At 45.1% G+C, this 143,349-nt stretch overlaps 1 protein-coding gene and 1 long non-coding RNA gene across 5 annotated transcripts; one reads left to right on the top strand and one right to left on the bottom strand.

Annotated features, from left to right (window-relative positions):
* Positions 1 to 22,054: 22,054 nt before the first annotated feature.
* Positions 22,055 to 70,537, bottom strand: LOC107965716. Its single transcript, XR_001706027.2, has 2 exons — positions 70,076 to 70,537; positions 22,055 to 22,681 (listed from the first exon to the last, which is right to left on the bottom strand). It is a non-coding gene; the product is annotated as an uncharacterized LOC107965716 (long non-coding RNA).
* Positions 56,624 to 109,096, top strand: LOC100577692 (transcription factor btd). 4 transcript variants are annotated; one of them, XM_026441502.1, is made up of 2 exons: positions 56,624 to 57,228; positions 101,904 to 109,096. In XM_026441502.1, exons 1-2 carry the CDS (start codon positions 57,175 to 57,177, stop codon positions 103,770 to 103,772), a joined length of 1,923 nt encoding a protein of 640 aa, XP_026297287.1. In that variant the 5' UTR covers positions 56,624 to 57,174; the 3' UTR covers positions 103,773 to 109,096. The 4 variants fall into 4 exon arrangements, 1 of the variants encoding a protein (XP_026297287.1); XR_001706008.2 differs by lacking the exon at positions 56,624 to 57,228 and adding an exon at positions 57,815 to 59,218 and having other exon boundaries at positions 101,904 to 102,006; XR_001706010.2 differs by lacking the exon at positions 56,624 to 57,228 and adding an exon at positions 70,955 to 72,087 and having other exon boundaries at positions 101,904 to 102,033.
* The last annotated feature ends 34,253 nt before the right edge of the window (positions 109,097 to 143,349 follow it).

The raw sequence follows: 143,349 nt of genomic DNA, 5'->3' as shown, positions 1-143,349 counted from the left end.
GTTAAATCTGATTTTTTAAATTAAGATCTCGATCTAATACGATCTAATAAGTAACGCTAGATAAACTGGCCTTTTATACACGTTTCTCCCTCCTAAGTTTAATTTAATTAATAATAATAACAATAGGAAGAATAAAAGGGAATCGTTTCTTCGACGGATCGGTTAAATCTGATTTTTTAAATTAAGATCTCGATCTAATACGATCTAATAAGTAACGCTAGATAAACTGGCCTTTTATACACGTTTCTCCCTCCTAAGTTTAATTTAATTAATAATAATAACAATAGGAAGAATAAAAGGGAATCGTTCACTCGACGGATCGGTTAAATCTGATTTCTAGGTTAAATTAAGATCGGTTTCGAAAGGGGAAGAAACTCGATCGAGTTTCGATCCCACGGAGCTATGGATATAGGAATAGTCGGAGGAGGGAAGACAGTGAGGGGACAACAGGTCGGCAATTTGCGAGACACGCATTCCTAGAAGCGGAATGACCGGTCACAACAATGTCCGCCAATTTTTCTAATGCGATGCTTAACGGGCATTGGCTACCTTCCGGGAAGTGGCGGCATTGTGTCGCGGCATTTTTCCACCGCCGGCCGCCGCTCGGCCGGTCGGCCGGCGAGCGACGCAGCTGGTTGAAAGCGAGGGAGAGAAGAGCGTTTCCTTCGAGGAATCGGGCATGCGCCACCGCTATATAGGAATCGATCGTACGATACTGTTCTCCCATTTGTAGATACCGTGGCATGCACGACAGAGAGAAGGGGAATCCCTCGAGGGGAGATTGAAACGCGACACGCCGGTGTAACGCCTTTTCGGGACAGGAATCGGCCGATCGTTTTGATCCGACGATCCTTTCGATAACATTTCCGCGTTTGGTTTGATAAGCTTTATTTCAAAGCTATTTTTCCCAAGGATCTCCGTTTGGAAAGATATTCATACAAGATGTAATGAAAGTATTGAGTTGGTTTATGAAGGAGGAACGTAATAATATAAATTAGAATTCTTATTTAATGGTTTATGCATTATATATTGTGTTTAGTCTTTAAAAAGATTAACACTCTAAAGTTGGTCTGCCAAGACTCCATTCCATTTTTCTTTTCGATCGAATAGAAATTTTAACAATTATATCACTCGATGACAGGTTCGAATTGTTGATGCGATAAATGAAAGATTATTCTTGCGATGGCGTTATTGAAATATCGATGGCAGTAGTGACATAGAAGAAAATTTCGTTGGAAACACACACGGCATAATCCATCACTATAATTCGAATATTGAGTTGGTTTATAAAGGAGGAACGTAATAATATAAATTAGAATTCCTATTTAATGGTTTATGCATTATATATTACGTTTATTCTTTAAAAAGATTAACACTAAAGTTGGTCTGCTAAGCCTCTTCCATTTTTCTTTTCGATCGAATTAGGGCAGAGATTTTAACAATTATATCACTCGACGACACGTTTGAACTGTTGATAAACAAAAGATTATTGTTGCAATGTTATTGAAATATGGATGGGAGTAGAGAGTAGCATAGAAGAAGATTGTTGGAAACACGCGTGACATAATCCGTCACCATAATTCGAAAATCCGATCGAATCCTTCTTCTCCTCAACGTTCGTCCGCTCTTTCCTCTTATGCGTTATTTCCAGCTTCTACAAATTGCTTGAATATCGACGTGCAAGCTATATAACCACTCGCGTTAAACGGTACTTCTGTTTTATGGCTAAGAAGAGAAAGAGAGAGAGAGAGAGAGAGAGAGAGACTTCGAGTCGAGGAGCAAGTTGGAATACCTCAGAAAAGTCGAACTTTGTGGAAACAAATTTTAGGATCATCGAATCAATAAGAAAAATTTGGTTGGTCGAAAGAGTTGGATCGATGAGGAAAATAATTGGAGAACGAGTCACGATGTAAAATTCATTTCGAAGTATAGATGTTTACTCGTCCCGAGACGGTATTATCCGCTATTTACCAAGCGCGGGAATCGAAAGCTTGTTTCTTTATTTCCGCGACCCCTCCTCTCATTCCCCCGTTCCCTTTAATCGAAAGAAACCGGCACGCGAAAGCTCGATAATTATCCCCGGAACAAATTACCGCGCTATAAATAACACGGAGGAGGCAGCTTACGCAATTTCGTTCAATTAATATTCGGATGGGCGAATGGTTAATTCGCCGATCCGGGGCCAACTCCTTTATATTTGCTTTATTTCGAAACCGATCACGTTCCTTGATAATGGAGCGAAATTGTGCGCCCGCGTTGATAAATTTCCGATTATAAATATTTTTGCCGGGGCCCGGAAGCGGTCGATAAATTTCTGCTTCCGCTCTCTTAACACGGTTAACATAATCGACACGCGAGATATTTCGATCGAAACAACGGGCTACGCCTTAAATTAAATTTTCTTTATCCTCGAACATCGAAATTTCTTGTTCCCTCGATAATTCCACTTTTCGATCGAACAAGATCAAAAGGTATTTATATATAACGGGTGCATATCTCGAGAGATCATTACGCTGTGATCGAACGTTAGCGGCACGCGAGGCCACTTCCGTTCCTTTCGAGATTTATAAGCGTGGATCGAGCCACGATCAGTCTTTTCTTAGTTTATGGTTCACTATCTTTGACGGATGGCAGGAAGAAAAAGAACGTCGGAGGACGTGATCCGATTTCGAGGCGAGCCGGTTGTGGAACCGGAAGTGGATGGACGGTTGCCCAATTACTCGAGAGAGGTCGAGCCGCCGCGCGGTACCGTTACGAGACGCGCGTACGCCGCCACGAAAGAGGCAGGCCCACCCCGAATCAAATTGCGCAGTTTCGCGAGTTCCGGAAGGTGGTCCCGCGCATCCACGCGCCCGATCTTCGACAGAGACCCGGGGATGTATCTCTCCTGCCACCTCTTACATTTCTCCTTTCCCTTCTCTACTACTCTCCGAATTTTCATCGAAAGAATTTTACGATATCTAATTTTAAATTTCTTTTTTTTTTTCAAGTCGATCGAATTGAAAACGATCGAAGCAATAGGAAAAGGCGAGAAGAAATTGCCAAGGCACTGTCCACCTCTATTGTAGTATCTATATACTATTCTCCTTCTCTCTGTCGAGTTTCCATCGAAAGAATTTTATGATACCGAATTTTGAATTTGTTTTTTCTTTTCGATTCGAGCGAGTTTCCATCGAAAGAATTTTGTGATATCGAGTTTTGAATTTCTTTTTTTCTTTCGACTCGATCGAGGAATTGAAAATACTGGAAACAATAGTAGAAAAAGGCGAGAAGAAATTGCCAAGGTTTGAGGTTGCCCACTGTACTATTCTACTATTCTTCATCGAGTTTCCATCGAAAGAATTTTATGATACCGAATTTTGAATTTGTTTTTTTTTTTCGATTCGAGTGAATTTCCATCGAAAGAATTTTGTGATACCGAGTTTTGAATTTCTTTTTTTTTTTTTTGATTCGATCGAATTGAAAACACTGAAGCAATAGGAAAAGGCGAGAAGAAATTATCGAGACTGCTATACTACTCTCTTTTTCTCCATCGAGTTTTCATCGAAAGAATTTTATGATACCAATTCGATCGAAAAATTGAAAATACTGGAAGTAATAGTAGGAAAAGGCGAGAAGAAATTGCTAAGACGTGAGGCTGTCCATTTCTACTGTACTACTCTCCTTCTCTCCATCGAGTTTCCATCGAAAGAATTTTGTGATACCGAGTTTTGAATTTTTTTTTTCTTTTTCGACTCAATCGAGGAATTGTAGCAATAGAAAAAGGCGAGAAGAAATTGTCAGAAAGAATTGTCAGAAAGAAGGAAATATAAAAGTCTGTTCGTAGGTCGAATAGAGAAAGGAGGGGAATCAGATAATTTCAAATTGTGAAAACCATCGCACAAAGGAGAATTCACCAAATATTCGTACTCTGAACTTGTGTTATTTACAAGTTTGTAAAATGAATAGTAATTAATCGATTTGATTTTATTTATACAGTAAACATAATATTTAAGAATACTTTATAAATATAAGTATCGTTGGGATTAATTTTATTTTTTGAGAAGAAATCAATTATTTTCGGTTCCATTTCCATCATCGAGACGAAGTGTAGAAGTTGAAGAACGAGGGTAGATCACCTTCGCGAAATAATAATAATAACAACAAGAAAAGAGAAAAAGTTTTCGATCAATCGAAGTGTTTATCCTTGGAAAGGGTATACACTTATATCGTAGGAGGAATAAATACGATCGGACGGGAGGGGAGAAGAGTGCGTGGAACGGCGCGGTAAGGGAATAAATAATCGACAGGAGCGAGGAGGTTGGTTGAAATAAATTTCGCGGTTATATATATATATATATATGTATCCCGCGGCAAGGTCCCGCGGCGTGGACGTGGCTACGCCTCGACCCTCGACCCCGGCCAAATTATCGCCCCTATAAAAATCACGCTACCCGCCATTAGCATTCGATGGTGGCTGTTTTACGACACGCGCGTTCAAGGGCCACGCTCCCCGCCGATAGATCTCCCCTTCCCCGTAGATGAATAAGCCTGACATCGGGCTTACCAATTCGTTACACTCGAGAAACGCGTAGGAGACGACGCTCCTTCTTTCCCTTCAATTCTAACATTCCCTTTCATTCTTTCCGGCCCACGAAACCTGGCATAATCGAATTGGCAAGCAGGGTACGCGTCTTCTTTACGATCGATCGATCGTCGACGAAGCGTCAACAACTAGCGACCAGGATCCAGCGAGCCTTAACCGCGAGGAGAAGGAGGGGAACGCTTTTTACGATGATGGATCGCCGGTCGAAGCGTCGTGTTCCCTGCACGCGCATATAAATTCGTTTAATTCCTCGTAAATCCTGGCAGAGCGGAGGAGGAAACAGTTTGCTACGAAATCCGATGTCGAGGACCCCATTGGGGGTGGGAAGCAATTACGGAAACGAGGATGGAAGGGATGGAAGGTCTAGGCGGGAGCAGGTGTGTTCTCGAATCGGCGGCCGGCCGATGAAAGAGGAAACGGCGAGGAGCGGATTCCTGGAGCGGGGGGGCCAGGGGAGGAGATGGAACGGCGCGGCGGACAGAGGGAGGCTGGAGGAAGGTGGAGTAACCGTAGGAGGAGATTGCCGGCCGACGGAACCACTATTCCAACGAGCGAGGCGGCCGGCAAAAAAGTTAATGAAATAATATCAATGCGGAACGCGTATCGCGGGGGTACAAGTAGTGGGCCAACGAGTATGTGATCTCCCCGCTCCATCCTCCGCGCCGATGGCCTCCCCTTCTTTTCCACAGACAGAGAGAGAGAGAGATCCCTCTCTCGGGATCCGGAATACGGGATACAGAAACAGGCAGGACGATGCGTCCACGCTACTTTGTACCACCGTCAATTCCTTTCCTTTCCTTTCCTTTCCTTTCCTTTCCTTTCCTTTCCTTTCCTTTTCTTTCCTTTCCTTTCCTTTCCTTTCCTTTCCTTTCCTTTCCTTTCCTTTCCTTTCCTTTCCTTTCCTTTCCTTTCCTTTCCTTTCCTTTCCTTTCCTTTCCTTTCCTTTCCTTTCCTTTTCCTTTCCTTTCCTTTCCTTTCCTTTCCTTTCCTTTCCTTTCCTTTCCTTTCCTTTCCTTTCCTTTCCTTTCCTTTCCTTTCCTTTCCTTTCCTTTCCTTTCCTTTCCTTTCCTTTCCTTTCCTTTCCTTTCCTTTCCTTTCCTTTCCTTTCCTTTTCCTTTCCTTTCCTTTCCTTTTCCTTTCCTTTCCTTTCCTTTCCTTTCCTTTCCTTTCCTTTCCTTTCCTTTCCTTTCCTTTCCTTTCCTTTCCTTTCCTTTCCTTTCCTTTCGCTTCGTTTAGAATTGGAAAAGTCGAAGGATTAACCTTTCATCTTTCATCTCCTTTGCGATCTCCGTTCTCGAAAAATCGATCGATTCCATTCTTAGGGGAAAAGGAAATGATCGAGGTCGCCGTTATAAATTCGCGGGAAGGGATTATCTTAATTTCAACATCTCGCCTCGTTACTCATCCACGGTAAAAACCGTTTTCTCTCGATCGTTCGGGGAAAGAGGGAAAAATATTATCTCGACGGATAAAAGATGGAGAGGAGATACGCCGAGGAGATCTTGTTATAAGCGAGATTCTTTTCTTTTTTTTTTCTTTACGATCGGTGCGCGTTCAACGAAATCGGAAGAAAACGGAGAGAAAAAGAGAGAGAGAGAGAGAGGAGAAAGGAGCGACAAAGGAGCGTTATTATCGATGCGGCAATCCCCGGGATCGTTGTTCCCCGCAGATTAATAATCCGCAATACGATCGATATCTCGGCTCGATTCTCCGAGCTCGGATTCGGTGATCCCGTTCGCTCGCGAGCCGCGGGAGAAAAAGATCTGCCGCTTTTATTAACGAGGCGTCCCGCGATAAACCGGGACACTACCCCCTCCCCTCCTCCGCTCCGAGCAATCGGACGGGGGCTGCCTGCCACTCTTATCGCCCGATCTTCCCAACGGTTCTGCGCGAGAGTTGCTGCGAGGAGGAAGAGGAGGAGAAGGGTGGCAATATTCTCCTTTCGCGCCGCGCCCTCCACATTTCCTCCGAAATTCGAGATTTTTCGAAATCACTTTTTTAGACTTTTCCAGTGAAACGATTAATTCCTCGAGCGATATAATAAGATGAATCGTTTCGTCGTTGAAATTATTATCCACGATCGACTGTTACGTTTACTGTTGAAAATAATATTCTTCTTCTGCCACGAATCGTCAATCGAATCATAATCTAATTTGAGATAAGAAGAATCTAATTGCTGAATATATTCATTCGTATTATTAGCCTAAGAATTAAATATCGAAGCGTATATTTAAAAAAAGGAGGGAGAGGGATCCTTATCCGAAATTTTATCCTATCAATGAATATCGGGGAGGCTAGAGATTGTAAAAGTACTCGGAACTCGAAGAGAGAGAGAGAGAGAGTCGGCGGTGTTTCAGCTATGCCTGGCTCGCGGACGTGGACGGGCGAGAGGACGTGGATCGGCGAGCCGGGTTTCGTGTACAAGGTACACGAGCAATTCCAATAGGGGCCTGCATTAAACATTAAGGCATACCTCCCGCAGGAGGTGCACCAGGCGATCCCGATAAAAACCAGTCCCATTTTCCACGCGTACAACCGATCTGACGCCCGACTATGGCATCGAACGATCGCGATTCTCCCCTTCCAGCTGGCGTATCGCCAGTTTCTTTCCTTTCGACTCCCGCTCCCGCCTCTGTGTGTATACCTTTTCCCTCGTGTCTCTCCAAACCCACCACGGAGAGAGCCACGAGAGTAGTAAATCGTGGCCTTCTTCTTTCTTTCTTTCTTTCTTTTCTTCCTCCTTTCATCGCGGGTCGAATCTCGAAAGATAGAGCAGCCACCACTTCCGAAGCTACCTCAATAATTTTCCTATACGCTTCTCATTCTTCGAGAAAGAAGAGAATTCGTTTGCTCGATCGAGGAGGATGATGCGCACGTTTCAGAAATTCGTCCAGTTTATTCATCGTTAAAGAACTGGAAGTCGGAAGTCGAAACTCGTTGACCGTGGCTCATATTGACTCGAATAATAAAGTGCGATTAGTAGTGTAATATTTGGGAATATCGATCGATTTAGTCGCACGATGTATTCTTATGTCGAGTCGACTCTCAGCCACCAAACGATACTTATTTTATCCCTTTTTTAAATATACGCTTCGATATTTAATTCTTAGCCTCTTTGCGCAATAATTCAAAGCATAGAATGAATATATTCAGCTAGATTTTTCTTATCTCAAATTAGATTATGATCGTGGCAGAAGAAGAATATTATTTTCAAATGCGTTTGTAAATGCAGAGAACGTGGTAATGATCGGTTCGAGCGAGGATGAGTTTGATTTTACTTGTGAGGGATGAAGAAAACAGAGACGAAACATTGGACGAGTTCAAAAGTTTTATTTAATTCGATTGGAAATGGAAAATACGATTCCATTATCGTCTCGATGATAAAATAAAGTGCACGGGTGGTCGAGCGGTTTACTTACGGTAATTTCGAGTTGACAAAACGTCGATGCCCGACGAGACGACATAGTCGGGCCGGTGTAAAAAAGGAAATCCCTCGTATCTTTATTCCACGTCGGCTATACCCCTTCCTCCCCTCCTTCCTGTTTTCTGCGGCCAGAATTCCAGCGAGGCGGACGCGTCTATCCATCCGAGCCATCCGAGAAATCGCTCTACCCAGAACGGGGAGAATCGAACCACGCTCGACGCGGGATAAGGTATCTCGTATCGAAACGTATCCGATGGGGAGGGGAGGGAGCGTGGCCTTTTACGCGTTAAACGTCCATTCCGAAGTCGGTCGGCGGTGGAAGCGCGACAAAGCGGCCGTTTTCCGCCTGTTCTTGCGGGCGAAGGGGCGGTTTTGCCGCGAGATCGTTCGTCTTCCGACAGGGAACGGAGCGGGAGGATGCTCCTTTCGCTCCTCTCGTCCCGCGAGGGACGAGAGTGGCGTCGAGAAGACCGTGGCAGCGAGACAAAAATCTTGGTCGATATATTTCTGCCGGATGCGCAGCGTCGACGCTGACCGCGAACGTGAGAATCCCTTATCTGCAGAGGGCACGACCCGGGGCCCGCCCTGGTTTCGTCGCGTTACGTCGCCATTTCGGTATTTATATTTGTTGCGAAACTTTTTCGCCCGCGAAGGCGCCCCATGATCCCATTTGTTGCCCTCGATTTTGGACAAAAAGCGTAATCTTTCTAATTTTGGAATAAAGGGAAAGTAATAATCTTTCTAAGATTATTCTTCTAAGAAAAAGATGGTGCTTCGATATTTTTCTTAATTTTATTCGATTTTGGACAGAAAGTGTAATTTTTCTGCGAACGATGTAATTATAGTAATGTAATAGTATAGTAATGTAAATTTGAGTCGAACTCTCTTAATTTTATTCCTTCGATTTTGGAAAAAAGGGAAAGTAATAATCTTTCTAAGGGAAAAGATGGTGCTTCGATATTTCTGTTAATTTTATTCGATTTTGGACAAAAAATGCAATCTTTCTAATAGGAATGATATAATTATAGTAATGTAACATAAATTTGAATCGAGCTCTCTTAAATTTATTCATTCGATTTTGGAATAAAGGGAAAGTAATAATTTTTCTAAGGAAAAAGATGATGTTTCGATATTTATTGTAATTTGAGTCGAGCTCTCTTAATTTTACTCCCTCGTTGATTTTGGAAAGCAGTAGGTTTTTCTAAGACAAATGATGATGCTTCGATATTTATAGCAATGTAAATTTGAGTCGAGCTCTCTTAATTTTATTCCTTCGTCGATTTTGGAAAAAAGGGAAAGTAGTAGGTTTTCTAAGACAAATGATTGTTTCGTGTTTCATAATGTAAAGTTGAGTTTATTTTTTAATTTTATTCCCTCGATTTTGAGAAAAAAGGAAACGATGATTCTGCGATATTTATAATAATGTAAATTTGAGTCGAGCTCTGTTAATTTTATTCGATTTTGGACAAAAAGCGTAATCTTTCTAATGCAAACGATAATTATAATAATGTAATGTAAATTTGACTCGAACTCTCTTAATTTTATCCTTTCAAAAAAAAGGAAAAAGAGTAGTAGGTCTTTCTAAGGCAAAAAGACGATGGCTCGATATTTACAATAATTTAAACTCGAGCGGAGCTATTACAGTTTCTTCCACGTGCCGTTGAATCCTGTTTCTCGAAGGGGGCAGGAAGTTCGAGGAAGTTTGTCTCTCCTCGAAGAGGAGGAGGTCTCTCGCGGGTTTAATTGCGGCTGGAACGTCGACGAAGCGCATGCGAAACATTTATCACGATTCGCAGAGGCAAGAATTAATAAGCGATATCGTTAGGGATTACAGAGTGGAGAGAGTGTGCAATTATCGGGCATAAAGTAGGATTTTTGCGGAACGAGCGGGCGCGAAATATCAACGCGGTGGGAACGCGTTTCGCCGATAACTCGCCGCCCAACCGGCCGACATCGGCTACCGTATAATAATACGCGATTAATTATCCCGCCCGTGAACGAGGCGTGCACGCATGCGCGAGGGAACGCGAGTTGAAAATTAATGAAACACGCGTAGGCGTGCGGTGGTAAAGAATATGCGGCAAGAATCGATCGATTAATATAAAACCTTGCCAAAGATCTGATTCGATTAAAAGAACTTCTCCTTGCTTCCAGATCGTTCCAGTTTTACCGAGCATCCAATAATGGACGAAAAAAATTTAATAGTTGATGTTACGAATAAAGTTACTTCGATAATTTATTGCTCAAAATATAATAGCAAAAGATTGTCTAATATTGCTCAAAGGTTCGATTCAATTAGAAACTCGAAAGTAATTGCATTCGAGATTTATCGAACACTTCTAATCCAGAGGAAAATTTGAAATTACGAATAAAGTTATTATGATATTTTTTGCTCACAATTTATTGCTCAAAATATAATAATAAAACCTTGCCTAAGATTGCTCAAAGATTTATTGGAAATTCGAAAATTATATTCGAGATTTATCAAGCACTTGTAATCCAAAGGAAAATTTGAAGTTACGAATAAAGTTATTTTGATAATTTATTGCTCAAAATGTAATAATAAAACTTTGTTTAAGATTGCTCAAAGATTTATTAGAAATTCGAAAATTATTATATTCGAGATTTATCGAGCACTTTTATTCAGTGATGAGAAAAATTTGAAGTTAAATAAAGTTACTACGATAATTTATTGCTCAAAATATAATAATAAAATTTTGCTTAAGATTGCTCAAAAATTTATTGGAAATTCAAAAATTATTATATTCAAGATTTATCAAGCACTTATAATCCAAAGGAAAATTTGAAGTTACGAATAAAGTTACTTTGATAATTTATTGCTCAAAATGTAATAATAAAACTTTGCTTAAGATTGCTCAAAGATTTATTAGAAATTTGGAATTTTGAAATTTGGAAAATTTGAAATTACGAATAAAGTTACTTTGATAATTTATTGCTCAAAATATAATAATAAAACTTTGCTCAAAGATTTATTGGAAATTCGAAAATTATTATATTCGAGATTTATCAAGCACTTGTAATCCAAAGGAAAATTTGAAGTTACGAATAAAGTTACTTTGATAATTTATTGCTCAAAATGTAATAATAAAACTTTGCTTTAAAATTATTATATTCGAGATTTATCGAGCACTTCTATTCAGTGATGAGAAAAATTTAAAGTTACGAATAAAGTTACTACGATAATTTATTGCTCAAAATATAATAGCAAAATCTTGCCTAAGATTGCTCAAAGGTTCGATTCAATTAGAAACTCGAAAGTAATTGCATTCGAGATTTATCGAGTATTTCTCATCCAGAGAAAAATTTGAAATTACGAATGAAGTCACTATGATAATTTATTGCTCAAAATATAATAATAAAACCTTGCCTAGAATTGCTCAAAGGTTCGATTAGAATTGGAAACTCAATTAGAAACTTGAAAGTCATTGCATTCGAGATTTATCGAGCACTTGTGTGTCCAGTGAATCGAGAAAAATTTAATAATTGACGTTACGAATAAATTTACTTTGATAATTTATTACTCAAAATATAATAATAAAGCCTAAGATTGCTCAAAGGTTCTTCTCGTTTCGATCATTCGAGAGTAAAATTTAATATTGGAAGTATAACAACAATCGAATAACTTTGTCGAGATTATACGAAAAACATATAGAAATAAACGTTATTCGAGCATTTAAATAATTTAAATTACTTAAAAGTAACTTTTCCAACAGGATTAATCCCCATCCCTTGGAAGCATGGAAAGATCTCTGGAAGAATGAAAGAGATTCCTGTTACAAATAATATCGGATATCAACGATGATTTTCAACGTTTCTTCCGATGCTTCGATCGGATTCCACGAATTTCTTTCTTTAATCGGACAGATCGATTCTTTGTATGTCGATACGTGTATTTGGAATGAACGGCGGAAAAGCGGGGACGCGGTTGAAATCGATGCAGACCGTTCACTGTGCTCAAAGGCGTTACGGGGCGACGCGAGAGATTTATTGAGCCAGATAAAGGGAGAATTTTAAGTGAAATATGTCCCGTTGTAAATTCGCCTATCGAAATGTCGTGGTATAACGAGTCGGCCTGCTCGTGTATCGAGCATAAACTATCGATTTTTCGTATAGGCGAAAAATGGTTCGATAAACCATACCCTACTATTTTCGCTTACGAAAGGCGTCGAAGGAATTTCTTGACTGTCAGACTCCTTTTGTCTGACTCAAGTACGTATATCTTTCCCAAGAAAAATTAACTGGCTCAAAGACGATCTCAATTTTCTTTTTCTTCTTTCTTTTCCTTTTAGAAAATTTTCTTTTTACAAATTCGCACGAAAACGATACATCGTTACATATACATAAACATATATGCGAGAAGGAATTGAGGAACAAAGTCGTCAGGGCTTGCAGAAAGAAAAAAGCAGGCGAAGCAAACGAAGGGAGAAGGAAAGAAAATGGGGAGAAGATTGAAGAGGCGACTCTCTCGACGGAGATTCAACACTGGTTATTGTCATTTCGCGTTGCATAATAATACCGGGGCTTTGATTAATTAACAGTTTGATAGATTGCCTCGAAGTCGCGCCAAGTATGCAAAATAATGGATCCGGTATACTAACTAGGAAGATGAAGATGAATTATTATAACTAGAAGAAGAAGAAGAAGAGGAGGAAGAGAAGGAGGAGGAGGAGAATGGAAGGAAGGGAGAGGATAATAATAATGATGATGATGACCATGTGAATGGAAGAATAGCTTCTCCAGGCCGGTAGCTGGAACTCTCGAAAACGCATCGTGTCGTTCGTGTTGATTCTCTTTTCAATATCGGTGTATCAATTTTACTCGCGTCTTTTTCCCGCGCCGCGAAAAACGACTCGTTAATCTCGCGTATACGGAATACTTGCCTCGCGCAATATTATCTACGATTCGAGTAATAATAATACCTGTCCGTCTCCCAGTTCCATTTCCTCCTTACGTATCAATCGAAAACTCTTACTTAATTCCCCTGCGAAGGAGCGAATGCATTAAATTATGCGCGCTACCCCTCAAGTCGCTGCTGCTCGGTTGTTGATACACAATGATCGTGGCGAGAGGAGCGCGCGATCAACACCATCGATCATAGAGGTGTTAACGCGAGCGTCGTAACACGATAATTAACATAAAGAACAATGGAATTAACTCGTTTTACACGACGATCATCGTAAATTACATCGTGCCACTTTTCCGCTCGAATTGTCTCTCTCTCTCTCTTTTTCTCTCGTTCGTACCATGTTAAGTTAAACACGGTAATTTATGATGTTCACCGATTGCGCGAGATAATTATGCGAGATCCGACAAATAAAGAAGGGGAGAGGAGTGGAAAGAAGGAGTCAGCTGGAAAGAAAGAGGAGGAAGAATCTCTCCCCTCGAATTCCAGAGAAATTAATTCGTATATATATATATATGTACGTTCTTCTTTAACTATCTACATTATTGGCCATAAAATAATCAAAGTATTTTGCTTAATCTCTGGTTATTATAGCATAAGTGTGTATAATAAAATAGGTGCAGGATAATTATTGGAAGCGACAAGTGATCATCGATCGAGAATTATTAGCCACTAACTGATTGTACCGATACGATACCAATACACGAGACGTTATTTATATTAGAAAATCCAGAATTACCGAAGAAAGAAAGAAAGAAAGAAAAATCTATCTATCTATCTTCATCTCGTCAATTACCAACCGATATTCCTAACGATCAACATGTAACAATCCATATTTACACGGAACGGTTGGGGAGAGAAATGGATTCAACCTGTTTTCAACCGCGATTCCAAGTCGAATCGAACGATCTCGAGTGGGGAGGGCCCCCCCCCTCATTCGTTCGATAAAAGCGGAGAAATCGGCGGCGGTGAAGGAAACGCACGCACGCACGTACGCACGCACGTACGAGGGACCACCTCCCTTCCCCACATTGTCCCATGTAATTAGGTAGGCCGTTCGATGGAAGGCGTAGAAACGCGGGTGCTCGACCGTTAATGGAAGCCATCCTGGCCTATCATTACGCGTAATACGGACGTGTAATATACAGGCTTGCGCACGCATATACCGCAAAACTCTGACCGCCGTACGCGCGTATATAAAAATAAAGGGAGCGTAAAATTCTAAGCTTCCACTCCCCTTTCTCTCTCTCTCTTTCCAAAACTTGAGATTTCCCCCTCAAATTTTCCTTTTTTATCATCGTCGATCGAAGAAGAATTTTGAAATTTTTCATTCCCAAAAATATTTCTTACTTTTCTTTTCGTAAATGTTCCCAGCGGAGAGAGAAATGGCGCAATAGCGGAAGAATCGTGATCGCGGCAGTTCCGCGAAACGGCTTTCGTATTGTTACCATTATCATTAGCATCGAAACGACTTGGAAGGAACGCGTTGACGGGCGCGAGGGTAGTTGACGCGGAAGCGGCCGGCCAAGGACCATCCATTAGAAACCATTAGGGCAAGTTAGAGGCGATGCGCGTTCCGCGTCGCGGCCCGTGTTTCGTTAAGAAGCGGAATTATCGCCGGCAATTTAAAGTAGGTGCAACAACCTTTCCTTTTCGTTAAGCGCGCCGAGATTTCCCACTAAAGCTCGGCCACGCCTCGGCCAACCGCGAGACATCGCGCGCAATCTCTTCCCGGTACCGTTAGAGACGTCGTAAATTAATTATCCCCCTCGAGCCCCGGCCAATCTGGATACAACGCGGATAGAAACGGACGGACAGAGGTTCAATCCTCTTATCGGTAATAAGCGAACAACTCGTGCGAAATTATAACGTGCGCGTGATAATTTATCGAAGATTTTACTCGAGTCGCGAGACTTTGTAACCACTTTTAATCCAGACTTAATTTCTTCTCGCCCAAAGATTTTTATCGCCACGCGACGAGCCATCTCAATAAATAGATATCTCTCGTTTCGAACGATGATTGGGAACTCAACTTCTCACAGGTTTTGAAAAAGAATCCGTCGCATAAATTGATTTCTTTTCGAATTTATATATCATATAAATATAATTATATCCGTTTCGAAGAATTTTGATAAGGCGCAAGTTAAAGTTTCTTTTATCGAGAATATGTAAATACAGAATTTTATATTCCAAGAATCTTCTCCACTCTTTCATTTCTTTTAAATAATATCTCCCTATTTTATTGTTAACGAACTCGTGATTTTACGTATACGTGTAATTTATCTCTCTTTTCCAAAAATTACATTATACAGAAGAGGAAGAAGATACGTTGGGAGTATATAAGAAATTGGATCGTAAGAGTGCGTGTAGCAACCGTGTATAGAAACGTATTCCACCGATTCCTGTGGCAACGCCATTACCAGCGACCGGATATCAGCCTGGTATCGCATTATCGCGCTCGATATCGCTCGGGCCAATGGAGACATTCCTATTAACTCCTTTCTGTAGGTGGAATCGGGTCTCTTCGGGCTTGGTTGGCGAGAAGGAAACTTGTATCGCTGCGACGCCCAAGGCGGATTCGCGTTATCCAGGAGCAACGCTGCCCCGTATTTCACGCACGTGCACGAAACAGATATCGAAATTTATGACAGCAAACACGGAGGAGGAGAGGCATAGGAGTCTTGCCCTCCATTCGGCGCCTACGATTTCACGCTCCCTACGATTTCAATCAAGTAACGACGACAATGCAACACGGATTTTTTGGTATTTTAATAAAAAAATATTCGATTCTTATTCTTGTCGATTTTCGTTAAAATTTTACAAACTTTGCAAATTTTATATATGTGTATGTGTGTGTGTAAGAGAAAAATTGTATAAAATACGCACGTTTCAGGCAGCTATTTACAAGTTTCCAAGAAACTTGGTTGAATAAGTTTTGTTTCGTTCCGTTGATTCTCCCTTGCAATTCATGGCTATTAGTTCATATTTAATCCGCGGTAATTTTTGTCCGATCACGTTTTTCTTCTACTTCCTTCACCGTTTCTTCGCTGCTTTCACCAACCTCTCTATTAAATTTCCATTTTTTTTTTTTTTTTTTTCCTTCTTGCTTCCGTTTTCTTGCACAATTTTAAATCATTTATCTTCTGCGCTCTGCCTGTCGCGTTTATCCTTTATTTACTTTTACAAATTAATCTAGAAACCAAACTCGAACCGAGTTTTTCCGTGATGCGTTAATGGGTTGCAGATAGACGCCTGTAACAATAACAGAAAATTTTCAATTGCTTTCTCATCATCGTTCAGAGCGTGTTTACAATCAATTCAACGAAATTAATTGCCCTTCTTCGAGGTCGAAAAAAATTTGTGGAAACTTTATCGAATAATTGTTGCGTATATTAATTGGAGAAAATTCATTTTCAAATTTAATATAACATTTACGTAGTTAAACGTTTATAGATTAAATAAAATAAGCAGATAGGCAGACAATTGATCATATTTCAATAGTTTTTTATTTTTTCTTTTGTGAACTAAACTTAAACTTGAATAATTACTTCGTATTATTTAGAAATTCGCACGATATAATGATTTGTCGATGATTTTTTTATACGATATTTGATTCCCTAAAATTTTGCAAAATTATATTAAAATTAATTTCTAGCGGATTCTTTAATCCACTCATTTATGGATTAATTTTAAGCTATCTTATATGTATTTCTATCATTGTTCATTTATTACATTTGAAAGAAATTTGAAGCAATAATAATATTCTTAATTTTAATTGGCAATACTGCTCTTTTCATTTTATAATTTTTAATTTGCCCAAGGAAATTTTTATCTGACCCGCATCTGTCGGATAATTTATACGATGGAATTGTCGAGGACAATCTTAGCAATAACTTCTTTTTTTAATATATACTTTTTCCTCAACATTTCTTTCTCATAATTTTGTTAGCTTCTATTATCCGAACCACTGTGCAACGTCGTGATCTCTCTTTTAAAACCTTTGCATTTAAAATCCTGTTTACGACGACGCGATATTTTGTTGCGAAGCACGAGTAAAATGAGCAAGAATTGTGCAAGAAATCGTGCAAAGTATCCTGAAGTTAGATAAATGAATCTGAAAAAATTCGATTATATTCTAAAAATATTTTTAGGCGGATAAGAATGCGTAGAGATTTTGTTAACGCCATAGCTCATCTCATGAATACATTAATTAATGTATTAACATCGAATGTTAATATTTAATTTTTACACCAAGATATTATAAAACGTCACGAAACGAGAATTTAAGGAAATTTTTGAAAGTAGACGAAAAAATGGAACACATTTTATTTTTCTATAAAAATTTATATTTTAATTAATAAAATATAGAAATAATGATTAGATTAGTAATAAAATTTTATTTTTGAGTATAGTGTTATAAATTTATATAATTTAAAGGAACTCGGCAAATGTATTATTCATCTGTTTATCAAAAACATGTCCTGTTGATTTTCTGCTCAATGAATTAGTTTAAATAGCTGCAGTATGTTGCTACAAAGGTGGCATAATAAATTGTCTTTTAATTGAAGAATTGCATGAATGAATTAACGAAATAATAACTGTCTCTAAATTATTAAATGAATTTAAATTTTTTAAAATTCGAAAATTAATTACGCGAACGAAGCCGAAACGAGGGGCCGATGCTTCCTCGATAAATGTAACCAACCTGCGTAACCAACGAACGCATTAGGCAATTAGGAGGGGGGGAAACAAGCCCCCTTTATCCAGCGTTAAGTACCTTTTTCTTTCTCTGCTTGGTATGCCGGTAAATCGCCTCCTCTCCTCCACGTTTCATCAAGCGTAGGTTTTTCTCCTCTCCTTCGATATCGCCCCATCTAATAATTATCTTCACTGTCCGACAAGCAACAAACCCTCTTCCATCCGTGCGTTATTTATTTTACTTGTGAAAGAAACTTAAGGAAGGGAAGGGAAAAAGATCTTGGAATTATGGTTATGGATAAAACTTGGCGCCTCTCCAGAGAAAATTGAAAAGCGTGCAATCTTGCGCATTTTTAAACGATTAAACGATACATATATATATGTTTGAGGAATTCGTGAGTTATTCGCGAGTTTCTTCTTCACCTCTTCGTGGATATAACACAATCCTCGCAATCTTTTTATCAGGATTAAATTAGGATAATTTAGTTGTAACCAGCATATCAAGAATTTTATTAATTATTACGAATTTAGATAAATTAATAAATCGTACATTTTGATCGCGTTGTTTCCATATTAATTACGATAATTATTAGACATTGTACGAAGGAAGATTATTTTAATTTTGTACGTTGGATATTGAATAATAAATATTCTTATTGTTAAGAAGAATTTCATCTTTTTCGTCAATGATTCGTTTTGAAAAATATTCCAATTCTCCATTTCCATGGCCAACTTACTCTTCCCTAAATTTGAATTCGAAGAAAACGATTGCTAAAATTTCCAATAATAAATATAATAAATTATAAAATATTAATAATAATAAATATTCTTATTGTTCAGAAGAATTTCATTTTTTTCGTCGTTACTTCGATATTTTTTGTAAAATCGATAATAAATATAATAAATTATAAAATATTAATAACAATAAATATTCTTATCGTTCAGAAGAATTTCATCTTCTTCATCTAACGATTCGTTTTGAAAAATATTCCAATATTCTCCATTTCCAATTTACTCTTCCCTGAATCTGAAGAAAATGACTTGTAAAATCGCCAATAATAAATATAATAAATTATAAAATATTAATAACAATAAATATTTTTATTGTTTAGAAGAATTTCATCTTCTTCATCGAACGATTCGTTTTGAAAAATATTCCAATATTCTCCATTTCCAATTTACTCTTCCTTGAATCTGAATTCGAAGAAAACGATCGCTAAAATCGCCGATAATAAATTATAAAATATTAATAACAATAAATATTCTTATCGTTCAGAAGAATTTCATCTTTTTCGTCATTACTTCGATATTTCTCGAAAATTCTCCATTTCCATAACTCTTCTTTTTCTACTGAATCTGAATCCTGAAGAGAACGAGCAGTGACCGGAAAATCGGCGAAGAACAATCTCGAAGCGACGCTTCCACGAAATCCGCTTCCACTTCGAGCTTCCTTTTTCCACCTCGGCCGCTTTTACGAGCAAGAAGGAGGGAACGGCCGATCGCGTGTGCGCCGACGAAAAAGGTGGAAACGTGGCGGTGGTAGCGGGTGATACCACCCATTTCCGGCGGCCCTCAGGCCATCCATCAGCTACGCGCTGCGTGCCACCGTTCAAACCCCCTTCCTCCTCCCTTCCACCGCCGCGTGAAAAACCACTTTTTCCACCAGCAGGCGTTCGCAAGCGGGTTACGAGCGGCACGGGGAAAATTTAATGGTCCAAGTCACGAATAAAGTTACCTGGAAATCAGTTGCTTCGATAATTTATTTTTTTTTCTTTCTGTTCGAAAATGTAACAATAATAATAATAATCGATTACGATCGTAATTAAGAATAAATGTTTTCAACAAGTGATTAATTAAAGTATATAGAAGAAGATCTTAATTTAATTCGCTCTTTCGACTCGAGCCCTGGTCAAAAAATTGAGGAAAGTAAATTCAAGTTTCTCAAGGGTTTGGTAAGATTTTCTTTCTCGAGATTGGTGAAACGATAGAGATAGCAGGGAAGAATGAAAAACGTCTAACCGGTTCGACTTTTCCTCGCAGTGGATCGTTGCAGTGATATAAAATTAACGAAATTATAGGTTCGAGGTTGAAGAAACAAGGAAAAAAAGGTGATATTTTTACCCTTTGTGAGATCGTTATTAGAAATGATTAAACGATACAGAGGATGTACTGCTGCCTCTCTTTCGTGTATTATTTATAAACGTGTCAAATTAATATCTACGCGTGAGGCGGATGAGGCTTGAGTAAAGATAATTCTATCGAACAAGAACTCGTAGTTTCTGGATCGAAGCGAATCAACGTCGTGTCTTCCCGTTGTTTTTAAATCAAATTCATGTTTACCTATCGTCACGTAAATCCAATGCTCTCTGAAAAGAAAAGAACAATCTTAAACTTCGAACAAATAAAAAAATTCTGCAAAATTACGCTCGTAAGAGACGGGCAGATTATAATCTCGAGAGATGACGAGCAGATAGAAACATCTGGTTGCTGGATCAGGTTGTTGTAGGTTTTACCACAAGCCAACTGACCCGGAACACCGCGTTTAGTGGCTCGTTACTTTTCCCCTGTTCCTTCGCGTGCGAATACGCGATGTTCCAGCAGGAAATCCAACAGCGTTGATCCGCTTCGGTGGACGCGCGCGCGCGCCACTATCCACATCTAATAAACTATCGTTAATACGCCCGCCAATCGAACGCATATCGCGTGTACACAACGATTCCACCAAGTTTCTTATTGCCGCTGTGTTCGATGAATTTTCTTCTTTTTTCCCTTCTCGAAAATCCTTCACGAAAATATTTTCCATCCGTTTTTTCGAATTTTATAGAAAGGAGAATCTTATCTTCGCTTGGATAATTATTATTATGATTATTATGATTATTATTATTATTATACAGGTGTAAAATGGAAGAGAACCTTGCGAGGCTGGATCTTATCTTCAACGAGAATATATTTTATCGATAATGTGACGGGCACGCTTTCTAAATTTATTAGATTCTCAATTTAAACAGAGATATTTAAACGATTAGCGGCAATGGCCGCCTCGCAAGCCACAAATCGTCCTCGAATCGGTCTTCTAGATCAATTAGAAATAAAATGGAACACAGCGATTCGTTCGCAAACGAACGATCCTGCGTTCAATTTAGACTTTAAGAACGGGTTTTTCAGACAAACGATCGTTTCCTCGTATTTTTCTATATATAAGACGGAACGGTTACAATATAATAATTAAGAAATGATTGGCGACATCACGATCGAGGGAGCGAATATTTATCAGCAACGTTTATCGTCTCGAGTTACGCAAGGATGATAATTATAGCTGGAGAATCGTGGACGAGAAAAAGGAAGTACAATTCCCAAAATTCCAAATGAATCTAAATACTCGTTTTAATGAAAGTTTTTCAAATATATCGAATTATTACCATTTATCAAGTAAATATTCTCGAAACTATTATTTAGATGCCACACGAAATTTGTAAATTAAATCTTAATTGATGAGAAACAAGAAAATTTTTACAACACTTTGAATTCTATATCTACGTCAATTTATTATCGTTTTGGATAAATATTTTTCTCCCTGAAACAATCAGACCGCTTCGTCCGATATTTCAGTTCCATCGATCCACGTTGAAAAGAATTAGCGGAGAAACGCGTGAGACGTGATCCCGTCCGATTTCGACTCGACCACGTTTCTCATAAACCAGACCACACGGTTGGGCCACGGTTAATTGCCACGGCTGACAACGAGGCAAGACGTTTCTAATCGCGCGTCCATCTCGAGGCACAGTGGCATCGAACTCGCGAGAGCTGCCGGCTGATAAGCGCTCTCTTCCGACTTGCACAAGCCTCCTTGGAGACGCGTTCCCACGTGAACCGCGCTCATTTATCACCAATTATCTGCACAAGTGATTTCGGCAGCATTGTCCGTGCAAACATCTTCTCGATCGCTTCGAATCGTATTTCTCCTCGAGTTGGAAAACTTATCTCGAACAAAGTTTATCGAAATAAATATTTACTTTACGTAGCTGTTGATAACCTTTCGCCGCTACGATTATTGTCATTGTTTCGAGCGATAAATTATTCCCAATCCATCGAAAGATAAACTTTGATTCTCAATTTAAGAACGAAAGAAAATAAATGCTTCTGAAGCTTTCGAAGCTTCGAAGAATGGTAATCGAAGCATTGTATTGTATTAATAATTAAGACGCCGAGTTATTAATATGAGACGCTGGAATGACGTAAAAAATCGAAGGGCGTTAAATTATTCATCGAGAAACAGCTGTATTCTGTTTTTAGATTATAAGTTGTGACATCGTTTAGCTTTTAATTAGTATCGACGAGATATCACGCGAATCCAAGAATAAAATTATCGAAATCCAACCGAAGGAAAATGGATTAAAGAGAGATGCTTTGAGATAAAAATCTCTAATCTGTGAAAAAATTTACTCTTTCGAAAAAGTGAAATCTTTTACATAACCTTCTTAACGACCTGTTAAGAAATCTCAATTATCATAATTTATCCACAATTTTACCGAACCAAAATAATTTTATGTTATTCCAATCGTGATACACGCTTTATTTCTTCTTTTTTTCTTCCAAATTATTCCATTAGAAATTCAAACGAATAATCGTCCAAACGATTAAAATACACATTTTCCTAATATCCATCACCATATCTTTTCCTTTCCCCTTCTCTTTTCAAAATATTCACTAGCTCCGTGTCCGAATACTTGCTGTAGGTATTTGCCTTTTACGATTACCGGTGTTGCTAGGTGTTAACGAGCGAATAAATACAAAGTTGCCCCGCAACCTTGCTGGAAACCGAACGATGGAAAGTCTGGCCAGATATCAATTCGTTGGAACGAGTGCTCGGAAGCGGCGCGCACAACTAGGAAGCAAGCTGAAGGAAGGGGACAAGTTGCGCCGCCGCCATTCGGACTCGAGAAACGGTATCCGCGCTCCTTTTCTTCCTCTTCTTCCCTTTTTTTTTATCAACTTTCCACCGCTCGATCGATCATCCTTCTCCACGATAACTGAACAACAACCAGGATTCCTGCAACAACAATAACAAGATAATGCAATAATATAATACAATCTTTCGAGTCGAAAGAGCAGGTGGACAACGAGTCGTCCGTGGAACATCCAGGCGAAGCTCTAGCAATATTTCTAAATCGCGACGTATAGGGTGTCCCAAAATTAACGTAAGATTTGCCGCCATTTTTGCATCAAGTTGTTGGCAATCCTGAGAAAAGAACAATTTGACAGTTTGAGAGTTTAGGGTTGGTAAAAATGGAACGTTATACGATACAACAATGTCTTCATTATTGAACGATATTTTAAAAATAATGAAAGCGACGAAGCACATCACCTCGATGGCTTTAATCGCCAAAATTGTTTGGGGTTCGGAAAAGCTACGTGTGATTAGCGAAAAACAAATGCACCTACAACGTGTCATTGTTTGATACGGATTTTGGGCAGGTATTATTGGACTATACTTTTTTGAGAACGAGGCTAGTCAAGCAGCAACTGTTAATGGTGTTCGATATCGCGACACGATAACACAGTTCTTCCCGCCGAAATTGGATGATATCAATGTGGCCGATACGTGGTTTTAACGTTTTTAAGACGATGTCACGTGCCATACAGCCAATGAAATGATTCAATTACCGCACGAGACATTTCCTGTACTCTCTCGTTTCGATGATCAGAATTGGCCCCCTAGATCGTGTGATTTAACGCCATTAGATTTCTTCTTATGGAGTTATTCGAAGTGAAAGGTCTATGTCGACAATCCTACAACCACACGTGTATTACAAGAGGAAATTAAATGCATCGATGAAATTCAGCCATCATGCAGAAAGATGATGATGCATATGTGCCAGCAAATAACCCTATCCTACGTACTTTAATTTTTCACTTAAAAAATAAATATCTGAAAATTTTCTTTTATATTTAATTCAAATCTCGCGTTAATTTTGAGACACTCTTTGTATGTATATACATATAAGTACTTGCATTACAAAAGGAAATTAAACGCTATATCGACGAAATTATCCACGATTATGCAGAAAGGTGATGAAAAATTTGGACGAAAGAGTGCCATAAATAACTCTATCCTACGTACTTTAATTATTCACTTAAAAAGTAAATATCTAAAAACTTTCTTTTATATTTAATTCAAATCTCGCGTTAATTTTGAGACACCCTTTACATTTCAATCGTTACACACGCGTTAACCGCATGCTTCGACCGCGTTCGAGCATCGTCCAATCGGTTTGCTCGCTTCGTTCTTCTTCTCGATGATTTCACACACCTTTCTCGCGACGAAAAAGGGACCAAGTTACTCTCTCTCGTGAGTGAAATTCGCAAGAGGAGGTGCCACGTAGGTGGGCGCGTAGGAGCTATCCGTCTCTGCTTCTCCCGATCGATTAGGAATATAGGAATCGCGGTGTGGACAGAGAGGGACAGATCCGCGGGGTTCTATAACGAGGGGACGTGTAACGCCCACGCGATCGCTCTGGTATCCGCACTTCTACCTCCCTTCCCTTCCCTCCCCTCGTCGAGAGGGAAACGCGATGACGGGGAAGAAAAGAAAGAGAGAGAAAGAGAGGAAGGGACGCGTTTCTAACGAACGCTGCCCGCTGGATTTATGTCGCCGTTTATCACGCCGCCCGATGAAAACGTAAGCCCCCGGGCAAAGGAGTTAGAGGGAGTAGCCACGCTGATACCCTCCGCCCCCTTCCCCCTTATATTGTGTTATTATTCCTGGTACACCGGGCCCCGTCGCTGGTAACTCGGTAGCCGTCTTACCGGCTTCGTTCCCCGCTGTTCGAGCTTAGAGCAACTTGTTCCTCGTTAACTCCTCTCCCTTTCCACGCGTGGATTTATATAACCATTATGTTATATATGCTCGTAGCCTCGATGGATCGGATTCGGGAAGGAAAAGCGCGTTTAATTTTCATTTACGAGTCACAGTTTTATTAGAGAGATAGAGATATGGAGGTCGTTATATCCTCCTCGGATACGTTTGAATAAGAACGAGTGACACGTTGTTGGGTGTAAAGGTGTAATGCATCTTGCCTCGATATTAGAATCTGTAAAATTGTGCAATAGGTATGTCGAGTTAGTGGAGAACAGAGATGGGGAAGGTTTAAGCCTTTGAATTTCAACAATGACTCTCGGTCACAATTTGAACAATATTTATTTACGTTTGATTTCTTTTAGAATATCGTTTTATAAATAGGTTCCTAAGCTCTTTACGTATAATCTTGAGATGTAGAATAATATATTTTTTATTATTTAGAAATGAGTCGATGAAATTGGTTCAAGTGAAGACGAGCTTGATTTATTACTTTTATTCGCAAAGAAATTAAGGATAGGGAAAGCAATGATGAGCATGGAGATGAGATAAGAGGTGTAAGAAGAATCTGCAGGACCGCGAGTATCTTCGAATATGAATGAACCATTAGATTTCTTTTAAACTATTTCTTAAACTAATTAACGAAATCATTAACGAAACAAATAATTATGCAATAAAAAAGTTAGAAGCAAAAGCACCATTGCTCTACTTGACAAATCGAGGATGCATCTTGGTAATTGCTTCATAAAATATCGCGCAAAACAGCAATATAGGACTTTAATATTCAATAATTTTTTCTTATAAGTTTTATGGGGTGTGAAAGCATAAATTCCACCGAACACGTAGGCTCGAATCGTCTGTTTCCATAACTTTAATAATTCATCGTTTAAAAATCACAGGGATAGACTACGAAGAAATGTTATCTAAGCGCTTTAATAAACCAATTACTCGAATTATTATTTCTAACAATTTTCAACTCTGGTAGAGAAGTTCTATATCGAGAACGAAAGGGAAAGGTATCTTTCGCGAGCGCGGTTGCGGTTTCCGCGCTTTTCCCCCGTTAAATGGAATAATGGGAAAAAAGTATTGGCGTAGAGGGAGTAGAGAGAAGAAGGGGGGAGGGAAGATGTTCAAGGCTAAACTTTAACGTGTAACCACGGCTACGGGTTTTAACGGCTATAGTTACGCGGCCAACCGCGAAGGGAAACCGAGAGAGCCGGGCATCATACGGGTTTGCCACGCTGTTGAATCTTCTCGAGCGATTTCGAGAAAATTCGGGAATCTTTTCCAGAGACAACTCGTTTCGTTCGCCTTTCGTTTATATTTCCCGCCTCATCAATTGCATCCCTCTCTGAAGTTATCTCGCTATTCGTAAATTTAACGAGCTCGAACAACGCGAAAAACAGGCTGTGAAGCTCGGGACGCAGCCTATAAATTGTGCCGGACGAGCGGAGCTTCGTTTGAACAACACAACGCCGCAACATTCGACAAATAAACCTCTCCATTAAAGAACCACTTAACCCCCGCTTATCTTCCATACCCTCAGCTCCTCTCTTGCAACAACGTTTACAAATCATCGACTAATTGTACGCGTTTTCCAGTAGCCGCCGATTAATACACGGCACTGTAGAGTCGAGTCTCGAGTCCTGTGACTCAAGGAGGGGGAGTTAGATTCCGACGGACGGCCTCGGCCAGTCGCCGAAGGCGCTCCGCACCACCGCCTTTCCGCCGATTTCCGCCGATTCATTCCGCGCGCACCGATCCGCGCACACTCGTGCATCATCATTACACGAACGCGGCGCGTAATTACAGCTTCCGCCGTCTAAAGCAAACTAATGACCCACCGGCAATGATATTCGATCCCCGATCCCCGGCGTCAGACGTGACGTCCATCTCTCGGACGTGTACACGGACAGCCAGAGAAATCGCTCTTTTTTCCCTCCCCCTCATCCCCTCCTCCTCCTCCTGCCCGCCTCATATTCGTCCGAGGACGAAGCGAAAAGAGTTGTTGTATTTTCTTACAAAATGTACATTCTAACGCGTGTATATACGTTGTTTAATTAAGCGAGCTTGATGAGCAGCAGTGATCCTCCTGATGTCGGAGGACGAGGCGTCGATGATCTCACGCGTGCACGTGCAGAATTTCTTTTCTTTTTTTTTTTTTTATATTATATATTCGTACGTAGAAGAATGGAAGTATTGTAAAATGTACATTCTGCGTATATATATATATATATATATTTTTTATTAGGTAAATTAATGATTCTCGGATGTTGATCTCAGAAATGTATCTTTCAATGTATATTCTTTATTAAATAAATTAATCCATCAGCAATATTGTACTCGATTTTTGACATGTCAGATTGTTGATCTTAGAAATTTATATTCCAATGTGTTCTTCATTAAACAACTAATGATTCAGTGGCAATATTGTATTCGACTTTTGACGTCAGATTGTTGATTTCAGAAATGTACTTTTCAATATATATTCTTTATTAAACAAATTAATCCATCAGCAATATTGTACTTGATCTTTGACGCCAGACATTTATCTCAGAAATGTATATTCCAATGTATATTCTATATTAAATAAATTAATGATCCTCCGGCAGTATTATATTCGATCTTTGGCACATTGATCTCAGAAATGTAGCTTTCAATATTCTTTATTAAATAAATTAATGATCCTCCGGCAATATTGTACTCGATTTTTTATTGTCAGATTGTGATCTCAAACGTGGAGAGAATCGGTGTTATATTTTGTTTAAAATATATATTTTAAAATGTACTTATTCTTTATTAAACAAACTAATAATCCACTGGCAATATTGTATTCGACCTTTGACGTCAGATTTCACAAATGTACATTTCAATGTATACGTATATTTATATTAAACACACTAATGAATTACCAGAAATATTATATTCGATTCTATGGGATCAACGTTGATGTCAGACACGAAATGTAGCAAAGAGAATGCAGATGTGTATGGAGAGAGCTCCAAGAGAACTTCTTTTTATCTTATTCATATCAGAATCATCAAAGAGACATAGTTATATATTTTATTTAAAAAATATTTTTTAACGTGTATATATTTATATTAGACAAACTGATGATCCAACAGATTAAATCTTCGATTCTATTATATATCCTTTCTCAATCTGTCGTATCATTATACACATACTCCTTTTTGGTATCCAAGAATCGAAAAGGATCTTGAACATTCAATTGCACGTGAATAAAAGAATTCTTCTTTATTCAAATTGTACATCGATAAGAAACTTCAACAAATTTTCCGCGGATACGTTCGAGAAATGGAGGGAAATTATGAAAAAGAGAAAGAGAAAGAAAAAGGAACATCTACATCTTCATCGATTAGCGATGCGACCTGTAGGAGAGCGACGTGTAGGAAGCTCGGAATCCATTGTACCAGGAATCGACGTCTCCCGACCCTTTCATCGTCCTCCTCGGCCAGCAACCAGCAACTGGAGAACGCTCCCCGGGGAAAACCGGGGACGACGCGGGGAATGCGATTTGATTCCTTTAGAATCTCGACGGGGGGACGGGGCGACTGGCGATTTCATTTCTCGAAACGGCGCGCATGACCTTCAAAGGAGAGTTCAGGATGGCCGATTCTGGAAACAGAAGGGGACGATGGGACACTTGTACCAGCTTTGTAAAAACCATTATCGCCAATTAGAACCGCGATTTGTCGATTCCGCGTCGTGTGAAAATCCCAACACGCTTCCATCCATCGCCTGGATTCCCTTTTTTTCCCTCCCCTTACGCGCTTCAAACCCTTTTAATTTCCTTCCACCCCTTCCTCCTTTACATGTAAATGTAAATTCACTTCGATGACGATTAACGCGTGCGTTTTTAAATTTTAATTCAAAGTCTATATTTTACAAATTCAGCTGAATGGAGCAATGGAATAAAGTGATCATCGGATCTTTGGTAAATCTATGTATAAATTAATTTAGACGACGATGGATGTGCGTATTTACCTTAAATTTTATCAAAGTGTTATATTTTACAAATTCAGCTGAATGGAAAAGTGGAAGAAGGCGATCTTTGGTAAATGTACGTATAAATTAATTTATATTAATTTTGCCTTAAATTTTATCAAACTTTTTTTAGAAATTCAGCGCAATGGAAGAAGACGATAATCGAATTTAATAAATGTACGTATGAATTAATTTCAACGAGGATGAACATGTGCGTCTTTGCCTTAAATTTTATCAAAGTGTTATATTTTATAAATTCAGCTGAATGGAGAAGTGGAAGAAGGCGATCTTTGATAAATGTACGTATAAATTAATTTCGACGACGATGGACGCGTGCCTTAAATTTTATCAAAGTTTTTTTATAAATTCATCGGAAGAAGACAATCATTGAATTTTTTATAAGCATCGGATCTTTGATAAATCTACGTGTAAATTCATTTCGAAGATGAATATGTACGTCTTTGCCTTAAATTCAAAGTGTTTTTTTACAAATTCAACACAATGGAGAAGTGGAAGAAGGCGATCTTAAATTTTATCAAAGTATTATATTATATACAAATTCAGCTGAATGGAGCAGTGGAAAAAGGTAATCATCGAATTATTGATAAATCTACTAATGGATGGACGCGCATCTTTACCTTAAATTTTATCAAAGTTTTTTTACAAATTCATCAGAATGCAAGAAAGTAATCATCTTTGCTAAATATACCAAAAATGTAAATCGATTTGAATGATGGGCGCGTGCGATCTTAAACTTTATCAAAACTTTATACTATTCTAGAAGTTCGGCGGAATGGAGCAGACGATAGAACTACGAGGCGATCATCGGATCTCGGAGGACGTACGAGCTAATTAATCGAATAATCGCACGTGGAATGCAAACAGCGTATAAACGCGTAGAAAAAGATGGATCGATTCGTGTTCACGATCACCTGTGAGTCCGGTGTGTGTCGCGGCGCATGTACACCTCTCCCGCGTACTTATCGATCGCGTTTAATTACAGCTTTCGATAATTGTAGTTTTTAGTCCGAGGCGCTCGCCGATGCCGGCCAACGCGTTCCTATCACGTTTGAATCCTTCTTACTTTTTACCCCAATCCCTTTTTATCCCCAGCCTCATTAGCTCTCGTTTGTCCCCCATCGGCAAAGGATTTTTCTCTCGGATCGATCCGAGGGAATACGAGTCGATTTTATACGTGCGTTTAATCAGTTCTCTCCAACGTTTAAACAGCTTTCTATCGCGCCACGAAATTATCGACGGATAATCGCGCATAAAACGTTTCATTTCTCTCTTTCGCTTGGATTTTCGATTCCTTTCGTAAAAAAAAAGATAACGCCATTCGAGCTTGTTTGCTACATACGCGATTACACTTGCCTTGGCTGTGTTTCTCCTTTCTTTTTTTCCTCTTCCCTCCTCCCCTAGTTTAACGAAGAGAAACTGCTACCGGTATGGCAATAACGCGCCATTGCAACCGCGTGCAACGATTTAATAAGATCCCCGTAACATATATATCGCGGTTCGTGTTACGCTGTAAGTAGCAATTGAGAACGTCGTATAAATCAGTTATCGCCGTGTTATTGAGTTGGCGCGGATCCGAATATGTTTGCCGCCGTTAATCTCCCCCCGTTGAGAGAAAGGGGGCTAGTTAAAAATTGGTTAATTCGAGTAAATATACTCGTTATGAACGACAATTACTCATAATCGATCCTTGATGCAAATTCAATCAGTCGATTATTTTATTCCGAGCAATTAAAATTATCGAGGTAAACAGTTTCGAGATCTCGTTTCCTTTCGAAATTCGAGGAGGAGGAGGAGGAGAATCCTCGAAAGAGGAGAAACTTCCCTTTCTCGAATCTCGGATTTCTTAAACATCGCCGTTTCTTTTTTTCTCTCTCTCTTTCTTTTTTCCACGCGTTAAAATTGCGCGCTCGTAGAGGAAGAAGAAGAAGAAGAAAAAAAGGAGGGAAACACGTTGCAGCAGGCTCCTCGTTCTAACGAATAGCGAGGCTTTTTGCCGCGGAGCGACGTGATAACGATTCGTGGGGAATGCGGAGGGAAAAATGGCGGATCCCGTGGCCATCAGCGGCCACTCCGCTCTTCCCTTTCTTTGCGGTATCGTCCACTTTACTTTCTAGCGTCCCTGATGAACCGCGCCGGTACGTGAGACTTGTTATATACCCGCCGCTCGCAACCGAGGGGACGAAGGAACAATCAAGACAGGCGGAAAAGCTCATCAACCGGGGGAGAAGAGGAAGAGATTAGGATTGAATCGGAGGCAGGCCTGTCCGGCTGGAAAAATGCCGGCTGGGTGGATGATTTATGCTCGCGACGTTCGATTAACGAGGGGAGGGGAGGGAAAAAGTTGATTCTCTCCTTTCCTTTTTTTCCTTTTCGTTAATCACGCGATAAATGTCCTCTCACTTTTGCATTATTGCCGTCCAAATGCATACATGATTATTTTAAATAGGTAAAAATAACGTAGAGTATCGAATGATTTTCTATTAGAGATTAATCAGGCGCGAAAAATGATCGAAAATCGTTGAAACATTTTTTTATCCGTGAAAAGGAACGTCATCGCGGAAGCCGGTAAAAATAAGAATAAAAAAAAAGAGGAAGAGGATGGAGAAGAAAGGAGCAAGAAGCAGAGAGATCGTATCATAATTGATCATCGACGGGATATCTATTTCGTTAGCCGACTACCGTTGAGATCGATCGGTTATCGAGAATCGATCGGGAAATCCTTGGCAGTCGTAGAAATCTTGCATCTAACCGTTCCAAGATATGACGTTGATTGCTCGTGGCGGAGGATGAACAGCGCGAGTCGATGACCTCGAGGGTGCCACGAGAGGGGAAGGGGAGAGGAGAACAGAGGAGAGGAGGACTATCGAGGAAAAGTGGATTTCCATTAGACGTCGATCCTTTGCGTGACTGATCATGTGGCACGTGTTTCCTCGTAATTTGCACGTATAAGCGAGAGAAAGAAAGAGAGAGAGAGGAAGCGAGTATTACTTTTCTTTACAACAAACGAGGAGGGATCGATGAGGAATTCGAGTTGGTTCGTTGAACTATAAAAAGCGCAATTAAGCCGGCGTGAATCACGGTGGCCGGAGTCAAAAGCCGAAATTTCGTTCGGAGGAATTTTAATTGCCCTTCAATTATCCCCGAAACTCGGCCAACGAATCTAATCCTAATCGCAGAACCGTCCTTGGACGGATTTCAATCGAAACGAATCTCTCAACGTGATCCCTCCTCTTTCCACGGGGAGGGATAGAAAGGATAGAAAAATGAGAACGTTTTCAGTGAAGAGAATTTTTCCATCAAAAATTATTATTACAGTGGTATAAAAATTCGAAAGGCTCGATTACTCGAACCAACGGGCGGATCAACTCGAGTCGACGTGTTTTAATCTTTTTTATTAATATTTACGAGCGTTGGAGAAGGTGGCGGAGAAGAACAACGTATAAAACGCGGGACGAGAGGAGTTCTCGGATGGCGGGTTGGGGAGGGGGCAGCTCCCCCCTCCCCACCCCCTGCCACAATACCTTTACTCTTCAAGGTGAATTTGTCGATAACGTCCCACGCCTACCCGTCCGAATAATTAATCACCTGTACCCGATGAACTGACGTACCGTTAGAGAGAAGCTTGCCCTCGGGCCACGTTCATCTTCTAACGGGTGGAAAACAATTTTGGGAGCGTAATGGCCGCCCAACATCAAAGAGACCAATTAGAGGCCGGAGGCTTTATGGATCGCGGATTTAATCGTGGATTATCTTCAACGACGAGTTGAAGTTGTGGTGAAGAGAGAAAAAAAAGAAGAAGAGAAAAGAAATGACCCCTTTTCACGATCTTTATGATCCAACGTTCTGATTAATTCGAAATGCGTAATTAAAAAAAAAAAAAGGAAGAAGAAATAGAAGAAGAGAAGACAAACTGATTTTTTTTTTTAAACTTGTTACATCCGGAATATCGGAGGATGTAATGCGAGGATCAAGATTGTGAAACTGGAAATTATAGAACGTAACCCGGCGAGAAGGTAACACGATATCGCCGAATTTTACAGAGAATTTTTATGCGGCCATTTAATGGCGTTTTAATCGCGCCGCCTCGCCTCGCTTGATTAAGCAGTAAATTCGCGTATTCATAAACCACCATGCTTTACGAACGTGAAATCTTCTTTCTGCGTATGCGGAGGGGAACTGTTCATGTAATTTTCATCTGCTAGCAGTCTCGAATTTCTGGCAGCATCTTCCTTCTTACAAATATTACTCGCAGCTTGGACACCAATCATGGAATCACGTCACGATTTACGGGGGCAAAGATGGATTAAAATAGATATTCCACTTCATAGAGAGAGGATAGGATCAGCCAATTCTCTCCCTTTCTCGAAAATTTCACTCCATCTTTCGAAAAAACTGAACTCGTCGAAAACAATTTTCGCGTTCCTCGCATTTGGTGTGTCTCAAAGGTTTCTCCTCCTCCTTCTCCTTTTTTTTCCGTCTACTTTTTTCATTATCCGGTACAAGAATAACAGTTACGCCTGGCACATTGTAGAGGCTTCCCTCAGAATGCCAGACTTGCTGCATGATGTTCGGAAATGAAGGAGGCGTGTGAACGAGAGAACCAGCTCCGGAGTAAAGAAGCAGGGACAAAGGAAGAAAAAGAAAGAGACGATAACGACAAAGAAGAAGAAGAAGAAGAAGAAGAAGAAGAAGAAGATGAAGAGCGGTAGTGAGGGGTCTCTGTATCAGCTACCTGCGAAACCACTCTCCAACGAGCTATATATCGCGGGTCCCTCCCCCGCGCGGTATCGCTTTAATTTTAAATTAAAATTCATGAGCGGGTTATTACCTTTTTTCCCCGGATCGAATTACACACTTTTTCGCCCCGGAACCGCGCCAATTCTGACGTGTCTACGCGTGCGTAGTATCACGAATATTCGGTTAACCTTCTCGTTAAGAAGGAATTTTTATCAGAAAACTCGAAGCCGTTTCAATATCGTAGCAAGAGTTAATCTCTTCGATCCAAGGAATTTCTCTTTCAAATTTTTTTCGATCGAAAGTGATACCGATTCAAGGTAAAACGATCGCTCTTTGCAACAGCCTCGATCAAAATTATCACTTCACGGATAATGCTACTATATTTTAAAGGATATCATACTCCAGTATATGTATTATGTAGCTTGATAACGTGAAAATCGAGGAATCGAAGTGACCGGGCGGAAATTTTCGAGAATTCTATTAAAAGAGCGCGAGGCTCTCTCGTTGCCGATGACTCGAGAAACGAGATCGTCGATTCGGTTGGGATCCCTTCGCCAGAACGAAGCGTACCGCGTCATTAATTAGTGCCGCGTCTCGAGGATTCATTTGGGCCCCGGTAATGAAACTCGGCCAACACGCAAGCAACCGAGGAACCCAACTGGACGAACGGTGCCGGTAAACGCACGATCGAGCCGTAAACACGCGCCCTTCTCGAGGAAGAAAGGATGGAGAGTGTTCACGATGCTTCTCTATTTCATCGACGCACAATAGCGGACAAAGTGGGTGCAACGGAGCCGCCTTAATTCGAGCTAAGCAGCTTTTCCAAACCTACGCGGGGATTATTCGTGGCCTACGTTTCTCCATTGTGGAGACGGGCTCCGCAAAAATTCGCCTCGATCGTTCCAGCCTCTCGTTTCTTCCTTTCCGAAGGAAAAATTCTTTAAAAAAGAAAAGAAAGAAAGAAAAGTTCAGGCTCCTTTGTTTAAGGCCAACAAATTTAGATCGAGCGTATGCTGAGATGCGAATCGTAGATAAGTTCGTTGTTTCGAAGGAATAGCGGCCGACTGGTAAAAGCCGCGATAAAAATCGTTTCTCCCATTCGCGTTATTCGCGTGCAATCCGCAACTACATGTACAGGTTTGATTAAGGGGTAATCGAAGCGAATATACGGCGTACAACGCGGATCGTGTCCGCATAATACAGATGCCAGAAAGTGAAACTACCCGGCATCGATAAAGGGAGAACGGTGTCGGAGGAAACCCGTTCCCACGTCCCGAGGCGCGCTTGTCTAGGAGCGCGTGGGCGAGCGCGTAACCGAGGGAAGCAAAAGCCGGTCGAGACCGTTTCCAGATGTAACGAGCGCGCCGCTTCTGCGCGGCGTGGGTGGCTTGGAAATGTCTGGAACAGCGGATACCTGCGTCCCGCTGGCCCGTAATTCGAGCCTTGGTCAGGTGCGCCGGCTCGATTACCTTAATTCTCGAAACTCGTTCTCATCTCGATTTACCGGTCATCCGCGACGCGTTACTCCGAAACGTTATATCCATTTCTTAAGAAGTTGCGGTGGCAGCACCACAGATTCATCCTTACGAACCGATATTCACGAACCGATATTCCGTTCCACGTTTTTTCAACACGTTGAAATTATTATACTCTGTGTCTGAAATTAGTCGAATTACTCTGCGACGAATAAATATTTCACTCGTAACGTTTTCTTCTCTTAAAGTTAAACGCTTTAAATCGTATCGCGGTATTAAAATTTAGAAAGTACACAAAGTCGACCGAGTTGATCGATTTACGCGTAAACAAACGCGTATACGGACAGTCATAGGTCGAGCGGCGCGCATGCGCACGGGATCGCCGCTGATGTATGTCACACGGTTTGTACAGTTAACCGTTCGATTCTCCTTGCTTTCTTTACGACCATTATTCTCACGACCGGAGTGTATTTCCCGAGTGAAATATCGAGCGAACCGTTTTATCCACCCTGGAAAATATTTCCACCAAGGAAAAAGGAGAACGTGAATGCGAAATATTAACGAGGGAAAAAACGAACATTTCTACGGATTCCACTCCGCTTATTCTGGAATCACGTACGAAACTTCTTCCCCTCCCCAATATTTTGATTTAGATATCCGTCCCGATCGAGCGCGCGATATTAACCGCGAATCGGCGGGTTAACGAGCGAGTAAATAGAAGAGTTTGGAGGGGGGGAAAAAAGGTGGAGAAGAAGAAGCGATCGTAACGACGACGGCGCATAAGGCACCGGTGACATTAACTGGCCGGTAGATTAACCATGGGGGAATAAGTACCCGGGGCAACGGCACTCGTCGCCCGTGGAATTAATCCGTGCGTGTAAGCATCGGCGACGGACGGGCGAAGGCTAGAGAGAGCTTGTTAAAACTTTAGTTAATCACGGGCTGGACATCGGTCACACGTTGTCGTGCTTAATTCGCGACGTGCCGTGCCGTGCCGTGCCGTGCCATGCCATGCCGTGCCGTGCGCCCCTTCCCATCTCTTCTTCCGTTTATCCATCTTCCTTCTTTATCACGCGCTCCTTCCCATCCCCGATAGATGTATCTCGGTCTTCGTATCGCGGAGCTGAAAACTCAATTACAGCTTAATGAATTGGCGCGGGACGCGAGGGAAGCGAGCGGACCCGAACCAGAAGATCCGGAGAAGGACGAAGAGGCTCGGTAACGAGGCGGACGCCGCGTTCCTCGTCGAGATACCAGATTCCAGATAGCGAGATCGAGGGAATCGATTCCCTCAGCGGCTTCGAACGAGAAATCTTTCGACGAGGGCGAATTTCATTTCCTCCCACGATCGCTTTTACTCGTTCGAGGAGAGAATAGACACGCACGTGGCGTATCCGGCGTTGAAGTTACCAGAGAGGCGTTGAAATTACCGAACGAGGCGCGTGCGCGCCACTCGTCCTCGCCCCTCCGTGTATTATTTTCCATATCGGTTAATCGAATCGATTTTTACGAAGAAGCACCGTCGAAGAGTGACGGATCTGGCGCATATTTCAAAATATTATATCCCGAATAACGATCTGAATATTTTTTTTTTACGAATATATTATCGATATTCGTTCCAGGGTGACGGCCGGCGTATAAAGTATTATAAAATACACGCGATAACGCGGTAGAACGCGTGCTGCAAGAAGGTAGAACGAAAATATTCGTTTCTACTCGAAACGAATTATTGGCATCGCTAAGTTTCATCGATAACTCCTCTCCGGTTACGACACTTGCTAATCAATCGGGCCGATAATATCACGGGGGGAAAAAATATGTTGGAGAAGATAAGGGGAATGGATTTATAGGAGCGGTGTTTTTATGGATACACGCGTTCGAAATGTCCAACCTGATCGCGGTTACCCTGCCAACGATGCATTTTAGGCGTGCGCCAGAAAACTTGTTTGCTACGCGTCGCCTATATATATATATATATATTACCAGTGTCAGTTTTATCGATTCGTTTCGACGAGCTCCATCGAGGGAAATCGTGCTACCGTTGCTACAATCGACCGTCTCCTTATCCTAAAGTTACGTCCTTCTCCTCTACATTCATAGATTATATTTTCCTCTCTCGCGTCGACAAACAACGAATCTTCCTTCTAGAACGATCTTCTTAGAATAGTTTCGTTTAAAAAGCTTTCGAAAAAAGTGTTGCCACACATCTAGAAAGCTCTCGATTCGATTTCAACCACAGGAGGGGGGAAAAAAGAGCGGAGAGAAAGAGAGTTATCCGGCGCGAAACAGTTCGATCCGGATCCCAGAGATTTCGGGGATGCGAAATTACCGCGAGGAACGATCGCGCAAAGAAAAGTTACGGCGGATAAAAAAGGGGCGCAGCTGCTTCCCTTCCCCGTACTTCCTCCTTCGCCCGCCATTTATTTCTCGGCCAAGTGAAATTAAGTTTTATATCCAGCGGCCGTAACGAGCCTCGCCGAGAAACTACCAGTGGCCAGCGATGATGACTCGCGCCGGCCCAGATTTCCTTCAGTTCCCATCGCAAAATCGAGGATTAACGAGTGCTCTCCTCTCGATCGAGGGAAGGATAAACGGCGCGTTTCGGCAACCTTTGCTCCTCGAGGTTAATTAATGAACGCGGATCCGATAAGTTTGACCGACCACCTCGATCCGGAGATTTCTTCTTCTCAACCTGCACGCTACTTGAGCCGCCGTTATCTCTCTTCCTATCGTTTCGAGATTTTTCTCCAATCGAATACGGGTCTCTGGAATAGAATTTCGGATGTTGCTACTAAAACGGAACGGCGAGTTATTTATATAATTCTTGTCGATGAGTATATCGTTACTCGAGAAGCTGCTCGTCGAGATCGTTTCAGCTCGGCTCGGATGGACGAGGGTAGAGACGACGAAAGGCTGGGACTCAAGGACGGGAGTGATTTCCAGAGAGATTATAAGAGCATGTCCGGGCAACTATAGGCATTTATTGCAAGCGCGTTAAAGGTTCGTAGCCGTCGCGTGGGCGGCCACCGATAGAGTCTACACGCTTCTCGGCATGTGCGAGTTGGTTGCTCGACTTTTTCGATTAGCCTCTTCCATACCTCTCTCTCTCTCTCTCTCTCTTTCTTTTCTTTTCCTCGCGAGGGATCGACGCGCGTGGGAGGATCGTACGAGAGGGTCCGCTCCGCAGAGCCGAATTTTAATAGCCTGCGCGCACCTTTGAGAGACGAGTCGAGGTCGATCACTTTCGCCATCATTTTCCATTTTCGCGAGGGATTAATTTTAAGAAAAATCGAGGGGAAAATAAGATAAAAAAGTAAGATGGATCAGCGTATAAGTAAGAAAGGGAGGAGATATCGGTACGGTTGTCGGTCGGTATAGTAGCGTTGGGATCGATTAACGTTCGAGTTCAAGGTACTCGAGAAATTATGCACGCCCGTCCTCCCACACGTTCGACGAATGGCCAAGTGGAGCATCGAGTTCACCTATATGAATATGCAACGCGCGTCTAGAGGTATATAAAGGCGCGGTTACACGTGTGGTCCGGTGACGAATGAGACGCGGTGTAAACCGCGCGTGTAAACCGTGCGTGCACCTCGCTCGCTCGGTGCGTGCCGAGGGTGGGGCACGTGGGTGACTTTCCGCTTCCACCCACGCGCCCGCGCGCTCTTTCCACGCTCTTTCCATTTACCACCAACGGCCGATAAATAATAATCTCGGAGAGCGTTCGCGTGGTAACGGATAATTCGGGAAGAAGCGCGGCGTGTGACAGCGGGTTCGGGAAATAAGGGGGTTTTAAAGGTTCTTAATTAACCCGCGGGGTCCCGCGTCGTCGCGCCTCGCTGGAGGACGCTGGCCGCCGTGCTCGATGAATATTAATTGTCGCCTCGTCCGGCCGACGTTATCGCTCGCCTCGCTTCCCCCTTCCGCGTGCCGTAAATAACGCGTTTGACGCGGCTTGTACCGGTAATAATTTATTCCAATTCGACCGTCCCCCGACAGAGGCGGTCACGGTCCACTTTATGCTCGTTTCATCGAGTTAGATCGTCCAACCGAAGAATAGTCGTCGTTTCTTGAGATGCCGAGATCGTTCGAAATCTCGAGTTCTCGATGAGCGAAAGGATATTCGAGTTTCTTGAGAAATTCTTATCAAATGTATACATTTGTATTAAAGGGAGAAAAAATATTCGTTTGATCGAGTTAGATCGTCCAACGAAAGAATATTCGTGTTTCTTGAGATGATTCGAAATGAGTTTGCATTTCGTTTGAGAATATACTGCGTTTCTTGAAAAATACAATATGAAATAGGTATTAAAGAAAAAGAATATTCGTGTTTCTTGAGAAATCGATGATTCGAAATGAGTTTGCATTTCGTTCGAGAATTAAATAATATTCGTGTTTCTTAAGAAATGCGGTATGAAATGTATATTAAAAAGAAGAAAAATATTCGTTTGATCGAGTTAGATCGTCCAACGAAAGAATATTCGTCGTTTCTTGAAAAGTTGATGATTCGAAATGAGTTTGCATTTCGTTTGAGAATATACTGCGTTTCTTGAAAAATACAATATGAAATAGGTATTAAAGAAAAAGAATATTCGTGTTTCTTGAGAAATCGATGATTCGAAATGAGTTTGCATTTCGTTCGAGAATTAAATAATATTCGTGTTTCTTAAGAAATGCGGTATGAAATGTATATTAAAAAGAAGGAAAATATTCGTTTGATCGAGTTAGATCGTCCAACGAAAGAATATTCGTCGTTTCTTGAAAAGTTGATGATTTGAAATGAGTTTGCGCTTCGTTCGAGAATAGAAGAATATACTGTATTTCTTGAGAAATCGATCATTCGAAATGAGTTCACATTTTATTCGAAAATGAAAGAATATTCGTGTTTCTTGAGATGATTCGGAATGAATTTGCATTTCGTTCGAGAATGAAACAATATTCGTGTTTCTTGAGAAATCGATGATTCGAAATGAGTTTGCGCTTCGTTTAAGAGCGAAAGAATATTCGTCGATTCTTGAAAAGTCGATCATTCGAAATGAGTTTACATTTTATTCGACAATGAAAGAATATTCGTGTTTCTTGAGAAATACGGTATGAAATGTATATTAAAGAAGAAAAAAATATTCGTTTGATCGAGTTAGATCGTCCAACGAAAGAATATTCGTGTTTCTTGAGATGATTCGGAATGAATTTGCATTTCGTTCGAGAATGAGATAACATTCGTGTTTCTTGAGAAATGCGGTATGAAATGTATATTAAAAAAAAGAAAAATATTTGTTTAATCGAGTTAGATCGTCCAACGAAAGAATATTCGTCGTTTCTTGAAAAGTCGATGATTCGAAATAAGTTTGCGCTTCGTTGAAGAATGAAAGAATATACTGCGTTTCTTGAAAAATACAATATGAAATAGGTATTAAAAAAAAAGAATATTCGTGTTTCTTGAGAAATCAATGATTCGAATTGAGTTTGCACTTCATTCGAGAATGAAAGAATATTCGTATTTCTAGAAAAATCGATGATTTGAAATGAGTTTGTACTTCGTTCGAGAATAAAGAATATACTACGTTTCTTAAAAAATACGATATGAAATAGGTATTAAAGAAAAACAAATTGAAAGGTATAGGTGTTAAAGAAAGAAAAAGAATATTTTTAAGAAATACAGTATAAAATATTAAATCTCGTTTCTTGAGAATTCGATGATTCAAGTTGAGTTTGCACTTCGTTCAAGAACGAAAGAATATTCGTGTTTCTTAAGAAATACGGTATGAAATAGGTTAAAGAAAAATTTATTAAAGAAAAAGAATATTCTGGAGAAATACGAGTATGAAATATCAAAGAAAAAGAATATTCTGGAGAAAATACAGTGTGAAATATCAAAGAAAAAGAATATTTGTTGAGAAGAACGGTACGCTGGGGATATCGTGCGATAGCCGTGAATAAGGGAATTTATACGGAGTTAACGCAGCGTGCGGATGATCGAAAGGTTGGTCGATCTTGGAGCTCGAGACAAGGGGGTCGAAAATTGGGAGAGAAAAGAAAGGAAAAGTTTTCGGGGTGAAAAACTGGAGGAGAGGCGAGCGCCTCTGCATCCGACAATGGGCCCGGCGGAATAAAGAGGGGGAGAGAGGGTAGGGAGGGTTATATCTGGTCGGACAACGACAATGCCCAACGCGCTCTTTTATGCGTCTTGCGTTGGCGATCGCCTCTTGTTCGCATAAACTGCGTCCAACCAGATAGGCCCCGATGGCCGAACCCCCCCGATTAAAACTATCGATCGATACCTCACACACCGTTCCCTCCCGACACTCGCATTCCCGAGCCCTGTCTTTCGCACTCTTTCGCCGCAAACAACCGATAAATATTCCAAATATCCGAGAAACGGAGTAATTTTAACGGAGAGAGAGAGAGAGAGACTACTTTCTCCGAGAGAAAAACATCAGCGATTAAGATTAATTTCGCGTGGAACGATTTCGAAATCGGGATAATTAAAAGTCGGCTCGTCGAGTATTAATCGAGTCCACGACTGGAGAAGGAGGAGGAGGGGCGGGGATACAAACGACTGCTCGGGGGGAGAGGAATCCTCGACGACACCCGCGCGTGCACGCGAGAGAAATTTCACGCCGAATTTACACGCGCGTCCCGCCTTCCACCTTTATCGCGGCGCGATTCAGGTTTTCAGGGTTGTCGAATCGGTTTCGGTTATCTAAATTGCATCGGAATCGATGTCGATGCCCACGGTTTCCGCCGCGGCGTCATAAACCAACACCTGTTGATACGGACGCGTGTCCAGGGTGGTCTCCAACCTTTTCTGTTCCCGGCCAAACTACGCCTCGACCTGCCCCCGCCCGTCCCCGTTTCAGCTGCCGAACCTGCTTTTCCCTTTTTTCTTCTCTCTCTCTCTCTCTCTTCCTGATCCAATTCTCTTCTTTTCTCGAATTTTCTATTCGAACAATATATTTCAATCGTCCTCGAACATCAGAGAAATCCTCCACACGTAGAGTATCGTGGTTCGAAGCTAAGAATTCGCTGTATCGTAAATCAAAGAAGCGAATCCTTGGAAAGATCTCTCTCTCTCTCTCCAGATGTCGGTTCTCGGCGGCGAGAGTAGTGCTTGTACTCTCCACAACTGCTTCTCGTCGAGAGGCGAGAGAGTCGCTTCGTTACCTTGGAAGGTCGCTCGATGACCTCGAGACTCTTGAAGGCTCACCCACAACCCGACGCGAGCGGTTCCGCGTCGATCCTCGGAGAGGAGAAACAGAGAGGCACGCCGGAGGCGTATCGAGCGTAGCCGCTCCTTTCACCTCGCTGCTAATTATTCGCCGTTCATTATTCAGTGTCGGATTATCGCGTCGGATCCTCGCGCGCCCCTCCCTCCCTTTCCTTCCCTCCTCCTCAACACCCCGGGCTTGTGAACTCGCCTTAACCCCTTCGCCTCGACTCGCCTTCGAGGAACGAGCGCTCGCGAGCGATTAGAGCAGGGGCGTTAATCGGACGATGAATTATTCCGCGAAAGAAGGAATAGGCTCGCCACCATTCGCTATTGGATAGCCGTTAAAAACTCGAGTAGACCGGTTTGAGAAGACGTGGACAGAGATTATCTTGGAAAGAAAGAAAGAAAGAAAGAAAGGAGAGGAAAAGATGTTCGATTCGGGGAGAAATGTTATATAATAAGAATAAAATTGACAGAGATGTAGGCGAAGTTAGTTTAATAGAGCGATAAGGGGACGACGTTGATGACTGTAATCGTTAACAACGACAATTCGCGTACGCGTTGGGGGTGCGTTTATCGGGATGAAGCTTTATTAACCGTACTCCTCTTTTTCTTCTGCGTTTTTCCCCCTGCGCGCGGATGAAGGAGATCGCGGATTGATAGTCGTGGAGAGAAATGGCTGAACGCCGTGTCCGTGGGTGTGATAAATTACGCTTCGCGCGCACCACGTTCCATTCGCACGTTGTAAAAACGTTTTATCGGCGCGTTTTAAACCTCTCACTAATCGAAAACCTGGAGATTCTTGCTCCGCGGAAAGCGATGATGGAGCGAACGTGAAGAAAACTTCCCTCTCTTCCATCTTCTACCATTATTATTATTATTATTATTACGAGGTTTCGTTAAATAACGAATATACCTCTTCCTTCCTTCAAAGATACGAAACGAAATTTTCGTGAAAGGTTCCTCTTCCTCTTTCTTTATCGAGAAAACGATGATGAAACAACGTCCTTCGACGGAAAGCGATGATGAAGCGAACGTGAAGAAAACTTCCCTCTATTCCATCTCCTTCCATTATTATTATTATTATTATTATTACAAGGTTAAATAACGAATATACCTGTTCCTTCCTTCCTTTCCTTCAAAGATACGAAACGAAATTTTCGTGAAAGCGGCTCCTCTTCCTCTTTCTTTATCGAGAAAACGATGATGGAACAACGTCCTCCGACGTGAACGTTGATTGGCAAAGGCGGATGATTTATTCGCGGCTAGAAGCGAGTCGACCGGCTCATTAATTTTCTCTATTAATGAGCGCAATCAGTAGGCGAAACGATGACCGGTTAATTCCGCTCCCGATTACGAATGAGGATCCGAGGGGATGGGGTGGACGAAAGCTGGCAAATCGTCGGACTTGATCTCTATATCAACGCGTCCTCGAATAATAATATTCGCCTTGGCTGAAGATTGATGCGGGACAATCAATTTCTTCCTCGGCTCGCGCCTCCAGAGAAAAACCAACGTTCGACGGTTGATCATGAATCTGAATCTTCGATCCGCGGGGAGGAAGAGAAATCTAAAATTTTTTTTTTTCTCCCTTCGAGCGAGTTTAAAATGGATAAGATTGGACGGGTGCATCTGCCGGGAGGGTTTTTAGTACGTAGTAGAGGAGAGTGATCCCGAGAAGGGGTGTACGAGCATTATTTTTGGGGGTTTCGTCCTTCCTCCTCCCTTTCTTTTTCTTCAGCTGTCCGACAGTTTCCCACGAAGTTCTCCCCGAAGGGGTGGCCCAATGTTTTCGAATGAAGATAAATTTCTCCTCCTCCCCGGGGCTTTCTCCCAGGGAGGAGAGAATTCATTGTCAATTTCCACGACGAGACATTTATCGGGTCGTTAAGATTTGCGTCCGGTTCTTCCTCTTCTCGTTCGTTAGACGAAACTCGCCTCGGTTCCAAGTCGATCGAGATTCGTTTATATATATTCGAGATTTATCTGTATCTTACTTAGACGAGAGGAAAAGGGAAATCAGATCTCGTCTCGCCTCTAATGGATCGTGACACGCGCGCAGTGAAATTAATTATCCCCTTTAACCTTTCGACACTCGGCTCTTCGCCAAAGTAATGACGTTTCATTTATAATATCGTATCTATCGCGAACGAGAGAAAGAATATACACCGTGGAGAGAAGAAAGATGTTGAACGCCTACGGAAGTTTAAAGATAGTACGGTACAAGATAGAGGCACGTGTAACGTGATTATCTCGGATGACTGTGGTGAATGCGATTTTGCAACGATTCGCGGATCCATTGGTTTACAACAGTTTGCTACGGTACAATCGTTCGGCCCGTCATTGTCCCGATATTCAATCCCCAACCACTCCCAAACAATCAATTAATCCCTAATTGTACAGCACTTCGCTTCAGATAGGGAAAAAAGCCAGGCGTTTTGCCAATCGTAAATTACGATTAATCCGCGACAACTAAATATACGATTACGAAATTAATCAAATTTTTCGAGGATAAATTCTAACATCTCTCTCTGTCACCGTGACGTAGCCTGGCAGTCCAATTTGCCACCTGAACGGGGTAACGGGTCCCTTTCCCGTGACGTCACGCGAAAACGGTGCATATTCCGCGAAAACGATTAGCATCGATCGAGGAGAATTTCTTGCCCTCGAAGCGGAATATTTTTGCCGGCTTTAAATCGCGCGGCCGTTTCGCGAGTAGCCGCATAGTCTCGCAAGAAAACCGCCAAGTGTTTGCACGTTCGAGCGCTCGTACGAAGCGGAATGCCGTTCGGCGATACGTCGAAGGAGAATCGTCGAGGGAGAAGAGGGTGATGGAAACGTGATCGCGCCTCCCGTAACTTATGCCTCTCGAGGAGAATCGGGGCCAGCGGGAGGAGGGGGAGGGCCAATGAGGATAACTCGAGGGGAATTCGGTTTTTCTCTCCGCTCCGCCAGGATTGAAACGCGACCCGTCGCGATTATCGCTACCTGCCGCTCGCGTGTCCAATTAAATGGTACGCGTGTTGAACGTGTACGCGATACGCGTATCGTCGTCCACGCGATATCTGTACGAAAATCCGTTCCGTTCCGTCCATCGGATCGGATCGATTAGTTTTCGCCGGCCAATTATTTCGTCACGGCGGGGAGGGGAGGGCGGCGTGAAAACGAGCTGCGTCGACCTCGGCGAAGACACTTGTCCACCTTCGAAGGTCCTTCGTGCGCCGGCCGCGCTTGAATAATGCAGCGGCCGGAAAGTGAATATTGATGGCTGCCTCTACACCGGCCGGCCAGAAAATCGATATCGATGCGCGGGGACGGCAGAACGTGTTATTATTATTATTATCGAATATTTCATCGTGTTTTTAAATCGTATCCACGAGAATTTCTCGAAACGATCTGACGAAAGAGAGAGAAAGGTTATATAGTTATTTATATTTTTCTATGATATTTGGGTAATAACGAGTGGAAGCATGATGCTCGGTCGGTAATAGCCGCTTCCGATCACAACGCGGCGAAATAGGTCCTGTTCGCCGCCGCGTGTACACGCTATTCGCTCGTGTGCGACAAAGTCTCGGCTGCCCACGCGCCGGGATGATTCACGCGACGCCTCTTCGACGAGGCGAATAGGAAAAATTCGATGTTTTCCAACCGGCTTCGTAGACAGGTATGGACGGGTAATTAGAACGTAACACGTTGAGATACGCGATATTTAATTATTCGATATATGGTTAAGATATATTTTTTCCAAATTCAAGATTTGATTTTACACGAATCAGATACAAGATTACTTTGATTATTTCGATTCTCGGATCTAAATCGGATTTTCAAAATTTCCAAATTTAAATCTTTCTTATTCATTCTGCAAAGATACAGTAGCGTGCAAATTATTTTCGACAATTTTTTGATCTCTTAATTTGGAATGCATATCGCTCGAAAATCTTAAAAATACTTTCCTAAAAACGAAAGAACTTTTTCGATGGAAAGAAAGAAACGGTAGATTCGAATTCGATCACGAGTTACAATCGTAAAAAAAAAAGAAAGAAAGAGGAATAATCCCTTCGTTCGTATCTAATCGGAAAATTTATTGGAAAATTCTCAACCTTTATTCGCTCGTTCTCGTGCGCCGACCAAATACAGCTGTTTATAGACGGATTAAATCAGATTGCGAAACAGCTCCGTTCCACGACTTCTTCCTCCGCATCCAGTACGTGTGCGCACTTATCGTGAATTATTCCCAGGCGGGGGAAGGAGCGTCTACAAATCTCAATTAACCGGACCCAATAAAATCGCGATCCGCGTTAATCACTCGGCCCTCGGTTTCGATAAGGGCCGGTTGAGAGAGGTAATAAGACGGTGCACGGCGCTAAACGATTCAACTCCCTTCCCCCCCTCCTCCTCCCGCGACGAGCGCCTTCGCCTTCCAATTAACTTATCTCCAGCGGGCGAGCATCGGCCGCCACCTCGCTTATCTTAATCCGCCCGATCGTTTCGCGCCGTTCCACGATTACCCCGATCGCGATGTTCGCGAGGACCATTTTTCGCGAGGAGGAGGCGGTGCAACGGCCTCCGATACGAGTTGTAACACGAGGGACAATAACGCGGGGAGGAACAATAGCGCGGGCGACGACGAGATACGGCGCAGCTGTACACGTCGGACACGTTTTTCGACCGAGCCGAGTGGGCAAACGCGGATTTCTTCGTGCCGCGAAAGGACACGCGTGCGTGGCAGCGCCATTGTGTCCGCGCCGCGTTGTCACCCACCCACGCGTCACGCGCGATCTTTAGAGAGAGGACGCCGCGCCGAGAGTAACGCTTCTTAATTTCCTATCTTCTAATGTTCCATCGCATTGACGGCATTCTTCTTCCTCTTTAAATCTGAAAATTGAAGTCGGTTTACGGTAATAATTTCCAAATTGTTTCGGTTAGATTCTTAAAGGGGTGTAAATTTCGAATCGTTCCTTCCTTCGGCTGGAAGAGGAATCTTTGTCGAAGGCAGGTGTTGGTTGGGAAGAGGAGGACTGATCGTTTTACAGGCGTAAAAGTAAACGATTTCCCAGCGGCGTGGCACGTTTCGCGGCGACGACTCGGGCCGGGAGGAGGGGGAGGGAGGGAAAAAGCGAGGCACGAACAGAGCCGCCGCTTTTACTCGCATTCCCACACGTGCTCGCCCCTCCACGAGGAGCGAGCGTGCTGCTTGGGGGTAGCGACATACCCCACGTGGGAGTGCGTGCCTTGAAAAATTCCTTCACAATACTCGTTCCCCCACGGACCGGATCCGAGAGAGAAATATCATTGTCCTCCCCGTAACGCGTTCAGTTATGCATTGTTTGTAAGCGAGAACCTGAATTCCCATAGGGAATCTCTACGCATTCTAGGATTCTTCCCTCCATCCGTGCCAAATCTCCGTTCCAAGCGAGGGGCACGAGGCTTTTTTTATTTCTCACAAACAATTACATACTTTCGCGCCCGATAAAATATAAATAAATTCTTCCTTCGATCGTATTCCAAATTAAAATTTCCAAACTTTAATCTTTATTTTTACCAAAGATCTCTGCAAAGATACAACTTCGACGTCCGATTTTCTAAGCCATGTTGTACTCTGCTTAAAAACGAAAGAATAAGATTCGAATCGACAGAGAAAAAGATTGCAAAACTTATTTGCTAATAGAATATGTGGAGAGAAGTTGAAAATAAAGAAGCGGAGATGGAGAGAAGGAAGGAAGGAAGGTAAAGATTTTTGGCGGGAAGGAAGAAGTGCTCGGGGTGGACGCCTGCGCAGCTTGCGCGATTCCCACACGAGGAGGCTGCCTCGAGATCCCCTTCTCGTTAATAACTCCCTCCGCGACAATGGAAGGGCCGCCGCCTCTCGTGTTCTTCTTAGCCTTAGGGTAGGGGATGGAAGGAGATTGCCACCTGGAGGCACCGTGCGCCTCAACGTGGGAGCGCCCTATGCTACACCTATGCCACCCCAAACCGAAACTCCCCTACTCGGACTTTCCTCCCTTCGGATTTCGCGTTGCAACAGGTCAGGTTGCGGCTCGTTTCTCGAACGGACGAATTTTTTCGGGAGAGGAAGGAACAAGTTTTTCAAAGAAAGTTTTTCTAATCGACTCGATTAATTGGAAGAGAGCAGTGATAAACGAACGAATATATGGTGGGAAAAACGATCGGGAGATCGGAGAACGAAATCCGTCCATTTCGTTGGGAGCGATAAATCCGAGGTCACGAGAGGTTCTGACTCATCCCGATCCTTATCGATCCTGTCCACTCTCTCGTTGCACAGGGAAAGGAATGGTATCCGAGAGACAGGTAAGCCTCGGGTGGCCGGCAGATAAGTCACTGCATGTCTAAGCGTCGGACGATTATCATCCTTGTCGATCGTGCCTGATTATCTGCAATTCAAAATGCCATGGAGACGACGACAACCGGCCGGCCCGCCAGCCCAGGCCACATCCGCCTTTATGCGGGAGTCCCGTGATGCAGCCGGTGCGCCGACTTCTCCCCGCGTCAACCCGTGTTACGAAACACCGACGAGGCCGACCTTCCAGACCACTTTCGAAGACCTCGAGTTTCCCTCAATTTCGACGATTTCTCTCCACGATTTCTCTCGATCGATCGAGGGGCGGAAAATTCGTTCCGGTTTTTCGAACGGAATTCCGTTCTTTAAATTTATATTATCCCCATACCCTCGTCGGGGATCTTTTATAAGCGCGAACAATCAGCTTGGAACGGGTTGGACACGAGTTACAATTCGCATTGTTCCCGCAGGACAACGGCGACAACGTTGAAACTTTAATTAAAAGAAGAAAAAAAAAAAATGCGCGAGGGCAGAGAGAGAGAGCGGCGTCTCGGAGGGCGGTCGTGGGAACGAAGGTTCGCACGAAGGGAGAGGGTGATTTTCGAAAAAGGATATATAAGGCCAACTTTTATTTCGTTCGGTGGTGAATGCCTCTAACCCTTTCCTCTTCTTCTCCACACTTCCCTCTCTGGACACTCCTCCTCCCCTAATTTGCATTTCTCGTCGAGTCCTCTCCTCCTCCTCCTCCTCCTCCTCCTCCACCTTCTCTGACGAGAAACGTGACGCGATGCGACGTGACGTCACACGGGTGGAAGGAACCAACCCCAAGGAACGGAACAGCTGCTCCTCGCGATTTCTCACGCGCCCAAAAGCCACCGGGAGACAATTGAACTTGATTCCGGTTCGGGGTCGGGGTGATGGCTCCTTCAAAAACGTTGAAGAAGAAGAAGGGGGAGGGGAGGGGAGGTCCACCCGTACGGGCGCAAGCCAGCCACCTTCCTTCCATCATCCCGTCCGGAACCGGTCGACCCCCTTTCCTTCCGGAAAAATCGATAGACAGGTGGAGCAGATGGAATGTCGTTCCCTCGCGGGAAACAACGCACGCTGCTGCTTCCTCTGCCACGCAACGATTCTTTCATTGTCGCGGATCTCCCCCGGCCGGTCATCTGCCGTCGCGTCTCTCCTCTTCCCTCGAAGATCCTCCTCGAAGTTGAGGAGGGGTGGGTCGAGTTTTCCCTCTCTCTGGATCTCTCTCTGGAATTCCAGACGCTCTCTTTCGAGAGAGAGATAGAGCGGATCTATTCCATAAATGTATCGGCTGCGATATTATTCGCGAGGGAAACGAGTCGCTCGAAGAAAAGTATATATTTTCGAATATTTTTGCCGCTCGTATAGAAACGGCCTCGATTCCCCCAGATACGATTGCAGGATCCGTGGATCCTGATCGGGAGGGCGGCTCGAGGTTGGTCCGCCTCGTTTATCGATACCGTACTATCTCCAGACGATTCGGCGATTCGGTCTCATATTCGGAGCAAAGATCCTTGCATCTCCCGATCCTCGCCTCGGCTAGATAGTCCTGAGGTATAATATGCATTCGCCCGGCTAACCGAATGAATTATGCAGAATCCCAGAACAGACTCCGATCCGCAGTCCTTTTTCTTTATGCATCGATCTCTCTTCCTTCCTTGTCTCGTTTCTCTCTTATCTTCCCCTCCTTTCTTTCTCTCTTTCTTTTTCTTTCCTCCCTTGTCCCTCTTTCAACTCCTGCCGAACTCCTAGAGAGACCGTCGTCCAAGAACCGATTCTAGGAAATCAGAATTTTTCGTTTACTTTTCACGTTTAGATCGACTAACGAAGAAAGAGATATTACGAGCGAGGAAAAGTTCTCGAGATCTAGTTCTAGTACGAGATCTTATTTCGAAATTTATACTCTAAGGATCTGTTATCTCTATTCCCCACGCCCGTTAATTAATTGCAAGAGTTGCCGGCTAGAATATCGGGCTAGGCAACGACTGTTCTATTCTCCATCTTTCCTCGTGCTAATTATTTCAATTATGTTTCATAAATGTCACCTCTACCTGTTTATTTAAACAGGTGCATTTTTTTTCTTTTATATAAAAGGCGATCGATTGGACGGATAAGGGAAGGGAAGAGCGATAATCGGAAAGTAAAGACGATAGGACGCATAGATTTAAAAAGGAAAGAAACTTGCAGAGATAATCGAAAGATACGGAGAGCGGTAAAATATATTGCTGGATCGATTATCGTGCGCTTAGGCTCGCGTTTCAAAAATCGGAAGGATTTGGCGGGAAATAAATATCCGTGTGCAACGTTTACCGGCGACGATTAATTTTCTTCGCGATCGGTGACAAGTTGCGATGTCCCTTTCTCTCTCTCTCTCTCTCTCTCTCTCTGTATGCGCGCGTTACCTACTTTTTTTCCGAGCGAACCTCGAGCGAGCACACGTTGCTATGCGAATCTAGGTCCCATCCAAGTAGCAGTATATAGAAACTGCACAGGCTCCTGCGTATCGAAATTCATTTATTCGGCCACGCCGATCGACGCAGCCCGATTTCCGCGAACGATGCTAATGCCGGGGCATACCAATTCGTCCGTTCGCAATTGCCTCCCACTCTCTCTCTCTCTCTCTCTCTCTCTCTCCCAACTTTCTACCTCCTAAGAGATCGCCGCTAAGGATACATCCGCTCGTGAATCATCCATTTTATTCGCCCGGTTTTCGTCCATCTCGATCACGATTGCCATTTATATACACGTGTATTTTTTTTTAATCACTTTTTTCCCACAAATGTGTTTACTTGCCCGGCGTATCACCTTGTTTTGACCGCGGTGTAAAGAACGCGATCATCAAGGAAATTGATTCGATACCGGTTGGCAACAACTTGAAAACCGAACACCGGCCGTCTTGCTCTTGTTTTAAAAACACTTTTCTCGTAGCGGGGATTTCAGCCCGTTCGTTTATACGACGCGCGGCAATATTTCGCGGTTATCGTTTTAAATAAATTAAACTCAAACGAGAGAGAGGGGGAGGAGGGGAGGGGTTATTCAACGAGTGTTGGCCTTTCTTCGCATTTATCCCTCCCCCTTCTTTCTTCTCTCCTTTTCTCTCGAACCCTTGCAACACTCGTCCCCTGTGCAACAACTACGCTGTTGAAATTTCTTCACCTAGCGAGGAGAAGGAGGAGGAGATCGGTTAACGAGCACGGTTCGGTATCGATCTCGCGCGTGTATTTTTTTGCGTAAGACGACGACGACGACGACGACGACGACGCGGCGCGAATAGAGAAGGCGCGTAAACGCAATCTATATTTATAATCCGTACAGCGGCGGATTTGCAACGCGAAAAATGGTAATTACCGGGGCAACGGTGACGCGGCAAATGTGCAATAAATACCGGTAAGTATCGGCAACGATAATTATTCTTTTTTTCTCTCTTTTCTTCTTTTTTTTAGCGAGGGAACGAACGGTCACGAGCCAAGTTTTCGCGCGTCGATAAATTCTCGATCGTCTATCGCGATATTATCGCAGCTTTTCCCTCTCTCTCCGCTCGAACAAAAATCCCCGCGTAAACAAACATTTTTAAAAACGCTACGATGAATCCGTTATTAACGACCTCGATTCCCGGATGATTTAAAACCCGTAGCGAGTTCGATGATCTGCAATTTTTCTTCTTCTTTTTTAATATTGGATATCGGAATAACGTTGTCGCAAGAAATTGCAAGAGAATCGAAAAAAAGGAGAGAGAAGCGCGCGTGGATAGCGTCGTAGGATCTTTTCGTAGCGTCTATTTGTATGCCTGTGACCCAGACGAATAATAGCGAGACGGTCAAGGACCTACTTTGACCGAAACGTCGAACCCAAACATCTATCGAATTCGGATACGCTTCGTTTCGCAGATCTGTGAAACATTTCGGCGCGCAGGATTTTAGAGATTGCTATCTCTCTCCCTTCTAGACGATCGTCGATACGTCGAACGTTCTTTTTTTTCTCTTTTCTTCTCTTTTTTTGAAAACGAAGTCAAAGTCGAATTTTCATTTCGCGTTTAGAATTTATGTAACTTCACCTTAACTCGATCCTAAATTCAGCATAATGTTTTTGGAATAATAATTTCTTAACTTTCTTTTCGAGAGAGAAAAAAAGAAAAAGATTGAAAGATCAATTTGGAGGACTCGAACGATCTGACGGAAACATCGACGGTTCGTTAATTTGCATACGTGTGAGGGAGTGATCGGTTCCAAGTCTACTTGTACGTAATGAAACGTCCGATTGTCGCGTTGCTGATTAATCGTCTACAAGACCGGCCGAGATCTCGCTTTAATTTAATTGCCATCATCGAGCGCGCTCGAGAAGGGATTGCCGTTCCTTCCTTCTCCTCGAGAGAAGAGGACCTACCTCTCCTCCCTCCCTTACTCCTCACGCACGCTGGTTTAATTAACCGAAGAACGAACGAGCAGCAACAAACTTTGTTCCCGTGTCGAAGAATCGTGATTCGCACGCACCGAAAGAATAATCTCATAACTCGAAGTGAAAAGCGCTCGAATCGACTTCTCCCCTTTTTCTTTTTTTTTTTTTTTTACACGAATCCGAACTCTCGAAAGAAAAAAAGAAAGAAAAAGAACGGAACTTGTACGCGATTTTCGAACATATCTATTCCCCTCGAGACTTTCGTCTCGAAGATAAACACGGTCGCATCCTACTTTTACAAATCGAGACCCATTCAATCCCGCTCACCCATAACAATTTATTAACCATACGTGAACGCGCAAACAGAAGGAAACAGTTGAAAAGGAAAAAAGAGACTTTTACCTCCGACGCATTCGCGGAATATGGTACACGCCGGCGCCATAGAATTAAATAGAGACGGCGTGGAAGAGAAAAGCGAAAAAGGGAAACGGTCACTCGAGGCGGACGTCGCCTCTCCTCTCTCTCTCTCTCTCTCCTCTATTCACCGCGGACGGGTGAAACGGCCGCCTCTCCCCTCTCCCTCGCCTCCTTATATACCGGACAAATTTATATTAATATTCCTCTCGCGAGGGGGACGACGATTCTATGGATTTCACGCGTGGACACCATTCGCGCACGCGTCAACCCGTCGTTCTTCTCCTTCTCCTCCTTTCTTCTTCTTCCTCTTCTTCTTCTTCTTATTCTTCTTTGCGTCGCCTCGTTGCATTTCCAACAACCGGAGGAGAAGGATTTCGCGCGGCTCGACAGCCGACGCGAGGATGAATGCTCGAACGGTTTCGCGAAAGCGCGCGCTTCTTGGGCGGAAACCGAAACGATAATTCAGTCGAGGCTACCGCTTGGCGGTGCGGACTGGCATCGCGACCACAGCCCAGTTTCGTGTTGTTGCGCCTCTGCTCTATCCGAGGATCGCAATTTATGGCCTCGCCGGGGCACGCTCGTCGACTAGTCGATGAGACGAGCCTCTCGAGATCCGTGCTGGATTTCGGATCGGTACGCGGAAATCCAACTACCGTTCGACGATTTTCCTTTGTTTCTTTGTCCCTTTGGAGGAGCGGAGCAAGACAGAAAATTGTAGCAGAGAGATGAAGGTTTGTATAATATCGACGATAATCTCAATAATTTTCTTTGGACGTCTCCTTCTTCTTAATTTCTAAGCGTTCTTTTTGATGAATACGTACCTGATTTCAATCCCGAATCCTTGTAGATTCCATGCTATTCATTCAAATTATTGATTTTCGATCAAACTCCTTTGACTTTGCATCCATTTCATTAACGACAAGCAAAAATCTCACCCCGTTGATCATTCTGAAGAAAACCGGAGGAAATTGGAAACGAGTATCTTCTTTTTTTCTCGGCGCGTATTTACGAGATTCGCGGGCCCCCGTTATCGAAGCGTTACGCCCACGCACGATAACGCGAGCGCCGAGCGTATCGCGGGGCAAAAATATTCCACTGGCCGAAAAATCGGCACTTTCGTCGTTTCCACGAGCCAGATACCGAGGCGAAGCGGGAAGAAATCGTTGGAATGGTGCGTGACGGGTCGTCCCGGGTCATCTGTTCAATGCAAAATATTTGCCCGAGCAAGCGATCAAGCCGCGCCAAGTGTCAAACGATTCCACGCTTTTTTCCTCCCCTCTCCGAGCGAATCAAATTTTTTTTAGGTAGAATCGCATCGATAAGAGCGCGCGATCGATTCAGCTCATCGATGGAAATAGAATGTTGATAGATAATTGTTATTCCCTTTCTTTTTTTTTTCTTTCGTCGCCCTCTTCCCCCCTCGAATTTATTCGAAATCGCAATTTTTCGAGAATAAACTCGAAGTGATTATTATTCGAAACCGATCGAATCGAATCGAATCGCGTCGCAGTTTATCTTGTGCTTGGATCGAAGAAAAAGAGAGAGAGAGAGAGAGAATGATACATCGTTGGATCGGGATGAGAGAAACGGCGTATCGACGCGAGCATCGCGATCTTGATCTTGCGAGAAATTTTACAGCGAAACTTTCCGCTGCCGGTGTATAAGAAGGATTGATTAGATTTCAGTCAATTACTGGTTTTTACTGTGCGCGCGGATGTTTTCGCAGTGGGTGGCTGACAGAGACAAACAAGTATCGTGACGAAATCGATGCACCGTGCTGATTCGATGATTTATCGGAAGCAAATAACAAGAATGTTTTGGATTACGAGTTGTTTATGATACATTTCACAACACTCACTTTTTTACCAAGGATTTTCTTCTTCTTTTTCTACTTCTAAAGATTCGTTTATATCGAGAGGCTTTATTTAAAACCGTCGATTAATTTTCAAAACAATTCCAATAAATTTAATTTGTTTCTCCGAGACGAACTTCTCGTTGTGGCATGGATAACGTTTGCTAAAAAAAAAAAAAAAACAATATTAACAGAGTCTATTATATACTCGGAATAGAAAGTTCATCCTATGACCGACCTACTCCAACTTCTTCGAAAAGAAGAAATAGGCAGCGGATGGAAAAAAATAAAAAATAAAAGAAAACGTTCCTTCTTCGTGTAGAAAAAAAAAAACAACAAGTTAAGTCGATGTATAATACCGACGAGGGAATAGCGCACGATCAATGGACGACGTCTGAACGACGCCCACACCGAAAGTTACGCAAACAACGATAATCCCTCCTTATCGGTGTTTATTTATAAATCGGTCGGCCGACTGGGTTAAACCTTTCCTCGGATCAACGTGCACCGGTTTTCCCCCGCGAAGAACAAAGAACGGCAGCGCCGTTGTTCGTTTACGAAATCGAGCACGCCGATTCTCCCTCAACCCGATCCGTTTATCGACACGATCGCGAATTCGAAGCGCGAACACGGGAACACGGGTTCTAAAAAATAAGCATAAACCCGCGAACCGATATCGCGAATTCTCTCACGAAACACGGACCCCTTCCCTCCCCCTTTTGCACGAAATTCGACGACTCGTCAAGCCGATCATCGCGTGCCGATCGCGTGCTTTCGTGAAACGGTCTCAATTACCACCTCCGATATACATAATATCAAACGATTAACATATTATATTTACCCCTGGTATAATTAATCGGACGAGGATGGATTGGAGGGGAGGAGGAATCGAGAGTTGGGATAAAACTCGCTCTCGAAAGAGGAAATTGGCCACCGAGATCCTAATTATTATCGAAGGGCCGTTGCGTGGGTTTTTGGAGCACACCGGGAGAAGCTCGATAAATCCGTGCTCGGCCCGCTATCGATACATTAATTAAAACATCGGCTGACACCCGTGCTCACCCCGATATAACGCTCTCTCCTTTCCATCCCCCTTCCCAATTTTTATTTGCTCCAATCTTCATTTCTCTTCCCGATGCTCTCAATCCTTCCCTTCGCTTTCGCGTACGATCGAACGCGTGCCTTCCCAATTGATCGTTTCTCAGCAGATGTACGCATCCTTTCGAATACTCGAATCGCGTTAGATCGAAGAAAAAGGGGAAAGAAATCCGTGGAATCGTAGAATTAACCCTTTAACAAAAGATAAAGTCTGGAGAGGAAGAGGTAATTAAGATATAAGACGTTGTCATAAATCCTTCGATACAGAGAACGACGTCTTCTTACGTATCCTTCCGAGGCGTACGTGATCGAAACGTGGCCAGGGAGAGATTCCACGAGATTAGCACGCTGCCGGCTATCCATCGTTAGCCTTAACGTTGCAACCAGTTGCATCCAGTCGAAGCCCCGTCGAGAAGAGATCCCTCGCGTTTCCACGAGGAGAGGACGACACGAGGAGGGTTGGTTGGTCGAGCGAACTGTTGCCGAGGGAAGAGGAGGGGAGGGATGGGAGGGGAAAGGGAAGGAAAGCAAGGGGGGTCGTGTTTGCTCTGCTCTGCTCTCCTCTCCTCTCTCGTTCGAGTTTCGAGTGGCTGCTCCAAGGGAGGAGTCCGCGTCGGCGACGTGGATCAGGAAGCGGAGGAGGAGGAGAAGAAGAAGAAGGAGGAGGAGGAGAGGAAAAAGGGGAGGAGGAGAGAGAGCTATATCGTGGCGTGGGAATCAGAAGGGAGAGACCGCCTCGGCACCCCTCTTTTTCGGGGCTCCCTTTCAGGGGGTGAGTTTCGCAACCTCGGGCACGTAGCAGTCGTGGCCGAGGACGGTGGTAATCGCCACTTTTCTTCCGTTCCGTCGTCGATCCGCTCGTCGTGGATCCCCGTGTCCGTCGTCCGACGCCTACGCGTATCTCGAACTCGTGATTCATCTTCGTTCGGGAATTTCGGTGCTCTCGATAGGAACAAGTTTGGTTGATATGAATGCTTGTCGCAAGGAAGATCACGGTGAACGGGACGATTTAACGATTTATCCTGTGTTTCAATAAAGTGTGACGATAGTTCTCTCTCCATTTCTTTATTCTCTTTTCTCTCCAAGAGATAAGAGACTGGCGGACGAGGAATTCTTGGCAAGAGGAATTCTCGCGATGATTATTAAGATAGGATGGTAGAATTGACGTATCCCGCGGTGGAAAGCGAAGAAGAAAGGGTCAAAGTGGTAAGTAAAACTCTCGTCTCCCTTCGTAACGGGATCTTTAATCCGAAAAAATTCCAATTTCCCGATTTTCCGTCGAACGACCGGGGTTCGGTCCGTTGCGAGTCTCTCTCTCTCTGTCCGTCCAGTCGCACGAGAGGTAGATGGAGCGTTACGAAAAACGTGGAGAACGGTCGAGGAAAAACGAGAACAGCGATCCGGGCGGCGGGGAAGAGGTGCACCGCGTGAACCGGCGGGAGTAGGGGAAGGAGGGGAGGTGGATCCCCTCTTTCGATGACCCTCTCTCTCTCCCCCACCACCGGCCCGTGTCGCGTGTCCTACCTCCCACTCCTCCTACCGTACACGTACCGCACACGAACGCGAATCGGCGGAACGCACACACCGAGGCGCGTTGCGAGGAGCGCGTCGAGCCTCGACGTGCATCTGCGAGCGGTTGCAGTTGGTGCGTGGTGTTGCGCGAGCAGGGAGAGGGACAAGGACGTGGCCTGAGAGAAGAGAGAAGGAAAAAAAAAGGGGAGGGTACTTGGGTAGGTGGGTTAAGGGTGGAGGAGGGGTGAAGAAGAGGAGGAGGAGGAGGTGGTGGAGGAGGAGAAAGAAGAAGAAGAAGAAGAAGAAGAAGATGGTGTGGAGAGGAGAGAGCGCGTTGGCAAAGGGTGGAGAGGGCTAAGGGGAGAGGGAAGGGAGAGAGAATAAGGAACATCGTATACGTGGCTCGAGGTGCACGCACGGATCGTCGGTGTGTTGCCGGTGCCACACACGCGTGAGGTGGAGAGAGAGAGAGAGAGAGGCACGCACACGGCAGAAGAGAGGACGAGAGAAGAGACGAAGGAGAGAGAGGTGGTGGTGACTCTCCTCGGGGCTTTAGTTGCCGACTGTCCGCTACCTAGCGCGGTGTTATGCCATCCTCATCGTGTCGCCCTTCTCCTCGCTCTGCCTCGCCCCGTCTTCCTTTTCGTCTCGTTCCTTCTCTCCCTCTCTCCCTATCCCTCCCTCCCTCCCTCTCTCTCTTTCTCTCCGCGCGTCTCTCTCACCTGTTGCGGCGCCTTTCTTTAATCCGTGATTTTCACTGTCGCCTCCACGCACCTCTCTCGCTCGCGCGCTCCTTTCCTCTTCTCGATCTTCTTTTCGGAGGATATCGGCGGGGGTTGACTTTCTCGAGGAGCCGAGTCACCTTGAATGAGCGACACCGGTGAGTGATACGGTAGTAGTCCACGGTGGTTCGAGAGGAAGAAGTTGGCTCTTCCAACCGAGGAGGAGGAGGACTGGATCCGTGAAGGAAGGAAGGAAGGAAGGAAGGAAGGAAGGAAGGATAAAGCGATGGGATATTTGTTTTGTGAGACGAAGAGACGGTGAGAGGTATGAGGAACCGATGTACGTGCGAGAGGCCGTGGAAGGTCGAGGAATATTGACAACGGTAACGGTAGAGCAAGAAGTTCGAATCGTGGATAGGATATCGGTGTGTTATGATAGTTATTGTAATCAATAGAATCCCACGAATTTCCACCGTTTCGACGCTCGTTGTAATCTCGGTGACACGGTGACCGACAATATTATGAGAACTTTATCGGGAATGACGAGGCAAAGTGTGGGAACTCGAAGTTGGTAGAAAAGTTTGCCAGTTACGAAGGTGATGTTCGATCGAGGAGGATCGTTTTCCGAAAGCAGGGAAATAAAATAATCGGGATACTTTTTCCATTCGAATATTTTCTCGTACGTATATATATATATTTAAATATTTAGATATATATATATATATATATTTGTGTGTATATAACTGTTGAAATCGAGAATCGTTGGAGAGTTTTTATATACGTCCAAGATTATCCGTAGAAAAATCATTTAAATCACGTTCGAAATAAAAAGATATGCAAACGAGTTTGATGAAACGAGTGTAGTGGAGTGATAGAAGTGACGTGTCTGGTCAAACGCGTCCCTCGTCGCCACGATTGAACGACCGTCGACCAGTAGATCCACGCTGCCGTCTGCACAAGAGGTGAGACTATTCTCTAACGTTTTGTATTCCGTTCCATCCATTTTATTTTATAACGCGTATACGAAATTTAACAATTACGACAATTCCTCGCGAAAATTATCTCTATCGTATTTACCACCAAATCGACGAAAATAAAGATCGACGGATTTTTCCGATTCGTTTCATTCAACGTTTATATATCTAACGTGTATAACTCGTCGAATTTTATAAAATTATCCTACCGTTCTTTCCGTTATATCCTCATACGTAGAAATCACGGTTTGTAACGTGTAAAATTGTAACTCGATTTAAATTTGTTTCCCTTTTTTTTTTTTTTTTTTTTCCTTTTCCTTTGATACAACCGAACTTTTATTCATTTATTTACATCTTAATTAAAAACAATACAGGCCTGTGTCAATGTTACTCACCGTTGCCAATTTTCCAACGATATACACAGCAATATTTACAATGGGATTGGTAATATCGTTAAAATCTTTACACGTATCCACGTATTCAATAGCTGTTGTACTACGTGTAACGACGGAAAAAGTTATAAGAAACCAATAATCTTTACGGAGACTACCTCCAAAGGGGGGGGGGGTATTATCCCGGGTATTAGCCATCCACCAAAAGGTTAAGCTCCCCCCCTAATCCATACCCTAATTTTAGTACTTCCTGCGCGCGCTTTCGAGTTTAACCTCTATACCATCTCGTTTACTGCCTCATTATTCCATTATAACCAACGGAATACTACTAATCCTAATTAACCCGTTACAAAGCAAGCATCATAAACACTACCCTGCCCCTCCCCTCCCTCCCGCCCTCCTCCCCGCTCCCCTCCCCGCTCCCCGCTCCCCTCCCCACCCCTTTAGAAAGTCGTCTCGCCTTTGTATAGAAATCTGCAGTTTAGAATCCGCGCGAGCGTTGTCGTTCGAACGGTGTGAACGGTGTTTTCAAATGCAATTTTTATCTTTCCGCTCGGGGCTCGGCTATCGGAAGATGGGACGTTGCTAATTGCACCGAGACCGAGGGGGTGGAAGAATGCCAGTCCATAGAGAGATGTATATATATATATATATATATATACACGCCGACGTTGTGAAGACGAACGGTTGTCTTCGCTTATCGGGGATCGCTAATTACCGCCACGGTCATCGTCGTATCTACCTCGTACGATCGTTCTTGCCTGTCTCCTTCGTTCATGCGACCTCCCTCTTTTCTTTCCGCGACGATCAAATCAATCGGATCGATCCTTCTTCTTTAATGGTACAATTTCATATTCGTATCGAATCGAGAAAGGGAAACAGAAGAAAGAGTTACGTGGCAACGTGTGTAAAACGTGAGATAAGAGGAGCCGGGTTTACGATACCTTTCCACAAAATATAATCGTTCGAGAAAGGGGGGAGAGAGAGGGGTGTAGAGAGAGAGAGAGAGAATGGGTTTCCACCGATATCACTCACCGTGCTACGTTTCACCGAGGGCATCGAGTTTAACGAGCGGCAATAAAAATATCTAATAAGCATCTGCCTCGGAATAATTAATTCTTGCTATGGCATTAATCGGTGGGCATCGGTGCACGAATTATGTTTAAGACGTTAAGAGCTTATCTACTATCTACATAGCGAACATTTGTTCTCCGCTTACTCGTGTTTTACAACGTCGAGTTTTCATGGAGAAGAAAAAGAAAGAGAGAGAGAGAGAGAGAGAAGGAGGAGGAAAGGAAACGTAACAAAACATTGGTTTGGAACAAATGGCTTGGAAACTCGTTGCTTAGAAAAATCCCAAGATACTTTATTAAGTTTCGAACACGATAAGTTCTACGATGCCGATACCCACACCGACCACTGTGTAAATCACGTGCCCCGAGTATGTGGAGTATAAAAAAAGGTAAAAGGCGAGATAGTGGCGGCACAATGCAGATATGCGTGCCACGGTAACGCATAATAACCGATACTTTCATAATTCACGTGCGCGCGCGATTCAGCCGTTACGTAACTGACGAATACGGCAAATATCCGTGAAAGATCGCAAAAGAGGCTGGTTATCTACGAGCCTCTGGTTTTCGCGTCGCTTCTCGCTTTTAAATCGAATCCAGCCCCCCAAATATTATTGAATAATTTTTCCGTTCAATTATCTCGAGATCGTATTTGCATAATCCATCATTAACAAACCCGTATCGTTAACCCGTTACTAATGAGTTCGATTAATTGGCAAGTTGGCTACACTGTAAACACGTACAGCCGCGTACCAAGTGATAGTGGTGGAAGGAAGAAGGTTTATCCCGTGCACAATGTCGTTTAATTAACTCATTTTCATGCGAAGAAGTTGTCAATACGAGCGGCACGATCTGGACGGAATACGAGCGGGCAATCGGTTTGATCCTTCGCAGCGTTGCAAGGCACGAGGAAGGCAGGGACGAGAGAGTCGGTCAGAAGTCGAGCATTAAAATAAGCGGGCGAAGGAAGGGGAGGGGGGAGCGGCGAGCGTGTCGAGTCGTCGCAAAGAAATTCCACGTCTGACATCGCTCGGTAACATTGTAGCCCCGATTGGTATTCCAGTAGCATAGCAACTAGTGACCGGCGTGCCGGAGGAGCAGCATTTATTGCGGCGTAACGCGCGCGAAGTCGTCTCGCGTGCCCCGAGTCGTTCCCTCCCGACCTGCATGCATGCTACGCGGTCGCGTCTTTGATTTTGCGCGCAACGCGGCTGAATTATGGTGGCCGCGGCGCCACCATCGCTCCGGCCGAGAAATGCAATTACTTGGGAAATTACCGCTTAAAAAGAAAGAAAGAAAGAAAGAAAGGAAAAAAATTGGTTAATAACGACCGTTCCTGCGGAACGCGGGCGAGGTTAGATACCCATCGGAGCTGTTTCCTGTTTCGTTGCGATCAAACAACGGGAGGGATCGGTGCGACGCGGAGGAAGCAAGGTTGGAAAATTTCTTGGCGCATGCAGCCGCGAACTGCTCCGCTGGAAGTAGATGCGTATCGGCCACTTCCTCGACGCATCTCTCGATCGAGCGATAATTACACGATGCGTATAAGTATCCTTTCGTGAAACGCGTTAGCTTTCAGGTGGAGACCGTTCGAAGTAAACCTTGAAACTTTAAAGAGCGAGGAAATTTCAAGAAAGGGGGAGAAATTTTCAACGCAAGTGTCCGCGTAACAACAGTCGCGATTAGTAGGTTAGGTTTTTCAGTCGATCGGTCATTGAGCATTCCTGAATTATCGACGGTGAACGCGTACAAACGAAAGAAATTGCAGCACCGACGTAACCCCAAGTTCTTCCAGCCACCGGTAGCAATCTGACTAGCGGTTGGATGCAACCGACCTTATATATATATATATCCGTCGCTATATCGCTATTCAGCTCTGTTGCGTGCACGAACTCGTTCGTCGTTGCGGCGACACGCGTGTGCGTGTCGCACCGACACGGACGCGAGCCGAGTTACGTACTCACTTACACGCGTGCTGCGTGCAAAAGAACGCGTGTGCGTGTACACGCGTACCCCTAGAGGAGACAGATGCATAGCGCGCACGCATTTACATCTCGACACGCGAGACCCCTTCGAATCTTTTCTCTCTCTATCCATTTCTTTTTCTTCTTCTCCTCGTATAGTCTTCTCTTCGTACGCGAGTACGCTTACACCGCCTTTATTCCACGATCGGTCCCTCTGCCGTTCTTCGAGGGAGGATCCAGTTTGCGCTTTGGGATCGTCGAAAGCTTTTTTTCTTCGTCCATCGAAGTCCATCGATAATCGATGAATATTATTTCGTTGATAAATTCTCTCTCTGTCTTCCTTTTTCCAGAATATACGTAGTGATAAATGAGAGGTAATAAAATCACGATTGATATTCTATCCGTGGCACGCGCGATAGAAGAAGACTTGCAAATTCGATCGTTCCAGGGGCAGCTGCAATCGCATCTGAAGAAACGATCATCCTAGATAGATTCTAGATCGTGTACAGGGGGAGGGAAGATGGGCAAGCAGACAGACAAACGGAAGGAGAGAGAGAGAGAGATTGACAGGCGGAAGGTCTTGGTTGTCGAAAAGATTACGATGCCGCGCCGGTAGCACGTGCCCCATTCAAGACACCTTGGAGGGGAGCCACCCTCGTAACTTAACCTAACCTAATCCAACCTTCTTGGCCGTGGCTATTCAGACCGTGACGAGGCAGCCTTCTTTGTGACCCAGGTTCAATCTAAAGGCCACCGATTCAAACGTCTCCCTTTCTTCTTTCCTCTTTTTTCCCTTTTCTTTTCCTTTTTCTTTCTTTCTTTCTTTTTTTTTTTTACCTTCTCCCTCGTCGGCTTTCTCACTTTTTTTCTTCTTCTTTTTTTTTTATTATCACGTCACACATCAGGAAGTTATAACGTCTGTCCTTCTGAGAGCTCTGCCTTTTGATTCTCGAATTCGGATAGCCAATTAGGATGAGGTGACGAAGAAAGGGCGAAGAAAGAAAAGAGATAAAGAAACGTTCTCGGGAAGGAAGGAATTAGAGACAATTTGTCGGCCGATTTATAAAATCTTCTCGATCGCGAATGTATCCACGTAGAAGTATCTACGTTTCTTTCCTTTTTCTCGACATCATCCTCCAATAATTGTTTTCAAAAGGTTCTTTTAACAAATGTCGAGCCGTGTGTCTATACCTCTCGAAAAGATCTGGTTACCGTGTCGGGGGCCAAACGCTAAGAGGGCAATTTGTCAGTGGCGAAACGGTTTCACGCTCCTTCGTGTACATAAATCACGGCAAGTTTCGGATAGTTAGGCCGTTTACACGCCCTTCAGAGTCCACGGGGGCCCCCCATTTACGATCATCTTGCGAGCGAGCGCGCAATTCCTTCGACTTTTCTTCGAGCGGACGCTTTGTGAGGAATGGCCCACCCGCCGCCCCTTGTTTGCCCCTATTTAACAGCGGCAACAATGCTAACACGCCTCGAGCTTGTAACGAACACCTCGATGCCATTGACCATTGGTCAACGCTTTGGAGGAAGGTTTAGAAATCGTCGGACAACGGGAAGAAGAAAACGGGATCGAAGCTTTTCCCTTCCCTCCCGTGAGAGAAGAATGGAGATTTTACGAAACCTCTTTGAAACCGAGTTCGGATCACTTTTGCGAGCCACGAATGACCGTTTAATCCGTCGTGAATCCGCGCCTTTTATCTTTCCAAACAAATATATGCGCGTCATAATTCGAAAATTATTGAACTCACATTTCTTCATCGCGAACGCGAATTCGATTCTGATCTAACCCTGGTACAATTGCGTTATATACAAAACGGACGCAGCAACAGCGTTGTGGAATCCATCGATAATAATATTTATTGGATGTTACCGGACGCGTAACGCAACGGCAGAACAATTTACGTTCCCTTTGATGTTTCGAGCCTTCCTTTCAATAGCGTCTCGAAAGGATCGCGAGACTGTTTGGGAGGAAGGGCGAGAAGCGTTTTGTGCTGCAGCAGTGGCGCTGAAAGGGAAGGCTCTCCGGTTGCGAAACCAACGAAACGATGCCGCGGGCAATCGTTAATAATAAGAGTGTATTATGAGCCGCGGAATCAAAGTGTAGCGTGCAATTACGTGTCAATTCCGTCAACGTATTTCGTCACGCTGCAGGATGCCTTCGGTGACCAAAAAGGAAACAACACCCTGCGTTCCCGTGTGTGTAAGTAAGCAAGTACGTAGGCATACCTGAGAGAGGCGTTCGTCGCGTCGTGTTTCTTCCTTTCTTTTCCCAACTTCGTTGCCTCGACGCACTTTCCTAGTCTCCGCGCATTGGCGTGGAAACCGATTTCTAATTGCTCCTTGTTCATCCAATAATTCCACGCGCCTCCTTCTTCCCTCAGTCAAATCGATACTCCTTCGTCGTATTTCATCGCAACAACTGATTCGCGATAATTGATTAAAATGCAATTTCAAAGGTGATCTATATTCAATTGTTTGACTAGAGAGAGAAGAGAACACGGTTCTCGACGGATAAAATAAAAAAAAACTCTGGTTTTCGTTTGTCGAGGGAGAAGAAACAGAGAGAGAGAGAGAGACAACGGAGGGTTACATCGCACCCCTACGGCTTTCGTTTATTCCTGCGCCATTGTTTCGCGGTAACGTGGAACGTGGACGCGAGTCTAAAAGGCACGTATAGGCACGTTACACACACGCTCGGTTTACACGGAGCGTACAAGGCAAGCTGCAACAGCGAGGCCTCGTCATAACGGTCGTCTAAGAGGTTATGGGGAACACGGGCGACAGGACAGGCAGCAGCCAGGGGCCATTATTGTGTATACGGACGACGATCTTTATGTAAGATCTTACATGGGAGACCCATGGGGTCCTGCGGCGCACGCCCATATCGTGGAGGGTGGTTGTGCGGTTTCGCTATTTTTCTCTGTCCCTCCTTCCCTCGGAGGAGCACCTCTCCAATCTCTCCTCCCTCGTAAATCTGCCTAGGTGTTGAAACCGTTCGAGGCTTCAATGTGATTCGAGGGTTGAAGGAAGAACAGATAGTTCGATCCTTGGATTTGTCGATCGAGCAAAAGTTTACTCGCATACCGAAATGGAATGGAAATGTAAATTTTGTTTGCCTAACGTTTCTCTTCTCTCCTTCCTTCCCGTTATTTAATTTATCGCTTATCGGGTATCAAGAAAATGTAAAAAAAATATCGTACGTCTCTATATATATATATATATATACCTTAAAGCGGTATCTTTAACGTATCAAATGTTTGTAGAGAGCGAATCGTAGTCTTGAAAATTATGAGCGTGTCAAAGTTATACGTATAAATTGTCCATCGTTGATTTAAACTCGAAGGCAATAATGTATTATTCTTGGTCAATTTTATTTTCCACGTAGAGTCGTAAACACGCGTTTTTTCTTTTCCGCGCACGTTGGAACATCTCGATGAAGCGGCCGATCCGCTCGATACACAAGGAAATCGTGACGGCTAGAGGGGTCCCGTGAGCGAAAGCGGCAACAGGTGGCAAGGAAAAGCGGACGAACGGCCGCGCGCGTGAATCGATCACGGAAACGAATCCCCCTTTGTTCGCTCCCCATTCATTCCCGATTCGACATACCCGTCTATACGATTTTCATTTTCACCCAATTTTCGTAAAGAGAGCGAGCGAGAGAGAAAGTAAAAACAAAAAGAGGAACACACCTTACGCTTCCAGAAATCCAGGGAGAAAACACGGACGGTCCGTGGTAAAAAACTTCGATCAATCGTGCCGCAGGGCCAGCTTCGAAAAAACAGATTCGAGCGGCGCGCTGAAGAATCCCAATCTTCACGGTTGACAATTGACACGATCGTCGGTCATTAAGGAGCTTGTAGGTACACGAGCTCTCGCTCAGAAAACCCGTGTCTTTTTTTCACTTCGACTCCCACCACCGCCACGGGTTCACGAGTCCTTCGCTCTCGTGAAGGTATTCATCCCCGCCGCACGCCGGCAGAAAAGGGAGAGCCATTAATTGGCCTCGTTCCCCGAAAAACGGAGGAAAACGTTGGAGCGGCACCGATCTCGTTATAGCCGTCGCGTGTATAAACAGAGCGCGCTAGTGGTGGTAGTAGTGGCGATAGGTAGGATTGGTAGGGGCAAACCCTAATGAGGATCCCCTACCATGGACTGGCCGACCGGCCGCCGCAAAGTAAATGAGCAGGTGCCTCTGGTATGCGCCCCGCCTACGCTTTCCACTTGCTCTTGTCCTCCACCTCGAGTCGCTCCTTCCTTCCTTTCTTTCTTTCTTCTTTCCCTTTTTCCGCGTCATCCAGATTAGGAAAAGCGGTTCTGATATATTCCCACCAAAAGGACAAATTATCCTTCTCCTCCTCTCCTTCCTCTCCCCTCCCTGTTGTCGTTCGATCGTTCGAGCCGATTACATTAGAGGACGCATTAGGCAGGTCAGGTATCATAATTCAGGATTAATTTTTCAAAGGGTCGACTTCGTTAGTTAGCGAGTAGTTAGCCGCGCGAGCTTCTCTTCTCCTTTTTTGCGAAGGGACACTTGTCGCGTTTAATCTCCCAGTTGGTGAGTTTTTTCGAGTCGCGTGTGTGAGTGCGCTCGCGTGTGTTTCCCTGATTAACACGATACGGCGATTTCGGTAGCGAGAACGGGACGGTATTTGAAGGATCGATCGTGTTGGGGGTAATTCGCACGTTTGTCCATCGTCGGTCGTTAGACTTTTCAACCTTGAAAGACCTTCTCAAGGTGAGTAGACACGGCTACATGTTCGGCTAAATCGGGAGGAGAGTTCTCGGAGCTAGACTCCTCTTCTAGGGTATATACGCGGCCGTGAAGTGGTCTTCGAGACAGAACAAACCCGCGCGCTTTTTAATACAGCGCTGCGCGTTGCGTGTCGGACGAACGTGCGGACGCACCACGTGTTTGCTTAAAATCTTGACGCATGACCGACCGATTTGTTTTTCCATTCGCAGGGCCGCGGCTACCAACTCGTGCCCGTTAATCTTCCAAACTTTCCATTACGAAATCTAATAATTTCGTAATTCTTTCCAAATATCATCGCGTGACAAATACAATTAAATTATCCTACTTTTCTTTTGTGTCCTATCAATTTTCCGCGAGAGAAAAATATTTTCGAATTTCATATTTTATCTTACTGTTAAAAATTCCAACTTTCTTACGTCCATCTCTATGAGATAGGGGGAAACAAAAATTCGTCATCCGTTTCCTCCAATAAGAATAAATAGATATCGAGTGGAAAGATCCGATCCTGCTTCCCCGCTAGACGAGTCATCGTCCGTCCTTCGTGGATGTTACGCTATTGGTGACACACGCGTGTCTCGCTCGTTTCCCTCATCTCGATCCTCTTTGTACATTGGCTCCGGGAGGAGGAGGACAGAGCCCCGTCCTACGGATCTCCTCGTTCGTCGCGGTATGTAAATACGTGGAACGAGGAGCCCGGCTCCTCATCTCGGACGGCCGACCGACCGCGGTGCATCGTATCGTATTCTGCCGCCATTTGTCTTCGCGATCCGGGATTACGTTACCACGATGATACACGATGACATTTATTTCGGGATTTGTATACGGGTCGGCCGTGGCCCTTCCCTCCAACTTGTCCGATCCTACGTGAACGCATCTTTCGTCGACTTGCCCGCGCGACTGTCCCTGTAATGACCGTGGAACGCGCTCGAAAGTTTCGCCGTCATCGTAAACCAGTCCCATCATTAAAGGACCGAACGAAGATATTTGGATTTCTTTTCTTTTTTTTATTTAGATCGTTGGATTTTTTATCCTACGATCTTGTTATCAATGTTGAATACTTTTTCACTCGATCAATATCAAATTATTCCACGATAAAGTATTTTTGAAGTTAACGGGACCTCGCGAGGCTTTCGAAACTGAAGAAACGCGGGAAAAATTGTGTAAACGCAGATGCCGTTAAGGAGCCGCCACCCCAGCAACGAGATAAAAAGGGAGCACGTGGCAAAGATCAAACAGCTGGATCATCTCGTGCGTGCGTGCCTTTAGGTAAGGATCTTTTTCTTGCGGAAAAGGTGGGTACACGTTCGACCCAGGTGCAACCTCAGAAACCTTGGAAGGCGTGCGTGACAATGCGCGTACGCGCGTGTGGGATCGTCGTGATGTGACGTGAAAGTCGTTCGAAAAAAGAGGAGAGAGAGAGAGAGAGGAAAAAAGAGGAGACGCGGCTTCCCTTCGACCAATACCGCATGAGAGAGAATATTTATTGTTTAAGAGGATAAAAAGTGAAATTTCTTTCTCACGTACGTGACACTTCAATCACGCGCAATTTTCTATCACGAAGAAATACGCGTATGATAAGAAACGATCACGATCGATATAATATCCTAGATGTAGAGAATGAATCAGCTACGTCACAAACAAGATACGTCAATTGGCGATAGGAATGGAGGAAACAACGAAGCGAGTGACGCGCCTTTGTGAATATACTCGTATGCATGAGCCAGCGTCGAATCTGTAATTGTTGTATGTTTAGATTTTACGGGTGAAAATGCGTGGGTAGGTTGGCAGCCGGGCTCGAAAACGCGAGTTTCGCCTAGAAAATGTCGCTGCGAGTCCTATCTAATTAAATCTAATGACACGAATCAAGCAACTATTCTAATACAAGAGTGGTAATTCATTTATCGCGAACCTATCAATTTGTCTTAATTATACCGTGGCTAGATTCGCAGTTTTGGCAGATATTTTCGTCGCCTCGCACGATCGAACGTGCAAACGAAAAGATTACGATTTGTCGAAAGAGTTTATTAAAAATTATTATTAAACTAATTGATATTTTTTTCTTCTCTTCTTTCATTTCGATCAATAAAGTGAGATTCTTCTAATAAAAGCACGTCGTTAATATGGAAACGCGTGGTTAATACGCAGCAAATACGTTAATACGTCTCTGTGTAATATTTGAAAGGAAATAGACGAGCATTGAATATATTCATGTACGAGTTCCTAAAATAAATCGTCTTGAGTATTCTGCACTTTACGGTTCTTCGTAGTATGGTATCGGGCCGTGCGTCTTTGGTTCTTCCGTTAAAAAAAAAGAAAAAGGAAAAAAACAAAAAGGAAAAAAACAGAAAAAGATGGTAAACACTAACGTCTAGAAAAAATTCAAATGGTCGGAGCGACCACTTAGCGAGTACTTTCGATGTAGTGGACACGTGTCTAAAGCGTGGCTAGAACCTTAACCACGTGTCAATATCTCAAGGGACGTTTTGTTTACGAAAGTCATAGACGAGGCGAGACACGTTAAACATTTTTATCGAAGATGTCGGAGAAAAAAAAGTTGCCATTTATTACACCTACGACGCCTCAACTACGACGATTGTGTAGATATATTTCATGCTTCGTTTCACGAAATGATATACATACATACATACATGTGTACTTACTATACACGTTCGACGAGAGATAAATAATATGCTTGAAACTTGCAAAGGACGACAAAAACTCTGCTTATCTTCTGTTTCTTCACTTTTTGTAGATCACTTCACAGAATCGATTCTACGAGAAATTCTTTGCCTACTCCTCGTGTTTACGAACGGTTATTCGGGAACAACTGTCACGTGACCCCATGCGCGCAACACTTGTTGCGCAGTAACATAAAGAACACACGAACGAATAATACGATATAGGATAATAAACATTGCGTTTCTTTTTTCTTTTAAATCCGTCACAATGGAAAGAAGGTAACGAGAAGGTCGTCGTAATTTGTCTGCAAGGCATCAATTCCCATCGACTTTTAAGATTCTCAACATCCTGTGCAACGTGTTCCTTATCAACGAGCTTTTGCGCGCGCAAGCACGCATCCTCGGCGCGTGGGCAGGCCGTAGTAGAGAAACCAGTAAAAGAGACTTCCCTCTCTGTCTCATTCTTCACTTCCATCGAGCGAATCCACCACGACTCTCTTTCTCTGTCTCGTCATCGGTTACCTTGCCGGTAAAAACAGCACGAGGTGGCCGGTCGCGCGAACATGGGTAGGGGGATAGGCGTGGTTCGATTCTCGTAGGTGCACTCGGAAACGATAGTGTTCGTGCGCCCACCTCGTGCCTACTGAGCTCGGTTAGGCCGACGAGAACACGAAGGGGGGCGAGTCTGGCCGAACAGTAACGACAGTGGGGATAGCTGTCACGGGTCGAGCGGTGGGGAGAGAAGGGGAGTTAAGGTTCGCACACACGAAAATCAGTGGGGACGCGGTCTGTGTACGTGTAGAAAGAGAGGGGCGAAGGGAGTCGAACACGGCCGAAGGTGAAACCCGCGAGCCGTCGTAGTCTCGCAGTCGGCGCGAGACCGCGCTACTGGAAGGGTCGGTGTGTTGTCATATATGTGGATGTACGCAAACGCCTCTCTCAGATTCTCTCTTTCCACCACACTCGCCTTATAATCACCTTACTCGCACAAGATAATATCAACAACGATAAACAAAATCATTAGACGACAGAATATAGGAGGAAACGTGCGAGGAAAGAAGAGACGAAGTTGACTGCGTGTCGCGAACCACCCCTTCCCGCTCACCGAGTGACCAAACGAGAGAAACGGTTTTTTTTCCTCGTCTATACGTACGTACATAGAGAAGGGACGGCCGTGTTCGTAAATCGCGTCCAAAAGTTAAGTACACGCGACCGAATTCGAAAGCTACAACGATATCGCTGTACGCTACGACGTTTACAGTTTAATAATTGAAAACGGTAAGCCGGGGGTGTGATTTTTTAGAGAAGAAATACACGATCGGTTGGATACCGACGGACCGAAGAAGTCTGTGATCTCGATGTGCCTGGTTCTATATTATTTACGAAACGTATCGGTTTGTAGCGTGTTTGTGCGCGCCGCAGCTCACGAACAGAACTGGGAATAAGTGCGTTCGCACGAACGTGTGTGTTCACCGAGCAAAGGATACGCTTTTCACAAGAAAGTTGATCGAGCGAGGAACTTTTCCTCCGTAGTGCCATTTTCTTCGATGGAAATATTAGAATTAAACTAGTGAGAGACAGAATAATAATAATAATAATAATAACGAGTGTCGTTTCTCTACCTATTCTATCGTGGATAGAAAAACGAAAAAGGTATGATAACTGGGGCGCGGCGTGGATTGTGTGTGATATCCGATTTACGATCGATCATCGAAGGATTATTGGTGTTGATTGTTGTTTAATAACCGTCTATATTTACCACTTGGGTTGTGTTACCGACCGTGCAAGAAACTCGTTGCGACGGCTCGGAGACAATCGCTACTGTGATAACGAACGATATTCGTTTTAAAAGTAAATCTAGTGCCTGTCTTTTGTGATCCGTGACATCACTACCGTCGGAAGTTAACACTCGAATCGACTTCGTTTAACTCACATCGTGGAAGGAGTTGAATTTTGAAAGCATCGGATGCGCGGGAGCTTTTAGCGAACAGCGGGTAAGCCATAAAAGGCCAATTTCTTTTACCTCGTTACATTGACATTACGCGGCACGCTGAGATCGAGATACACACACGCGTTATCTATCGGTCGAGTGCTTGTATTGCAGGATTATACGATCGTAGTTTAAATCTATACAACGTAATTATCGATACGTATCGTCGTATTTATCGAATTTTCGCGATCGAGGTTCGCGCACAACACTCCGTTATTTTTACGCCCTCTCCCGATTCTGAAAAAATAAACAATTCGACCAGCCATTTTTAACCAATGCCATTTTTACGCGCATGCGTTATGTAATCCTTCATATGAATTATCCATTTCGGAAATATCCTGTAACAATGTTTCGTTCGAGGAATTATTTAAAAAAAAAAAATTACTTTTTCATTTATATATACCCTATAGATATATCACGCATCAGAATATCGACGAAGAAAATAAATTTCACGTAGAGAACGCGAGTGTAGGAGCTACACGATGGTCAATAATTGATATCAAAGCCTTTTTTTTTTTTCTCACCCTCGATGACAGCGTGGAGCGCATTTATAATCCGTGTCGCACACAACTCTCCTCCCATCGTCACGTGCGAGGGCGGTTTAATGCCATGCGTCGAACTCGTTGAAGCGTCGCGGCGCTAAGCGTCGGAAGTAGAGCGGATGCGCGTGTTACGGCGTGAACGCGCGTGAACATCTCTTTTCACGCTCGACCTTTTCCATCCAATAACGTCGTTAACGTAATTTATAAGCTTAGTTTAATTTTATCATCGGTGAAAATCAAACTTGTCGCGTTTCGAGGTGATCGCTTTTTTTTTTTTTTCTACCACTCGTCAAGTTTCACGTGGTCACACGCAGACAACCGTGTTCTCTTCCGTTTGTTATTCTTCTTTTTTTACCGTCAACCTGTTTACACACCGAACCTGCGAACTCGTGCTCGCGTTCACCACTCGTGTTGGTAGGAAACTTTTTTTTGTCGCTGGTTTAACCATCTTGGTAGCTCGTCACGTGCGAGGGTGGCTTAATATCGGAAGTGGAGCGAACACGCGCGTCAGCCCAGCCACGTAGAACGATCTGTTACGACCAATCTCTTTTACGCGTGTTCCTTCACGGCTCGTGACTCTGATGCGCGTGCTAAGCGTGACGCGCGCGTGCTAATCCTTTGTGTCGATGCTGCCAACGTATATCGGGGCGCATGCTCGTTTCACGCAAAATTTCGTCGTTCGACAATTTCGTTTGGCTTTGGTAATAATCGAAGGATCGAATCGTTGCCCAGCGTATATCTTTATTATATGTTAATTTTATATAATACCAACCGTGTGTTCCAACCGTGTGTACGTATTTCGCGCATTCAAAACGCCACGTTGCAAAAATTTATTCTCAGTAGCAAGCTGATTCATATCGCGCGAAACGTAGAATTTAGAATACCCAAGAGGTATGCTCGTTTCCATTATTGACGTAACGATTGCATTAAAACCCGTCACGCGAAACAAACTGGCGCATAATGATGTATCCATTGACACGAGGCGTAATAAAATTTATTCAGCCGTTATAGAGGGCAATGAAACATTAATCGTGCGAACCGTAGCCTCTATTGTCTTAATCGGAACCCGTACACAACGATAAACGACGAACGAACGAAGCGAGCGCTCTTCTTTCGGCGGGTGAAAAAGCGAGATGGCGTAAGACGGTGCACCAGGTGTCAGGTGTCACGGCTGTCCGGTTTCATTTGCAAACACACCGGACAACAAGAACATTTCTTGTCGATTCCTCTCCTCGCGCTTTCTTCCAGCTGATGCTTCTTCCGCCGATGATACGTTTCTTCGAACAACGTATCCTTTTTTTCCAAAAAAAAAGAAGAAGAAGAAAAACTTTACTTACTTTTCTTCACTCGTCAATATCGACCAAGAGTCGTGTTGTTCAATTTTTTTTTTACAACAGTCGATTCGTGCCGAACCGATTCTAGAACACACATCCGTTCCAACGCTCTAATGCTTGGTTCGAGCCTCTCCTCCTCCCTCTCGGGCGAGGATAGAGGAGCGCGTGTCGCCTGCTGTTGCCCGCGAGGATTGCGCAATTCCTCTCCCGATGCCGATCTTGTCGGAGAGGTCGCCACGGTGGAAAAAAGATCGCGGAGCGCCGCCCATCGGCCGACTCGTCATTCGTCGATCCGTATCTACGGTGCACGATTTATCGCGGTTTACGCACATATTCGCGGGCGCCGGTCGACGGCGGCGGCGGCAGCAGCATCGCTATACGGGCAGCTGCATCAAGACCAGGGCCGCCCTGCGCATAATGATACATTGCGCCGGACATGAAAGTTATAAGCTTTAATTCGAGGCTCGCGCGATTCGCCGTACGGTGACCGTATATCGATCGCCAATTTGCTATGCAGATCCAAGGCCTTTCGGTGCGCTCCCTGCCGCAGCCCCTGCAATCTTCCCCTCCCCCTTACCACCCTTTTCCCCCGCACTCGAAGGGCTCCTCTCGCTCCCACCGCCGCCACGCGGGAGCAGAAATAGAATAAGCGAGGATTAAAGTACGCGCTATCTCCGCGATAAGATTATACTCTGCCTCCAATCCGGACACGATTGCACGTCCTGCCGTTTGTGCCCACTTTTCTTATTTCCCGTGTGTTCGCATGCTGCCCTCCTCGGCACGGTTACGCGTCCGCGTCTCTCCGCGTCCATTCGTCCTCCCCTCGGTGTCATCTCGGCCACGTGATCAAACTGTGCGACTCGATAAAGGCGAAACGAATTTTTCCCCCTCCTCCGATGACCGTCCTCTCCGATCGAAAATCCAGCGTTCCAACCGTCCATTCTATTATCCGCGATACAATAAAATTCCCTTGCTTTTCTTGAATTTCGTATAGTTTATTCTTGGTGGCAAACGTGTAATTTGAAGGAGATAGAGGAAAAGGAAAATATCGAAAGTTGGCGTATTTCGTTTCCATTGAGGATTGCGGGATGTTCGAACACGGGCAATCTCTCTCCGCGTGGCGTTGCAATTAGGAAATCCATTCGGTGTAATTGCGCAAACGAAGCGGCGATGGCCGGTAGCCTGCTCGCTCGGCTACCGCGTTTAATCAAACGCCTATGGTCGTCTACTTGACCATTTACCCGTAGTGGCCTGGCCGATATCGAGGCCTGCCATGTCTGCGCTCCCCTTTTACAGCCTCCCCACGGTAGTAGTACGCGCGTTTTCGAGGCGGCCGCACCTGATCGTTGCTTCCATCCGATTGTCGATCGGACGAGATCAAGCCCTTGGTATCTCGGTAGCCAATCGGCGAATGCGCCTGCGCCAAGGACGAAGACGATAACAAAGACGACGATGTCGATCGTCGGCGGTCGTAATGGCCGCCGATTAAACGATTTAACTATCCCCGTTCTCTGGTGGTGGACTGCGGTAAATTGTAGAGTATGTTCGAGGGGCTGGACGTGACGTCGAAACTGGATCGAGACCTGAGCGCAGCCACGCACAGATGTGACTCCGTCCGATCTTGCGTTTCGAAACCCACGATACAAGTTTTTAATATCTCGAATATTTCGAATCTCAATCTCTTTCATACTGATTAATGAATTTTCTTCTTCTTCTTCCGATGCAATTAGAATTTTGGAAGAGAAAGCTTAAGCTCTCGATTCCAGTCATACGAATTTTCTTCTCTTTCTTGCAATAGCAGGCCATTTTCTTCTTTCCTGAGTACAATAGAATTCAAATTTTGGAAAAGAGAGCTTAAAGAGACAAGAGAGCTTTCGATAACGAATTTTCTTCTCCTTCTTCCAATAACAGGCCACTTTCTTCTTTCTTAAGTACAATTAGAATTTTGGAAGAGAAAGCTTAAACTCTCGATTAATAACGAGTTTTCTTCTTCTCCTTCTTCCAATACAATTAGAATTTTAGAAGAGAAAGCTTAAGCTCTCGATTCCAGTCATACGAATTTTCTTCTCCTTCTTTCACTAACAGGCTATTTTCTTCTTTCCTAAGTACATTAGAATTTTGGAAGAGAAAGCTTAAGTTCTCGATTCCAGTCATACGAATTTTCTTCTCCTTCTTCCAATAGTAAGCCACTTTCTTCTTTCCTAAATACAATGGAATTCAAATTTTGCAAAAAAAAGCTTAAGCTCTCGATTCCAATCATATGAATTTTCTTCTCCTTCTTCCAATAGCAGCCATTTTCTTCTTTCCTAAATACAATGGAATTCGAATTTTGGAAGAGAGAGTTTAAACTTTCGATTAATAACGAGTTTTCTTCTCCTTCTTCCAATAGCAGGCTATTCTCTTTTTTCCTAAATACAATGGAATTCGAATTTTGAAAGAGAGAGTTTAAACTTTCGATTAATAACGAGTTTTCTTCTCCTTCTTTCAATAGCAGACTATTCTTTTTTTTCCTGAGTACAATTAGAATTTTGGAAGAGAGAGCTTAAACTCTCGATTAATAACGAATAGCAGGCTATTCTCTTCTTTCCTAAGTACAATGGAATTCGAATTTTGGAAGAGAGAGTTTTAAACTCTTGGAAATTTATGGAGATTTTGCCAAAAGTTTCGAAAGGAGGAAGAAAACTGCAAAATTACAGTTTATTATTTTTTTTGTCGAGTTCGTCAGAGATCATGGTTAATTTCGTGGACGAAAAGTTTTGATCGGGCGATGAATATCGGGTGGATCTTTTGTCCTTTGAGCAAGTTGCTCGCGTAATTTCGACGGTGTGCACGCCCACGGAAATCGGACGACCCAGGTCGTAATGATCGAGCATTATGCTAATTGCGCGCGAGAACAAATCTCGCTCTCGTGTAACGCACACGAGGAGAGGCGAATTGTCACCTGCGTGTACAAAGATTGTACGCATTGGCGGGGAGTGGGATATGTGATGCAAATTGCAGTCTTGCCGCGCTCGTAGTTCGTGCTTAGAGAGTACGTGGCTATTACGTTTCAAATGTAAACGCTGCATAAAGGACACTCCATGCATTGTTAGGCTAATGGCCTAATGAACCGAGCAAAGTCTTGACGGAAGAAAGGATCGAAAGATACGTTTGACCCGCGCGAAACGAGGCGGAGCCCAGTGAAAAACTCGTCGCGAGATTTAGGTTAAAGGTGATGCATAGTGTCACTCATCTTTCCATATACGGTATCCATAAATATAACGTTCAATCACCAGCCTATCTCTATACCTATTGCCCGTAAACGTTAATTAAAATATCGACACCAATGTTTCATCGACGTTTTAGGGATTTTATTTAAAGAAAAAAAAAGAGAATCGAAATTTTTAAATTTTTTCGATCACGCATATGAGTTTAAAATTTGACTTTTTCTTCTCCTTCTTCCAATAGCAGGCCATTTTCTTCTTTCCTGAGTACAATGGAATTCGAATTTTGGAAGAGAGAGCTTAAACTTTCGATTAATAACGAGTTTTCTTCTCCTTCTTTCAATAGCAGTATATTTGACTGACTTTTTCTTTTTCATCAAACGGTCAAATTTGACTTTTTCTTTCTCGAAAACGAAATGGTTCGATTTTAAAACAATGATCTCTATCGATAATTTTTTTTGATTTGACGTCGAGGAAGATTTCTTTTACGATATCTGTAAAGATAAGAACGGAAATTATACACATATTCAATTATCTCTGAGAGATTACGGTAAATATGAATTCGTAAAATTGGAAACGCGATATAGAAGGAATTGGAAAACGGTTTAGGCTAAAGTTATAAATAAGACGAGAGCGTAAGAGCGAGGCGTAAGGAAACGAAACAGGTAGAAAGAGCCGTGTGAATCTTTATCTGGTTAATTCGTCGGTTCGGTGAAAAGACTCGGGGCCGAGGGCCGAGCGCGTAGGTGGCTGGCCATGAAGTTTCCTCATCGGTTCGCAGGTGTAACGCGCGACCAATCCCTTTTTCACGATATATTATCCTCCTCGCTCGTCCCTGGCCGCCCGAGAGAATTATGTGGAAAGTACACCGGCTTTCGTAAAAGCGTCGCCTATTTCTCTTCACGATTTCTACGTCCTCCAACCAAGATCGTCTTGGTGCTCGATCGTCCGAATTATTTCGTCCTCGTCCGAAACTCTTCCGTCCCGAAAACGCGGCATAAATTCTCGTCCCGAAACGGTGTCAACGTTTCTTTATGCTAATCCACCTTTCTACGCCGCGAATCTTTCCTTCCTTCGAAAAACAAAAAGAAATAATAATAACAATAATAAATTTCTCAGAAGAATACGAAGGATTGCAGATTGCAATTTTTTTTTCAATCGAGAATTCTTCTTCAAATGCAGATTTTTTTTCAATCGAGGATACCAGGATTCTTCTTCAAATGTTTAAAAAAAAGGCGATACAATTTTTCCTCTCCTCTCCTTTCTTTTTTTTACTTTGAAAATTCATTTTTCGTTTCGATGTCTCTCCATAAATATATAAATATACGTACACGCACGCAGGTGAAAGAGGTATTTTCGAGACGAGGGGGAGGGGGAAGGAGGATGGAGTTGTTAACCGTAGCGTGAAGCGGTTCACGGGGATTGCCTGTCGGTGGTGGGTGAAAGCGAGGGTTGCGCTGGAGGGGTTGCTCACGCGTCCTTGACCGTGAATTCATCATCCCCGGTTGGCGAGCAGCGAGCAGGTTGGTCGGGTCGTACGGTAGGATGCACACACCGCAGGCTATCTCGTCTCGTGCTTTGCTCCTCTAGAAATCAATAGCGCTCTCGTCTGTGCCGGCGGAAATTGTGCCAGCCTCTCGACCAGGAACTCGACCGTATCTTGCTTCGTCCCGATATCGAACGCCTTCTCCAATCGTTCGTCGTACGAATTCGATCAAATTGTCGAAATTAAACGCGATCGATGGTGATTAAAAATTGATTTAGACAAAAGAATATCTTCTTTCCCCCCAAATTGTATTCATTCGATTTTGCACGAGGATACATCGAGATAAACAGGTGTCAGGAGTTTTTAAGCGCGATCAACGTGGAAAATGTGGACCGCGTTCCGAAAACGAAGAGATATCACAAACGTATTATTATGCAGATTTAATTCCCAGTTAATGTAACGGAGAGCCGGATAGCGTGTCGATTCGATTAATTGTTTTATCGGCCGACCGTTTCCATTTGGCGTGTTATTATCGGAAATCTTGCTTGCCTTTATCCGCGTTCCTCGATTGAGATATTATTCGCCTGGATATGATTCCTTTTTTATCGCGCACCAGAAACGTGGATTAGAGAGAACAGTAGCTGAGCCGCTGTTACGCTCCTGTTACGCGTAGGTAAGCCAGAATCGCGAAACCATAAACGAACGAGCAGCGCGGAGATTTCATTTTCGCGAAAGATTTACGATCGAATCGATTGTAGATTTCCGTTTTGCAACGTTCCACGCGGTGACGGCCGCGTAAAACTATGTATTACTCGGTATAGATCGGCCGACAACCAGGACGACGGGGGGTTCGGTATCACAACTGGGGAAAATATGACGAAAACCTATCTATCCTATGGCCATACCACGTATATATACATATATATATATATATATAGATCGCACGTAGCCAAGTACAAGCCGGCCGAGCGATAGCTACACGTATCTGTCCACGTTTCATGCCCACGATCTCGTGTAATACTCCCACTAAACGCGAGCTGGTTTTAACAGAGTAATTAACGCCCACGCGCGCCCGTTAACTGCCAGCAGCGATCGACTTTGCTTTCAGAACAGGATGATTTGCTCTTGATATCCGTTGATTTTCGCGCTCGAAGGAAACATCGATGGGATCCGCGTCCCGTCTTTCTAGATTTTTCAAGAAGCTAAAGAAAATATCGATTAAAAGATTTAAATCGATGGAGACGAATATTTTCGTTTCCGACAAATTGCCAATTAATTTACGCTCGAGTAATTTCTATCTCTTCCATTCCTCGTCCTATTAACGCTAGAGACGACGGGCCAGATATTAAAGTTCATCGTTTAAATTACGAATAGTGATTTAATTGAGTCGCAAGGACGCGTTATTACAGGCCCCGAGGGGCGAGCGTACGAGAGAAGGGAAGGAAGGTGGCGAGAAGATCGTGAGAACGCTGGCGCGGAAATCCACGGCACGTTTTTCCACAGCTGTTCTCTCTCCCGGAATTCCTGGACTGTTTATATAGGTCAGGAGAGGCGCGTGGCGCCTATCGATCGACCCTGGAGTCGGAGTTCAAGGTCGCGCATCTCGTTTCAGAGGCTGCGCCTCGCACACGTGCGATCCCGAGCCACCCCTCCTCGCGTTTTACGCCGGCTCTGCACCGCGATGCGTTCCGTCCGATGCTGGATTGCGATCGATAAAAAAAATTTTGGTTGAGAGCCTCTCGAAACTCTAATGAAATTTAATAATTCGACGCAACAATTACCCGTGTCGACTCTTTTCTCTTCCATTCTGTCCGAGGAAAAAGGGAAAGAAAGGAAAGAAAAATGTCAGAGTTAAAATAAACATTTGCACGAGATACGGCGAATGCACGATCGAATAAGTCGTCCCAACTTTTACCGCATTTGGATCGACGATCGTCTATCGAGAAAAAAAGAACGTAGCCGGGTATTACACGTTATAAAATCAACGAACCGAGAAGGAGGGAAGGGAGAAAGGGGGATAAGAAGTACCAGCTCGAAAATGCGCTCGATTAACATGGTTATCTTATAAAAGGATCGATAATCGTAATTCGAAGTTAATTCCTTTCGTCTGGATAAAATGTGTGTTCGTCCGGTTATTGGAGCGGCGTTTGTCCCTCACTCGCGGTTGCTCGTTTCCGTAACGACCGCTCAACGATGGTCGGCGCTAGGAAAACGATCATTCTCTATGGTCGAACAGGTAGCTGGGTTGGGCCGAGTCGTTAAGTAGGTGTACGCGTAGCTGCCGCAATCGCGAAGTCGCCAAAGAGGCTGGCTACCGGACTTAACGAGTGTGCCTCGCGATACATGGACGCTCGTTCTCTCTCTCTCTCTCTCTCTTCTTCGCATCGCCCTCCTCTTCCCTCGTCAACGACGCGCCGCTCTTACTGCTCCCTTTTTCGCGTTTATTCGATCCGCGCGCCAACAGGTATTCGATCTTTCTTTCTCCCTCCCTCCCACCGACTCCGGCCAACCGTGCGTAGATAGATAGATCCGGACAGGATGGGAATGCATCGAGATATCGATAGCACAACCACACCGGGCCGAAAATGAAGAACGACTTATATATACCTTTACTCTCTATGCGTGTACGTACGCGTATACGTGTATGGAGGGACAGAGAGAAGGCGTTATCGACGATCGGATCTTGGTCCTCTTCTCGAGATGGGCTTATGCTCGATCGTTCTCTCTCTCTCTCTCTCTCGCGTTGGCTCGTTGGCGAGCAGTGGTTCCCAAAAAAGGTATCCCTTGACAAGTTATATCGAGCAAGTCGAATACGTATATTTTTATTGTGCGCGGCCGATCGGTGGTGACATCTGTCTCCGTGAAAATCTAATAATCGCCAGGAACCATAGTTCGCGCTAGCCGCTCACACTATACATACATCGCTACTGTCGCTGCTGTTATTCGTACAATTTCTTCGAATAAATCGCGTTAAGATGCGTTCAAATTTTGAACGTGGTGTTCGCATTTATCTCGCATATCCGGATTATACCTCTCCTTAATTAATCCCTCGTATCCTCACCTGGCGGACGGAAAAAATTATCCCATTAACCGTGAAGAGTAAATGCAAAAGTTTGGTACGCGGGTCAGGTGCGCGTAGAGGGCGCAATCCCGAGGAGGAAGATTCACTCCGGTACACCTGTTACGAGCGGTGGACCTCTCCCTCTCAGAGGTTTCTCCTTCTCCGCCCTCTCTCTCGCCCCTCATTTGTAGGTATCGCGGCCCTCCCACCTCTCCGTTATTTGTTCGTACCCTAACTGCTTATGCTCGGTCTTCTCCTCTCTTCGGGGACCCGCGGCTCCTCTCGCGCGGGTAATAAATTCTCTCCGCTGCTACTTCTTCGCCTGTTCCTCCTCCTCCTCCTCCTTCTTCTCTTTCTTCTTCTTCTTCTTCGCCTTCGTGCGGGCCCTCCATATTCTACCGACAGTTTTTCTTCGCCTTATGTTCCGTCTCTCCGCGACTCTCCATTGTGCTGCACACACCGCCTTTAAAAGGTACTTTCATGCGGAGGCTCGAGCGAAAGGGTATCGATCTTCGATAGTTTCTCTACGAGCACGTTGATGCCGGTGCTCGCAATCGATTCCAGGGAACGACGTGTCGGTTAAGGTAATATCGCGATCTCTTTCTCTCTTCCTTCTTTTTTTTTAAATCTTCGTTTTTTTTCCTCGTTCGAAATGATTGGAAGACGCTCGATATTGGATTCGATATTATCCAACGAATCCACGATTTATTTAATAAAGGAATCGGACGTGTGTACGAGGTGTGATATTATTACCGGTGTAAATCAGATCCGGGGAGCGGAGACCCGCAACAAATCACCGGATAATTATCGATTCGAATCGAGACAGCGTCGATACGAGATCGCCTTTATCGATAGCGCGTGATAGAGAGGCATTAAATATCGGGACCGCGAGAAAGTAATCGGTGCCCGGACTCATTATCGGGCCGATAAGGGTTTATTAACGTTTTTTTTCTCTTCTTTTTCTCGCTCCTAATTCTTACCGATCCCCTCCCCAATTTTCCGCAACGAGATATTATCTCGCCGAGTTTCGAGCTTATCGCGATTCGAGTCGAATTTTTCGATCGACCATTTATGAATGAACGAAACAATTTCGACTAGCGTGTTGTCGCGATAATGGGAAGAGGAGTGTTGTTGCGTGAATAATGCATTTCCTTTTTTCTCCTCCCCGATTTCTCGATCCTCGATTAATTTCCTCGCCGTTACGACTCGATATGAATAGGTGTTGCGTTAATAACACGACAGGGAGCCGTGATTTTTCGATTGTTCGCGTGATCGAAAACCATCGGCCGCCTCGATTTTATTCGACCATCTTTCGAAATTGTTTCTCGTATGGAAACCGTTCCGTACCGAGATCGAGCGTTCGTTACTTCCTTTATAGCAGGTTCGAGTGTAATTCTATTTTTCTTCCTTTTTCCCCTCCCTTTTTGCTGGAATTTCGATGCAACCGACGGGGAAAAAGCGATCCGGAGCGTTATACTTAACGCGGTTCCGGCTAATTGCTATACGCTTCTTACGCACAAGATTTCTCTTATTGGGCCGATAATAAGCGTTAACACATCGAATCACCTATCGTTGGAAATGGCGCGTTTCTTTTTTTTTTATTACGAACGTGATTAACACTGTTCCGCCTTTCTGACGTTTCCATTGTACGTCACGAGAATAATTTAATTGTAGACTAAGCAGGAAATGAATCTAAAACTTTTCTAATACGTAAAAATCATTGGTCAAAGTGTCATTATCGTTTATTCGATTTATCCATTCCTCCCATTTTCCTCCCCCTCTTCTTTCACGCCCAACGAAATAAGAAAAGTTACGCGCACTCTTTGCCCGGGACTTTGCCCTTTGCAACGATTGGCCCGTTGCATTACGTCATCTCGGCTACCTGCAGTCTTGAAGGGAACGAAAAGAAGAAGAAGAAGAAGGAGAAGAAGGGAAAAGAAAAAGGAGAACGTGCCGCCTCGGGTCCGATGCAAACGAGCGAAGTAGGTCGTCTTCCTAAAGTCTCGTCGTCATCGGAATCCTGGGAGACCCTTCTTTCAAAGGGGTTCTCAATCCGGTTCATCGACATCCTACAACACTTTTCTCCTTTCCTTTCTTCGAAACAATTTTCCGATAATATTCCAACGAAATAAATTTCTCCTTCCTTCTTTTCTTTTCAATCTTAAAAGTACACACTCGAAGTTGTTAAATATATCTATAATTGTATGAATCTCGTACTAATTGAGATGAAAAATTCTCTTTAATCGTTGTTGTTCGAGGATAGCACGGAAGTATTTCTTTCTGGATCCCCGGATATTTTTCGACCACGTCCTTTCCCGATAAGAACGTCTTACGCCTGGAATTAATCTTTAAGGGAAGCGGGTAACCAGACACGGAAGTAGTTCGATGCGAATCATTTTTTCCTAACTGGGACGAATTCGTTCGGATATTCCTCCTAACGAATTAACTTCGAATTAACGCTGCCATTAGTCGCTTCGATTTATCCGTCCCAGTGGCGTCTATCAAACGTTCCATTTGTTCCAATTGATCGAGTGATCGCTCCACTTGCCCCGTTTCTCCGAACCAAACATCGGCCTACCTTTCCACTCGTCTTAAACGATCATATTGAACATTTTTCAACAACTCTCGTCGTTATCAAGAAGGAAGACGAGCGTCTCAAAAAATTGATATATTAAATTCTTTCGAAGGATGGAACGAATCGTTCCATTGAGAACCGTCGGCGTTCCGTCCGAAATAAAAATTGTCCGGTTCGCTAATTACGCGAGATCTAGGTGGTGGACGTGACGCTATCGACGTCACCACGCCTTCTATCTTTCAATCCCCAACCCTCCCCTCTCTTCTCCTCCCCGGGATCGGCTCGTTCCCTCTACGCCTCTCGGATTCCTAAATTCCTGGACTCTCGGTTTACGACGAAAGTCCATCTAGGAGGTTGGTGAGATAGCGTGTCCCATTCGTTATTGGCAGATAAGAAGCGCCTCTCTCGGCGAGAGAGAAAGAGAGAGAGAGCTGTTCCCTCGATAGCCAAGGATAGTAGCCGAAAAACGTAGCTTCGCATACTTTTCGCGTACTTTTAATTCTTGAAGAATCTTCGATTCTTTTTATCAATTTATTTATTTATTTATTTCGTCTTCGAGTTAACGCTCGACGTTGATGTTAGCGGCTCCTTTCCTTAGCGCAAAACGCTTCCTGCTTCGAACGCGGGGGGAAGATTTATTCGTGTCGCGTTCCTCGAAGCTGTTACAAAGTCGGCCGATGTTGGTACCTGTTCACGGTTTAATGGATTCGTTTTGACGGGTTTACGATTCGCTGGGAGGTCGATGTCTCCACTCGAAAATAGACGGTCATTCGGGACATTGTTACTCGTCTTCGCGACGATGATGCGGCAGTGACGAGAGACGAGAAGCGGCGAGGAAAAGAGAGAGAGAGCCTCGAAGCGGGCATGGAGTGGCAGTGAGTGATTTAGAAAGCAGCCGTGTCCGCCAACGCGCGAGAATACGCGCTCGATCCGTCCTCCCACGCATCCACTCGTCTCCACGCAACAGGTCCTGCCGAAACACGGCGACCGTTCCTTTTCCACGCGCGAGGGGAATATCCCTCGTCACGTTCCCTCCCTCGTTAATAATTCTTTCGCCACCACCCACGGTTTCGTTTCGCCTTTGCGAAACGGTAATCGGCCCGATCGTATCTATCGGCGATTACAGACGGTCACGTATCTGATTCCTTATCTGATTTTCATTTCGATCCAACTCGTTCCGGTGTATCTGATATCGGAGAGGATCATCGTGCACAGGTAGCTTCGCCCGGTCGATCAACAATCTTCCAAGCTTCCGTATCTTATCGTCGGTTATACCGTCGCTTATCGCCCCGTACCTCGCCTTATCTCGAGTGTCAAAATGTTATTATTAATCGACCAGCGGATTAAACGTCTTCTTTCCTGTCTTCGAAACGATTCTTTCGAAAAATCGTAGCCAAGAATCGTGGGATTAACAATCTTCCAATCATTCTCGCCCCATTTTCGAGAAGGATACACCTTCGGGAAGGAACGGGGCCCTTCTCTGTCTAATTCGCTCGCTTGGACGAGAAATTTACGAACTTGTCACGAATGCCAGGTACAATTGCTCGCGATGATTAGTCGTAAACAACGCGGAGGGACGAGGGCGGACAGCAAGCCGAGTCGTGGTATTGCCAACCTTCTTTTTCTCCAAACGCTCGTCCGCGTTTATTTCTGCCAATTTAGCGGCGAGCCGAGGCGAGGCAGGAATTCCTCCCTCGAGGATAACGTCGCGTGGGGCCACCATTACATAGCTTGGTGGAACAGCCGTAATATCTCGCGATACCGCCACGGGTACCCATAACGCAATAATGTGTCCACTTTATGCGACGATTATCGCAACGGCGCGGAAAGACGGCGAAACAGGCCAAGATCCCATTAACGGTGGGCGCCTGTGCCGCACCTGTGTCCACGTATCCTATCCCCGCGCTCCGGTTACGAGTGCCGTCTTAGAAACGATCCCTTTGTCGATTCAAGTGGCGCTCCTTCGTCGAGATGAAATCTTTCTTTCTTCTCCTTCTTCTATCGTGATGGATTTTGCATTATTTGTTTCTAATCTTGTCCATTTTTTCTTCCTTTTTAAACGGATTAGGGAATTATTTCTCTTGTTCTCCTTTCCTCTTCTTCTTCTATGTCATTTATCGATTTGTTGGAGGATAATCGTTGGAGGGATTGGAAGCGAGGATAAATTAACGCCGGGTCGTCCGATTAATTAGTCGCGGCATTTAGCTCGGCGATTCGATGGTTCGTCGAGCGTGCGAGCGGGAGGAGGAGAAAAAAAAAGAAATTTTAAAAATACACCGACACTCGATGAATATCGTGGCGTGAAGTAATAACCAAGTTCTGCGACAGCGGTTAAAAATAATAACGAGCCGTCCTCATCGGGATCGATCGATGGTCTCCGTGGAGGAAGGGAAAACGAAAAGTATATCGGCGAGCGATTGAAAAATCCACCCTGAGAACGTATCGTGGACGAATCCGTAGCAAGAAGGTATTTGTTGATAAACGGTAAAAGTAGAAATCACAACGATTGTTCCACTGCTTCCAGAGGAAGAGATCCGCCGAAGGCAAACGAAGGAGAAGGAGCTCGTTCCATTGATTTTTATCGTGGCAAAAATTTCGCGCATCACGGCGTACCGCGGTCAATCGCGTTTTTCCCGTTAACATTGTAACGCCAGATCCCGGAACGTCTCCGCCAGAATTCCGTCCCGCTTCCCTCCCCGCGAGTCGACCGACCGATCCTTGACGAGGAATCGCGAGTATTCGATTCCTCCTGTTCTTGCGCCACCTTTTTCCTCCTTCCTCCCCCCTTGCCTCCTCGTCGTTGCTGGAGTCCTCCGCACCGCGAAAGGAAACCACGCGAGACGCCTTTCATCGAGACCACGTTTCTTCGCGAAAATTCGATTCGGTTCGACGAAGAAAAAAATCGGCAAAATGGCGGAGGAGGGGATCCTGCGTCACCGTTTTCTTTTCCTCGAGGGACGCGTTGGCGTTGGTGGAGACGCTCCGAGTTGGCCGGTTGCTACGTGATTTTCTGACATTCCTTTTCCATTCACCTATCCGATCCAAGCGAAGCGTTTAATCGTTCCGCGTGGCGGAGTCGGGTGCTCGGGTGAGCAACGACCGGAAAAGACGCTCGTGGGCGGAGAACAAGCTTTAATCGGAAATTTTCTTCCCAATCGAGATGCCGCGCGTTCCCTCGCCCCCCCTTCTTTTTTTTTTACCAAGAATCGAATCGATCTTGCCTACCCCAGGCTCGCGCTACTTTTTCCGCGAATTTTTCGCAATTTAACCGGAATTCCGATCCCCGCGTTCTTTAAGGACGTATATAACCCCCGTATAAGGCTAATTGCTATTTTATTCGTCTCGTATTACCGCTATTCTCCTGTATATATACGTACGTGTACACACGTCGCGTAAATTCAACCCCTTATGACCGAATAATGAGCCGGCGTTCGTTGTTCGAAAGCCTTCATCGTCGTGTCGCATCATCATTCGGGTGATACACGCGCATCCTGGCCACAGATTCGAACGGGCACCGGTCCGATTAATCACGTCGTGTCAGCCGCCTATTTCGGCTCGCTCTCCTTCTCTCTCTCTGTAATTCACGCTCGGTCGGTCCACGAAAAACGGGCAAGACGCAGTATATATATATATATACACACGATTCGCGTCCATACAGGGATCACGTTGGAGCAAGAAGGGATCGACGCGTTTAGCGGCAGCGAAAAAATGGTGGATACGCGTTCGTAACGAGGCGCGGTGGCGCGGCCGTAGCATGCTCCCGGCGTGGCACATACAATCGTACGAGGGATTACTTAGCGCGGTAATGACGATCGGTCGGCAGATGGCGGCCGCGATAAAAACTCGCCTTACCGCGGCCCCGTACTCGCCATATAATACCTTCCTCCATCCGTCCTTACCCCTCCTCCGCTCGCTTTCTCCTCGCCCTTCTCGCTCGCTCTTTCGGTGGACCTCTCCAGGCGACCCTTCCTCTTTCATTCATCCATCTCCAATAATTCATCCTGTTTCGATAATTCCACCCGAGGTGGAATAAAATTTCCCTCTCGTTTAACGGTAACGCGGACCAAATCGCGGCCATGATATTTCCTGAAATTCGGCCGACGACTCGAGGGAGGAAATTTATTAGAGAGAGAGAGAAGAAAAAAGGTTGGAGGGATCGAAATCACCGGTTTTCGAGGGCGTTTCTTCTGGCCGATGGTGATCAAAGTGGCGCGTGAAATCGACCAATGGCTTCTCTTTCTTGGGAAGAGCCGATGTCATTGGGAATTTTTTACCGGTTCGCCCGGCGCCAGGGAAGGAATCGTTTCACCGTTTTCGAGTAATCGTCGCCTCGCCATGTTTCGCCGCTACTTTTGATTAAACCGCGCCGGTTCGATCATCTCGCCACGTTTCTCGGTTCTCCGCGCGTATCCATCGCATCGCATTTCCTTCCACTTTTCGTTTCGTAATCGTTTCGTAATCGTTTCGTATCTCGGAGGTGTTGCCTCTTCGCGGTGACGGGATCAAGCTCGAGATGAGTCACCCACGCCACTCGTATTCGACGCGAAACCATTATCTCGATTATTGATTTTGACGTACTTGCGAACTGTTAACATTTCGAGGAACGATATCTGGTGACGTAGTTGGTTGTCTAATATGTTGTCGCTACTCGTTAATAAAAAAAAGAAATATATATTTTTTTCACTTGTAATCGAAGACAAATCTATTTTCGTTTCTGATCGGATTATGATTAATTCAGCTTCGATCGAACGATTATACGCAACACGGTTGGAAATTAAATAAGATCGGAGATGTAATTGATAATTCTACTTCGAGAAATTAATTCCAACGATAGGTTTTTTTTTTGCGGTAGAAAAAAAAATTATAAAGTATCGTATAATTAAAATTTAAAATCAAGCCTCTCCTTCTTCTACTTTTTTTTTCATCCGATCAATCTTATCTAAAAACTTGATTTTCGAGATTTATTTCGCAATTATCGTCAATTTGCCACCGAAAACAATACAACTTGGAAGCATCTCGATTCGATCTCGTCTCGCATCGACGAACTTGTAATTCGAAGGAAAAAGAGGATCCTCCTTCAGAGACGCAATGACGAAAGGACATTTTCCACTCGAGGACACCCGGTGGTTTCCGGCCCGATCGTAGCGAACACCTGGAGTTGGTGGGAGCGCGGTTTAACCTGGAAAAACTGGCGAGAAAATAATGGAGGAAAGATGGAAGATGAGAGGGGAAGAGGACGAGGGGGGATGAACGACTCGGTCCGATCCGATATCTAATAGATGATATCGGTTTCGAAGGAACTTTGAAAATCCGCGGCTAGATCTTTCTTCCTCGGTCGGATCTATATAATTTCAAAAGGCTGTTCCAGATGTCGTGGCCGTGATTTATGTAGGACGCGTCGCGCGTTGCTCGACGAGAACCGATACACTCGCGCCTCTCCTCCCTCCTCCCCGATTCTGTCACGGATAATCCTATAAACTGTGGTATATTTCTCCTCCGGTTTACGGCCTCCCCTCCGACACTTTGTTGCGCTTTTAAAACGCATCGACAAATATTTATCGTGCCATTCAACCACTTTTTTCCCTGTCTTTCTTCTTCTTTCTCTCTCCTTTTCTATCCTCCTCTTTTTTCTTCTTTTTTCCCCCTCTTCCATGTTCGAGGCTGTGCAAATCGTCGACGTCGCGATAGGTATTTGTAGAAAAAAAAATATCACTCCATTTTTGTCAAGTATCACTCGGTTTCTGTCAAGAATCGTCGAGACACATTGGCTTACGAATAGCACGAAGAATCTATCATAGATTGTTATTCTCCTTTATATCTTTTTTCCAATAAATTTCGGCTCCATTTCTCCTGGAAGAGATGGCTTTCCCTATCGATTTGTCATTCGATAAATCGAATTGAACGCATTTTTATTCTTTCGTTTTAATCCGAAGAAGTCATCGATAACTTTTACTTACGGGCAATTCGGTTCATGTGTATCTTTGAACATTCAATGTGATCAACACTCGAGAAGGAATGATACAAAATGCATGGTTAGGAAGGGAGAGGATAGATATCATCTGATCGATAATAATCTCGATAAATTTGCAACAATTTAAATTCGAAGCTAATTAAACGGAAGAAACGAAATTTCCCTATACGAATAACTAGACATCGCAACTAGAATCGCGATAATGGCTGAACAGGTTGCGGTTCTCCTTGCAAATTTAATAATCGGCGAAGAGGAGGAAAAAAGATTGGTCAAACGAACGCTCTCGCTTCTTTTTTTTCGGAAATGGCGCATGTCATAGAATTGACCCATGCAGGGATTAGAGATTTATTGGAGTGGCGCGTGGTTGGATCGCCAATTTCGTGGCGCCACGAGTAAAACGTTATAGGTTACGTGGTAATTGCTATCCGTGACAATGTTGTCCTTCCATTCGTGTGCGGTGTATCATTGACGATTTATCGGATTGTCTGTGGGAGCGTTCCTCCTCATGTCAAAAGTCACGTAGAAATATCGGTTCTTCCACAAATCGTTTTTTTCATTCTCTTCTTTTTTTTTTTTTTTTTTTCCTTTTTCCTGTTCGAGACGCTTTAACATAATGCGCTGTCGCGAGCGGAAATTTCCGATTTAAAATATGTAAAAATTATTAATTCAGCGTTAAGAATTTTCAAGGATTTTTTTAATTCAACAATTTCTTGTCGAGTTATGTACCAATTTGTATTACCATAATCTTTAAACGAGTACACGTGATAAATGATCACGCGCTTTATCGTTTTGCAGAATAGTATCTCTTCTTTGTTGAACGGAGGAATCGAGGCACGTGTGAAAATGTACGAATCAAGAAGAATTGATTTCGAATTTGATTCGAAAGGACAGGATTCACAATTCGACTCGAGATCAAATTTAACTTTCGATCGAATCGAAAGTTTCAAAAGTTCGTCGAACGCTATTCCGATCCAATCCTTTTTTTTTTTTTTTTTTTAGCTTCGAAAGAAACGCTATCGGCGAGTCGATATCGAAGAACATCGAGGAAAAAAAAAACGATGATTCGACGTTCCTCCATGGAGGACTCGCGGCGGATCGCGAAGGAATGCGATAATATTATTGCGGAAATGCGTGCGTGTGCCCCCGTTGTTTTGGCGATATACTCACGCATCCGATTGCGTTAGAACCAGAAATTCTTGACAAGTTTCGCGTAACGAGCAGCCAACGTAATAATAATCACGATCGAGTGATTATGGAAGAAAGGAAAGAAAAAAAAGGAAAAATCGAGATCTATAAAATTCCACCAACCGATCTTTGCTTATTTTTCCCGCCTCTGCTCCTAGGAAAACACGCCTATCTTTTCCCCACGCGCGACAATTTCTCTCTCTCTCTCTCTCTATTTCACGTACTCTATCTAATAAATATGGATTTAATCAACCCGATCGCCAATGGTCGCTAATCAACATGCTCACGACAAGCGTGGATATCGCCGTGGTTATATTTAGTTTCTATTCACGCTCCCTCGTTTTCTGGAAGGGATCGTGGAGAAAGGGCCGTGCGTTAATTAATCGGTCGCCCGTTCCCGGCCGCCTCTAATTGGAAATCTCCATTTTCCAACGTCCCGACTCGAGCCGTGATCCAAGCGGATCGTTCGAAGCGCGTCGAATCACGCGTGCCGTTTCCTCCTGTTTATTTTTCCGCGGCCTTGCCTTACAAATGCACGCACGCACGCGAAACACGGAAGCGGGCAAGGTCGAAGTAACGAAACGAGGTAAGAAAAAAAGAAGAAGAAGAAAAAAGGAAAACGATAAAGAAAGATATTTCCATTTCGATTAAACGACACGTTCCTCCTTCTCCTTCACGAGCCTCTCTTCCTCCTCCGTCCGACGATGGAATTCTCGAAAGGAAAAACAATGGAAAGAGAGGATAACGAAACGAACACGATGTGAAAATTATTTAATATAGCGACGAGTGGAATCGAAAGGGTTGTTCTCCTTCGTTCAATCGTTCGAAACAGATGTAACGTTGTCCACGTCGTCTCTCTGTTACACCCATCCCTTCCTCCTTCTCCTTCACGAGCCTCTCCTCCGACGATGGAATTCTCGAAAGGAAAAACAATGGAAAGAGAGAATAACGAAACGAACACGGCGTGAAAATTAATATAGTCGAATTGAAAGGGTTGTTCTCCTTCGTTCAATCGTTCGAAACAGGTGTAACGTTGCCCACGTCGTCTTTCTGTTACACCTATCCCCTTCTCCTTCTCCTTCACGAGCCTCTCCTCCGACGATGGAATTCTCGAAAGGAAAAACAATGGAAAGAGAGAATAACGAAACGAACACGGCGTGAAAATTAATATAGTCGAATCGAAAGGGTTGTTCTCCTTCGTTCAATCGTTCGAAACAGGTGTAACGTTGCCTACGTCGTCTCCCTGTTACACCCATCCCCCTCCCTATCTCCCTCATCATCGCGCAGCGTTTTCTCCATTTTCGTCGCGCACGCCTTTCTCTTTCTCCATTACTCGTTCTTGCGATTACCCGCGCCAGATGCCAGTGAATCGTCCCCGACGACGGACCGGTAGTAGTAGGTTTGCCTAATCGTGGCCGGGATCGTGGACGTGGAAAGTTTTCACCGGCGCGATGCTAAATAACGCGTAATGGGCTTGTAAAACGCGACGAGCCGCTCACGATGGATATTAAATGAGCGCGATTAGACGAGAAGCCGCTGTTCAACACGGGCAATTAAGCTTGGAGGGAACTGGACTCGGGACGATTTCTAGGGGGGAGGGGAGGATTTTTTTCGGGGGAGAGGAGGAAACGTTGGAGGGAGAAGAAGTTGGAATGGATAAAATCGTGAAACGGGGATGTTAATAATAATCACGATTTGATGTGACGACGGATAAAGAAATCCGATCGCAAAACTATTTATCCTCGGGGACAAACATTTACGTAACCCGCGGCGTGACATTTTCACATTTGTAACCTCATGCTAATCAAACGGCTACCTGTTACTCCGTCATTAAACGAAATTTCACGCGTGACTGTTTACGAAGGCGAGGAGCGTAAACCGCTCCTTTCCTTTGAATCGATCTCTCGTATCCCATTGACCGATCGGCGAACAAATTAGCATAAATTACCATCCGTCTCACCATCTCTCGCACATTCCCTCCATCTTGCGCGCATGCGTATCCGACGGACGCTCCCCAATTTTCACGAATCATCTCGAGAGAACAGATAAATCTGCTCTCTAATTCGTCTCTGCGAATCGTCGCACTGCGATCATTTTCCCGATCGTTGCTCCCTCGTTAACCATCGATTAATTTTTCCCTCCACTATAAACATCCAAATATTTAAGGCTTAATTTTGATCGTCGAAGGAAAATTCGATGGAGAAATAATATAGTCAAAGATGACTGTTTTTTCTTGTTCGTTGCTCTTAACCATCGAATAATTCTTCCCTCCTTTAAAAATCTAAATGTTTAAGGTTTAATTTAATTTTGATCGTCGAAAATTCGATCGAGAAATGATATAGTCGAAGATGGCTGTTTTTTCCCGTTCGTTGCTCTTAACCATCAATTGATTCATCCCTTCCCTACAAACATCCAAATGTTTAAGGCTTAATTTTGATCGTCGAAGGAAAATTCGATCGAGAAACGATATAGTCAAAGATGGCTGTTTTTTCTCGTTCGTGGCTCTTAACCATCGCTTGATTCTTCCCTTCCCTACAAACATCCAAATGTTTAAGACTTAATTTTGATCGTCGAAGGAAAATTCGATCGAGAAATGATATAGTCGAAGATGGCTGTTTTTCTAACTACTCGAAGTCTCTGCTATTAGTTATTCGTAGCTGTTACGATTATTTCCGATTATCGAAGTAATTTTACACGTAACTTGGATTATTAAATAATTTTCTCCCACGAGAGAGAGAGAGAGAGAGAGAGAGAGAGGGAGGGCTGTGCGTGCTCGACCGCGAACTGGACTACCGATACCGGTGGATTGCTTTACGCGATGGCGTGCAAACTGCTCCACCGAGGGAAACAGGGAAACGAGGGTAAGAGGCGGAGGGAAATTTGCATACGCGGCGGATCGCCGCATATGAGGGGAATGTTTACGATATCCGCATAATGAGAGCGTGGGTGTTTCTATTAAGGCGCGCAACCGTGGCCAGCCGTTGCCCTATCCGAGCCACGGATCTCTCCCTCGCCTTTTTCTCTTCCTTTCTTTCTCTCCCTGCTTTTAAACCCCTTTTTTCCAACCTTTTCTCCAAAAATCGCACGGCCAATTTTAAACAACGTTTCAATCGCGTTCCAATCGGCCCGAACAAAGAGAATTATTCAAAGTCGACCGAGAACGAAAGCGTGTTTCCATCGCGTTCCGTTCAATCCGTGCGTGTGCGTGTCGAGGAAAAATCTATCAACGCGCGTTCTACGGTTTGCTCGAGGTTGAACGGAGAACCGGCGCTCTTCCGTCTCGCTACGTTTCACTTTTCCCTCCCTCGTTTCTCTCCTTCCCACGGCTGTTATTATTCTAATTTACGAGCAACGATTTCTGCCTTGCGCGACCGATCGCGGATAAGTTATTAGCCTAATGTTTCACTCGAGATCAACTTAAATCGGTCATTTATCGGTAAGAAGCGGGGAAATTAACAACAACAACAACGTGGTTCGTGTAAAAGGGAAAGGGAGAGAGACGGGATAATAAATGACCGTTGTTCGACCGTATATATACGAGTAACCAAACAATTAGCCGCGTTACTTTTCTTCCTACTTTATTACCGCGATTTTTTTTAAACCGCCGCCACTTTCCCGCGTTTCTCGACTCGCTCGCTTTTCCGCGCCAGAAGAGAGAAAAGGTCGAGCACTCGATGTTCCAGGAAATCAATTCCTCTTCGGGCGAGGAAGAAGGCGGACGGACGAAACTCGGCGGACGGACTGGAGAAATCGCCCACGCCTCTCGCCTCGTCTCGAATTAACCCGCAATTACGCCATATTACGTTCCTCTCGCCAGATTCTTTCCACGGTACGGGTCGGTATGCGCGTATGTCGTATCGCTCGAGGAAAGACGCTATTTTTAACCTTAGGATATCCTTTAATCGGTGGAATTGCATTGCACGAAAACTATGCGAAACGTTACCCTCCCATTTCCTCCTCCGCCACTTTTCAATCCTGCCTCTTACGTAAGAAAGTAACAAGCGCCGTTTCTTCGCGCCTTTTTTCTGCCAGATTTCAATATCCATCGAGTATATATAAAGAAACTTTTCTCTGCAGTTTTATTTACTGGACGATGAGTTTATCCTTCACGCCAGTGGATCTTGTCTTTTTCTCGAATTTTCTTCCTATGATATCCTATGACGAAGAAGGAGCGAGTCGTTACGCAGGGCTGCAGTCCTGCTGCACTGCGGTGCCATGACTCTTCCAATGCGGCTCCGAGACACCTTTGCGCAACGAGTTCTCGCGTACGTCGCATTCTGCCGACTCCTCTCTAGAACGAAAAAACGATCGTTTCTTTCTTCGAGTCCACCCTTCGAGCCGACAATTTTGAACTCGCCGCTTTTTCCTTCAAAGTTGATAAATTTCTTCGATTGCACACCTCGACCATACACTTATTTTCTCCTCTCCAAATTCTATTCTTCTCGAATAGAGATGAATTCGTTGGAAAAGAAGAAAAGGCAAGAAGAATTTCTTCCTTTTCTCTTACGATACGTCGATTTCCGCGGTGCGAATCTTTCGAAAGATTCGAGAATTTGCATTTGCCGGGTTGGAAAGACGGCGTTGGAGGCGTTCCACCGTTCCAGTTATTACCTCAGGGCCGGGCTTTATCTGGCGATCCGCGGAGAGGATTTTACGAGCGTGGTCGCATTATCAAACGTCGTTGCACCGAGTAAAACGGTTCGAGCAAACGACGAGCTGCTTGTTACGCGGTCAATGTTATTAGTTCGCGGAATGCCACCGGCCACTAGCGTGACGCAAAGAATCGGGAGCAAATAGCGAGGAAGGAGCAAATGTTAAACGAGCCAGCTATTTGTTTCCCACTAACGAGCCATCGCTTCTCTCCCCTCCCCTCCCTCTTCCCTTCCCCGCGACCAATCGTCTCTAAACCGAACCGATCAATCTTTTTTTCCTCTCCTTCTCTTTTCGAATTAAAGTTACGCTTTAACCAGGGAAGAAGAGTAAAGTGATTGGCGCGCACGCAATCCACCCGCGACTCTCTCAAACGTCTCTCCTCCTTCCTTGTGCATCTCATACGTGCAGGTGGCCATCAACGTCTTTTCGATATCTCTCCAGCTGCCATCGCCTTTTTAGAAGACTCCTTTTTAGAAGTCTCCGCTCGGATCCGCACTAATGATCCGCGTTTCACGGCTGTTTATTCGAGAAAAGGTGTAGCTTTGAAAGATTGTCGGCGGAAAAATTTGGCAAACGATTCGTTATTACGATCCAAGCGACCTTCCTCGTTCAACAGACAGAGAGGAGAGCTGGATAAATAATTAGGTGGCGATTTAAATAAGAGCGCGGTCTTATATACACGGCTATTTCGCTAGGGAATTGAATATTCGCGGGGGAAATTATTTCGTTTAATCTCGTTCCTTTTCATTCTTTTTTTTTTGGAATTATCTTATCTCGATCGCTCTTATGTTGGAGTAATAAACTACAAAGACAGAGAGAGAGAAACTTGAACAAGCTGTAAAAGAGCATCGTAAAATGCGTAAATGAACGGTAGAATGAGTTGTAAGTACTTTTCTTTTTCGATATTTCTTAAAATCGTTGCTCTCCTCTTAAACTCGAAATTATACTTTTTCATCATGTTCGGGGATTTAACCTATGCTAATTAAACATAGCAGATCCAAGGATATCCGTTATTAAACGCCGTATCGAATCGCGTCTTCTCTTCTTTACTTCGCAATTTCCCTGCAAGGGAAGATCGACGGAGGGAGGGGGGAGGGGAAAGAAAGAGGAGAGAAGTTGCGTCGTTGAAGCGGGACAGCGGAGAATTGACGTCTTATTAAGAGACGGATAAGATCGTAGCGGTAGCGCGGGCGAGGCAAAGGCGAAGGGCATCGGCCGTTATCATCGTCCCGACGCTGGCCCCGGTGATTCAGCGGATTCCTACTCCCTCCCTTTTACCACCGCCGGCCAATCGATTACACGCCAATCGGGGCGATGGATCGCGCTAACTAAATCGTAACGTAAACTCGTGTACTCGTTGCTCCAATATCCGACCCGGCTCTTAAACGAATTGTTTTGCAACGTTTCTGATCCGACCGAACCAATGCATCTTTAAACATGCGTCGATCCTCGAAAACGAAGCAGCTCGAGTCGCATCACTCGAAAACAAAATTCTTCTTCCATTCTCTCCTTCGACCTTTCTCTTTCTCGCTGCAATTAATATAATCCTTTCCTACGTTAAAATCGTAAACGGTCGTCGAGTCGTCAGTCGTCCGAGCGGCCGACAGGTTTTCGCGGAAAGGAAGAATATACAAGAATATACCTTCTATGCAATACAAGGCCTTGCTATCGCTCGAAAAAGGACACCGATCTACGAGCCTCTGAAATCCTTCCAATCCGCGTGAGTTAAGTATACGATGGTCTGACTTTAGGATTATTTATCGCCCTCGAAAGCGCTCGTCCTCTGCAGATTTCGATCGAGTCGTTCGACTTCGATATAAGAATTTCAGTGTAAACGCGATACACGTTAAATAACGAATATTTACGGACAAAGTCGGGCGAACGACGCGATCCTGGCCGCTCGTGGCCGATGCGCAGGAAGGTAGGAGAGCGGAGAGGTTTTACGCTGTTCGCGGAGAGGAGGATAGGTTCGTATAGCTCCTTAAATCAACCCTAGTTGGCCTGTCAACCGAGTTGGCGCGCGCGCGCATTCCCTTTCGCGGCGCACAAATTACCACGCGTTTAATTACCGTCCGATATACGAAGCAGGCTCATTAATCACCACGCCGATAACCCGTAATTTTCCAGCAACGATAAAATCTATCGCGCGACACCGGCTCTCGCGACTTTCCTCTCTCTCTCTCTCGTTCGAGGAGAAAGGAGAAAAGGAAGCAGGAGGACGGAGGAGGTGTGCAGAGCGATCCTGTCGCCGCTTCCATATAGATTTTTTTTCTCCCTTCCGCGCTCTTTCTCGCGCCAGTTCTCTTCGTGCGGCGGAAAATAGAGCGGCGCAACTCCCCTTCTCGCGACTCACGGAGGGCGAACAGCTGAAGCCGGCCGGCCGATCGATAGCCTGGAAAACGAAGCTGGGAAGGCGAGATTGAGGGCCACCGTCTTCCTCTTGCTTCTCGATCTAGAGAGACGTTCTTTCTTCCACGGATTTTTAACGCGTCCCTGTCTTTCGGCGGAGAAAACGAAAAAAGACAAAGCGTTCGTTGGTTCGCCCCCGTTTCCAACTCTGCGAGCCCGTGCTCTGCGCGTAGATGGCAACGATCGGCTTCTCTTCGGTAGCCCGTCTGGTTTTTTGGTAGCAGTTTGCCGGAGTAGCACCGGCCACCGAGCTGCCGAGCCTGCCCGCCTGCCCTAAGGCCGCTCTTTCCCTCCGAACGAGGAACGCTCTGGATCGACGATCGACCGCTAGCGATGGCTTCGAACCGCTCTCGTTCCATTCTCAAACGATGAGCGATGAAATAGGGTGCTTCTTATTCTGTTTTATTTTTCTTGAAATCGATTTATATGCAATGTATGGTTCCTTAAGCGGATTCGACGAGGGTAATTAAGAACGTCCTCGTGCAGATATTGCTTTTTCTCTTTTTCTTTTATGTTATTTTTATACGATATTTTCAATACACCATGTATTATACATCATCTATTATCACGGAAAAAGGGAAATTTTGTCGAAGTAAGTTTCGTGTAAAAGGATTCGCGAGATGTTCGTAGCCATCGCGCGAACGGGGGAGCACCCGGTATATGGGCAGCAGGAGAGAAAGATCAAGCGCTCCACCCACGCCCATGTCTCAACCTGTTCTGTTTCTCCCGTGGAGCCGCGGTTACAGGTGCCTCCCCGAGGGCATTCCTGCTGGAATTCTTCACCGATCATCTTCTCCCCCTGCCTCTCCTGCGAATTCTCGTCGCGCGCAGTTGCGTCAAGGTTTTGTCCTTATCCTTCGAGCTTACTTCTTGCCTCGAAAACCTTCGTACTCCAGAAAAACGGGACGATTTCTCCTCTCCCTCTCTCTCTCTCTCTTCGTAATTAGATCGCATGGTAATTTCTCCCTTCCTCGTTGGAGATCGAGGACGAGCGTTCTCGAATTTCGGGAAATTCTTCTCCGTTTCGCGCATGCATCTTCTCGAAGGAATCTTCGCCAGCGGAATAATCGTCGAGGGCTCCTTTTTCTTCTCCTCCTCCTCCTCCTCCAGTTCTTCGCGTGCTGCGACGGAGACGGGCAAAAGGAACGCGCAAAAGAGACTGGGGGGAAGAAGAAGAAGAGGAAGAGAAATAGAAAGAAATAGAAGCCGAAGGGGGGATGGCAGCCACGCACGCCCACACCTCCTCCTCGTCGGGGACCTGTTCTCGGCTTTTACGTTCTGACATCTTTTCACTCCGTTTACGAGTCCCCTTTACGTTTTACGACCGATCATCGGGGGCCCTTTCTCTCGGCGAGATTCTACCGACCGGTATACGCCGGGCGAAGGGAAAAGGGAGGGAAACGAGAAGACGATCGCTGCGGTGGAAAGGGGGACGCCAAAAACAACACCGCCGCTATCTACGAATCTTTCCATCTCACGCGTGTATGCGTGATCCCCTCGATGGACGCCGTTCGATCGATTTCGGGGGTGGAGATTGGCGTCGATTTTTCAAATTCACCCGCCGAATGTTACTCTCTCGTTCTCCGATCGAGAAAGTGTCCACCGAAAGTTGCACGATTCGGCGGGGAATTTGGCCGAGAAGGGGCGCGGAGGCGTTGAAAATTGAAGGCCATTCGGGTTGGACGCGTGTCGCAAGCGCGTGGTATCGCTGCGTAATCGAGCGGGGCACTGGCGCAAGTTTGCCAGGCATTCGGGGCCAGGCCGCGCCAGGAAAGGATTCGAGAGGAGCACGGGAGTTGGAATCGATCGGAGACAGCGGCAAACTGAGCGGTGTACGCGTTGGAATGTACGCGACGGAGGCTCGGATCGAGGTGGAAAGTGTACTCGCCGGGACATCTGTGTCGCCGCGGCCTCGCCTTCCGAGAACGCGAATTTCTATTCCCGCTCGAGCTGGAAAATCGCTTTTCGGGTCGGTAAATAGGAGGGCGGCGCCGATGGTCAAAGGACACGAGAAAGCGCGATCGAAGAGTCCAAACGAGTCCCTGCTTCCCTCTTAATTCCGTCATTGTTAATTTGAAACGATTCTTCGTTTCGTTCCTCGATAAATCGAGTAAAATTATTACGAGTAAACGAGTCGCTGCTTCTTTCCTCCGTTTCTTTCTCGCGTAGATTTTCTAACTCTTTGCCAACCGCGAGGATAAAACGTGTGTGGGATACACGGAGCTATTCCTTTCCTTTCCGCGGCGAAAACCAGTCATCCGGAAATTTATTTTACTTCCCCCCCACAATATCCTTCTCGTATAAACTTTGTCTAATTTTGGCGCGTTGCCAATAAACAATTCGAGTTGTGTCGCGCTCGCACAATAATCCCTGCCTGGCGATCAATTATTCGGGATGAGGGGGGAGGGGAGCGCGGCAGGCGATATTACAAGTTTTATAGCGTCCTCGGACGGGTCGTGCAACTTCTCTCGGACGGAGAGGAAGTCTCCTACACCGAAAGAAAAAACGTGGGGGTTTGCCTCGATTCGTCGTCGTACGTACACGTGGTTGATTCATGCGCTCGCCGCGCGGCATTTAAATTTCAAATAGTCCGCCGGATACATTTCTCCGGCGGTTGCGCGTGGTCCGTTTATGACAAAGTGGCGTTGTCGCATCGAACAAGACGAGCCGTGCGCTCCGCCTCACCTCGCCTCGCCTCGCCTCGCCGTTCAAAATAAGGAGCAGAGTCTCTGGGAAAGGAGAAAATTCGAAGGGCGATTTTTGACGGGCGAAGATCGATCGCGCTCGATCGTCGCTTTCCCCCCTCCAATCTCTAACCTATCGAGAGAATCGTCGGGAGGATCGTGGTGGTCGGTCGGGGGACGCGACGCGCCATCTCGCGCGAGCGAGAATCTATCCCGCGATCGTCTTATTTTCCTCCAATCCATAGCTACGATCCATAGTCCTCGATGACAGACGGCCAACCTGTATCTTGCCGGAGAAAAAGTGGGAACGCGTTAATCGTGATTTACTGGGACCGTGACGGGACGGGCCTCGGTGGACGGTGGACCTCCGTCCCGAGTTGCGAGCATCGCCGATCGCCTCTCATCGACCGTCGTTACAAAGCTCCGCTCTCCTCCTGCTTCCTCGTCGCGTCCCTTCTTCGCTGCGTGGACGAAGCGGTGAGCGGACGAAACGATCGGCTTCCGCCTTCGATCCTTCCTTCCTTCCTTCCTTCCTTCCTTCGATCGTTGGACGCGCGCTGCGGGATCGAGGGATCTTCGAAATTAAGCGCGATCGGCGAAAGGCGAGGGCGCGGCGGAGGCTGTGACGATTCGAGTGCAACGACGAGGAGAGATTAAGGACAGGGAGGAAAAGAGGAGTGGGAGTAAAAGCGGCGCGCGGTTTGGTTTGTGTTTCAGGACGAGGTGGGAGGCAGTACGGTGGTAGCCGAGGGTGTCGTAGGCGGCATAAAGGGCCCAGGCGGCGGGTGCCGCGCATCCTCGATGACGATGGCCGAGAGCGCCGTGGAGGACGCTGCAGCCGCGCCCCCGGGTCCGGCCAAGCCGCCACCGCCCTCCTGCACCAACAACAACACCCTCGCGGCGACGGCCAACCGGAACCATCGCAACCTCCGCCGCCGGAAACGACTCGACCAGGTCCTCGACATCCTCCAACACCGGAGCTCGCCCTCCGAGGGCGAGGTGTTGAGGTTCGAGGGTAGCGGCCCCGCGTCCGAGGAGGAGGAGGACGTGTTCGGCTCCCCGAGGTCGTCTTCCAGATCGGCCGCCGACCCGCCGTCCGGCATCAGCCTTCTACCCCTCAGGTTGAAGAGCGAGGAGCCCGCCACGCCTACCGGCGAGGACCAAGAGGACGGGTCGAGCGCCAACCAGTCGACCACCGCCACCACCGCCACCACCACCATCACCACCACCATCACCACCACCACCACCACCACCACCACCGTCACCACCAACAACAACAACAACAGCAGCAACAGCGGCAGCAGCAACAACAACAACGACGACGAGGAGGGCGACAACAACGGCGAAGGGACGCAGCAACAGCAGCAACCGCAGCAGCAGCAACAGAATCATCACTCGCACCACCACTCGTCGCACCACCACCGCCACCGGCACAGGCATCACCACAGGAACAACGCCAACCACCTGGCTTACGACCACCTCCACCCCCCTCATCAAAGATCCTCGGCACCCAAATACGCGGGCTGCACCTGCGTCCAGTGTTCCCAGTCCCCCACTCCCCCCATGGTGCTCCCCTCGCCCACCTCCCCGCTCACCCCCCTCACGCCCCTCACCCCGTTAACCCCGCTCACCCTGCCCCCGTTAACGCCAGGATCTCTCTCGTCGTACAGTTTCGAGCACTACATGCACACCAAGTACCTGCCGGATATATTCAGGGGACGGAGCCACTCGGACTCGGACCTGGTGCCGGGATGGGAGCAGAAGCCGCCGCTCTCCACCGCCTCGTCCGTGTTCGTCAACCACCCGTTGAGGACCGGTTTCTTGGAGAGCGACACGACCAGCCCCCAGGAGTCCCCGCTCGACCTCTCGATGAAGAACCTGATGGCGTCGGCCGCGGCGGCAGCCGCGGCGGCCGCTGCGGCCGCCGCCGCAGCCGCCGCCGCCTCGGGCCGCCCGCCCGCCCTCCAGCTGCTCCCGCCCGGCATCGTGTCGAGGGGCTCGGTGAGCGTGCCCGTGGTCAAGGGGGACGTGGCGTCGCCCACCACCAAGGAGAGCGTCGCCGTCAGATACAACCTCGAGGTGTCGCCCGTCGTGGAGGAGATGCCGCCGGGGGCGGACGTGGCGTACGTTTGCCCCGTGTGCGGGCAAATGTTCAGCCTGCACGATCGTTTGGCCAAGCACATGGCGTCGAGGCATCGCAGGCAGGGGCCCCAGGACGCGTCCGCCAAGGCCTACCTGTGCGACGTGTGCAAGAGGAGTTTCGCGAGGTCGGACATGCTCACCAGACACATGAGGCTGCACACGGGGGTAAAACCGTACACGTGCAAGGTATGCGGCCAGGTATTCAGCAGGTCGGACCATCTGAGCACCCACCAGAGGACGCACACCGGCGAGAAGCCGTACAAGTGTCCCCAGTGCGCGTACGCGGCCTGCCGCCGGGACATGATCACCAGGCACTTGAGGACCCACGCAAGATTTCCCGACGTTCAGACGCCTAAGAGCGAGCCCGGCCTCCTCCCAGGCGAGGACAGCCCCACGTTCGCTCGGGAGATGGCCTCCCCCTCGGCAACGATCAAAGCCGAATGACGACGGCCAGGTGGATGACCGCCCCGTTTCTCGCCGCTCCCCAGCGGATTTCGAGGAGGAGGAGGAGGTGGAGGAGGAGGGAGATCAACTTCGACGAACGGTTTCGGGATCTGGGAGGTGGAGGAGGTTGGAAGGTCCCGATGACGACCACGAAGACGAAAGAACGAGAGGAGGACAACGATGGGAGGTGAAGATCGATCCGATAAAATTGGAAATCGTTGGTATTTTTTTTTTTTTTTTTTCGGTTTGGTAGAACGCCTCGTCGTCCTTCTCTTCGCGTCGAGCTCGAGAAACTTGGATTTCGAGTCGAGTACAACGCTCGTTTAACAGTATTACAGCGATGATACTTGTTCGTCTTCCCCGTTGCTTCTCTCGCGAGATTCGTTCGGCGAAATGTTCACCCGTCGCGTTTCCCCTTCGCGTCTCAACCGAGTTGAAAGGCTGTACGATTCCACGGACTAATTGTTTCCCCCTTCTCCCCTTTTTAAGTCCCATAAATAATATCGTTTTAAGAGTTCTTTTTTCGAGAAAAAAAAAACAAAAAAACAAAAATAAAAAGCGTCACGATAACTTTTGTACGTAAACGGTAAAAATGTTTTTCCACAGATGGATCGAATTTTGTTAAGGGGAGGGAAAAAAAAACAGAAGCAACGTTTCGACGAAAAGTTACGTTTAACGGTGAAAGAAAAGAAAAGAAAAAAAAAACAATCGATGCATCATCGATCGGTAATAAAGATAATTTTACGAATTTCTTATGAAACGAAATTACTTATGGAACACATCTCGACATATCTCTTCTCTCGACATCTCTCGTTTCACGCGAGTGTTATTGATTGTTGGAATCTCTTTCGATACCACCACTGCTCTCCCTCAATCGATACTCTTGCAAATGAAACGGGAATAATTCGAAAGCATTCCCGCCCTATGATTACGACGATCGCGCCAAGGATTGTTTAAAATTAGCGTGAATTTTCTCTCATTGTGATCGAGACAGAGAGAGAGAGAGAGAGAAAGAGAGAGAAAGGAAAAGAAACTTGTGCCAAATTTTCACGATCGTTAAACCGCGCTCGCGTATATCGGTTACGTATATCGGTCGAGTCGAGCGCGGGTCGATGGGGAAGATCGTTGGCGACGCTCTTTCTCTTCTTAGGGGATCACTGGTTGTTTTGTTTTTTAATTAACGTGGTTGTCTATGGGGGGGGAAAAAAAATGTTTCTATGTTTAAAGGAAAAAGAAAAAGATAAAAAAAAAAAAAAAAAAAAGAAACGATATTTATTCGCGTCGAAGACGATCTTCCTCGGGATCCATTCGTTGTTTTGCTCGACAACGAAATTTGTCTCGTCGACATTGATCGACATTGTTCATTGACATTGTGTTGAGAAAAAAAAGTATAATGCGATCGATAGAACTTTGTAGTTGTTATAACGACTTTTTGAACAGGAGAGAGAAAGAGTGTGTTATTTTATTGCGCGTTGCGAATAAATCCTCCCGTTGTAATTTATCGAAAAATCCGTTTGTTGCTCGCGAAGATAGGAAAGCGGTATCGAAGCGCGTTTCGCGACCGTGTCTCTCTCTCTCCCGAGGGAATTTCAAAATCTCGGGAAGGGAGACACGACGACGAGTTTGCTGCGCGTGAAGGGGAATTGAAAAAGATAAATAAAAAAGAAAGAGAATGAACATAACCGTACCTGCAGAATGAAAGAAACTTAAAGCATAATAAAAGCGTTTAGATGTAACGTTAATTAGTGGGTAACGTTTAATATTATTATTGCGTTTTATTATAATTATAATTATTATTATTATTAATTATTAATTATTATTATTATTATTATTATTATTAATTATTACTACTACTATTACTATTATTATTATTATTATGATTATTATGAATATTAATAATATTATTACCGATAATAATATCATTATTGTAAAAAAATACTGTTTGGCGTGAGAATGTTGCGAAACGCGTGCGCGAGAAAAGATAGAAAAATATTTTTTTATATATCGTCGAAAAGAGACTTGGCGAAAGGGTCCGAGATTGGGAAGAGAGAGAGAGAGAGAGAGAAGCGAGCGCAGGACGCGAGTTGTCACACTTGGAAATTATTTCTCTTTTGTTTGTATCGACGAAAATTGTTACGAACGATTATAATAATCGATCGGGGAGTTTTTCTCTTCCAAATCGTCTCTCCAATCGCTCTCTCCCGTAACGCGATGATGTGAAACACGCCCTCCCCCCCCTCGGGTGACCGATCCGTTAACTGATAAGCCATTACTACGAAGCGCGGGCCGATTTCGGGAATAACTCACGGCGCGGACGATCCACCTCACGAAAAGAATACTCACGTTCTCGCGACCGATTGGATCGAGTTGAAGAATCGATCGCGGCGCCGTTCTCTCGACGGCAATGCTTCGAATTTATATATACTTAATTCGAACGAAAATTGTTATCCTTTTTTTTCTTTTTTATCGAAGAATCGAGTCGTTAACGTTATTCTCGTTTCAAGTGATACGAAGGAGAAGGGGAGTCTGTAAACGGCGGCGTCCACGACGTCCGTATCGTCCACGAAGAGAGAGAGAGAGAGAGAGAGAGACTACACGGTGGTGTCAGCTACTTTAACCTTGCTCAACCTCGTTCGTTCGCCTTCTTCCTTGCCATAACTCGGCACCGCTGTCCGGTGTGTCTTCTCCGTTCGTGGCCACGATAAAACAGGTGGTGACGAATATCGCGAGTCACGCACGATGCTCATCCGTTAATTAATACAGGTGCGCGCGCACACGTTGTATCGTTATATCGATATATATATATATTATATATACATTCGCATTCGAGAGATAGCGGACTTGTACACCTACGTTGTAATAAAACGCGTTGTTTCGGGGAATGCGCGCAAAGGTGCGTTGAGTTTTGAGAAAGGAGCGCGCGCAGACAGGTATGTATATATCTGTATTTTTGTATACCGAGGTTTTTTTCTAATTAGTCTTACCGTTTTAAGCGTTTCGAGGAAGAACGTTGTAATTAGCCGTTAAGAGAAAAACTGTCGCTCTCTTGCTTGCCATTTTAACACTTGCCTTTGTCGATCGAGCGATTACTCGGAAGGCGGCTTGCCGGAGCGGAGACAAGAGAAGGGTATATGAGAGGGAGAGACCTCGAGGCGGAAGGTCTTATTCTTTGTTCCTGAATCGAACGAAATTGTTGAATCGAAAAAAATTTATGAAAATATTTTCCCGAATCGTGTGTGTGTGTTTTCTTTTTTTCGCGAGAAATTGCAGTTTATTTTCATTTGACTTTTCTTTTCTTTTTTTTTTTTTTTCTTTCTTGGAACATTCTTGTCGCCTTTTTTACTTTGATCATTGTAATATTTTTCTTCTTTTTCGTTTGATGAGAGGGAGACGACGGAAAATTTTCTTCTTCAATCGCAAAGGATAAATTTTGATTTAACAATTTGAATTAACGAACGATTTTGATTTCTATCAGTTCTTTTATTATATCGAGACGTCCGTCTCGATATCCAACCCTCGCGTGATTCAGCCTTAAAATTGAGAGAATCTCTCGTGTCTCAACGAGTCCTTTTTTTCGCTTGATGAGATGGGAACGAAACGAAATAGGAAAAAAAAAAAAAAAAAAAAAAGGGACGTAATTGTATAATAAAAGAAGAAAGAAAAGAATAATGCACACGTTCTTTGTGTCTTCAGGCAATTAAGCGATCGCCGTGCCAGACAACCTGTTCTTGTAATTATTAACACTCATTTAGCCATTCGTACGATTATTTCTATTATTATTATTATTATTATTAATTATTATTATTATTATTATTATTATTATTATTATTATATTAATTATTACGCCTAGTTACGTTGTTAAGTGATTAATCATGTTTAATGCTTCTATTATTTATTTTGTTATCCTATTCGCAAGTCAAGCTTCCTATTTTTCGTCCTATTCTTCTTACATTCTCCTTCTTCCCCCCTCCCCTCCCCTTGTTCCTCGTTTCATGGAAAAATTCCGCCCTGTCTCGTCGACCACGGGATGAAAGAAGAAAGCTCCAAGAACTTGGAAATTCGAAAAATCGATGTAATCCGCATTTATTGTAAAAAGTTTCTCTTCGAGCATTCTTCTTCGCCCTCCCCCTCCGCGTCATTTTCCCCCTCCCCCGTGTATCATCGGGGTTTGGAAAGGGGGGAAAGATGGAACGAGGGACGGCGAACGTTATTGACACACGGCATTAATATCCGCGGACGATAAATTCTCTTCTCGTTCCGTGACATTCTGTTCACGTGTTTTTTTTTTTTTTTTTGTACAACGACGAACAAGTAAAGATCCTATAAAAAAAGAAGAAAAGAGAAAAAGAAACAAAAAAAAATATATATATATATATGTATTTATATATATATATATACATAAATGCTCACGAGGGTTTCTGTAAATTATTGATGATGACGATTGTGTATGTTAATTTATAAATTATGTTGTGTTTACCAATCGTGCCAGAATGGAAAAAAAAAATATAATTTTTCAACGAATCTATCACGCGCATTTTTCATTTTTGATCCTTCTCCCTACTCGTAGATATTCATTCGTTCGTTCATTCATTCATCTATTTATTTATTTATATATCTATATATCTCTTTATCTCGTCACGATCATTTTCACTTTTGATTTTCTTTCCTTTCTCACGATCGTTTCTTTTGTATCCATGGATTTTAAGACTGTTGACTTCAAGAACGGTGCCGTGCCTTCGCCAGTGTAGCGTTTGAAGAAGAGCTTCGTCCAATTAGAATACATATCACCAAGATAAACGCGCGAAAAGAAGGAATATTTTTTCACAATCGGTGGCAAACGCACCAACCTTCCAATCCCCTATACTTTTCCCGCGCGAAATACTTGCGTTCAAAATATTACAATATTCGCGCACATGCGTCGTGCGGATCGCCACGGATTCCATTTGCTTCGAGAAACGTTTGAGAAACGTTTCATTTGTATCATTGTACGGGTTAAGTGAAAAAAGAAAAAATTACGCTCCAATTTACTCTCGATACAATCCCGCCAACAACGTGCCGAATTCGAGGACAGTTGGAATTAATTTAGAAGATGCGAGAAAAAGAAGAGATCTCGTCGACTCGATCGTCTTTTTTCACGGCCTTTTTCTTTTTTCTCCTCCGAGAGGAAATGGGCTCGAACGGATTTTGCGATGTGCTCCTTCCTTTGTACCCTCGTTTCTACGAGCGATGATCCTTAATATCTGTACATCGAACGATAAATCTCTGTATGTTGCTGCACACTTACGAAATATGGAAATATATATATACACGTTAATTGTTTTCTACATCGCTTGTGATTTCTCCAAGCTTCGTTACGTGGATCGCCCTTTTTTCCCTCCCCCCTTGTATCGACGATGTAAGACGATTTAACAGATATTCGTGACACGAGTTAACAACATTTCCGTAACCAATTACAGGATGGGAATATTATGATCGCGCGTAGCTATTCGACGAGATATATAGAATGGATCTTCTTGAAGGAATGTTTACTCGTCCTTTTATATATATACACATTTATATATATAAATATAGCGGTACATTTTACACCATCTATATAACCATATAACGTTTAACTGTGGCAAACGGTAGGTAATATTGATGCTCAGATAAAAGGAACGGATACTTTTTAATTAGATTTGATTAGACGTTATAAATAAATTCCTAGATAAAATCGGATCCTTATCGACGAGGTTAGATTAAATTAAATTATCGATCGATATATCGATGAAACTAGACTCGTGCGTGAATAATATAATCGTTGAGAGATACGTTTAAAAAAAAAAAACGTGCGTTCGTCTCTCTCTCCCTCGACGATTGTTTTTGTTTTCACCTAATTGAATCGAATGAAAGAAATTTTATTTTCGATACTTTTTCCCAACTTTTTCACGATATAATAATAATAATAATTGCATCGGTGTATAATTATCAGATATTAATTTTTCTCTCTCTTTTTTTTTCTTCATCAAACCGGATTAAAGATTGTCTTCGGGCGTTTATCTATCTTGAGGCTCGTCATTGAAAGTTGCTCACTATCTCGTTTAGAATTATCATTATGTCACGTATATTATTATTCTTCTAGAAAAAATTTTCATAATATAATGGAATTCCAGGTATTGTAACGCGTGACTCGATAAGCAGATATTATAAGAAAAAAATTACGGGTGAATAATTGCCAACGAATCTCGAGTATCGAACAATCGGCGATATCGAACAACAATTTTACAATTGTTGAAGAGCTGACTCGATACATTTGGCCGCGATGAAAATAAAAAAAAAAGGAAGAAAGAAAGAAAGAAAAAATAAAATAAACGAAACAACGCGTCGGATGTTCTCGGGTGGAAAATATTATTTCGCTCGCGTTTTCGATTATTAATTCCCGCGGCGCACGCGATCGGCAGGTCGCGCGTACTCCTCCTGCGTTCGACTCGCGTGTACGCGCCACGGGATCGCATCACGAGATCACCCGTTTATTTTCTCCTCGCCTGCGTCCATAGAAAGTGGAGGACGAAAAGAGAGAAAGGAAGGGCGCGAGTAACCTCGTTGAAATTCGTTAGAGGGACACTCTAACTTTTCTCTTTCGTGAGAATCGGTTACTCAACGAGCCGTCCATCGTAATCGTGTGACGACATCCTCGAAATCTGTTCACGCCGATTGGTCCCTTATTTTTTTATTTCGACGTAATATCGTTGATTTATATAAGAAGAGAGAGAGAGACTTTGAAAATTAGAAGAAAATTATTAGAAGATGAGGCTATTGAATAATGTACGAAAGTTTTGATTCGTAAAAATATGAAAGTGCGATAAATTCGATCGATATTTTGAACGAGGGAGAAGATAAGGATGGTCGAGATATTTTTTAAGAATTTATCTCGGTCGAATCGGCGATGCAGCGCTTCCTTCACCTTTCGACCCTGCTCCTTAAATCTCGCCGCTGGATTATTACGTTTAATTACGAGATCGATTACGCCGATACGCACGATATCGCGATAATCGATAATCCAGATTCTTCTTCGCTTCTTGTTCGTCGAACCGGCTTCCCGTCCTCGTTAAATCGAGACCTTCTCGATCGTTCTATTTCAACGACAATACTAATAATAAAGATTGTCCAAATCTTTAAAAGCACGTTTAAAAACAGCATTAACTGGGATGTTGTTGGGAACGAATTGTTAATCGAAAGTGTAATTTATCGCGAATTGGAAATCTCCTTCGTTACGTTTTATCGAAAACACTTTTCGTTCAACTCAGATGAAGTTAATAAAAAAAGAAAGAATGTAAAAACGAACGATCGATTTTATACAACGCGTTAATTATTCCTGTATCAGATTTTATCCGCGCACACATAGTGACAACTATTACACTGTTATGGATGGATAAAATAAACGAGGCGTCGATTAAAATTAAAACGAATTCTTTCTATACGGCTTTCGCGTAGAAAAAAAAAAATACGTATGTATACAGGTTAGTTGAGGAGAAATTGCTTACTTGAACGTAAAATGGAAAAAAGAAAAAATGAAAAAGCGGAGTGGATTGCGCGCGCGTAGAAAGCGAAACAACAAAAAACCGTAATGAACCTGTCACAAAAGGCGAGCGTCTATCGTAACGACGTACTTGCTTAAAATATCATCGTAAGAAAGTAACGATTAATAATCGAAGCGATGACTTCCTCTCGAAAATTCTATAACGGCATTCTTAATATCCAACGAAAGGAACGAACACAATATCGTTAATTTATATCGTAACGATTTTATTGTTTCAAAATCGATCGATCCATTATTAGAAATACCTTCGTTCGAAGATTTCTAATAATATTCTAATAATAACCAGGAAGAAAATTGTAAATAACATCGTGCTTACCCGCAATACCAAATCGTTAATTCAATGTAACGACTTTATATATAATTTCGATCGATCCATTGTTGGAAATAGTTTGACTCAAAGTATATCGTCGTATAGATAATGGAATATTCCAAATAAGAGAAAGGGAAGAGGATGAAAGAGCGATGTTGGAAATGATGGAAGAAAGGCGAGCGCAGGTGACGGTGCATTAAGGGTCGCATATGCAAGGTATTTGTTATCGCGTAATGACGTTCTGCTTGATTTACGTTACGCCCGCCCGATCTCAGCCGTATTATGCGCACAACTCGGTGCGCCATCGGTATCCCGTTGATCGGCCGATCGATAGGCCGGATAAGCGGTAATGGAATAATCGACGTTTCGTGTCGAGGGATATTCGGATAGCCGGGAATCCGATGCGGGCGCGATCATCCCCGGCAACAATATCCGGTGACACGGTTCTTTTATTTTATTAAATATCGGCATCGGTGTGTCGGCCGGGTGGGAATCTGCTCGCGATCGGTCAACCGTCCCGCGAACCGGTTGGCGGTGGGGAGGGGGGCAGCTTGTAATTGGATTAACGGACCATTGTCAGCCTTATCTTAATCACCGTTTATGCGTTCGCGTTGTTTACGAGTGGAAATTGCGGATCGATGTTTCGCACGGTCGATGATCAATCCTCGATACAAAGCGTCTTTGTTTCACGCGTTTTATTACAACTACACGTGTAGGCGTGGTACCAACTCGCGCGAGTTATCAATCTTGTCGCGCGATTGCTTTCTTATCTCTTACCTTTTTCTTCTTTTTTTCTACGTCGAGTTTGACGTTATAATAAGAACAAGAAAAAAAAAGAGACGCGCGGTTTTAATTCGGTTCGTTAACTCCACGAAAGAAACGTTTTAATGTTAAATATATATATATATCGTATTGTATTCTAGACGGGGATTCGGTTACACGGATCGCGCGTGTCTTCCTCGGTTTCAAAGTATTTTGATATCTTTCTCAGAGGAAGAGGATCTACCTCGGGGAAGAAACGTGACGATGCTACGATATTCGGGGGCGTGCGAGACCGCGTCGTCTTAAAAAAAAGTGCTGACGAGCCGGGTCATCCACCTCTAACCTTTTCCTCAGCGGAATCTTGCTCGATCGGTAAGTGTATAATATATCTCCTAGCTTTTGCGCGAATGCGAATATCTCGTATCTTCTTTCTACAAGATCGAGAACACTCGAGAAACTCGTTAAACGGAGGAAAAATTATACGTTTGCGTATTGTAAACGGTTGTTCGTTTCCCTTTCTTTCTTTCCTTTTTTCTCTTTTTTCCTATAAATAATCGAAGGACGAGAGCGATTTCGGATTCGGATAAACCGAATATCTTGAAGGGATTATCGAGGAGAGAGCCGCGGCGTGGCGCGATTCCCCGCTCGTTTTCTCGCTTTTTCTCGGATGCACGCCGACGCACGCGCGACGCTCTCCCCGCGGATATAAATTATTGCGGCGTTCCGGACCCGGTGCAAAAAATGCAGCGGTGCCCATTAGAAATTATAAGCGCTGCCGGTCGTCGACGCTGCCTTCCAACCGACTTCGTCTTCTTCGACTTCTCCTCGCTTTTTTCCCTCCCCCGCCCCCTCCGATCCAGCCTCCGCGGCTCACCACGCTCTTTTTCTCCTCCTCCTCCTCCTCCTCTTCCCTCGATCAGCTCGGTCGAACCGGCTGATCGTACTTGTCACCGGTCCTCGTTCCACCCACGCCACGACGCTTGCCTTTCTACGCCGTGGACCGGTCCAACTTTTTATCGCGACCACCTGCCTCCCCTCTCCCTCCTCCCCCGCTCCTTCTGCCCCCTTTTGGTCTTTCCCTTTTTCTTCCCATCCCGATTCATCCCGGCCTCCATCAGCCGCTCTCTCCTCTCTTCCTCTTCCTCTTCCAACTTTCCTCCAATCGAAATGAAGACGAAACGCGAGGAATACCTTTCTTCTGTTTCCCGTTGTCTTCGATAATCTTCAATAATTCCATGTAATGTTACGGTTATGCTCGATATCGATTGGATTTGATTGGAACGATCTCGAAAAGGAATTGAAGAGGGGAGGGGATCGGTTCGACGTCGAATCTTTCACGATAATCGTGACGCGTGACTAAGAACAATTCGAAACCCGCGACGCGCGCGGCATCGATTCCGGTCGAGCGACCAGAACCCGTCGATATAATACTCGGGGCCCGATCAATTGTCATTCGTGACAGACGGGAGGGGAGGGACGGGTGCAAAAGGCGCGCAGCACCGGTTCATGGAAGCTCGGCATGTCGTGCGCGGTAATAGATCACCTGCTACCTGTAATCGGCGAGGAACGAGCGTCCGCCAATCGATGTCTCCTCGATACTACTAATTCCTCCGTACATGCCCTCCACGATTCACGATCGTTCCGACGATTGTCGATAAGATGACACCGTCGATAATTAGTCGAAGAGAGATAATAATGTGAAGAGAAGATGGAAAATGTCTCAATAGATCCGATCGATCGGCGAGCCTCGATATATACCGTCCACGATTCATATATATGCCGATCGTTCCTTGTTCGAGCGATTGTTTCGACGATTGTCGATAAGATGGAACGACACCATCGATAATTAGTCGAGAAAGAAGAGAAGAGCGATAATTTTTGTGAGAAGATAGAAAATGTCTCAATAGATCCGATCGATCGATGATCTTTCAGTTATCGATGTCTCCTCGATACATGCCTTCCACGATTCACGATCGTTCCTTGTTCGAGCGATTGTTTCAACGATTGTCGATAAAATGGAACGACACGATAATTAGTCGAAGACAAGAGCGACAAGATTTTTGTGAGGAGAGAATGGATCGATCAGCCATCTTTCAGTTATCGATGTCTTCTCAATATTAATTCCTCCTTCCTTCCACGATTCACGATCGTTCCTTCTCTGAGCGATTATTTCGACGATTGTCGATAGGATGACACTGATAATTACTCGAGAAAAAAGAGAAGAGTGATGATTTTTGTGAGGAGAGGATGGAAAATGTCTCAATAGATCCGATCGATCGGCCATCTTTCAATTATCGACGTCTCCTCGATACTAATTCTTCCATAATGTCTTCCACAATTTACGATCGTTCCTTGTTCGAGCGATTGTTTCGACGATTGTCGATAGGATGACACCGATAATTAGTCGAAGAGAAAAGAGATGATAATGTGAGGAGAGGATGAAAAATGTCTCAATAAATCTGATCGATCGGCCATCTTTCAGTTATCGTTCCTTGTCCGAGCGATTGTTTCGACGATTGCCGATAAGATGACACAGTCGATAATTAGTCGAAGAGCGATGATTTTTGCGAGGGGAAGATGGAAAATGTCTCAATAGATCGGATCGATCGGCGAGCTTTCAGTTATCGGCGAGCCCGTGGCCGAAGAATTTTCGTTTTTCAGGCGATCGGTTGACGGAGGATGGACGCGGGTTTTCTTGCGGTAACTCGGTTATATCCGGCGTCCGCAAAGGCACCGAGGAGGGCTCCTCGTCTCGGCTCCTCGAGCACGTTCTTTCCGCGTCGAGATTTACTGCGTCGTCGTCCCGGTTGAACGGCAGTTCGCCGTGGAATGCCGATGACCCGCCGCCGCCGCCGCCGCCGATTGAACGCGCGCGAAATCGTTCGAGGGAAAAATCCGAGTGGAAAAACAGACATTCATCAGCCGGAACGCGGTCGACGGCGTGGGCGAATTTATCGGGGACCAACGACTGGTCGACGATTCGCGCCTTTTATAGGCGAGATGCAAAAAGGTTCGTGGAATTTTAACGAGAATTTTATCTATTTCAACGCCCGGAGAGAATCGATCCGATCTCCGGGATATGCAATTTAGGCGAGTCGCTACGTGTTTAGCGAATTATATCGAGCCGAGTCTGAATCGTTCCGCTGTGGGAATTTAACGTCGAAATATCTGTATCGAGCTTGAATTCTCCTTCCCCCATTTTTCCGATAAAAAGAAATAACATCGATCGATTAGCCGACAATGATCTGGTCTTAAAATGCCGGGGGAATTGCTGGATCGAGAGCCGGTCGAAGGAGCGTCGGTGAACACACGAGCCTCTATCGATCGGTCGGAGAAGGACGGAGGAGCGCGTGGGCGTCTCGCGTAGATCGTATCGCGGATCGATCGCGGTTTCGTTTCACCTTGGCAACGTCCCGTGCTACGCGGCCAAAAAACGAGCGTATCCGGCCGACTAGGAAGCGGAGATAAACCCGATCGGGTTTGTACCGGTTGTATATCGGCCGACATACGCTTTTTCGCATCTCGCCGCTTGTAGAACAATGATCTTATCGGCGGAGTCGGTCGCGTGTCGCGCACCACCCGGATCAAACTTTTCCAAAAGCGGCGAGCGCTCGAGTCGCGCCGGTTTTCCAACCGCGTGGGCGGTCGGCCACCAGATACGATCTCCGCAGTGCTCGCGTTCGGCAACGTTACGCGTTCCACGTCGTGGCCCCTTTGAAACGCGCTCCGTCTCTATTAGTCGATTCATTTTCCTCCACGCGTGCGTCTCTCTTTGGCAGTGAGAGACAGAGAGAAAGAGACTCGCGCGGACAAGCGTGCGTCTCTCTTTGGAAATGAGAAAGAGAGAGAGAGAGAGAGGGTAAGGGACGATTGAATTTAGAGAAGGAGAGGCGCGTTTCTTATTCGCCGTAACGGCCCGTTAATTGCGAAAAATTTAAACGGTGGTTAATTTTATATATATATATATATATATATATATATCTCGCGACAGGTGCACAGCGTGTGCGCGCGCGCTTATGCGTAGCGAAATGAGTTAACTTCATGGACTGACAGCGATGGAGTTTTTTCTTTTTTCTCATTCTCACTGCCTACGTGCGATACGGATCATAAATCGAACTAACGAATAGTTTCGCTGCAATTTTATAATTTAAAAATTCGAATTTATTAAATTTCTCAATTTTATTACTCGACAGAAGCGGAAGGGGAAGGAAGTAGATACGAATTTCGATCGCTCTCTTGTCACTCTGTTCAAACGAATATGGATCTCGCGTGAATGAGACGATTCTATAATCGCGAGTGAAAAATTCTTATTTTTATTTTCCCTGTTATTACAACGATTTGATTCGTTGCATTCTGCTAAACCTACGCTCGTTTCGAGATTCTGTTCGCGTGTCAAACGTCGATCGTAGATATTATTTTTTGAGCGAAGCAGGTTTGACGAAAGCGCGCGATAATCGGGCATTGGCAAGCGTGTAATTTCACCGCGAAACTGTTTGCGCCGATTATTAATTTCGCGTCATCGATCAAAGGCGGAGAGATATCGATCTCGGTATAGGTTTCAACGATTCCGACGCTCCTAATTGAAATTGCACGACATTTATCGAATATGGTAATGACGTTCCGCGGGTAAAAAGTTTTTTTTAGAGGAAGAGATAAGAGGATTTATATTCGTTCGATCGAGTCCGATAAAAAGCCGATCAGGATAAAAGTCGGCTCTCGTGCCTTGTGTATCGGCCGTCTCGATCTGCAGATACGTGATCACCACTTTGACTAGGAAATCGTTTGAATTACGGCTACGTGTTCAATTACCGTGACAATTTTATCCACCTCGTATCTTCCGAGGATCCCGTTTCGAGACTGCGTGAAAATCGGCAAGACGCGAAAAATATCGAGAAATAAATTTCGAATCCATCCTACTCCCAATCCCTCTTCGAAGACTCGGAGTGAGAGAAACGTTGGCGCTCTCCTCCGTCCCAATTAGCGGCGGACAGTCCTCTCCCTTTTAACGGAACCGGGATCCAGGATCAATAAGGATCGTCGAAAACAGGGAGCGTAGGCGGCCGTTCCTGTCGCGCATATAACCGGTACTTTAAAGACCGCGCCGGCCCCCCTCCCCGAGTCGCCCCTCCCGCGGGACCACACAGAGTGTCCGAATCCGGCGGCCTTAATTAATCGGCGTTAATTCTTTCCGGCCGTGGATCCAACCTCCGATCCGAATCGAAGGTTGATCGGCTTGGGAACGTTGGATCGGGACCCAGCGCTGGGTCGACACGACTCGAGTCGAGAGAGAGAGAGAGAGGGAGGGAGAGAAGGAAGGGCAGGGTGCAACGGAGGACCGTAAATTTCCGTTATGGGACTCCTCGTAAAGCCGGCTCCGACCGGCGCGATAAAAAGCCCGGTCCACAGGTTGCTGCTCCCGAGAATCATTCTTCCTGCCTTTCTCTCTCTCTCTTCCTCGTTTCTTTCTTCCTCTTCTTCTTTTTTTCGTGCCCTTGGGCTGCACGACCGGGCCGGAGAATCAGCGGGAAAATCGTAGGAGAGGAGAGGCGGCTGGCGCGGCTCTCAAAGGTGTTCCTTAAAATTCGTGGGACACCTCGATCGGTAATGGGGGGCAGGAGGGAAGGGAAGCGCTCGTTAAGGCGGCTTCGCTTGGCCCCGGGTAATTGCCGCTGCCGCTCGCCCACGCGAAATCGCCGTCAGGCGTAAATACGGCTTAATGCTTCCCCCCCGTTCCTCTTTCTCGTCTTCCTCGTCCTCTGTGGAAGATATACCACGCGAGAATTTCATTTTCGGGCTTTTCCTTCCGTTTTAGGGTTCGTTCGAGTTTTTCGACGATCGATTATCCAACCCTATTCGAATCGCCACGGTTGTCATGGTAAATGAAATTAATTTTCATATATTTCGATTCTTATGGGAAATCATTGAGGAATCGTTACGAATTTCTAATGATAATTGCTTAATTTTAGGTTCAATTTACGAAACAAAATTTATCGATAATTCTTAATAAATGTACAGAATAATTCTTCTCTCTAAACTATTGAAAACGTGACCGATTAATCGTCTGTATATTTTATAATAAGAGTCTTCGAAATGATTATATTTTATAAATTTGATAATGAATTTTCCCCAATTGATAATTGAATCTGATCATTCCGATTGTTTCTTTATTATATACAAAATGTAATGAAATCATTTCACGTAAGACACTCATAATATGCAAAATCAACAAGGCCGATTAATTATAACCAATCGAAAGTGTGTACGAGTAAAAATTAATCGAAACGAGTGGAAACGCGCAGAAGCGAAGCCGGTTACTAGGTACGTTTCAAAAATAAAACGTCCAAACTTCTCCCAGACCGTTAACCGGATATTTCTTCGAAGCGATCTCGAAACGTCTCTCTCGGTTCGGTAACATTTTCGAAAGACGGATTGACGTTAGAAGCGGGCGTCGTGGGCCGCGCATAAATTATGCCCCATCCATCTCTCGACGCTAACGAAATTCCTCGGAACGGGCGCGAATCATCCGGGACGTTCTGGGAAACGAAGCTGAGCGATCGATTGGGAAGAGATTGGGGAGAAATCGGGTCGCGCGCGGGGATTAATCCGATTCCGCCCCGGAAATATCCCGATATTTCGCGCGGGCGTCGCTCCAACCTCCGCGTTTCATCCTCAATAATAAATCAACCCGCTTAATTGCATTACCGCGAAACGTCAGTCGTCGAGGCGAGGCGGTTTTATATCTTGACAGCGCGTCGGATGTACGCGAATAACCCCCGCCAGGGTTGGGGCAGGGAATAGAACCAGGGATAGATCGATCGATGGAAAACATATATATATAAATATTTATTTACGGGGATATTTGTGTGGATATTTTAAACTCGGATTGAATTATTCGTTTCCACTCGGTATAATACGATTCAATTCACGGATCGATGCGCGGAGGAAAGATTAGATGACTCGCTTCACTCAGTGAAACAACGAAACTATTACGTCGAGAGTTGGTTGCTCGCGATTCCCTCGGCCAATCGCGGACCGCTGTTCGTCCAGTGACGGCGCAATCTGTCCCTGAATGAAAAGCACTTCTCCGTGGAAACGCGGGTACCTCTTTCAGAGCTAACGACCGATCCCTCTACATTATTTATACCATGCCCCCACCCGATCCACTCGTTCCTACGAATCGGGAAAACGAAACGATCGTATTTTATTATAGCCTTCGTATCCGGAGACGCTAATTGATCGGGCTGTGGTGGCGGTGGTGTCTAGATCGACAGCCTCTCGATTCGACGTCACCGATAAACCGTCATTATCGTTAATAAAGGAAATAAATATACTTGGATGGAATCTGAGGAATGCCTTTGCCTAGCAAGTTTCATAGTTTTCGAAATTTTAATCCCGCAAGAAGAAGAAGAAGAAAGTAGATACCCCAGATCAAAAACACGACAAATGAAAAGAAAAAGTATATTTTATCGGAAAAGTAACGCTTTTTTAGGATGGAAGAATATATATATATACGCACACGAGGAGAGTTTGTAGAACGAAGATCGGCCCGTAAATAACGAGTCATCGAGGAAACGGTTGGCGGACGTTAGCGACACGAACGATCTCGAAGCACGCGGGACGACACGATCGCCCCGGGACGATAATTCAACCGGCTGTCGATCCGTGGCGACGTCCTTAGCACCCCGACAGTTTCGCTGACGCGGAACACGATCCCGCGCCCGGCCGCTTTTAAATATTCGCCGGCCGCCAATATTAATAATCGAGGAGGGGCTCGTTCTCCCTCGAGTCGAGTTTCGCGCAAGGTAACAGGTTGCCGTAGCCGAGACGGTATGGGAAAAGGTGGGCCCGCGGCGAGAAACGGCCGTTTTCGAGACGTTTCTCTCCCACCGCGGCGGCGAGTCGATCGATCATCCCGTTGCGGCCCGCCGTGTAAATCGATCGGCCTGCGAAACGGCGATCGTCGGCCGGGGGTTGTCGTCGTCGGGGACCGCGATAATTCCTCCCGCGCAGAGCGGCCCCGGCTCGGACCGCCTACGTCGAGACCGGATTCTCTATTTGGCAAGTTGGCAACCCGCCCCCCTCCGCGCCTCGATTAGCCTCGCTCGCTTATCCGTTCCGCTAAGGGCACGCCGGGTTCCACGTCTGCGGGGTACCTGTCACCGCTTCCGTTCACCACCGACTTCTTTTCACCCGCCGCTCTCGCTTCTTCCATTTCTTTACAATTTCGAGTTGCACACTAAACATCTATCCATCGTAGTAGTAGATTGCAGTAGATTCGTTAAACGAGATGTTTCTGTACTTTCAAATTATCCGAGTATTAATATTACGAGACGATACGTGTTTGTTACGTTTATTTTAGTTTGACAAACTAATGTTATAGTATTAACTAATTTTTTAAATTTGTTTATTTACTCAATTTAAAAAATATTGGAACGAAGTTGATTCAACTATAATTGGTATAAATCTATGATTTATTCCACAAATTTCTGAACATTGACCAAAAAAAATTCCTGGACGTTTTCTAATTAAATTTAATTGATTAATTCGTCCTGGAACTGCATCAACTTTAATACCTAGGGATGGAACTGTTCATGAATGAATTACATCTGTTGATGTTGTAATTAAACGTAGTGGGATTTTTATTGGAATTACTATTCGATTATCAGTTTCTAGTAAACTTTTCAGGGATAAATTTATATATATTATGTATTGGAAAAATGGTTGGTTCGACCTGAACAGATCGAGGCCTCTATTTGTCAAACGTAACGACCAACGTTTCCAATCTACCAAACGTTCGAAGAGATGGTGGGTAGGTACGCTCCTGGTAGTGGCGATCCGATCGGATATACGCGCGCACACGTAGCTGCTCTATTGGCCGGTATCGCTATTGGCCGACTATCCCATTACGAGCCGTGTCAAACCCCGCGACGTTTATCGAGCCCCGGCTGAATCGCTGATTTTCTCCAGATGTGGAGGTGAACGCTGTCGTCCCGAGGCAGCGGGCCTAAAATGGCCAGGCCTTGGCCAATTCCGCAAAACATCGCTCGCTCTATCAACGCTCGCCCTAAACTCGCTCTTGCGTTCGCTCGTTCGCTCGCTCGTTCGTTCGTGCGCGGCCCATCGCGCTTCTTGCTCCGATCGATCCCCTCTCCACTCTCTCTCTCTCTCTCTCTCTCTTCCTTCGGCGCGAGATGACACAACCGGGCGGGGCAAGAAATCCCCTCGTGGCGAGGGAAGAGAAGAAAGGTGGGTCCGCAGCGGGAATACCTATAATGCCAATATTCGTAGTAATAACCCTTTAGGGGAAAGCCCGCATTGGCCGTTGCCAAGCGCGAGTCGGAGCGGTGCGTGGCGCGGGTTTTAACTCCGCGGCTTTACAACCGCGAGCAACGGCGACGCAAGAAACGGGGCAAAGAAGCGGCAACGTTTTTTTGCCCGCCGAGGAGGCGGCCGGCCAGCGTTTACGATCGTGGCCGGTAGCCACGTAGAGTCCCGCGCTACGTGAATCTCGTTATCGTTCCGCGTTTCCGGAATCTTGTCGTCGCGAACGGATGGATCGGTCGTCACGGATCTCAATGGACGTCGTGCGGTGACGTCGATCGACGTTACTTCTTTTTCTACTTCTTCTTCCTCTTCTTCTTTTAGTCCTTCTCCCTTTTTGCCTACACTGTTGCTTAGACTCGTTCCGAGTGTGGTTAACATTTATGGTTGGCCGATCGATTGGTCGCCATTAGCGATCAAACCGTGCTCCCTGAATCTTGTTGCCGTTCCGCGTCGTTTCTCCCTGCCTTTTTCTCTGCCTACTTTTTTCTCTCTCGTATTATCCGTGGATCTGAATGGATCGCGAGGATATTTCGTTCCTTTTTTTTTTTTTTTGTTTCCTTCCTCGGCGCATTCTTCGGCGAAAGGGACGATTGAAATACTTTCGTTCGATAACGAAAGCTCGTCGAATTATTTTCCATCTATTCGAAAATTAACGAGAGGAAGAAAAGGAATAAGACGTTGACGCGCTTTTTTCGCGCGTTTGTTTCGAAGGGCGCGGGTGTGAACGGACGGACAAAGTCAGAAGCGAGTGGTTGGCGCGCAGTCGAGTGGCAAAAGGAAGACTCTCCTCTTTCTCTCGGCCCGAGTCTCGGTCCAGTAAACTTCTCTTCTCGCGTCCTCTCCTCGCGAGAGAGTTTATTGTCCTCCGGCGAAAGCATTTGTTTCTCGACCACCGGCCGTTCCATTTTCTTCCTCGTCCCTAAATCATCCGTTTCGCGCCACTTCGAGGAGGAAAGTTGGAAAAAAATACGCGCGATCTCGATAAATTTTTCCAACGACAATTACCATCCATCGCGGAACACCTTTATACCCAATTTATATAAATATCGCAACGTGTTCCCCTCTCGCAAACGTGTTTTCGTATCCTACGAAACTTTCCAAGTTTCCAGTTACGATATTCCACGAAACGAATCCACCAAGGTAGTGGTGGTAATAGTGGCAACAGTAGTAATAGTAGTAGTAATGATGGTGGTGGTGGTAATACGATACCGGTGCGAGAAAAAGCATTATTTCTATGCTCGTATAACTCGAATTGCAAAGAAACGGAAAGGAACGGTCTATCAGCCGAGATTTTCTCATTAATTACTGTCCACACCGATGAGAAGCGAACCGAGAAGAGGCACGAATAAAAAGCTACGTGTCGAGCGAGCGGGACGTGGAATCGCTCGGATTTATTGCTAAATCGCTCGCAAAACTAATAACGCTCCTCTCGTCCGTTCCTTCCAATCGATCTGTTACACTCCGTCCCTCTTTTTTCATCTCTCTCTCTTTCTCTCTCCGCACTGGCGTTCGACGACAGAAGAGCTCGCCGTGCTCGTCGTCGATAAGTCCAGCCTGTTTGTCGTGATCCCGATCGTTCATGATAATTACCCCGTCGTCAATGGGACTCTTATTTACAAATAAAGCAGCCGGCCTGTTACACGGTTTTGTCGCGAGCGCGATTTTGCAACGCGAGCACGCGCGGACTCGACGGAAGCGGGAAATCGCTCGCCATGTTTGACTCTCCCGCAGCCTCGGTACAGTTATGTTATTTCGAGCTCGTTGAATTAGCGAAACGAAACGTTACTCCGTTTTTCTTATTAGGCGGTCGAAGAATGCCGAGTGTTTTAACGCGCCAGCGTTTTGCGCAATGGTTAATCGGTGGAAATTGACACGTGGCACGTGAATCACGAATACGTATATATTCGAGAATCATCTTTCTCTTAATTTTATTATTCGATTCTAAAAGTGAGATTCTTTAAAGAGATTTTTCTAAATTTTCCAAACATCTTCTCGAAAACGAGAGTTGTTGTTTCTTCGCCTCTCTCGATGGCGCGTTGTTTTATTCATCGAATCTTTTCTCTTCTCTTTGGAGAGAAGAACACTTCTCCAAAAATCTCATCCCTCGTTCGTGGCAAGTGCGAATACGATGTATCTCTCTCGTACTACTCCTCCATTCTGCGTGACCGTTGCGAATACACGCGCGGGAAAAGGATTAGAGGGGTTGGGCCGAGGACGTATTTCACCCATCATGGACGGTCGGCGAGTGTTCCGGCAAAGGGAGGATTTATTCTTAGTCGATTTACAATGGTTTATGGTGTCGGTCTCGCTGCTTCAACAAATAATTGCCAATTAAACGTCCCGAGCATCGATCCCGTATCCACGGATATCCTTCCTGTCGTGCCAGTTTCTCCCGTACTCGCCCTACGCGTATTTCTACGCCGAGCCATCCTCAATGAAAACTGACCGTTTCATCGCTCTTCGAGGATAATTCACTCCGGCGATATATTCACGAACGATATAGGACTGTGGCTGTTTCCATAAATTCGAATTCGCTATTTATTTCTATCCCAGTTCTTTTTTTCTTTCTCTGCCTATTCCACCTTTTTATTATTATTATTGTAATCAGATTTTGAGAGATGGAGGCAGAATTAAGTGCAATGAGGCTCAAACTTCTCCTTCTTCTTCCCTTCCAGGTCCTCCACTCGCGCAGTTTCCTCGAACGAGCCTCCTCTCGAAGAGAAGGAGGAGGAGGAGGAGAGGAGGTCTCCGGCCCCGTTTCGATTTTTTGCCGTGGCTGGGTATGCGGGCACACCTACGTCAAATCGTAAATACATTTATTCATGTTAGGCAGCCGCGAGTATTGTATTCCGTCGTGGCCCCGGTGTTAGACAATGAAACGGGGGCGTTTTGCCCGTTCCCGCTTGCGCCGCCGCATCTCGGCTGAGACGGGACGCGTTTCCAACCATCTCCATCCACTACTCGTGAAAAAGAATTTTATTTCGAGAAGTAGCTTCTTCGGTTTCGCTCTCGCGAATAAAAGAGGAAAGGAGCAACAGGGATATACGTGCACATTGTAGACGAACCGGACACCGGTTTGCACGTCGCCTCGCCATTCGTTCCTCCTGCTTACGTGCCGATACACGTAACTCTCCGCAAAGCGGGCGGCTGGTTAAAAGCTGGCGGCGGACGGACGGCGATTCGCGCGACAGTTGACGCGGTGGTCGATGCGCGCGCATCCTCGCTGCCTCGCGCGGCAGAGAAAGGTGCACCGTGCAAGGTTTATGGCCGCGGAGGGATGCGGCGCGTCTGTGGACAGGGATACTTATACGCGGTTACTTATACGGGTGGACCGGCGAATAAATATAATGCCTGGCGTGGGCGGCCATTGTTCGCACGCGTTAAAGTTGAAACGCGAAACAGGCCGACCGTAAATCCAAGATTTCCAAGTTAATGGCTCCGCCGTAAGGAAAGGCTCTCCTCTCGCCCGTGAGAACTCTGGGTTTCTTGGACGACTTTTTCGGACGCATTTGCATTTGAACACTTATCGCGCGAATTTTTCCATCTCTACGAAGAGGAGGAAAATGAGAGGAAGGAAAGACAGGTTGGAGGAACGGAAGAGCCGGTTCGACGATGGTTGTACGAATGACCGCGTGAGGATGGATCAGGTGGCGGAAGGAACGAGTTACGAGAAGAGGCGCATCGATCGCCTCGTTGGATGGATGTGCACGGTACACGCGTGTTCGCACGCGAACGGCGGACGACCTCGGGCCGTGTACTTTGCTCGTAACGCACGGAACCCTGTGCTCCGGGGAGCCCCTTATTACAGATGCGGAATCAATTTCAATTTCGCGCCACCTGCGATCTCGCCCTATTACCCTTGCAACTGCTTCGCGTCATTCTACGAAGTCCAGCTTTCCATATTGGGTATGTAATGCGTTTATTATTAGGATGAATTTGAGACTCTTTAACCCTCGACGGGTTACATTATCCGTTCAAATCTATGTAAGTGGAGTTAAATGGAATCTCCTTAAAAATTCCTCGTAAGATTTTTATTCTTTCTTTTTTATTTTAAAATTCTATCAGGATGGCTCGTAGCCATTGAAATTTTTATGGAGAAAAATTTAAATTGCGCCTTCCCTTACGGAAGGAGGGAAATGAAAGGGGGCGAGACGAAGTTGATCGAGGCTCGTGGGTGGCCCCTGGCATCGACGCTACCTGGTAATACTCTTAATCACGGTCGAGCCTTTCACCATCCCGCTTAATAAATGTGATTTTGAACGAATACCAGAAGCATCGTGGTCGATGTAATTGCTGGTAGACGTGATATATCTCGTGGAGTATATATTGCGATATCGATGATAGAAGACAAAGACACGCCGAAATTTTTCTTCTACAATTCTTATGGTTAATTTGTTTAACTCATTGTTAATCATTTGAATGGAACAAGGCTGTTTGACAAGTGGACTATGGCTGGTAATGGATCGAGTTTGGATCGAATATATGATTTTTAAATCGATAGACGAGCAATAATGATAATGGTAATGATCAGTCAGATAACGATCGGCGAAAACAGAAACAAAACTGCACGGTCGATATCGGCGAGCAGTATAATAAGGAATGCGTATTTGCTCGTTTTTTTTTTTTTCGGCTACTCGACGAGATATTTACGGGCGGTTGCTATCTTCCTTCTTATTTGCCCGTGTCTGATCGTGGCCATATTGAAAAGAAAAGAAAAAAAAACTCTTATTTGCGATATTAACGTCTCGACGACGTATTAATAACATGTAAATGTATTTTGTACCGGCCACTCGTATTTTCTACAACCATCAATTTTATATCTGATTCCTCGTATCGCGAACGTATTAACCAGTATTCCGTCCAGTGGTATAAATCCTATAATTTCTCGCAAAATCATTTTACAAAATCATTTTCCCGTGTCGTCGAACTCTCGCGTTTCTTTCTCCTTTTTTTTCTTCGACGAACTCCGTCCGTCGTTTGTCACGAAAAAAAAAAAAAATTGTGTAAAGACATTACAAAATCATACCTCTGCAATTCTTCTATTTTTCTTTTTGTTTTTCCTTCTGTTCTCTCCTCTACGCTCGACAACAGCGTAACTTTTGTTGATTCACTTTCACCAAGTTCGGTGAAGAGACGAGAGTATCGACGCGGGTAGAATTCCTTTGTACGAGCGAGCATATAAGCGTTTGTGAAATTCAGCCTAACTTTGTTCAAACGTTGCGAACGTTTAGCAAAGTCAGGGGAATGCCTGGTGAACGTGTTACACACGGAGAACGAAACAAATTAATGGTTTTCAAGTTGATTTTCGTGGTGGTTTCGTAACGGGGACGTAACGAGCAAACGAGCGTTCGCGTACGTTTTCAAAAAAAAAAAGAAAAGAAAAGAAAAGAAAAATGGTATAAGCAGTTTACAATTGAATCTCTCTCCGGGAACAAAAACTAATTTGCTTAAGAGGAAAAAAGAGAAAGAAAAATTCGAGATTGCACAATGCGATAATTCAACGTGATAATTCGGAATTGAAATCTGAAAGAGAAACTGGGAGAATCGAGGGAGGAAAAAAATTTCTGCATTTTTCTGCATTATTCGATCGGAAACTGGAACGTTTCTGGCCCAACCATTGCCATTATTTCGATCGATTTTATTAGCATCGTAAGCTGAATGGCCCTATAATTCTATCGTACGAAACGTTTACTAACTATTTCACGCGGGTTACCGTTTTTTCCGTGTTACACGAATCCAAAGGTAAGCACCGTTTCGAGCGCGAACAGTAGCGCTGAATTGTTTTCAATCGGTGGACGATTGGCGGAGAAACGGCGGCCCATTAATAATTACCCGCCGCTTTCCCCTGGAAAACCAGGAAAGCCCGAGGGACAGAAACGGACAGGAGAGCACGTACGATTCCGATTGAGCCGATAACGCGAAACGTTCGAATTACCATTCGTCCTTTCACGTGTTGCCAATCCCTGCGCACGCGGCCGCTCTGCGCAACGCTTTAATTTATCACATCGCATTGTGACTGTACTGGGGTAGTAATTTCGCGATATAAATCGTTTCGGCTCTCTCGCGCGCAACGCAATTCAGCTCGCAGTTTCGCCAATCGCGAATCCCGATTCTATCGAACGAAATCGGACGAAGAAAAAAAAAAGAGAGAAAAATTTCGACTTATAAGGAAAGAGACACGTGGTGGTTTATCGCGGCAAGCATCGCGCGAAAGTTCGATAATTTTACGGTTTACTCATTGAGGAATCGCTCCCGTGGAAGAAACAGCGGTGGCAGTCGAGCAGCATTTAAAGAGAAAAGACTTCATTATGCATCTCGGGAACGAGTAACGATCTCGCGTAACGGATACGCTGATTCACCGGTGATCGGCCGATTTATTAATCGCCCGAGGCTTCCCTCCCTTCCCTTCCCTTCCCTCCGTAAAAATATACGAAAAGTGTTTCGCGCGGGTGTTATTATTGAGATCGGACTCGTATCGATAAAAGAATCGTCGAATGACTTAAACGTCACGCGAAAATTACGTTCATTTAGGCGGAGATTAAATCCCGCTCTCGATTTTGTACTCTCATCTCTTTTAATTAACCTCTCGATCGATGATCTCGTAAATGCATAAAAAGCGCAGCTCTCGATAATCGTGCAAGTAGTGGTGGATAAAAGAGAAGAGTTAGGAAAAAGAAGAATAATAGAGCGATAGGAGGAAGAGATGGAATAATTGAAAGAATAAAGGAGAGGGAAGAGAGAGAGAGAGAGCGGATGAGTTCCCCCCCGTGTTGCTGCGGACAGGCATGTAGCAGGTAGGTTCGGGCGAGCGCGCATGTGCGCGTGCCGCGGGTAGGCGGTAGCGAGCGCGCATGCGCGACGCGGTTCATGTAAATCGACCATGCGCAGTGGCGTTAGCGGTGGCGCGTTCGTGCTGTTGCAGACCGTACGTGTCGCGGCACGTCCTTGTAAGGCCACTTGCCTCCCGTCTAGTGGTGCGCACGCGTGCACACTAGCGTTGCGCGAACCGTGTCTAAGCGGCGCGATGCATGGTGCGCGCGCGCGCGCGTGTGCGTGTGCACACGTGCCGTCCAAGTGGCGCTGCGCCGAGGTTTCGCGGCTTTCTCTCTCTCTCTCTCTCTCTCTCTCTCTCGGTGTAATGGTGTGTGCCGCCGCTGTTCACCGGGGGACTGACGCAATGCGCCGTGTACACGCGTTTGCTCGTAAATCGATTCCGAGGGAACGAACGAGAAGGAAGGGGCAAGTCGAGGCAAGAAACTGAGCGAGAGCTCGCCTTAAGCAAAACACCTCTCCTAGAAGACTAGCTCTGCCTCCCGTAACGACGGGTATTGTCGTAATGAATGCTGTTATCGCGACGATCGTTCGCTTCTTCCGTGCAAGGAATTTTCTATTGAAAATTCGGTTCGCCCGAATTTAAGTATAATTAGGGAGGGAAGGCAATGATTTTTCTTTTTGCAATGTTCGAATCGTATTTTTTTTTTTATATAAGATTATATAAAGGAAAGACTCGAGTACGTTACAAATTACGTTCTTTCGAATCGTAATCGAATTACGAGATAATCTTCCAATTGAACGAAAACACGGGTGTTCGAAATCTAACTTTCTCCATCGAGCTCTTATCTCTTCTCCTTCGTTTCGAGCGTAACTCGTTAAAGATTCCTCCCAGGACGAAGAGAGAATCTATCGCATCTTTTTTTTTTTATTTTCCTCTCGCGTTTCGTATCGAAGCTAAGCTAGTCTATCCTTTTCGCCTCGTCTCTTTCCTCTTGGCGATACGCTCCTAGCCACAGGCGGGGAACCGAAGAGACTGTCGAAAGTGAAAGGAGCCGAAGAAATCAAGATGGATCGTGCGTTCGTTATAACGCGGCTTTTCTCGCTGCGTGCTGCACGCACCTCCACCTTCCACCTTCTCTTCTTCCACTGGTTCAAGGACTCGCGGCGAGCGTGGCAGCGTCGATATATACCCAAGGCATCGATACCATCTCGTGCCGCTCGTGGATGACGAGGTGGTCGGGAGAGGGGAGGAGGGGAGAGAGACAGACGAGTCGGCCGGTTGTCCCGATCAAGTGAACCGTGTTAACGTCAGCCCTGTTAACGGGGAGTCGAATTAGTATCGACGAGGGTGAATCGATCGATCCCCGTCCCTCCTCTTTTTTTTCCTCTTTCCCTCTCTCTCCTCGTTTCCAATTCCAGCTCTCGGCTGTCGAGGGCTTGACCCCGTGCACGGCCCTCGGTGCACTTGTTGCGAGCCGGTGCCGTTAGAAAATACTGCACCGTTCCGGCAAATGGCGTCCGCGCTTTCGGTATTCCGGGGAGAGGTGGAGGAGGAGGAGGAGGAGGAGGAAGGAGGCCTCCGCGCCGATTCCGTTATGTTTCCTCTTCGTAAACCCTAAACGACGCTTTTTACAACCCGACGTGCACGATTTGACCGCTCCTTTCGCCTTTTCTCGCGTTTCATCTCGGCTTGTTATTAGGTTCCCCCGAAACGAAGAGACCGCGCGGTTCTCCTCCATCGGTTAGACTGGTTTCTCGCGGGGTATGCGAAACGGTCGTTAAGAGAAAGTACGTAGGTGTGTACATATGTGTGTTAGTGTGTGTGTGTTCGTGCGTGCGTGTGTGTGTGTGTATACGCTTGTCCGTAGGATCGTTGGATCTTTATAACGCGAAGATCGGAGAATTCCACGTTTCACGTGGCCCTCGCCGACGGTATCTTTACACTCGAACGGAGGATAGAGAGGGACGAGGTGAAAGCAGGAAGCGAGCCACGTACGCTCGGATCCCTCTATTCATCGATCGAACTATTATCCGTTGCTTCATGGTTCAGGTATTATGAACTCGTCCATCTTTTTTCTTTTCTTTTTGCGCGGAATTCCGAACGGAAAAGAAACGAGATAAAAGTTGCGCTTAGAATTCGTCCAACATTCCCCTTGCTTTGTATCGCCTCGCTTCCATCGAACAGGGAGGTTTCCGTCGTGGTTTCAAATTGCGACAGTTCGATTAAAATTTAATCGATCGTTCGCAACTTGGATTATGATAAACCGTTCGGATTCTTGGCAACATTCCGACCGGGATGGAATCCATGTGGAGGAAGAACGATCCTCCTCCTTCCCTTCTCCCTCTCCTCCCGCGCACAGGTCGACCTGAAAATCGCGTCGACCCAGAATGTCGCCGCGTCGTTTTTTGTCCCGATCGATTGTATCGGGACGATCTCGCGTCCTCCGTTCCGTTCGAAAACGCGTGGGACGGGGTCCGCGGCAGGCGTGTTACTCAACGTTATTACAGGTTGTTAGCTACTCCTTTCGCGGCGTGACGAATTTGATAACTTTCAGGCGCTAATTTATTCGGTCAAGGTCCATTATGCTCTCGGTTATAACGGCCGGGCCACTCATTATGCGGATCCGTTAGCCTGGGATCGTTGACGCGTCAAAAAAAAAAAAAAAAAAAAGGAAAAGAAACAACTTTAACAACTTCTCCTTATATCAATTTATATCGAATATCGATATCGCGGCGTTCGAAGAAATCTGACGAACCGATTAAAAAACGATATGTTTTCACGATTGTGAAAAATCGTGATATCAGCGAAATTACAATTTGGATGAAACGAAATGAAAAAGTTTTAATAACAAATTTTTTTAAAGTCCGCGTATAAGTCGAGGATAATGATAACTAAAATAAATCGGAGATAATTTTAAAATCGTTTCATCCTTTCTTTTTTTGCACGCCCGTTTAAAATGTTTTAAGACGGAGTAAAAGGCGAATCGAGCGCGGAGAATAAAGAGGGTTTAACGATTCCGCCGATTTTTTCGGAATCTTTATTATTTACACGCCAATTTAATCAGTTTCCGAAGAAGGCGTTCTCGGAAGGCGTTCAACCTCGTACAAGTAAAAACACCCGCACAATTATGTCATAAAGCGGCCAATAATTTTTTTTCACCATCGACAAAGTTGCCGACTCGGTGTTCGCCTCTCGCTTCTATCCTTTCCCGAACCGCTCCTTCTCCATCCGATATCCCCGAGTTCCCGATTATCGAGTTCAACAAATTGAAGTAACACGGTATCTTAATTAAACTTTGTTTGATAAACGTTGCCGATCAACAACGGCGTTCGACTTTTTTTCTTTTTCTTTTTCAGCCAAGCGGACGTGAAAGGGTGATGGGCACGGTTCTTGAGAGTTTCGAAAAAAAAAAAAAAAAGAAAGGAAAAGAAAAAAAAGGAGAAAAGAAAGGAAGAATTTTGTACGCTGCCCACGGCGCGGCATCGGGGGACTATCTGAAAGAGAGTCCAGAAATCAGGGAGAAGATAATTCGATGTTTATGGTAATTCAAGCTCACCACGAACAGAATTTTCTACAATCGTCCCGTTACGCAATCCATGCATATCATTATTTACGGATTTCATCTTTTCCCACAGTTCCATCGGGCCGGATTATCGGACCGTGTCATCTCGAAAAATCGTCAACTTTCCCCCTCCCTCCTCCTCCTCCTCCTCCTCCATGTTGCCCTTCTCGACGTAGCCAAAAAGAAAGAACAGAAAAAGAAGAGAGAGAGGAAAAATCACGAGAGAAGGACGACAATGTTCGTTGCACGCAGGAAGAGAGAGCGTTTCTCGATTAGATTTTTGCAGCTCGCTATCATTTCCTCTCCCTCCTCTCCTCTTTTAATTATTCGTCGGGACACGGCAGTCGACGGGTCGGCAAAAGTATTGTCGAGTCGCGGTTGTCCCGGGCACAGATGTTTCGAGGCGAGCTCCCGGTCCACACTTTCGCCGTCTCCTCTGTGCTATTGACCCTTTTTCAACTACAGGTGAGCTGGGAGGGGCCTTGGACAGGTAGATACACCTAACCCGCGTACCGTAAGAATCGAGAGCCACGAGTCTAACGGGTGTTCGCCTACGAATCTTTTGTCCCTTTTTTCCCTCCTCTTCCTTTTATCACGCTTCTATTTATCAATCCTTAGTTATTGCGCTTCGATAATCCCTTAAATGGAATATTTTTATCACGATGCAATTATCGATCAACGAACGAGGAACGAGGTGGGTTAAGCGTGCACGGAACACGTATTTTTACAAGGGTTTAGAGGCGGTCGTTAAAGGATTAATCGAGAGGGGACACGCGGCAATTAGAGGCTGGCCGGTTATCTTCGGCCGGAATCTGGGGAAAAAGTCACCCGGTATGTGGCGCGGAACGATGCCGGGGTAGATTACGCGGCGAGAGAGAAAGAGAGAGAGAGCGGGCATAAGGTGCCCTTGCACGCCGCGCCCGCGTTACGACGCACGGCCGTGATGCACGAGGCACGCGCGCGCGCTCGTCCCGTCGTTACGCTCGTTAAGCGCATTGTGCCTCCTCTCCTTTATCAACGGAACACCCGTTCTCTTTTCCAACCACGTCCGCTTCTTCGTCCCCTCGAGTCGGAGGGGTGGCGATCGTCCTTGATCGCAACACGGAGAATCTATCTCCCAGCAGCGTTGGAACGAAGGAATGATACGCGGTGGTACTCGTTTATTTCTAAATTTAAGGGGCGATCGGTTGCGACGAACGGAAATTCAATTCGAAACGACGATGCTCTCGATGGACGATATTGAACGATATTGAAGAATTGATCGAGATGGATGAGGGAAGAGAGAGAGAATTAGACGAAACGATGTATCTTAATAGGGATAAAGATGATTGGATGAAAAAAGGAGCGAGATGTAGATCGGTGGACAAACTACCTAGCATGTAATTGGAACGTTTAGCAAAAGAGTCGAGAGAGCAGCAGCGTTGGATCGAGATGGATAATTAATTGGTGGCGGTGACAAGATCGGTGATTAGATCTGAAAACAGAGGAGGAGGGGGGGAGGGAAGAAGGGACAAAGGGAGAGGGAAAGAGGAGGGGAGAAGAAGAAACGAGTCGGGTGAAATATTAATCCCGATAAAACCGTCTATTCGCTCCGGTCTCGACAGAAAATTGCCTCAATTTAGTCGGCCGAGAGATAGCTATCGGTCGCTTTTTTCCCGGCTCCGAGGTATTCGTATCCTGCCGTTGATTATCCGCGACGACGTTGCGCACTGCGAGCGGCGGGGCGTTCGTTGCGGCATCGACGCACGTGCGTCCGCGCGGCGCCGCGGGAAAGGCGCGTGCGGATTGCGAAATAACGAATTTAACGAAGCCGGATAGAGAGAGAACAGGTGTATGTACGGCGGAGGCCGCGCGTTTTAACAGTATCCCCGGTCTTCTGGCACAATAATCGAGAAGCTTCTTTCTTCTCGCTGTCGTGTATCCAAGGAGTATCGATTTAATTCCTCCCCCTTCGATCGGATCGTTTATTTATCTTCAGATGTTGCAGACGAAAGAAGGAGAGGCACGAGTGGCAATAGACGACACAATATAATCCTGTAAGTAGCGCGATGAAGATGGTGAGCTCGTCGATTTTCAAGTTTCCTCCCTCTCGCTCTCGCGGCTACTTTATTCTTGATAACGATGAATCCTCTGATCGATGAATCCTGGCCAACCGTTCACTCCATCGTTCGTTACCTATTTTGTTGCGCTCTCGTAATTGCCTCCGTTTACCCGCCACGCTCGTGTATTTATACAAGCATCTCCTCGAGAGCTGGTTCGAGATTGATAATCACCCGTCGTGTAAATATCGCGATTATCTCGCATAATCTGACCCCCCTCCCCATTATCAGAGACCGCGCAACTCGCCAACAAGGCCGACAACAAAAGAAGAATTTCATCGTATATGTATATATATTTTATATATATTTTATCGTTCCTCTATTTTTAAAAAATTATAAGTAACACTCTGAGCAGACAAACGAAATATTTGAAATTTTCAGGTTTAAGGATTATACGTACGCGTCCTATTCGTCGATGAATTATTGCGCCTGATGAAATATCGAGCTACGATAATTCCACGATGTATTCGAGGCTCGAATCTTTACCACCTCTTCTTGTTCCATCACGAAGGAAAGACGTCTACGACGAGACGATGCAGCTTCTTCTCTTCTTCGATCCGCTTCGTACTATTCCCCCGACTTTTCATCATTTCACCGGCGATCTCCTGCGCGGGCAATCGCGTCCGCCCACCCTTTTTGCTCCCGTTCCATCCGACACTGTGGTTTCCTCCGATTCTAATTCCTCCGCGTCCCCATTTTTCCATCCGTCTCTTCCTTCGTTTTCCTTCGTTTCTTTTCTTCCTGAGAGATTGTTTGTCCCTCAGGACAAGGATATTTACGTAGCTATTCAGGGGGGAGCAGTAAGTAAATTTATCTCTGAGTAATTCGTCTCCTCGAAAATTGATAAAATAAGGAATTAGAAGTGTTACGATATCGGCCACGGCTCGTGAAAATCGCCAACACGTTATCTCGTGCATATATATTTATCGCGGCGAGTTAATTGAGGGCGAAATTGAAAGGGGAGGAAGGAGAAAAGCATAACGACGAATCGTGACGCGAATATCATCGATATAAAACAAGGATATTCGATTTGATTCGATCGGCCGCGAATCGTGGAACGAGATTTTACTACTGATTTAGCGCGTTAAAGTGTGACGAATCTCGTTCGAGTTTAGAGCGAATTTCATTACGATTTTTTTCAGTTCCGCCGCGTATCTTATCAGCGGGAATGAAAATTTAAATTGGGAATTGAATTTTTCGAATGGAGAATGAAGACGCGGAAGAGGAAATATATATATATATATATTAGAAAAATGGAGCGGATTATTTTGCGAGCAGTTTTCAACGAACCAGTTTAAGAACGATCTTTATATGTCCCTATAAACAAAAACGCTCGACCAAGAGCCGCTCGTAATTTCAAATAAAGAAAGGCAATTCCCCGATTACAATCGGCTGGAAATCAATGGCGCGAAACCGGTCTCGTGCGTTTGTGTCGCAAAAAAAAAAAACAGAAAAAAGAAAAGGAAAAAAAGAAAAGGATTTGAAAAGAAAAAAAGAAAGAAAGGAAGGAAAAAGAGGAAACGCCTCATCTTCCGCTCGATGATAGATAGACACGGAGGACGAGACACTCCTCTTCTGAATTACGGAAAGAGTGACAGGTGCGGTTAATCGATACGGGTGAAAGGGATTGGCGGAGTCGAGGCGGAGTTGGCAAAAAGTTCGCACGCGTTAATCCGTGCCGAGCCCCGGATAATAGGCGCTGCCCGCAAGAAACCCGCGGACGCTTTGCTCGTTGGCTATTAATTAGTCGTTGGAGAAAATCCATCGATCGTTACGCACGTACGCGCCTTCACAACGAATCGCGCTACAACGTGATCGTTGAAACGTGGTTGATTTATAAGCCGCAAATACGTGGCGATCCGGAATTTTCAACCTCTCGAGGCCTCCTCCGAGCCTCGAAATTCGCACGTGCGCCCGATCGTGCCCGATACCGAGCACTTTTTTCCTTTCCTTTTTTTCTTTTGCATTTTTCTTCTCCTCAATCTCGAGCTCTCTCTCTCGATCTTGTCGTAACAATGGGAAACGGAAAACGGTTCCAATGCGTTCGAGATCGGGATGAAAGTATCGAGATATCGCATCATCAGAGTTTTTAAGTATATACATATGTATATATATACGCGAAATGGTTAGTGTGGACGACTCTCTCGACTTAACCTTAACCCGCTCGTTAGAATACATGAATAAAAACGAGCGTATTATACGCCCGAGGTTACATCATCATATACGGGTTTCGAAAGTTCACCGGGGAATGTCGAATCTCGTGGAGGCGCGTTTTTAAAACACCTGCCGACTCTATCCGGGATACTTGAATTTGTCATCAAGGTCTTGCTACGCGGCCAGGCGGTACGTTTGAAGGAGATGGAGGGAGGGAGGGAGAGAGAGGAAGGCGACACTTGGAGGAGGATTAGTTTCTTCGAAGTGGCCGAAGGGGTCTCACGGTGCTTAATATCTCGTAGCGAATCATAAATAATCGAGCGATGGCCGGTTTCGAGAGAGAGAGAGAGAAGGAACGCCACTCGAAATCCCTTCGTACGATCTCCCCCCTGGTAGGTACGAAATGTCCGAGATAGCGGCGGTACTCGCAATTAAAAAACGATTTAAATGCTAATGGTCGCGTGTAATTAACGCGAGTCGCGCGCGGGCAGCGCCCCGCCCCCTCCGACTATCGATTATTATTATTGTTGTTGTTGTTGTTGTTTCACAGACGGGGTTCGAAACGCCACGAGGGCGAAGGAATATCGATGATTCTCGAGGAGCACGTCCGACCGAACGGTGGATGGATTTGTAATGAATCACTCCGCGGGTACGAATTCTCAACGTCCACGGATCGTTAATAAAAGTCGTCCGGTCGATACAACTCGGAACACGCGTCTCCCGTTCCCTCGATTATCGATGAGCTATTCCGTTTCCACTCGACGCGCCTAATATCTCGAAACTATCAGTGTAATATTGGTGGATAATTTTTATCCACGAGATCGATACACTTTTCATACTTTTACCTCGTCTTTGAAACGTGGTATAACATAATAAAGATCTTTCTCCCCCTCCCCTTTTCTCGAAGCGTCTCGAATACGATTTTAAAATTAATTTTAATCCACTTAAGATTCCTCCCTCTCCCGTACAAAGTAGCGGCGAGATGGACTACCTTCTCGAAACTCTCTGGCTGTCAAGCCGGGTAATTGAAATGTCTTCCAGTCAGATAACGAGAGAAGTCACGCCATTAAGCGGCCGTTCCTCGGCCAGCTTTTACGAACTGACACTTCTCACCGATTAGCGGTTCCTTCTAAAACGATCGCGACGGACCGCAACCGGCTTCGATACCTCCTCGAAGGGAAAGCAATGGAAAATCGAGTTCGGGGAATCATTAGGTCGGCCCGTTCGTCCTGTCCTCTCTCTCTCTCTCTCTGGGAGGAGGAGAAGGAGGAGGAGGGAGAGGGGATCCTTAAGTGGGTCCCACGATTCCATTTCTACGTGGCACGAGTTATCGCGGGGATATCGCGGGGACACGTATTCCCCGGCACCCGTGCGTGTAAAAATCGTAATAACAGTTATCGCCGCGTGTGTCGATCGGCGCCGATCGAGTATTCATTAATTAAATAATACGAGGCGGTGCGGCGGCGATAAGTGGGTTCCAGAATCGGGCCCACGCTTATCCGCGCCGAGGAAATATACGACCGTGGCTCGTTCGCCACCGCTTGCCCGATCCACGGGAATCCGGAACGCGGATTTATAACACTCGTCTACACCTGCGTAGATGTGACCAGTGTTCCACCGTTTATTGCCACTCGTTTCGACGAATAAATCCATTAATTATTGAGAATTGATTAAACGGAAACGGGGATCGAAGCGATCGGTCACGGCGATCGGGCATCTGCCGTTAGAATTACTCGTCTTGGAATGGAAAAATCGGCGTCGATGCGAGCGAAACAAACGTGGTGAATCGATTTATCGCGGCTTCGATCGCCGTCTCCCAATTACCTCCCCCACCCCTTACAACGAGCGATCCTGTCAATTAGAAGACCGGTCTGATCGAACGCGCACAGGTGGTCGGTCGGTCGCGTACTCGCGCAGTCGTTTTCTCCCTGCCTCGGCCGCTGATGGCCGATCCGTGTAGAACGAGCGAGGATGGGCCTTGCCCTTTGCCCTGGCCCGCGTTTCCGACCGTTTCTTAAATACCTTTCTCTCCCTCTCTCTCTCTCCTTTTCGCTCGACGAGTGGCAGGGGCTCGGGCAACGATTCGGTTACGCTCGGACCCCCGACCGTGCGACTGTCGGAGAGGCAAGCGTCGATTAAGACGTGACCGATGAACGGCAGCTCCTCTCGTCGAGGGCAAGAGCGAGAAACCAACCCGATTCCCCATCCGCGGGGGCGTACGCCTTCCTTCTTCCCCTAATTCCAACTCGGAGAAAATTAATTTATCCCCCGCTTGAATCAATTAACGAATCAATTTACGCGAGAGTTATCTAGATTTCGTCAACCTTTGTCGAACTAAGATCGAGTCGATACTCGGTGCGTATACTCGTTGGAGGAGAAGAGGGAAGGATTTATCCGCCATGGAGCGTGAGAAAAGGTGGAATTTCTACCAGATTTTCACGACTCGGAACGAGTCTTCCCAGAATCTGATACGGAGTGGGGGGAATGAATCCGGTTGAACTTACTCACGGCCCTTTGCACTCGAGCGTTTCAACACCCTCGCCCTGGCCGGCCCCTTTGCTCCGTGCCGAAGGGTATCGCTTCCATGGACGTCGCGCGGTCGTCGTCCCTGGCCTGCTCTTAATTCCTCGGATAAGGAAAAAATCAGGTGTGATTATACGGCCGCACGCTGTGAACCGGCTACGCTTCTTGAAACTCGCCGGTTTATCAAGATCGTCGCTGATAAACACGCTGCTCCTCGAGGAAGATCTTCAAGTTTCTCGCGATGTGATTCACGGTATTCTGGGTCACGGCGAGCCCTCCCTTCGTCGACGGAAGACGGAAGAACATCGAGCGTGGGTTACCGTTTATCTCCCACTTCTGAGAATTTCTTTTCCTTTCTTTTCTTTCCAGTCTAAAGCGAAAATTTAAAGAGAAACTAAGGATAAACTTCTGGAAGCGACGACAGATTATGTTTCGCGAATTGAATTTGATCGCTATTACCGTCGCGTCAAGTGCGAGTAAGAAGGGTAAGTAAAATGGTTAATCTTGAGAGATAACATCTCACCGATCCTCTCGCGTTTGACGTTTACACAAGTTCTGATTCTTAAAATCGTTAGATGCGGAGCCGTGTTGCGAAGCGTGTTGCGAGGATTGTTCGGCCGCATGCCAGCCAGTAGATAAGGATTGCCATAATATCCGTGTAACAGGTTGCCACGTGTAAATGCTCACTCGTAACCAGCCGCTGCTTACCTGGCCGCGGTTCGTTAATGAGGCATCTGCCTACGTGCACTTTCGAGCTTCTCCTTTTTTCCCCCCTCGAACCACCACCACCACCGCGTGGAAGCCCTATCTGTCGCCTTTCATCTGACCCGTTGCACCGCCCCTCGCGGAGAATCAAACGATTACGACACAACCGGAATCCGAGAAAACTTGCCCCGAATTCCTTTTCCCTCTTTTACAACCCTGCTCTCTCTCTTCCCATTTGATCGACGTTATTCACGAGCTCGTCGCGCGATTAGAAACGCTGTGAGCGGCGATAACCCAGATCCTTTCTTTCCCTTGCTCGAATAATACACTTGGTCGACGATTCACTCTACGTGAAAACGGGAACAGAGCTCTTCGTACGATTTCGCTGCAATTATTGGGTTGGCAACTAAGTAATTGCGGATTTCAGTTGAAGTTGATGACGACCTAATCAATAATCGATTGGGATCGTCACAGTACAACTCGTGAGAGAAGCTTCATGTATCACATACATGCATTGAAAACCACTTAAAACAACTTGGCTACGTTCAAAAACTCGATACATGGGTTCCTCGCGAACTGAAAGAAAAGCATTTAACGCGACGCATTAACAGCTGCGATTTGCTAAAGAAACGTAATGAAAATGATCCATTTTTAAAACGACCGATAACTGGCGATGAAAAATGGGTTGTTTACAACAATATCAAGCGGAAAAGATGGTGGAGCAGGCCACGTGAACCAGCTCGAACAACATCAAAAGCTGGTATTCGTCGAAAGAAGGTTTTGTTATCAGTTTGGTGGGATTACAAAGGAATTGTTTATTTTGAACTCTTATCACCCAACCGAACGATCAATTCTGTTGTCTACATCGAACAACTAACGAAATTAAACAATGCAGTTGAAAAAAAGCGGCCCGAATTGACAAATCGAAAAGGTGTTGTATTCCATCATGACGATGCAAGGCCATACGCATCTTTGGTCACTCGGCAAAAATTATTGGAGCTTGGTTGGGATGTTTTGCCACATCCACCATATAGTCCTGACCTTGCATCATCCGATTACTTTTTGTTTCGATCTTTACAAAACTCCTTGAATGGTAAAAATTTCAATAATGATGATGATATCAAATCGTACCTGATTCAGTTTTATGAACGTGGGATTATGATGCTGCCTGAAAGATGGCAAAAGGTGATTGATCAAAATGGGCAACGCATTACGGAATAAAGTTATTTAGTTCCATGAAAAAATTGTCTTTAATTTTCTAAAAAAAATCCGCAATTACTTAGTTGCCAACCCAATACAACTCGATTACGAGGCTCGATTGTCAACCGCGATACCCCTTTAATTATCGATCGTATATTACAAGTATCGCGTACTCTTTCCATATTCGAGATCGACTCTATCTATCTTAAAATTCCTTTCGACCTACTTTCATCACCTCAAGAATACGTCCTCTCGGTCCCGCATCGGGGAAGGAGAAGAGAGAAAAAGTCGGAGGATGTTTGACGAAGGGGCGCAGATACGCGGGAAGAAAGTAGGAGTTGCGGCGTGGCGCGCTGTCTCAGGCGAGGATATACGAGCGATCGGCCGCTGATGAATCGCTGGAAACTCGGGGACGCCCTGGTATCGGCGCTCCGTGTAAACGGAACCGTAAATCGTCGGGACGATAAATGACAATTGCGGCTGACACGATCGGCTGCCGTCCGGCGGGGTGGGGCGGGGCGGTCAGCGAGGGGTGGCGGAGGTAGCCGAACGCGTGGGCGGACGCGAGATAACGCGTCGCATTACGCGTGGGACGTTAATAAATTATTATCGCGCCCCGCGCAACGATCCCCTGCCGCGGAATGATATCTCCATTGTCCTCCCCGCGGATTAATAGCCCTCCTAGCGCTCCTCCTCCATCGATTAGGTGTACGAACTAAAAAGATCGAGCGACGAATAATATTCGATTCGTTTTCCTCCAAAAGAAGAAGAAAGATGTTGGAATCGTTTCGCGACGAGGTATTACTTCGGTGGCGAGAGAAAGGAACGAGGAGATCGAGATTAAGCCGGATCGTGTGGACGTCTTCATTGTCGTTTGGTTCACACGTGACGGGGCACCACGGCCCCATTAACCAACTGGGAAAACCAGCGTCGATTATCTGTTATCTAACGAGAAACGAGTTTATCCATTTCTTGCCCGCGACAAGAATCCCGTGTCGGAGTGCTGGCATTCCTATCGCGACCATCCACCGACGAACATAATTCATCGTGCGCCGGGGGAGAACAAAGATTCCCTTCCGACCGATCCATCATCGTAACAATTAGCGAGACTCGCGTTTCTTTATCGGCTCCGACGGTGGACGGTGTGGGTGGTGGATGATTCAACCGTACGTTTGCATTGATGAGGACGATGCCTTTGTTAGATTCGGGATGAAGGGAATTACGCTTTATGACTCATTGTCTCTCTTCTGTATTTTTAGTCGAATTCTTTCGCGATGATGTAAGATTTCTTTTTTTTTTCTTCTTCTAAATTTGCCATCTGTCATTTTTTCGAGAGAGAGGGAGAGAGAGAGAGTCGAGAAGAATGGCAAATAATTTCTTTTTTATTTTACTTTCGAAATTTTTACTTCCTTTTGGAAAAAGAATCGGTTAACTTCGCGATATAGTAATGTAAATACACGATTGAAAGACTAGTGCAGCTTGAAATGGGCGTAGCATATCGTCGCAGCAGTTGTCCATTAGGCTAATGAGCAGCTGTGACGATGATGACGAACTCGAGCCGCGAGTTTTTTTTGCTACTTAAACTTTTTTTTCCCGCTTCCATGATTTATTTTTCCGAGCTATGAAATCCAATAACGCGATCTGGAGTAACGGAAATAATTATCGCTTATCGATTAAAAATACCTGTCCGGTTGTATATACAACTAAATCTAAAATCTACTCTCGATCTTTATACTCGATCGAATCATAATTAACCGTATAATCATTCTCCAGATTCGATGCAACAGACCAGATCGTCGGGGAAAAGCGAATAATTTGTCACTTGTGCTCGACAATTTGAAAAAAAAACTCGCCCCGTATAAAATTCCAATTTAAATCAATCCTTCGAATTCGTGGATTTTTGAATCCACGTTTCTAAGCGACACGCGACTCACCCATACGTGTAATTAATACCCGTGCCAGCGTGGCGCAACGTGGCGAATTTCGGCTCGCGACGGGTAACCAACGATCGATCGCGTTCGTATTTTACACCGAGCGGACTGATTTACGATTTCTTAACAAGTGTCCATACATTATCCGGTACATATTTTCAAATTAGCGGCATCATCCACGCCGCCGATCGATCCTCGCCCAATTTTCCTTATCTCGCCCGCCTCTCTCTCTCTCTCTCTCTCTCTCTTTCGTAATTACGAGCACTACATCAAAATCGGGCTCCCGTTTTCGTCCTTGTTCCCGCAACTTCCGCGTGCTCCTTTCTCTCCCCGTTGGCGATAAATTCGTGGCGAGAGAGATCATTCCGCGGCTCTCACCGCTCCGCTCACCTGCGGCCGCAACGACGTGCCCAGCACCTGCCCGCACGACCGATCGTGGCGGTCGGTGGTTCGGCGTACACGAAAATAACGCCGCGTCCCGTGGAAACGCGTGCGTTACACGGCCACCGGTAATAGAATTCGCGTACGAGAGCAACGTCTCTCGCATAAATAGATCGCCGTATGCGGTGACGAGTTGCCCGCTTCTCGGTGGTTTCTCGCCGTGGCCGCGTAGCTATTATAAGGACAACCGCAAACCTGTCATCGATCGTCGGTGG

The sequence above is a fragment of the Apis mellifera genome, linkage group LG1, assembly GCF_003254395.2.
Source record: "Apis mellifera strain DH4 linkage group LG1, Amel_HAv3.1, whole genome shotgun sequence".
Taxonomy (NCBI): Eukaryota; Metazoa; Arthropoda; class Insecta; order Hymenoptera; family Apidae; genus Apis; species Apis mellifera.
This window is presented reverse-complemented; position numbering and strand designations above follow the sequence as displayed.

Bases quoted from the DNA above. Each gene is read 5' to 3' on its own strand.
- LOC100577692 (XM_026441502.1), top strand. From the start codon at position 57,175: ATGGTAGAATTGACGTATCCCGCGGTGGAAAGCGAAGAAGAAAGGGTC. The intron at 57,229-101,903 runs GTAAGTAAAACT...TTTGTGTTTCAG, and splicing joins AAGAAGAAAGGGTCAAAGTG to GACGAGGTGGGAGGCAGTAC.